Source organism: Oenanthe melanoleuca, chromosome 11, assembly GCF_029582105.1.
Source record: "Oenanthe melanoleuca isolate GR-GAL-2019-014 chromosome 11, OMel1.0, whole genome shotgun sequence".
NCBI lineage: Eukaryota > Metazoa > Chordata > Aves > Passeriformes > Muscicapidae > Oenanthe > Oenanthe melanoleuca.
This window is the reverse complement of record NC_079345.1, coordinates 4,230,983-4,373,475: the sequence shown is the minus strand read 5'-3', so window position 1 is coordinate 4,373,475 and position 142,493 is coordinate 4,230,983. Positions and strand designations below refer to the sequence as shown.

The window sequence follows — 142,493 nt, the reverse complement described above, 5'->3', positions numbered from 1 at the left end:
GGGATTTTTTGCCTTTGATCTCTCTCAGAGATGGGCACCTAATTGTCTGTAAATGTGTGTAGTTGTAGGACGGGAAACAGATCATGGACTTCCCAGAACAGAAGTGGACAGAGTAATGAGAAGGAGATTTATGCTCAAAATCAACCCTGTCTTGAGCGGGGGGTTGGACCAGATGACTTTCAGATATTTTTCCCAACCTGAATTATTCTGATACATTATGATTATATATTTCATCCTGTGGTGAGAGAGTGGGTTGTTGGCACCATCCAAGATCCACCACAGGTTTTTAGCCTGGATCCCAGAGAAAGGAGATTTGTGGCATTACGCTGCCTGTGTGATCATATATTCCTGTCCCCAACCCCTTTGTTTTTAAAGCTATTGGCAGTAAGACCCTAGAATGGTAGATTGCAGTGAGTTTTGGGAAGAATAGGTGATAGGGAAGGGGATTTGCAGTTTGTGAGCTCCCTTGGGAATCTTCTACTAGATGCCAGCAAATTCATAGGAAGAGGAGCAGTGTTACGAGTACCTTAATCTCAGGAAAAATTAATTTAGCCCTTGGATCTTGTTAATCCTGGGGTAATCCACAAGTGGGGTATGAAGCCAGGGGAGACCCATCTCCATAATTCCTGCAGCTCCCAAAATGTGACCTGTTGCTCCTTGCAGCACTGCCGAGAGCGCCCGCGGTCCATGGTGGTGATCGAGGTCTTCACCCCGGTGGTGCAGAGGATTCTCAAACACAACATGGTGAGTGCTCCTGCCATGGGAGCTCCAGCAGTTTGGAGAAGCTTTACTGCCATACCTCTTGTGATCAGCAGCTGCTCTGCTGCCTGTTATGTGCTGTGGTATCTATATCTGCCCCCCAAATTGTGAATGCTGCATGTAATTGTGTGTTAGTTAATTCATCAGGGCAGAACTAGTAAGCTTTCAGTGGGATCCTCAAAAACATCTAAGAAAACCATTGAGGGATGTTTCTTTTGGCAGCAGTGCCAGCATATGCAGCTCCAGCTCTCTCCCACCTGGCCCTTGGCTCCTTATTTACTCTCTGCATGCCATCCTTGCAGTTAAAACAGTTTAAAATCAAATAAATAACAAAAGCAGAATAGGGACTTTGTTCATTTTGAGCTGGGGCCCTCAACACTTTTTCTTTTCTTGATTTCCATTTTTCTTCAAGCTCACATCCAGTGAGCTGGGATTCCTGAATCTCCTTATGCTTTTCTACTGCTATTCTTCCTTCTCATTACAGGATATAGGTACTCTGTCATTTTGTGGCTGTTTTTACCCAGACTTTCTCTCTTCTCATTGCTGATCAATTCCTTGTCAGTGTTTGAAATAAATGCCCTGCTTTGCTTTCCACCCTGTAGACCAGATTCTCCTTCCCCAAACTCTGAAAATATTCTTACATGATCCATATTCTTTTCCTAATAGAGATCTGGGGTACTTACCAGCTCTCCAGCTTTTATGGCATATTAAGTTTCCTGACGATGTTTTTAAGTTACATGAAGAAATCTTGCTTCACAATGCAATGACAAAGAATAATGAATGAATAAAATAAAATATTTAAGGCAGTTGATTTGGCTGCGATCTCAAGGATGAACCTCTGTAACTTCATAATCAACTTTGTTTCACTGACATAATTTTAGAGACCATCCATTGTCATGCTGTGATTAGCATGAACCCAGTAGAAAACAGTTCATATTTCTTATTTTTCCAATCTTATTATTTAACTCCTGGAGTTTACAGAACTAGGTAGAAAGCCCAAGATGGCAAAAAGGTCATATTCCTGGCTCTGTGCCAGCACTCTGCAGACATGTAAACATTTTTGAATATTCTGTAGTGTTCAGTGAAATATTCTGTAAATGTTATTCTTGGATTCCAAACTGATTTTTTAAAAGCATCCAGAGCTCTTGAGGGGTCTCAAATAAAATCTAAATGCATAGTGTAATGCTTGTATTTGGTTAGCTTCAGAGAATTGGGTATATTTACCATACTTAACATTTGCACATTGAAAATCAACATGTCTGCACCGCAGTGTGTAGTCAGAGAATTTATGGTGTCAGGTATTAATTGGAGTGGATTTGGGCACTTTACCACTCTCTGGAGACTTCTGTACTGAATAGTGCTTTAGAGAATGTGTGTGTGTGTGTGCACATAAATAAAGTTACTCTTTAGGAGGACACTAAACTTCATCACCACAGGAGGCCCTGTGCAGTCCTTGGGGCAGGAGGCTGAGCTGGCTCTTCCCACCTTTGCCTCCAGTTTGTTCTCTGGCCTTTGAAAATTCCCAACAAGTTTTGCTCCACAGTTTTCTACCTATAAAATGGGGAAAGTGTGTCTCATTTATCTCTGATTTTAACATCTCAAAAGAACAAGGGTAGGTTTTGTCTTGGTGATAATACTGGTTCCATGCAGGACTGGAGGCTGTTGTGTGAGGAGTGCTCAGCAGCCTCCCAAACCTTTGGGTTTTAGCTGTTTGTAGGGTCAGCCCAAATGTTTGAGTATAAGCCCTTCCTTCCTTCTTTTTTTCTTTTCTTTTCTTTTTTTTTTTTTTTTTTTTCAATTTTTTTTCTTTTTTATTTTTTTGGGGAAACAGTATTGGTTGTGTGTCTTGTTCTGTATTTGGTATGTGATAGAGCATTATATTAAATTTAGGGAGATATTTTATTTCACAGAGGTTGGCAATGATCTCTTGGACTTTGATTCCAACTTCAGTTAGGACACTTGGACAGGTTGCAGACTTTCAAAAGCAAATTGAAAATTGCAAAAGCTGTCTTGCAGGGCATGTTCATGAAATTAATCAAATGTTCTATGAAACACACATTGCCCTTGGATCAAGTGTGTTTGCACCTGACAGAAGGAGCTGTTAAAATTTAGTGATGTTAGTTATAATGATGTGGAATTGCCCACAGTTCCTTTCTGGGTGAAGTTACCAGGCATCCATTCAATACCAGCAGAGAGACACTTAGGGCTTGAAGGAGACCTTGTTCAGCCTAAGCTCATGTTCAAGTTTTTGCTCATTTTCTCTGGCTGTAAAACTTAGCAGGTATTAATACAGGTTGTGCTAGAGAAGTGAAACCAGAATGAGTTAACAGAAGGTTTCAGTGCTCTGGGAGTTGGTCATCCCTTTTACAGACCACCACTGGTTCATTACCATTTGTGGCATTTCTTTAACATTTCAGTTGCTATGAATTTTTTTCAGAATAACTTCCACAGGCAGCTGCTGGAGGAGTAGCTGGGAGTGCCTGTTTGTCCTCAGTGGACCTTGTTCCCCACTTGGAAATTCAGCTCTGTAGTTCTGCAACACCTGTGTAATAAGGTTACACCTGTGTAAATGTGAGGAAATGTGCTGTGGAATAACACTCACCAGACAGCAGAATTTATTCCTTTCACATCTAAAAATAGCATGTGATGTGAGGAGATGCAGGATTTCAGTTAGCAGGTGCCTGTCTGACTGCAGGATTTAAAGAAAACGACTCTAGAGCTCACCTGTCAAATCCACAGCTGGAGTAAAATCCCTGGAGAAAAAGCAGATCTCTGGTTTTGTACTTCATTGCATATTGCTAGCATGTCAAAATTATTTTCTCTAAAATCAGAACAGATGCCCATGCCAAACATGGAAATAGAATATATTTTTAAGTTTTATTTCTAAAAATCTGTACTTAGGAGTGGAAGCAAAAGTGCCAAACAAAAAATCTATTTCAAAATCAAAATATGAATTGAAAAGTGCATCATAAATGTAAGTATAGGTGAGATTTTTTTGGTTTCTAGTTGTTTGTTTCTTTATACAGAACTTTGTTTTCCAAGTGGGTATAAAGGAAAGAAGAGATTGGAAATGCTGTCATTAGTGAGGAGAACATTACTTCAGTGTGCAGAGATGTTCTTCTCTTGAAGCTTGTCAGCATAATAGGAATGTGAATTCAGTTGTGATTGAGCTGGTTTGTTTTGAAAACCCACAGTTTTGATGTACATTCACCATCCTCACCGAGTCTCTCCTTCTTGGACAGGATTTTGGGAAGTGCCCTCGGTTGCGGCTCTTTACTCAGGAGTACATTCTGTCTTTGAATGAGCTGAATGCTGGAATGGAGGTGGTGAAGAAGTTTATTCACAGGTTAGCTATGTTTAATTTATGGTGTCCATGCTTTGGTGTGTTACTTCTCCCAGCCCTGCTTTTCTGGCTGTTAACAGTAGCTGGTGCTTTTTGATACTGGAAAACAGCAAATAAATCAAGTCCATCAGGCAGTGTTGCTGAAGTTTCTTTTTAAAAATGCTCATTCTCAGATAAGGCTGGGGTTTTCTGCCTCCTTCCACACTGCAAGCAAATGGACTTTGCTGTGCATACGTTCTTCATATACATTTGGACTCAAAGTCTCTGCAGAACTTTCAAGCTCATAGTGCTCACTCAAGTGTGAGATTTTGGGAGGACTTTAGGAACACCACATCAATTAAATTGATGATTTGTCTTACTCTTGTTCATAAATAGAGCCATTGGATTTACAGGGTTAAAATATCTGTCTTATGCCCTCCTGGAGATCTCCCAAGGATGCCTATCCAGTTCTGTCCCCTCATTCTGTCTGACTGGATTTGCCCACAGAAATCTTCCTGGCAATAACATCATTTGGTTTTTGTTTTTCAGCATGCATGGTCCAACAGGACAATGCCCACATCCCAGGGTCCTGCCAAATCTCGTAGCTGTCTGCTTAGCTGCCATTTATTCCTGTTACGAGGAATTTATCAACAGGTCAGTATGAATTCCCAGCTGACCACGTGTTAGTCCCTTCCAACCCCACGGGACAGCTAAACAAGATCAGGGTGAGATGGCTGTGATAGAAAACCTGAAAGAATCTGAATCTTCATTCCCTGTAACTCACCAAGGGAGGGATGAAAGGCAGGGGTGAGACCTTGAGGACAGGGTTGTGTGTAAATGCCTGTGTATCTGCAGCTTTGAACCCGAGCTGGTTTCACAACGCTGTCTCCGTTATTGTGGAAAGTCTGAGTCCTCACTTGCTGCAAAATAGACGCTGCAGTTCTTGACACACGAGCCAGTTTCCAGTAGACACTGAGGGTTCCCCTCTGCTGTGTTTCCTGTTTGTTTATGCCTATCTGACTTTCCTCATGGCAGAGCACGGACAGGGGCTGCTCAGTGTCCAACACAAATTCCAGACACGAGGGCTGCAGACAAATGTCTGGGCATGTACTATAGCCAGATACATACTTGGGCATGGATTCTGTTACAGCTTTGCACAACTTGGACAGGAAAGTTCACCTTTAGACTAAACTGGCCTGTCAATTAGAGTAATGAAAAGCTCAAAGTCTTGGTCAAATAGGGGATGCAGAGCAGTCCTATTGGAGCCTTTTAATGTTTTTAATTGATTTCAGTAATCCGATTGCCCAGAAGAAAGCCATCCGGTGGGCTGGAGAGAAACGCGATGGGAAATTGCAAAAAATCGTGGCTTTCCAGTGTTGCACTCTCTCTCCCGCTCTCTGCCGGTCTGTCTGTCTACTGAAATTATTTGTTCCTTTTTAAAATGCAGTCGGGACAATTCGCCAAGCCTGAAGGAAATTCGGAACGGCTGCCAGCAGCAGTGTGACCGAAAGCCCAATCTCCCCCTCCGCCTTCTTCACACGAGTCCTGACCTGGTCTCTCAGGAGGCCACCTTGACTGAATCCCGTCTCAAACCGGTTATTGTCACCTCCAACGAGATCCACGTGGAGGTGGAGCGCAACAACACGGCCAACCAGAAGATGACAGCCGGCGTGGGCAACGACAGCGAGCCCAACCTCATCGACTGCCTGATGGTCAGCCCCACCTGCAGCACCATGAGCATCGAGCTCAGTGCCCAGGCTGACAGGATCCTGGGCTGCTACGTGGAAATTCTCAAGATGCTGTGAGTGGTGGAGCTATTTTGAACAGCTTTTAGAACAATGTTGTCTTGACAATGGGGGGGGCTTTTCCCACAGGCCTGTTGTCTTCAACATCTGTGGCTAGCCAGCACATGGTTATAAATCTTAACTCCAGATCTGGAGAGTCCAGCCTTTGAAAGAGGCATCTGGCACTGCCAAGATGTTCTAAAAATAGGATTAGGAGGATGAAAATGGAAAGCTTATTTGTACAGTGAGCCTCAGGCATTTTACAGAAGACGGGATGTTGGTGCCAGTGGTTTCTGTTTTTGTTCTTGCCCACCAAAAATAAATAAAAAGACTCATTTGTCTCCTCCAGGGCTCTTGAGATTGCCAGAGACAGAGCTAGAAAAGGCAGGTCTGTGCTAGGTTCAGTGCTTGTGCAGTGATAGGCAGCACCACTGCCATGACTTCAGCAGGATTTGGGTTGGGTTATTGTTGTTCACTTAGCTGTTCTCCCTTCATGTGCCTGTAGAAGTTTTTTACTTATTCAGCTTTGCTTGCATTAGAGTGGATTCTCTGTCCAGTTGCTTTGGTACAGTGGGTCTGTATAGGCCCCAGGTGTTCAATAGTCTTTGCCAGAAAATGGTGGCAAGGTGATTCCTGGCAGGCAAATCATCTAAATATCTTAAACAGGAGTATAAAGGAAAATGTTCTTCAGGAAAAGCTGGGTTTTCTCTGGATAAATAAATGAAAAGGAAGAACAGAAAGGCTGGGCTGCAGAATGGGAGCTGGTAATAGAAGTGCAGTAAAACAATTCGGTGACTTTGACAGCTAGCTCTGATACTGAGTTGCAGTATGTTTTGTGACAAACTGTTAAACTTCTACATTAATTAATTTTAACAAGTGCAAGGTTTAGTGAAGTCATAGTTGAACTTTCTAGAATCTAAGACATGGTGGGTAAAATCTGGATTCTGCTGTAAACCATGAGCAAGTGCCTACACTGCAGTCAAATCCACATATAGGGGTACACTCTCAAGGAATAAAATCAAATCAAACTGCTGTGATGTAGGATTTTGTGAAGGTTTTGTCCCATATTTTCATTTTTTTTCAAAACACACAGTACAAATTTGCAGCATCACTCTTCCACTTACTGCACAGCTGACTCGCAATTACTTAAGCACTCATTCAAAACTGGAGACAGCACAAGTGAATACCAGATACTGTTCCCATTAGATTCTTGAGCAGGAAGTTGCTGTGAAGGCTAATTTTGTCTATTTTTTTCCCTGTGGCCTGGGTTCTTCTGCCTTTAAAAACGATTGCGTTAAAAAAGCGGAGCGTGAGTTTGCTCCTAAGTGTCCACGCACCCAGGTGCTCCATTAAACACGTCGTGTATTTATTCCTGTCCCCTTGACTCTCCCTGTTTTCCATAAACACTGAGCACTCTCCCAGTCCTGATGCTGGTTTGGGTGCTGACTCACTAAGCATTGACGGTTTTGGTTTCATCATGCAGCTGACACACACTTATAAACAAATTCACAAATGGGCATGTTCTTCCTCACAGTCTCTCCACTTTCAAACATTTGGTATGCCAGGTCCCAATTTCCATTTTATTTGCTACACAAAGAGCTCATTTCACTCTCTACCTTAAAATAATCTATTTTGTTGATGCATTTCCTGTCTTTTTAAAAATCAAGTTGTTTAGGAGCAGCAATGAAAACAGGAATGTGTTACTGTTAGAGGTGTTGTTGGTGTGGGGTAGCTTTTGGGCCCTTTTTCTGCTTGTACAACAGGGGTTCTGAAAGGTGAAACCTACAGGACGTGCACAGTGGGGGACCAGTGATAACAAAACTGGTGCAGCTCTCCTAAGGCAGAGCTATGGCTGTAGCTCCACTCATTTGAATTCCCTTCCATTCATGTTCATCTCTTGATTTTTTGGGTGCCTGAAAGCAGTAATGCAGAACCTGCTCCTGATTCTGCCACTGGCTCACTGGGAGCTTTTAGATAAGTCACTTTTAAATGCCTCATTTTCCTTATTTGTAAAATTCTGGAAAAGATTGGCAATGTTGTTTTTTAAATGCTGAAACTAGTGATGGAAAAGCATTCTAGAGGGGCTTGTAGTTATTACCAAAAATACAAGATAATGCTGTTGTGATGCTGATTACTTTCATGCTCTAACTCTTCTTGAACAAAGGGTTTCTGTTGCATGAAATATTATTACTGTGCTTTGAGAATCTGAGAACATGAAGAAAGAGTGGAAGAACATGCCAGTAGGAAGAAAATATTAATTATAAAACAACTGTTATCCAGGAGCTGAGCTCTCAGCAGGCATTCAGTGAAATAATGTTCTTATTAATAACAGTGGTAAGCCAAACATAAATAAGTTGCTTAGCATTGAGTTTGATTGTTCTTTTAGGTGTTTGACTCAGTATCATCATCAAAACAAGAGAGTCACCAGCGATGATATCTTTTTTACATAATTAACTTAGGGCAGCAGGGAGTAATTTATTTAGGCAAATTTTAATTATTGGAAGTCTAGCAAATAAGAATTCTCAACACTAGCTTCAACAGAGGACATTTTATTGTTCACCTAACTCTTACACAGTTCTTAATTTTTGGGGGAAACACTCACTTCTAATATTGATGAAGATATTATTTTCCAATCACTGTAATACTTAACATTTTTGACCCTTTTTCTAATGTAGTTGAGTAAGAAAACACAACTATTGCCTACTAAAGGAAAATAGAAAAGCTTGATTTTAAAGATGTTGGCAGATGACCCAAAGTCTGGCAGATTTTAAAGGAGACAGGGTCTCTAGGGTAACATAGTATTTTGGTCCTGCACTCTAAAGTGGATCAAACTTCTGTGTCAATATTCTGTAACTCATTCTGGACTCTGGTAGTGTTACTGACACCAGCCAATGCCTCCTGAATGCTACAAGTCTTAAACTTGAAAATGTAAAAAATGCATTAAGTTAATTGAAAAAGTTCTGTTCGTCATATTAAATTAGAGACTCTGAGAGCATCTCAGCATTGCCCAGCTCCTACTTGCATGTTAATGTTTCCATGCATTTGGGAATGTCTTGCACAGCCAAATTTGAGCTTGAACAGGATAACCATGGTTAGAGAAGGTTGCAGTAGAAGGGGCCATGTGTCCTCTCCTTGGGCTGGAGAACTTCAAGGTTTTCTTTCCCCTGAATCACCCCACTGGTTCCAGAGGGTAGGGAGACACTTAAACTGTCTCTGCAGTGAAATCTGGGTCACCAAATAGCAAGGTCAACTGGTTGTGAGAACAGACCCCTCTTGGGGAAGCTGTGTTGGTGTTGTATCATAAGCTGTTACCCTTTGTCTGTGTTATTCTTTGTTTCCATGGCTGCCTGTAGTGGCAAGGGTCCGTCCAGATGTCCAGACACTTGTACCCCTCTCTGGGGCCAGTGTCACAACCTGTTTTGGGCAACCTTGTGTTGCTGTTTCCTGATGCTTCCATGCCAACTGTGAGCAGTGGAGCCCATTTCTGTTCTCAGCAGTCAGGCCAGAACCTTTTTAGGGTCTTCCAGTGGTGCTAAATTTTCTTCTTTTGAAAAAGCCAAACAAGCCTGTCTCAAAAGAAAGCTGAGCATGAAAAGGCACCTCACTGTTTTGCACATAGCAGGTTTATGCCTTGTATTGCCAAGGGGTCTGAGGAGGCTTTTTCTCTTCCTGTCCTGGCACCCTGAGCTAAACCTTATGTCATACAATTCAGGGAGTTGAACCTAGAGCCTGGGAAAGAAGGGATCAGGTACATGTCTGGGGTTATGGTCATAGTCGTATTATTATCTGAAAACAGAGGTTACCTAATCAATCTGCTCATTCTGAAGAACAAGCTGCTTCAGAGTAGTTGCTCTTGTCTTTCCATTATCCTCCAAAACCCAAGGACTTGGGGCTTGCGGTGTCTCCGAGATGAGAGCCACAGCTTTCCAAACACAGGCACCCACTGGAGCTTCCCCTGGCTGCTCAGCATTCCCCAATAGGTCAGTGGCATGCTCTGAATATCCCAAGTGGATTATCCTGTGTCATGTTTATCGAGGTTGCCCTGGGCTGCTCGTATGTTTTGGATTGTTTGTGCCGCACATGACATGCGGGCAGGTTTTCATTTTGGTGAAAAGTGATCCCGGGGAAGGAAAATGTATTATGTTGGCAGGCCAAGAGCAATGATGGCCCAGAGGCAAAGTCACTGCAGTGGGGGATTATTTAATTAATATGGCTGCTGTGTGCCCTGGCTAGTCCCCAGAACAGGTTTAGGGTGAGGCTGTGTGCAGTGGCAGGTGATGGCTCTGATCTGTCACCCCCCTGTCTCCGTGACCCCCACGGAACCCGCAGGTCAGGCTGCAGCCTGGCTGCTGTGCTGCTCACCTAGAATTGCAAATCCTGCAAAAATAAGAGCCAGGGAGTTGTTCTCCCCCTTTTATACAGCCAGTCCTGGGATTTGAGCTGTGTGATGAGTGTTGAGCCTGGCACCCTTTGAAGAGCTGGGAAGGGAGCTTGTCACAGGCACTGTCCCAGGATCTCCCTGCAGCTCTGTGCTCCCTCCTTCTCCTGGCCCAGCCTCTTTGTCTGGCTCATTGCAGTGGTTGTTAACTGCAGCCAGAACTAATCCATCTGCCTTTCTTTCCCTGCTTCAAACACTTCTGTCTTGTGTTGGAGCTTTGAATGGACTGAGGAAAAAAAAAAAAAAAGGAAAAAAAAGAAAAAAGCAGCTGTCTGAAATGAAAGAAGAGTGCAGATGAGATGAGCACAGACAGAAGGAAAATGTTTTTGAAAAGGGAATAGGTGGGAGGAGGAGAAACACCGTAGGCTTTTAATAAGTAGTTTAGTTTTATTCTTGTGCTGTGTTTGTTTCATGTTTCCTAGCTCAGATTGAAGGGATTACAGGCTGTGCAGATTTTATGTTCAGGTCCCATTTACGTGACCAAATTTTATATATTTCAATAGGAGATGGTTTCCTTCCTCTCTTTCTTTTTTTTCTTCCTTCTCCTCCTGGGGAAGCAGACTGATTTATTTTCATTGCCCTCTCACAGACCTGCCCTGCTCCCCAGCTTTGAGAAAAGTCAGAGTGATACTGTCCCATTCTGTCTGCAGTTTCATTCTATTACAAAACAACTTTTTTCTTACTCTTGCAATTTCCTTTGAAGCTCAGCCATAAAAAATTGATTGGTTCATATTATTAGTAATCACAACTCTCCAGATTGCTCAAGAAGGAACTTCAGTGGTGTAACACTTAGCCTGAGATGTCACAGGAGCTAAGCCTCAAAGTGGGTTTCAGTTTTTAACCTTCTGTTAGAAAAGATTTGTAGGTGCTGTTTCTCATGTGATATGAAGCACCTTTAACACCTCAGAATTTTGTAACTCAGCATTTTGACTTCTGAGTCTCCCTTGCTCAGAAATCTGCTTTTAGAGTTGTTTGTATCTACCAGTAAAAATGTATTGTTTTTAGAATAAAATCAGCTAGGAATTTCTAAAGGATATAATAATAATAAGATAAATAATTAAGTAAAATAATGTCTGGATTATGTTCTCACACCTGGCGAACATGGTGAGACCTGTGGCACTTCTCAGGGCTGCAGGTATAGATAGGTTGCATCAGCTCTCTCCTACAGAGACCTGGTATTTAGACAAGAGACTTCCAGCTGAACCTGAGCCCAGGCCAGAGTTCTGTCTCAGTCACCATTCAATGTGTCTATAGATCAGAAACAATGAATAATCTTGTAGATAAGTTTAATTAACCAAAGCTTTGAACCCAGAAAGCTCACCTTAGAGATGCTGTGTCAGAGGTTTCCTTGCCTTATTTCAGTTTATATGACAAGCCTCATCCTCAGGTGTGTCAGGATACTCACTTTACACTGACTAAATGGAAAAACAACCCCTGTAATGAAGTCCTGCTTCATGTCTTGCTGTCTGAGACATTAAACAGAGTTGATCATCTTCCTTATTTGTTCAGTGGCTAAGCAGGTGAGGGACTTTTTGTCTCTGGGAAGAGCCTCATGAACAGGTGATCACAAGGTGCTGTTGTGCCGCTGACTCACGCTCGCTTTTGGTTTGTGAGGCACCCCTTGTCTCAGAGCTGCCCCTAGTTCAGACCTGAGAGCAGAATTTCTCATGGAGGAGATAAACAGGTTCACTGGCTTCTAGCATAGCTGGCATGGGCATGAGGTTTCTTTTTTCGATTACTGTAACTTCACATGTGCTCTTCTGGTTTTTACTACACTAAACTGCTTTCAGGTCACAGTGGTTGCTTGCTTGCATGACATATCACACATTTGTGTAACCTGAGCTCATACTGCTCCTGGGCAAGTGATAACTGCTTCCCTGGTTGATTTTTATATCAAGTAAAACTTCTCTGCAGGTTGCTTCTTAAGAGTACCCTGCTCATTTTAATTTATTTTTTTTCTGTGAACACATCTTTGTGGATAGTGCAACATCATGTGTGGTACTAGTTTATGGACATTTCTGGTTTATGTGGCTCAAAAGATGGACGAGACTTTTGGAAATGCATCAATCTTCAGTTTCTCTGAGCTAGAACTTTCCCTTTGCAAAACTGCATTCTTTTGGAACAGTTCCTGTGCATATGTTGTCTGTCTGTAATGCTATCAGTAGATACTGTCCATTTGAGAACATTACACTTCGTTCCTTCCCAAAGACACACCACACTTCTGTGCCAAGTTTCCAGTAAGCTGCAGCCAATACTCTGGTTTTTAACACTGAAATCCAAAAGGTAGCAGCACTAAGAGGAGGTGGCAGGCTCTTCTATGTTGTTTCTGCAGACATCCCCAGGTGTTTCAGCCCATATGAGATTCACTACTGTCTGTATTCGTTACTAGTGGGACTAAGAGCCAGGGTCTGGGCTTTAGCTGGTGGGTTTTGTGTCAGAAATGGATTTGTTTTTACAAATGGGTTTATGTCTTAGAGCAAAGAAAATTTCCAGTTAAATGTAGAGAAGAGCTTTAAATAGCAGTGGCCTGGTAATTGCTCTACCAGCTTAGATGAAAGTATTGCTTAGTGATTAAATGTCAACAGGTTTCATAAACAGCAAATGTCTTTAAGTTGACATAAAGAAGGCCTCTCTGGAGGTCACTGTAAATACCAGATTTATTGTGCCTCAATGGAGAATATGCTGAAAATGGAAAGGGAAATGTCACTGTAGATTTTGAGAGTGCTTCAGTAAACCAGAAAGGTTGTTGGTGCCCACAGTAAAAAGCTTTTAACTCCTTGAACTAACTGTTGGCACATCATACTTAAAACCTGGAAACCTATTAACAAAATGTTCATTTTGCAGGTCAGACTACGATGACTGGAGACCAGCCCTGGCCAGCTTGCTTCAACCTATCCCATTTCCCAAGGAGTGAGTGTGCACTGTCTTAGTATTTATTGGCTTGTTCTTGTTACTGGTTTTTTTTATGGTGAAATGTACGTCAAGTAAAAAGGGATGCTAATAGGAGCTTTGTGCCTCTAGTATTGATTTAGAAACTGAAGTTGATTTTGGCTGATGCAGAGGGATGTGAGGACCTCCCCATGTTCAACTTCCTTCCCCATTTCTCTCAGATGATCCTGAAAAGAAATGTGGTTAACTAGAGACAGGCAGACAGGAAGGGAAGGAAAGCTGGTGAGGAGGAGAGCAAAGTGAGAAATTTAGTGGAGGAGGATGATTTACTGGCGTCACAGAGACTCCTGTCATTTGTATTTTGCATTAAATGAAGAAGCTGCCCTACGGATCAGCCGAGCTCCCTCGGAAACCTATTCATGAACAGTGGTGTTTATAAAGTGCAGACCTCCATGGACAAAAATTACAACCTGTAATTGTACAATTTGCTGCCTTATCACATCCCCTAATGACCTGATGTCTTGAATCACAGAGGTCTAATCCTCCATGCCAGGTTACCTGGGCTACAGTGAGAGCTTGGAGATAGGTAACAGAGACATCATTACCTAAGTCAAACGTGAGTCTTGGGGGAGCTGTAAAACATACCATGATGCAAGGCACTCCACAAAATGACCATTAATTGCTTTACTGATGTATGATGCTAATTAGCTGCGACCAAACCCTAATTGCTTTGCAATTAAAGAATACACCTGGCTCTTGGAGGGAGGCAAAACTCTGTAATTATATAATGGTATTGTAAGGCTTTTACTTTCTTCTGACCCAAAGCTCCTAAAGATGTTAGTCAAAGCCTTGTCTAAGACAGACTTAAGAAAAGCTACAAGATTTTTTCCAAATAATTTTCCCCTCTAGGTTAATGAAAGAGGCTTTATCTGATTTTTTGAAACTTTTTTTTTTTTTTTGTCTTATGTGCTGCAGTTGCTTAGCAAGTCCTTTTATTATCTGGAAAGTACTGAAAAGTGCTTGTGTGGTTTTTTGGGCTTTTTTTTCCCCTCTCTTATTTCTCTCAGATCCTCATACTCTTCTGTTTTCTATTTTAAATTTCAGGGCTCTCGCACATGAGAAATTCACAAAGTAAGTTGCTGGGGCTCCTTTGTTTTATTGAATAAATACTTGTACTAGTCAATAGTAGCAATGATTCATTATTCAGTATTGTGTCTCTAATGGCTTTTATCTGTGAAGGGCTGTAGGCATGTTCTGTTCGCAATAAAAAGTTTTCTTTGTAATTTATTGTGCTAGCAGGAGCCCAAGGACTAAAGCCACTGGGTGCTGATAGAATTTACAAAGGAGTTTGTCAGTGCACATCTCTGACACATTTTCTAGGCTATTGTGAACAGACACTGTCCTTAGTAATCACTTTTAGGCATCGTGTTTCCTTTCGGTGGGGGGAGTTCAACTTGTTTCTCTCTAAAGTGCATTAATATATATAATTTTAGGTGTTATTCAAAAGAAATGTGGTACTTGTGTGAATACTGCAAATAGCAACAGCTTATTCTTGTCCTTCTTACTCTTATTTTTTTCAGGGAGCTGAAATATGTGATTCAGAGATTTGCAGAAGACCCGAGGCAAGAAGTGAGTTTGTTGTCAGTTTACACAGAGTATTAGTTGGAGGGATTGCAACTGCACTTGTTCAGATCTCTCCTTAAGTAGTTTGTTCCAAAACACAGTGTGGTTTTACTCTGCCTGAGTCTCTAAGGAGTAGTGGCCACTCAGGGTGGTTTATGTGTTGTCACCTCCTTATTTGGCATCAATTGATGTCCTTGTTCTGCAGTAAACTGCAACCAGCAAGATTTTCCCCCTCTGAGGGATCACTCAGAGCTTTTCATCTTCTGTACAAAAACAAATGGAAGCAAAATCCATGGATCCATGCAGCTTACAAAATACCAGGTTTTATGTAGCTGTGTTTCAGCTCCCTTGTGTGCAAATGACCGTAATTCTCATGAATTGGCAGCAGAAAGGGGGTGGGAGGTGTGTTACTGGGGTGAGAGTGGTGCTGCAGCCTCGTGGTGGCTGCTGCACTCAGTGGCTGCTCAGCATCATCAGCTTTGGCTGAGTCAGAGGGAACCTCTCATCCACACTGATTCTTGCTTTTGGCATAAAGGCAAGAAATCTCCCCTCAAACTGTGGGTGAAGCTGTATCATCATTGCCCAGAACTCCTCATTTTGATGGATTTAGCTCTTGTTAGTAGTAGTTACCTTTGTCAGAAGAGACCTCCTTGTCCTAGAATGGCACCAGGATTTCATCTATCACTAACGTTCTGTGCCCAAAGGAAAGAATTTACCTCCCCCACACAAGCACACCTCAAAAATTTAAATGGAATGTCTGTTTCTTCAAGTGAAGGAAAAAAAAAAGAAAAGGAAAAAATAAAGCTTAATTATGAGTTCTCTATTAAATTGTGGGACTAAATATAGCAATCTCTACAGTGGGCCAAATTTAGACTAATGGTTGCTCACTGGTGCCAGTTCTCCAGTGCAGCTTCCGTGTTATGTATCCCTGTTGAGTTTTCCCTGTGGATTTCCTTCACCCTGACTCTGGTCAAATTTTATTAGAGCAGGAGTAATAATTTTTAATTATTAGAATGAGCAAGCCATCAGCCACCTCATTTGGTATGCAGATCACATCAGATGTATATACATGCTGGGAAGACAGGGGGAAAATGATAGAAGCTGAGAAATTTGTGGGGGTTTTTTGTTCGGTTTTTTGGTGGTCGTTTTTTTTTCCAAGTGAAAGGAGCTGTTCCAGATTAGTGCCATTTTGTGTTTGATTTCTGTAAAGGGAATGAAAAGGGCCATGCAGTAAGGGATGATGCAGCTTCCCTCTTGGTTATTCTGAAAATCCGGATTCTGGGAGTGGAGACTGGCCCTCAGCTCTGTAGACTGGAATATTAACCATGACATTTCCAGCAGTCCCTGGCTTTGCAGTTACTTTTGGCCTGGTGTGGGGGATGCTGGTGGTTATTGGCTGGAACTGTAACCTCCCAATGTGTTCCCTTCTTGGCAGGTCCACTCGTGTTTGCTGAGTGTGAGGGCTGGCAAAGACGGCTGGTTCCAGCTCTACAGCCCTGGGGGAGTGGCCTGTGATGATGATGGAGAGCTCTTTGCCAGTATGGTAGGTGCTTGCAGTAATGTGAATTTAGAAACTTCTCTGCAGTACATAAGGAATGCCTAGCAGGCAGTAACAAGATTTACTTGTTTTTGTTAACAAAATCAAAACTTTAACTATGGGTGTTCACCAGAAAACCCAGATATTTCTGCCACCAAATCCAGTTTGGTTAGCATGTTACTGTTCTCTTTTTGAACTTTGGCATGTTTTCTCACTGGTGGTGTAATACACAAACCATACTTGTGCACATGTATGGATTTCTATATTTATAAATACCTGTCTTTGTCTGTCTGTATAAAAAAACTCTCAGGGAACATGGAATACTGGGAGACAGACTATTCTGTACATCCACACCTATGGATTACATTTTTAGGCTACCCTGGAATTTAAAACCAGCAGTTACATTGGCTTAATCAAAGGATGGATGGATAGATATAAAAAGGTGTTATCAGTGTCTCTGCCCAATTATATTGTTGTGAAGAGGTGTAATTAGAAACCAGCATTCCATTTCCAGCAGTTATTTCTTCTGTAATTCTGAGAAGGGCTAGACAGAAAATAACAGGTTTTAATCAGTGATGTGATTTAAGCACTGTCTTTCTGTGCAACCTGGGTCAAGTCATGTAGGTCTCTCTGTATTAATTCTCCATATACCAAGTAAGATGGAAATGATAAAAGTGCCTTTCCCTGGTAAGGGGGAAAACATTTGTTGAAGTTGGCTTTGGGTACATAGTCAAGTGACTTTTTGCACTTCGTGCATCTCCCACATGCTGAACATTTTGGGACGTAAAGAACATAGATGTCTGTCTATACCTTTAAATTCAGATGGATCAGATACCCCTGAAACTGATAATGGAAGAAGAGTGTTTACCCCTCTTCACTGTTCATCTGTCTTTTATCTTTGAAAAGAAAATTTCTTCAGAACTGTATAATTTCTCCTGAGAGCCATTGTGGTTGAAGATATTTATGAGCATCAGGAGATGGTGTGCATGAGAAAGCACAATGCTAACACACATTAATATGCAATTCTCTGTGCCCTTTGCAAGGATGTTGATAAATACTTAAAGAGCTGCTAACGACTAACCATGAAGTTGAAAAAACACCCTGTTCTGAGATGCACCTAATGTTACTTTACTGTCAGTGTCAGTATTTTCCATTGCTCAAGAAAACCTCTAAAAAAACTTAATGAAAACTGCATGAAATTAAATCCCTTTTGGCTTGGAGGTTCACATTTTTAAAGGCCACCTGAACTGATGGATGCTTAAGGAAAATAAATTCTGTTTTTCTAAAGAGCTTGCTGATAATTAAGCCGTGATTCATATAGAATTGACCTCATCATGGCATGGTTGTGATATTTTCAGCAGTATTGAACATAGTGCAGGCAATGCCATGAGCCAGGGGGGCCACAGAATGTATTTACAAGGTTATTGTAGGGTAGTGCTGATGTTGAGTCCACATAATGGAGCTCTTCCTGCCTAGGCTATTGCAAAATGCAAATTCTCACGTAGTGCTCTGCAGCAAATGGTGAATCAGCCATCTGGACTATGAAATAAGACTTTCTTCTAGGAACCCAGACTTCCCTGCATTTAATCTCTAAGGATTTTACATTGGAAATATTATGACCAACTTCTCTTCTGAGAAGAGACATATTTGATTTGTACAAGTGGCTTTGCATCTCTGCCATAGGCATTCCTATGTGATATCACATGGTGCTTTCTGGAGCTTGCAGAGCAGTTTTGTCATCTCAAGGACTCGAAGGAATGTCACTCAGAGGATGTTCTCAGCAATTCTTTCCTTTCAGGGAAAACTGAGCAAAAGAGAAAGTAGGGTAGTGGTCCAAGAGCATGAAAATCCATGAAGTCATCTCTGACTTAGTGCTCAGGACTGCCAGATTTTCTTAAAGCAGTCCTTCCTTCCCCAGCCAGGTCCTGTCTGGTCATCCTGAACAGGTGATTTTGTCTGTCAGCACCCCTTAACCAAGGGCAGCAGGTTGCCAGCAGCACTGCCTATTACCTTGACACCCAGCCCACACAGCCCCTGCTCCCCAGCTGCCATTTCCAGAGAAACCCAAGCGCAAACAGATGCGAAAGCAAAATCCCCGGTGATTCCCTGGGGCTGGGCTCATCAGGTTACTGGGAGTGGGGGCAATTGCACAGCTGCTCTGATGTTTCCTGGGGAGCCTTTATCAGGCTGTCAGCTGGGTTCCTTCATGGAGAAAAACTTCCCACTCTCTCAGATCTCACTGGGCATCACCACCTTGGAAAAGTCACTTCCACTCAGCAGTAAAGCTGTTGAGATGCTGCAACCCCAACTGTAAAGAGAGCCTTCATTTCTTTAGGTTTATTGCAAATACTTAACACTTTTTGACTGTTTAACAACAGAGGTATATGTGTTTCTTAGGCCTACACACCTAATTTTACCTCTGTTTCTTGAACAGGTTCATATTTTGATGGGATCCTGCTATAAAACAAAGAAGTTCCTGCTTTCACTGGCTGAAAATAAACTGGGGCCTTGCATGCTGCTGGCTTTGAGGGGTAACCAGACGATGGTAGAGGTAAGCCCTAAAAACATGTGGCATAGAGATTTAAGAGCAGTGTTCAGGTTCACCCTGCCTTTCCCAGAACTGGCTCTGTGTTATATCACACACCAGCAGTGGGTGGTTGTGTTTCTCTGAATTAAGGGGAACAGAATATTGTTGTTCTGTAGATATGAGTGTGAATTAAATGAAAGGTGCTTGCTTGAATTTTTTGAGAAAGAGATTGTTTGCTGTAATGCAGCTGGAGAGGTTAGGATGGGAAATAAATGGCCATGGTGGTGTAAGCTGTGGTGAAAGATCACAGTTCACAGCCACAAGGCTTTTCCATGATGAAATGAATCTTGTCTTGCCATCTGCAAGATGAACAGTGCACAGGAAGTGCCTTTATAAAACCTTATTTTCTTGCATTCATACACATTTTTTATGCTTATAATTTGTTATTTTTGTTGTGCTGATAGTTTATACATATTTTTCTGGGTTTCTTAAGAGAAGTTTCCTGGAAAATGTCATTATCAGCAGAGAGTAGATAAATAGGTGGAAGGAGTTGCAGTTTTTCAGTGACTTAGATTTGTGCATGCTAATTTAATCCGGTAAACAAAGGAGCATGCTGCATGCATTTGAATATAATATTGCTGGATTTTATTTTCTTCATTAAAAATAATTGAAATTGTGGAGGGAATAAAAGCTTTGCATTTTAATTGCAATGGCATGATGCATAGCTGAAAAGGAAAGGCAAGCATGGAGGGGCAGCTTGTATCATAAGTCTGTGTGACCCATTGGAATCATCCCTTGAGATGTGACTTGCTCCTGGCAGTCCCTTCCCCAGGGTGAGATGGAGGAAGTCCTGGCCACACAGCCCAGCATCCTTCTTTTCTTGGAGCCTCTTCCCTTTACCCATCCTGCCTCATGGACTGGGTGCACTTCACACATGTGTTCTGCTTGCACAGAAACCCCAGCACTTAGGGATGGAAAATCCAGCCCTTAAGGAGCTGCCTGGCTCTGCTGCTGCTGGTGTGCAGTGTTCCAGCTCTGCCAGTGCCCAGCCCATGGACCTGGCAAATGCTGGATTGATTGTACCTGTTCTGGAGAGGGCTTGTGGCATGGAGCCATCTCCCAGGTCTGATGCAAATAATTGCACCTCTCACTCAGAAGAAATGAGCTCTAATGGGAGGCAGGATAGACAGGCTGGCTTTTGGAGCCATTCATTCTTTACAAATAAAAAATTAATTTTGTGTGTTGGAAGGGCCATAAATATTGCTGTGATATCCTCTAATCTAACCTCCATAATGCATGCTTTAAAAAATTACCCAGGAATTTAAACCATCATATCCAGTGTAATTAGGATATTTGAAAGAAATTGAATGAAAGCCCTGCACTGACCACTGTCCTTTTGTTCTGCTGCTAGATTTTGTGTTTGATGCTGGAATACAACATCATTGACAATAATGACACCCAGCTCCAGATCATCTCCACCCTGGAAAGCACAGACGTGGGAAAGAGAATGTATGAACAGCTGTGTGAGAGGCAGAGGGAGTTAAAGGAGCTGGTATGTCACCCTGCACACATTGCCATAGCACGTTGGGCTCTGTGCTCTCCACAAATGGAGGTACAGAAGAAAGACAAGCCGGGTGTGAAATTCCCAGTTAACAACAGGATGGGAGCAGCCCTCAGAGGATTTTACTGTGAATATATATACTGTGTGATATTTACTGATGTGACTAATCCCATACTATGTTTATGAATGATATTCAATAACCTGCTTAGGATCTGTGTGAAGGAGTAAAGGTGAAACCCTGCTGTCCCAAGATCTTACAAGTCAGCTTGTCAAATTCTGCCACCTTTTGACATATGAGTAACAAATGGTTCTGGTGCTGGCCAGCATTTCTGAATGCTCTGGTATTCACAGTATTTCACTGAGATGGTCTTTGGGGTCTAGTTCTCAGAGCTAGAGCCTATAGGAAAAGATTCTTCCTGATTTTAAAGAGAGGACCTACAGATTTAAAATGGACCTGCTTGCATTAGCACTTTTTCACCTGTGCAAACATACCCACAAGCTTCCTCTTCCCTCTTTCACATTTATATTTGTCTTTAACCCCTTCTCCCAGCCTGAAAAGTGGATGGTTTTTTTTGAAGTCAAGCAAATGATTTTATCAGCTGCGCCATCTTAACCGCTTTGCTCACTTTGCCCAGCATTTTAAAGCTGTTTCCTTTCAAGTGAAAGTAGCCAAATGCTGGCAGGCTGAAGCAAATGGCGTGAAGACCCACTTAGCTGTGGTTAGTGAGTGTCCCCTGGGGAGCAACAGGCACACTCAGTGCAGGGAAAGCAGGGATGAGGTGGAAGAGCTGGCGGGAGGCTTTGAAATGGGAGCAGGGTTTGTGCTAGTGAGGAGCTTGCTGTACTTCAGTGAGTCTGAAATGTAGAATGGCAACTTGTTTGACCAAAATATCTTCTCTTTTACAGCAAAGAAAAGGTGGCCCCACAAGGTTAACACTGCCATCCAAGTCCACAGTAAGTTGATCATGTCAATAGAAAAGCAAGCTTTGTCTTTCCATATTTAAACACTTGATTTATGTTTGCCATGTGGCACAGTGGTTTTGGGCAGTTGAGTGAGGAGCCATTCCACTTGTTCTGTCAACACAACTGGAGTTCACACAACTGAGGGCACATTTCTGCTCTTGGGTCTGTGCAGCAGTTTCCAACACCAGCAGCAGGCTGTCACATTTATAGTGCTGCTCAGATTTGGAATGGCAGCTCTGGGGACAGAGTTTTGCATTACAAGGGCAAACTTCACAATGTCCAGTTCAGGATTTTAGTTATGGAAGTCTCAAAGAGACCCAGCACTATTGCATTTAAGCCTGGTGCAAAGCCAGACTAACTTCATTGATACCAGGTAATGGTGCTGAGCACAGCTGAGACCTGGACCTCGTGGTTAAATCTTCATGATGTTTAAAGACCCATCTTCAGCATTTGCTCTGACACTGAAGCCTTTGTGTCTTGTAAGGATACACACGCAAAGGACATTTTTGTCCTAATGTTTGGACAAATTTTTCCCAGGGTGTGTGAAGCAACACTGCCACAAGAGCCCAGCTGGTTGCCAAACAAACAGAAACTGCTCTGTGTGGTTCTCTGTTACTGTAAACAAGTGGAACAGTTGTGCAACTCGCTCTGGTTCCAGTATCGGTGCCACTGCACGCTCCCAGCCTGGCCATCCCATCTCACCAACCTCCTTCTGCTTCCAGGATGCCGACCTGGCCCGCCTGCTAAGCTCGGGATCTTTTGGGAATCTGGAAAACCTCAGCCTGGCCTTCACCAATGTGACAAGTGCTTGTGCTGAGCACCTCATCAAACTGCCTTCGCTCAAGCAGCTGAACCTGTGGTCAACTCAGGTAAGTGCTCTGCAGCCTGGGACTCGAGCAGGAAGCAGTGCTGACTAATTCCGAAATTCCACCTACGTCAGCACAGGAAGAGTGTGTGAAGAGACTTGCTTAGATGACTTTGTCCTCCTGCTATTTTTACAGGGCCTTCCTGTGGTTTAGCTCATCTTGCCAGCTGATTTTTTTTCTCTTCACCCCTTTTTTTTTTTCTCCAATTTTTAATTTTTTTTTTTTTTTTTATTATAAAGTGTTGCTGCTGTCTAGGGTTGAATGTTCCAGTTGGACATGGTTGCTGCTGTGTACTGAGTAGAAACTGTGCTGCTGTTCATCTGGGAAATGCTTTCACCCAGTTAGGATGAAAAAATGCTGTGGTCAAGCAAAGCACAGATTTGTGCAGCAGTGAATTGCTTGAAAGCAGATCAACCCAACAGCAAAAAAAGAAACTCAGATAATGAATAAGCAGAAGGAAATTATATTGAGAATGTGATTATTTTGTAAGCAAAAAAAGACTCAAGTTAACTGAATAAATTATTCTGCTGTTGATTGAAGAAACTTCTAAAATTAAATTTTTCTTCTGTGTTTCCCTGCTGGTGTTGCTCTCTGAGGTTCTCCACTGAGTAGGTTTTCCCCATTTTCTGTTAGCACCTATTTGCAGTGCTCTCTGAAAATACGATTATTGTCAGTGCAACCACAAAAAGCAGCATTTTTTTTAACCAAAGTGTCATGTAAATATTTTGTTTTGTTTTCCTAATTACTTTGTATCCCAGAAATACCCTTTTTTTTGCATGGGGAATATGAAGTAGAAACTGATTGCTCACTTGTTTCAAGGCTGTTTGTGTCTCCTCCAGATTTGTCTTAACGATGTAACTTTTGCATTTGAAAAACTTTCATGCTTCTTGTTCAAAATGAGTCTGATTTCACTGAACAAAGAGCCTGCTTTTTGTGGGGGGCTTTCTTTTTATTAAAAAAAGAAAATTGTTTAGATTCCATTTTATTTCGCTATATCCTGGTTTCCATTAATCTAGAATTTAGAAACAGCAGAAACCAAGTGGGTCAATAGAACAATTACCAATCAATAGTGCATTGTTCTTGAGACCAAAATAGCTAATTAATACCACTTGCATTGTGCTTTTTTTCATGTGATGTGGTTGGGAACTGGCTGAGGCTGCCATAACCATCGTGTATAGCCTGGGTGGGAGCCCGCTCGTACAAAGTCCAGCCTTCAAAGGCACCACTCTAATTAAGGGCTGGCCTGTGGTTAAGTGCACACAAGTCACTTAATTTCTCTGCTCCCCGCCTGTGAGGCAGGGATAAAACTGTTTGCTTTCTCTGCCGTCACTGGTGAGCAGTGGGGCTCACAGGGAGCTCGCTCCTGCCCCGTTTGTGTGGCTCAGTGTGCACTGGGGCTCCTGCCCCGGGTGGTCCAGGCTGACCCCTGTGCTTGTGCCCGCAGTTCGGCGACGCGGGGCTGCGGCTGCTGTCCGAGCACCTCACCATGCTGCAAGTGCTCAACCTGTGCGAGACCCCGGTGACGGACGCCGGGCTGCTGGCCCTGAGCTGTGAGTGACGGGGCTCTGGGGACACTCTGCCTTCTGAGCAGGTCACAGGGCTTTGGGCAGGAGATGGATCTTCCAGTGCTACAGCGCTGAGATTCTGATGTAGGGAATCAGGACAGGCTGCGGGGTGGTGACCTGAGCCTCATGGCACTGGGTGGCTTCCTGTGGGCTTTGTCCTCCTGAGCCGTACTCTGGATCTTGCCTCTGGCTTCACTAATGGCACCTGTCCCCATCTCATGTGGTGGCCTGTTGCCCAGGGGCCTCCCAGATTTCTTCCTGTATCCCCTCTGGGTGGGACCTGCCTTTGTGGTGCAGGAGGGGAAGATTGCAAAGCCATCTGGCATCTTCTGAGTCAGTTCAGCAACTGTGTGCAGCAGGTTCCATACTCCTGGCAATTTTTGTTTCTTCATTTTTGGGGAGATGAAGCTCTCCCTGCCCTTAGATTAAACAAGGCAAGGCAGAGCAAAGCATTCAGGATTCCCTGAGCACTGAGAGCTGCTCAACGTGCTGGAATGAAGCTCCCTCTTGCACCCAGCAGTGCATTACAAACCTCACTGCTGGGCTTGGAGGGCTACTTTAATAGGCTGGATCCTATGCAGACGTGCCAGACAGGCCAGTAGTTATGGCTCATCTTAGGAAACTATTCTGCTAAGTACTGGAGCCTAAAATGGGAATGGGGGGAGGAGAGGGAGGAGTGCCAGATCAGCATGGCCCCTGAAAGCACCACACAGAGCACTGAGAACGGGCACTGTTCAGAATAATGTGCAGGAAACCGATTATGAGGAGTTGACTGAACTCCTTTGAAGTCAGCAGTCTTAAGCATATGCTTAATGGCCCTTCCTAAATAGGGACTTTTTCCTGGATGGGGGCCCAAACAGCTGTTTATCCATTTGTATTTCTATATTTTACACTATTCAGCTTTTTCCTGGGAGTGCTGTACATAGTCATATCTTGCTTATGCTTTGACCTACTGTAAGTATGATATTTTAAGAAAATGCAGCATGATCATAAATATCTGTGTGTTTTCTCTTTTAGCCATGAAGAGCCTGTGTAGTTTAAATATGAACAGCACCAAACTTTCAGCAGATACCTATGAAGATCTGAAGGTAATTGTGAAATTGCATCCTCTAAAGATAAGAAGTGGCTTGTAGCAAGGTTATGGTGTGATGCCTAGGGCAAGGAGAGCTGACTCTGTGGAGTGGATAGCATGAAAGTTATCTAAAGAGGGTGAAGTGAATTATTTTGTGGATATAATGACTGAAAGCAGCATTGTGAGGTTGCTGGCTTTGATGGACCCAGGAAATATTTAATATACTGAATGGAGAAGTATGAGATAGAATCAACAGCTCAATCTTTTTGCCTGTGCTATCAACAGTAAAGGCTTTATCAGTAAAAATTTCATAAATAGAAGCATATTGATTGTTTCTGATGAGGATACCTGATGAGACAGGTACAATCTAGTGCACACCATATCCTGTACTGTTAACAGGACCAAAAGTAACTAGGGTGAACAGTATCATGAAGCTTTGATTTGGAATGCAAAGGGAGAACTGAAAGCATCGAGGAGGATGCAGATTTATCTTGACACCTCTAGGACTGGAACTGGGCTCTGAGCAGAATTGTCTGCACAGATGCCCAGTTCTGAAATATGACATATAATGTCTGGTTTTACTGTGAGTTTGTAACCACTTAGGCAAAATGGTGTAAAGAACCAGGACTTAGCTCCAGGTGATTTCAGAGCTTGCCTGAGATGTGTTGGCTTTCATGACTTCACATGAACTTTGCCTTTGTTCTGTGTGAATTGCATCTCCCAAAATCTTACCTTAGAGACCCAAGGACTTAAGATGAAACTTGACATTTGCTTGTCTTGGATGTTGAAACAGATTGGGCCACGTTTACTTAAAAGGTCACAACCTTGAGTTGAGTTTGGAACTTGAAGCAAGTCCTCTGCTTTCAAAATTCACTGCAAACATCTATCTTTGGTTCTGGCTGTGGAGCCAGGGCTCCCCCAGGGACTCAGCTGCAATGCTGCTTGCATGGAGTTTTCAAGATCACGTTTTAAAAACTTGTGTCACAGTTGTATATGCAAAGAGGTCCTTGCAATTAACAGCTGGCTTGCAGATGGGTTCACACAATGGAGCTTGTATCAGGGCCCAGGCATTTGCAGACAATCAAGGTCAATGCTGTATTTGGCCCAGGGCTCTGAAATCCCATCTATTGAAAGGCTGCCCCAGTCCCACCCCTGCTTCTGTACCCCTTTGCCACTCACTTCTTACTGAAACTCACATTTTCCTAACTGGTTTCCTCTGCTCTGGTATGGCATTAATAGTCCTTAGCAGCCATACAAGAAAGTGACTTGCCAGGGCAAACAGCAAAACTGCCTATGAGCAAAGTCCTGATGATTGAAGAGAATTCTAAAAGCTGAGAAAACAGGCAGGCATCACTTTTTACCCTTTTACCTCTTCCACTGACATTTTATCTTGGTGGCCTTTTTTTTAGGGCTCTGTGTCTGTTCAAAGGTAGTAGCTTCTCTCCCTGGGGCACATGGTTGTAGGTTTGTTAAGAGCAGCTCAGACTTCAAAGAACATTTTTTTGATACAAATCTTTCCTTCTTCTCACGTTGGTCTGCGAGAGCATTTGGGGCACAAGCCAGTGATGACATTTCCTCTCAGCTCCATCCCCCACCCCACTAAACACACTTACACACACACAGACACCCACATATGTACCAGGCAGGCTGAACCAGACAATAAACAAACACCCACTACTGAAGTCATTATTGCCTAACTGAAAAATTATTTGCTGGCAGTGTCTGTAGGATTATGAATAGCTCTTATCAAAATATGCGTGCACATAAATCAAGGAGTGAGGTAATAATGACTCCTAGAAACTTCCAAGTCCTCAATTATGCCCTGGCCTAATTAAACATGTTTATTTGTTTTGAGACAATTAGCTGTGCAATTATGGTCAGAGAGCATGGAAAGGGGATTGAGGAGTAGGAGCAGAGCAAAGATCCCATCTGCCTTGTGTGGGGTGATCCAGGAATGAGATGGCCAAAAGCAGTGGAACTGTGGAAGGAAGACCACAAAGACACCAAAAGTTGCTAATGCTCCATGAATTATTTTAGTGAATGGAGGGTAAAATCAGCAATGTGGAGGCTGAAGGAGGAACATGTGTCTCTCTGCTGCAGTTTGAGTTCACTGCCTTCATGGCGAAAGTTGGATGGGCACATTTTGCTAATAATTTACATAAAGAATGAAGATCAGGGTGTGATCTGGACCTGGTGGCTGGTACATGGATTTTAGAGCAGGTGGGACTTTGTCCTGGGTCTCTACAAGGGCTCCTTGGCCACAGCCGCCTCTCCCAGCTCAGTGCTGAGCTCAGCACTGTGCCCAGGGTGTCACTCCTCTACCTGCATTGACACATCAATCCTCCCAGTGTTCTGGGAGGTGCTTTGGCCCTTTCTGTAGCCCTCCTCCAGATTTGGATGCCACCTCTGAGTTGAGTAAGTGCAGGGGTTGTTTCCACACAGGAGCTCCCAGGCCAGGGAGCTGTGTCTGCCCTTTACCTCTGCTGGGCTGCCTGTCATCCTCAGCACCCGTGGGGCTCTGTGCTTCCCTTGCCAGGGGAGGGGAGGAGCTTCCATCCTCTTTTGGGAGCCCACATTCAAAATATAAGTACAGTCTTCACAACTGCAAAGGTCCCAGGCTTGCTGTCACACAAAAAGTCACAGGACACAAAGTTTTTTTTGGCCTTTACCTACCCTGGACAGCCAATTATCACCACCAGCAACAGCAGGGCAAGGTGCTCTCCTTCCCCAGGAAGTTCTTTCACACCCCCCAAATTCCTCCTCAGATTTGGATACCACTGCTCTGTTGGATAAGTAGAGGGAATAATCCCACACCAGAGATTTGAAAGGAACTTTTTACTGAGCCCTGAACACGTTGCTAACTCTGACCTTTCCTCCCTCACAGGCTAAACTCCCCAACCTGAAGGAGGTGGACGTCCGCTACACTGAAGCCTGGTGAACTCTCCCTGCCTCCCACTCTTCTCTTTTGCTTCTCCTGAGAAGGAAAAGATTTTTAAAACAGACAGATTGAAATAAACCCGAAAATAACTTTTGGCCAATTCCTGTAGAGCAGTGAGTCTGGGAACTTGGTGAGAGGAGTTGTGGTTGTGGGGTAGCAGAGTGGAGTTGTGTGTGTTGGGAGGACGGGGCAAGCCTGCACCCCATTGGATTCTTTCAGCTTTGTGATTTCAGAATCAACATAATTCAAATTGAAAAGGAAACAAACAAAATAAGGACTTTGTAGCAGCAAGAAGATTATAAAGAGGAAAAAAACACCTTTGTGGATTTTATTTGCCTTTGTGTTTTATGCCGTGTGGAGAAAAAAAAAATTCCTTTGTCCTTACTTACCTGGGTTTCCTTGGCTGGCACCCAGCCAGCCAGAACTCCTGTTTCACCAGTTTTGCTCCAGAAAATCAAACTTCAAAAATCTCAAGAGAAGAAAACCAAAACCAGTATGATTTTCACTTCCCCCCCATGTCCTTGCAGTTGTTATGCAAAGTAATTTTGTTGTACATAAGATTTACATAATGCACCTATTTAAGAAAATGGTTCACAAATAACAGGTCTGGGACCTGTCTTTTATTTATGAATTGTTAATTCTTTTACCCTTTTTTTGCGTATAGTACTGTATAAACTAGTTTGCTGTCTTGTTGTTATTATTATTTTTTTTAAGGAAATGTCCTCCTTGAAGAATTGCCTTTTAGTAATGCAAACTGTATTATACTCCCTCTTTGTCAACATTCATCGCGTTGTCTTTTTGATTTCAAAATGCCTCAAATGTTATCAAATAGGAAGGAAAATCTTTATCAAGGGGGGCGTGGCTGTTGGGGGAGGGAGTGCAGGGATTAATAAAAGTCACAATTCCTTCCAAAGTCTGAAAACTTCCTTTAGTCTTCTAAGCCATGTCAGGTTTAAACTCGGGAGATGGGGACAAGAGGTTTATTTTGCCAGTGGGGTGTTTGCAAACTGTAGATTTTACAAGTTGCCTCTGTTGTTTTCTGTTTACGTCCAATATTTCAAAAAGAGAAAAAAAAAGCTCTCCCTCTATTTTGTGCATCAGCTTTTTCTGTTGGTTTTTTTTTTTTTTTTTTTTTTCCCCCTCCCCTCATTCCCTCCCCTGTCCTGTGCCCCCCCTGCCCTGTTCTGTGCACGCATTGTTCTGCATGTTCCTCTGGGGAGGCTGAGGAAATCGCGGTGTTGCTGATCCGATAGCTCTGACCTGTCTGTAAATGTGACTGCTACATTTTTCAAATTCCACAGTTGCTTAGAGGATGATTTTTTAAAAATTGTGGTTTCTTTTATAACTATGCTGTTGACTTTTTTTTTTTTCATAATGAGCCTTCATTGTACAGAGCTGCTTATTTAAAAAAAAACAAAAACAAAACAAAAAGTTTTTTCCTCTGTTTAACACTTTTATTTTATTCTTCAGCACCTCAAGGTTTCACATACAGCCAATGTAATTTTTTATATAAATATATATATATATTTAATCTTATTCAATGGAAAGCCAAGCTTTTTTGTTCAGGTTTTTTTTGTTGTTTTCTTTTTTTAAAGTTTGTTGCTGTGTAGACAACCCCATCCCAAATGATGTTGTTTTTCTCTTTTTTTTTCTTTTCTTTTTTTTTTTTTTTTAATAATGAAACAGAAATTGAGTCTTAACTCATGTAGTGTGTCAGGTTTTTTCCCCCCTTCAAATCCCAGACTGTATGAAGATGCAGTATGGGAAGGAAGAAGAAGAAGAAAAAAAAGAAAAAAAAAAAAAAAAAGAAAAAAAATGCCAACATTTTCCTTAGCACTGTTGCTTTTACCAATGGTTTACTACTACTGTTCTGTAGCTGTGTACAAAGAGATGTGAAATAATTTCAGGCAAAAATAAACTGTAAGTGAATATCTTTTAGCTGCGTGCTTTGTGTTTTCTTTGGAGGAGGCTTTGGCTGGCTGGTGATGTGGGGGTGCTTTGGGAGGTGCAGACCCCAGGGCAGGGGGACCAGCAGAACCAGCAGGGTGTTTGCCACCACTCCCCAGGCTCGAGGAACCACTACCTAGAAGGGAGGAGGAGAAGGAGGAGGACAGCTGAGCTCTGTGTGTCCTGTTCTTGCATCCCTCCCCAAAGGCTGGAGGGGTCCTTGGAGTGGCCATCAAAGGAGTTGCAGGGGTGAGGAAATTCCTTGCACTGGTTGCCTGAATGAGGGAAGCACTAGGGCATCTCCAGGCTAGTGGGGGTTTCTGTACATGAAGATGTGTTTTAGGGCAGCCTCCAAAAGCAGTGATGTGCTGTGTTTGTGTTCTCCTGCTGTCCTGGATGAAGCCCTGCAGGGTGTGTGCTGGAGGCCAGCAGGGACCCAGCTGGAGCTCCAGGGCTCTGCCTCCACTATCTGCACAGCTCCTGAACTTCTTCAGCTTTCAAACAAACGGGCTCCACTTGAAACCAATTCCTGCAGGTGTTCTGAGACTGCCTTCATCACCTGTGTGCCTGGTCCTGTACTCTCACTTAAATCTGTTTCTGCTCTGTTCCACAAAAGAGACTTCAGGACATGGAGAAACACAAGAGTTTGTTCTGTGCTTCCAGCTGAGCTAAGAAGTGCACACAGGATGGCCCTTGATAAAGAGAATAACCTGCATTTATTTTTATTTTTTTTTCCTTCACTGAAACCAAGCTGAGCTTATTGGGTGTTTCCCCTTGAGCAGTCACCACTGTGTATGGGCTGTCCTGCCCTGGCAACAGCAAGGACTTCACAAAACCTTTCTGGACCCAGAAGAGCTGGAAATATTCCTGGGATGTTGTGTGAGGGACTGAGAAATTGCTCAAGGAAGGAGAGCTTTAGGCCTTGGTGAGATGAAGGTAAGTGTTGGATACAGCTGCTCCTCCTGACCCCTCCCTGAGCTGCCCAGGCTCTGCCCTTGGGGAGCTGCTGGCAGTGTTTGGGTTCCTCAGCCTCACCTGGGTTATCAGCAGTGGGAGAAGCCTGCACATCCACAGAGCTTTGCTGAGATCTTGGGAGTGAGCAGGGAAGGGCGTGTGAGATCCCCCTTCAACACCGGCCCCGCTCCTGCCTTCTGCAGCAGCCTCCTGAAACCCCTGCTTTGTGCTTCCTCCCTGCTCCTGACTCTGGAACAGCAGGATCTCCCCCTGCCGTGGCAGCAGGCTGAACAGTCTGGGTGAGACTGCTCAGTGTGCACTTCAGTGAAATGGAGCTCGGGGTCTGTCTCACCTACTGGAGCCGTCGCTGTGCCAGGGTCTCAGGCCTGTGGCAGTTCCAGAGCAGGAATTGCCAGGATTGTGTCTCGGGATTGTGTGAGTGAGGATTCTCCTGTTGCTCACAGAAGGTGAGGATTGCAGCTGTAATAGAGATGCTGTGTCTGAGCTTGCACTCTGGTTTTCCTCAGCTTTTTGTACCAGAGCTCTGGGCCTCGTGGCTGCCTGGTGGTTTCCCCTGGATAATGATGCCTTTCTGCCTGTGCCCAGCTGCTGCTGGCTGATAATGGAGCCGTTCAAAAGCTGCCTGTTCCATGTGGGAGGTGACTGCAGCCCATCTTCCCGGGGACTGGCAATGCCAGGGGCTTGTCTGACCCGCAGCTCTCGGCTTTCAACCCGAACTCAGCAGCTCTGCTGAGTCCAAAGAGCACAAAGCCTCAGCACTGCCGAGTTTCAGCAGCAATTTTCTCCTGTCCTCATTAAAACCCTGTGGTTCTCCTGCCTCCCTGCTGCTGCCTCCACTGCTCACAGCTACCCTTTGAGTTTCAGAAGACCAAACACTGAGATGAATCTCACAAAGTACCTTTGCCTCCGATTCCCCGGCTGTGCCGGCTCAGCTTATTTGTTGCTCAGAGGGTGAAATATATACCTAAAATCCTGAGAGTTCAGCATGGATTTGCTTGTAGGGAGTGCTGAAACAGCTGCTGGCCTGAAGCATTGCCTGGTGGGATTTTTACCAGGTAAGGGTTGGTATGTGTTGTCCATGGGATCCATGCGCTCATTTATAACATCCAGGTGGAGGCCAGGTTATCACAAGCCCTCCAGCATTGAGCACAAGAATTGTCTCTGATGCTCCTTTTGCTTCCCAGAGAGCATCAAGCCTCTGTTCAGGTAAAGTCCTCGTGGCTCTGGACTAGCAATCCCTAAATCAGTAAAGGAATCAAATAGTAATCAGGTAAAAGCAGAGCAGAACAGCAGCAGCTGGGTCTGTTCCCCTCTTTGGGATTTCCACTGATGGCTGGGAGCAGCAGAGCCCTCCTCTCCCATATGTACAAGCATTTTTAATCCTTGAAACTTTCCAAACATCTAGAAGCAGTAGGGCAGTAAGTGCTGCTAAGGGCAGTGCTGACCTCTCCCAGCCCCTGAAACACCGACCAGCTGTGCCCATTAGAACACATCACTCAGTAATATTGCTGTCTCTTGAATTTATAATGATTTTTTCCAACTAAATGGAATACACGTATCAAAATATTTCTTTTAAGTGGATGTTACAATGCAATTTTTTCTATTTTCTTTTATATTGACAGGGGAAAAGCTTAAGCGTTTGAGATTAGCCATTTTTATTAATAACAGATTTGGAATGTCCTTTTTGCCAGTAATACCAAACATGCAAGTATTTTTCCTGCTAGCCTGATACCTGCTTTTTTTTTTTTTTTTTTTTTTTTTCCCCAGGTAATCTCACTTTCATTATTTTCACCAGCCAGCTAGAACAAGTACTGTAATCCCTTTCTGATTTTTCAAGTAGGCCCAATCAGATTTTAAATACATACATACCCAAACCTCACAGATCTGCTGGCCAGGGATGAACCTTGTTGATGTAAATACCTTTTTCCTACCAATCTCTACAAAGATGCAAACAGAGCTCTGTGTAGGAAAACAGAGCTCCCAGTTTGTGGTCAGACCATTAAATTGGTTTCAGCACCTAAATTCACCCATTTGCTTCACAGATCTGGCAGTTGATATAGTAACCAGTTTCTTGTTAATTTTTCTTCCAGCTGGGATAGGATATCAAACAATAATCCTTTAATTCTTATGCAGCATACATTTGAAGTTGAGTTCTTCACTGTAGATACTGAGATACTTTTAAATCATAGCAGGCTCTCCCACCCAGAATCCCCATTTTTAAATAAACCTTTGCTATGAAATCCCTGCCTTGGCATTAAATTACAAAAAAGTTATTTTAGAAAGAGAAGTTTGCTTTGAATATGAGGTCAGAGACCCAATGACTGTCTTACTTTAATAGGAGTGTTGCTGCTGTCTTTGGTGTGCACTGTACCTCCTTATACTGAAATACTGAAACCTTGGCTTAGGGACACTTTTCTTTCTATATTTTACCTATTGTGATGACATTAAGGATAATTAATGGTACTGACTCATTTGCCAGGTGCTTTATGACCTTGGGCCTAGGTTTGGTTATTCACTGCTGCAGAGGGCAGAGTGTGATCCCTGAAGGTTGCAAAAACACATTCATCAGGAGCACTTCAAATTTCAGTTTGGGCCATAATGTTAGATATACAAAGTCTGTGGTTGATTGTTGTTTATAGAAGAGAAAAAGTATTGTAAACTTGTCTATTGACTAGGGTTTTATGTTGCTCTCTGATTCTGTTTTAGCAGCTGTCTCACTTCCATGTGGTTTTCTCCAGGCCTGACAGACGAGCAGTGGCAGGGCTGGGGGAGCATCTCTGCCTGGGTGGGGCCCATTAAGATCCCCTTCATGGTAAGGAAAAGAGATTCTGCTCTGCAGAAGTGTAGGAGCAGGATTTGTCCATTGGAGCAACAACAACAACAACAAAAAAAACCGAAAACAAAAAAACAAAAAAACAAAAAACCAAAACCAAAAACAAAACAAAACAAAAACAAAACAAAAAAATAAAATAAAATAAAATAAAATAAAATAAAATAAAATAAAATAAAATAAAATAAAATAAAATAAGACCTTTATAAAAATCCCAGCTACAGCTGAAACAAACCTCCCTGTGACCCAGGGGAAGGGCTGTGTGAGGGGCAGTGGGGCCAGCTGAGCTCAGGCACAGCTCCTGCCCTCACTGAGGTGAAATTCTTGTTTTAACATTGCAGTGAACTCGGTAGAGTATTTTTGGCTGGAACAGTCTGACCCAGACTTCTGCAACAGTCCACTATTAACTGATAAGTTAAAGGAGGCTCTGGGGGAATGGTGGATGTGGCTAACAGGATGGAATCCATCCATGGAGCTGAGGTTCCAGCCTGGTGAAGGTGCCAGGTCCTGCTCCTTCACAGCTCTTTTCTTCAGGAAATGTGCTGGGTGTCATTGTCAGAGGGGTTTTTGGTTTAGAGCTCGGGGGAACCTCTCCTGAGCACCACAGGCAAAGCTGCACTGCACAGCCAGAGCCTGCATGGTCATGGGATGCAGACACAGATCACATCCTTCATGGAGTGGAATTCCCTCTTTGGGATCTGTCTGGCTCCCGCTGACAGGAGAGTGAGAGGTGGTGGCTCTGCCATAGTGCCTGTGACAGGGAGAGCTGCAGGACCCCAGAGTGCCAAGCCTTCACATTTCGGGAGCTTCCAAACCACCTTTCCTGGAAATGCAGTGGATTTATGAGGACAGGGAAAATGGGTCAGTGCACAGAGGGCAGAGCACAGCCCTGCTGGGTGTTTCCAAAATGCAGCCCCAGCCCACTGCTACCAGTGCTCCCCAATACCCCCAAATGACGTGAGGAGGGTCTGGGCTGGTGGACATCCCTGGATGTTTCAGCAGATCCAACCAGGGTCATTCCTGTGAGAAACTCTCAAATAAATAAATAAAAACCCGAAACCGGGGGGGGGGGGGGGGGGGGGGAAGAAAAAGAGAAAAAAGTTGCAGTTGAGGTTGAGGCTGCTGCAGAGCCGATGACATCAATGTTTCCATGGTGACAAAATCTTCACTTAGGTATGGTGAGTGCCCCGGCCTGCGGCTGCCAAGGAAACCCGCCCGAGCTCCGGCAGCAGCCGCTGCGGGCCTGGGCCTTCCTCCTCCTCCTCCTCCTCCTCCTGCTGCTCTCCCTGCCCTGCTGCCCAGGGGCTCTGAGCTGCACCCTGCTCCCTGTCCCATGTGCAAGTTGGTTGGTGAAATTGTCCATTTTTTGTCCCCACTGCTGGGCCAGCTCGTGGTGGGAATGGTGAGGGAGAGCTGCCATCAGCAGGGACACAGGGACGTGGTGGCTCTGAGTGTCCATTGCCACACCACAGGTCACCTGCTGCCCACTGATGGGCTCACACGTCTTCATGGTGGCCAAACAGCTCTTGGCTTCCTGCAGCTCATTGGGTTTTGGGGTCTGGTTTGGGCTGACACCGTGCTCAGGGAGCCCAGCCTGGCGTGGGGACTTTGCTGGGACAGGGTGTGGTGTGGCCTCAAGGCAGCAGGTGGTGACTGTGGAGGAGCAGGTGGGTGGGAGATTTTCTATTCCTCCATGTCCTAAAATGCAGCATGAAACAAATCCATCTGTGGCCACTCCTTTGCTGGGAGGTTGTCCCAGCACAGCAGGGGTTGGGTCTGGGTAATTTTTTTTGCTATGATTCAGTTTAAAATCCTTTGAGTACCCACAGCATCAGAGACCATCCCCAAGGAGAATTCAGGAAATTCATGATGTGACAACAGTGTTTATCCTCCCCCACCATCACGTTTTCCCTCCTCTTCATTAGTACAAATGGGAAGCTTCTCCTGAAGTTTGGTTATTCTCTAGAAATGCTCTGAATTCAGACAAGAGCAGTCATTAGTCACCAGGGTGAACCCAGGGCTAAGAAACTGAATGATGTGATGAAAAATAATTGGCAGAGGTTTGGGTTTGAATAAAGTTCTGATGGTTGGCCAAGTGTGAGCATCCTGAGCAGGGCTCCCACAGCAGTCCTGGCAGCCCAGAAGGACCCCACAGGCCTCTCCACATAGTGACAGGCTGGCTGGTGGCTGGTGCCAAGGGCTCTGTCCTGCCATGAATTCATCTCCAGTGAAAAACTATAATCCACATCCCACGAAAGCTGATGAAAAATGTTCTTTTCTAGCTCATTTTATGGCAGACCCCAGTGATTAAACAGCAGTCTGGGAATCTTTGGTTTTGTGTTTTTAAGTGGATATTGAGTGATGGATTGTGTCACAGGATGCCACTGCATCACTCCACGTGTGACCATGGCCAGCCCTGTGAGACCCCACCAGGGACTGGCTCCTTGCCTGTCTGCACTCCCAGGTACAGCTCTACTTTGATTTTAGAAGCTGGGGGTTTGGGTCTTGGTCAAGCTGTTGTTATTTCAGAAAAAGAAAAAAAAACAAACCAAGAAGCAGCAATGTGTCTAAAAGAGAAACATCTGGCATGTGAGACAGTGCTGGCTCTGGCTCTGGGGTCTGAGATCCATCAGGCTCCGAGTCACTCCGAGCCAGTTGCTGGGAAGGAAAGGAAGGGAAAAGCTCAGCAGTGGCACAGCAGAGCTGCCAAATCCCAATGGCACAGGGAGCCAGCCTGGTGCACTGAGGCAGCAGTGCAGCAGGTGACCAGGGTTGACAATCACCTCACACCACTTTTATTTTGGGGGAAAAAGACACAATTTACTGAGTCTTCTTTAAAGAAGTCCAACAGTTTTGTAGTAAAATGGCTTAATTTTATCCCACAGCTATGGCAGGAGCAAAGGTGATTAACTAACAGCAAATCTCTTGAGAAAAGGAAGGAATTTTTTAGCCCCGAATTTTTGAGAATAATTATCAATTTATTGATATCCTTTCAAAATAATTATGAATTTTACACAGTACCAGACCTCCACTACCAGATTTCTGGTCACTAGAGAAGAGTGTAGTCAAAGGGAAATGACTCACAGCTGCCTGTGGTTGAAATTAATGAGTTATTTATCTGGAAATATTCTTGTCAGTGGCTTTTCCTTGTATTTTGAGTCAGGACAACAGCATGGAAAACATTGCCAGGACAGTGGTGTCCTTGCTGTGGTGGATGCAGGGACAGGACGTTCAGCTCTGGTAAGTGGAGAATCAGAGGAGTGATGGGGTGTAAGGCCAAGAAACCCCTGTCTGAGTGTTCCAGCTGACTTGCTGCAGTGAGCAGCCCATGATAACCCCACAAATGGTATTTAATGAGGACAGGAGGGAGAAAGGAGATGATGGGGAAAACCAGAAATCAGCCGTGAGACCTTGGGCTGGGACTTTTTAAAAAAAATTTTCCTTGCCCATCCCTAGAAAGCCCTTTCACAGGCTGCGTTATCTTTCCTGTAAGCAGCAGCTCTTCCAGGAGATTTAAATAGATGTGCAGGAGAAATCCTTCCCCGGCCGCGCCCGGGGTTGCCCCGCGCGTCATCCTCCCGGCGAGGAGCAGCAGAGAGCTGAGCTTTCTGGGCTGCTTCAAAGCCCGGCTCTGCCAGCCAGATTATTGATCCAGAGGAAACGTTGGCGTTTCAGAAGCTTCCCCAAAAAGGCACGGAGCCTACTCGGCTCCCGTGCGTCACTGGGGATTTTTTTATCCGCGGGTTTTCCGGCGTCTTTAACGCAGCCGGGTCGTCCAGGAGGGACCCTGGCAGAATCTCCCTGCTGAGTGACTCACGCTCGCACATCTTGGGAATATGGGTTGACTTCAACACACTGCACTTTTCAACTCTGATTCATGCCACCCCAGGAGAGTAAATAAGGCAACTCCACACACATCTCGGCCGTGACGAGCTGCCTTCCCACTGAAAAGGTGTCAGGACGAATGGCACTGCCAGGGAATGGTGTCACCTATAGCTTAGCCAGCAGTTTCCCAAATAGGACAAAATGTCTCTTTGCCTGTACACCACAAGTCCCCTCTCAGCCCGGGGTGCCTGCCTTCCTGCATGTTGCGGGAGGTCTGTACTAAACTAAAGATGCTGCTCTAAGTCCAGCAGGTTTATGGCAGGTTTGCTAAAGCCTGGGGACGTTTATTAGCAGTCTGGGGTTGTCACTTTTCAGGCAGATCATTTCTCTGCAGATCACTTCAGAAGGGTGACTCAAGAAAGCAGAGAGCCTCACTTGTCTAGATGATTCCCAAATTCAGGGTAAGCCAGGTCACTGCTGCAGAAGGCGTTACGTGATGTGTTTAGCACCACAGAGACAAAAATCAGGAGAATATTTTTTTTACATGATCTAAATGAGTTATGTATCTGAAATCAGTTGTTTGGGGAAAAACTCCAAATGCCATTACTGGTACCTGAATGGTGGTGAGTCACCAAATTACATCCTTGGGTTGGGGAAACGGGGAGCTGAATAAGAGGATGTCTTGTTGCCTGTTAAGCCAGTGAAGCAATCCAGCTAAAGCACCTCCTGTATCAGTCAGATGATTTCTTCAGTACAATTTCACTCCAATCCTGGCCTGCAGCTTTGCCAGCAAAGCCCAAGGAAAGTGCCCAGGTGCTCCTTACAGCTCCTGTTCAGCCCCTGCCCTGGGTCAGCTTTGGCAGTTCCCTCCAGCACATGGCTCTGCAAACCCAGTGACTCAGCAGGAATATCTTGGCAGAAACCATAAAAAGAAGGAAGCCTTAGACATCTCCTGATAGCAGATTGTGGATTTGTGCTTTTTATTTAGCCTGATCTGTCACTGAGACCGTGTAGCTATCGGTCTGTGCCTGGAGGGAGCTGGATTACAGGTGATTTTTCTGATTGCAGGTTGCTGATGTGAAGAAGTGAATGTGTTCTTAGGCAGGTTAGCCAAATGGAGAGGCAGAAGCTATTGAATAAGCATTAAGTGAATTGGGGGCTTAATTCCCAGCGAATGCCAGCTCCTCTGGTTCTTTTCTCCCTTAGGCTTTAATAAAAATCTCAGCCTTATCCTGAGACCTGCAAGAGAGGAATATCCCCAACAGCACAATCAGTGCATGCTATGCCACCCCTTACAGTGCTGTAGTATTGTCTTTCTTTCAAAGTAAATAAATAAAGAAAGAACCCCCCTCATTTGATTACATGTTCTGTTCTTTCCTCCAGCCTTGTCAACGTGAGGCACAGAGATTGCCTAATCTGCTCTTGTTATTTCATTATGTGACTCTGCTGGCTTCTGGCTGAAACCCATCACGACTGGCACTGCATTCCTGCCCAGCCTGGGGCTGGCACTGCATTCCTGCCCAGCCTCCAGGCACCTCCAGCTCCAGTGGCCATGGGAAGGGTGTCCTCACAGTCTCTGCCTGTCGGGTGTGTGAGTGGGCAGCCAGCACCAGGGTAAGGACATGGCTTGGATCCAGCTGTGGAGTGAAGCTCTGGGTTCCCAGCATCCAGGCCTGTGGTCCCCAGGGAACATCAGCCAAGCCCTTGAGGAGGAGGCAAGTGGAGGCATTGGGTGTCCACACCCTTCCTGGCATGCCCACTCCCCGGGAGTGCCCGTGGGGTTTGTGTGGTGGTGTCCTCCCTGTGCTCCCAGATCCTGCTGGTCCCAGAGTGTGCCAGGGCTCAGTCCAGCTGCAGGGTGCTGGCAGCTCCTGGTGGGAGCTGAGCCCCAGCCCTGCCACAAGCTGTCCTCTGGCCAGCCAATCTCTCCTGCCCTCAGCTGCAGCCTGCTTATGTCTGGGAGTGGTGTCTTAATCCAGCTACAGAAAAAAACCAGTAAAAAAGTCCTTTTGCTAAAATGCTGCTCTAGGAAGAACAGAGGAGCCCAGCTGTATGGCTCAACAGCATGGATGAGAGTTGAGCTTCAGTGATGTTATACCAGATGAATTTATCCTCTCAGCCTTAGTCAAACTGTCTGCATACCTGGTCTCTAAATCACTGTTTTCATTGTTGTGTTACTTATCTCTCTCCCGCACAAAGCTATTAAAGTCCTGGGATTAAGAACATAAAATGTGTCTCCAAGACAGAGTCGTGCCCTCTGCTGCTGAGTTTCCCCACGTGAGGCTCTCAGCAGTGTAGCTGTGTAGGCCAGAGAAGCAAATCAGGAGAACTTGGTCCCCTCAGCTTGAGCCTTGAGGCACATGGTGCTTTTCTTCCTCTGCCACTGGCAGGGAAATGAGTCACCATCAGGACGTCTCTACTGCGTGAGGCTGGTGCAGCTCTGGGAGATGGACCCTGGCAGAGTGATGGAGGTTTGATGGCACTTAGAAAGACCCACTTCCATCACTAGCTCTGCACAAGCACAGTTTTCATTAGGTGAGCAGCTGCAGAGGCACAGGTTGATGTATTTTCCCCCAAGTCAGTCCCCTTTTCCTGTGTCTGAGCAGCTTTGCCTTGGGGGATGGACCTTGTGGGGCTCCTGCACTGAGGCCAAATTCTTCCAGCACCAGGATGGTAACACATATGTAGGGAAAAAAAGGATTTCAACTGAAATTTGGTGCTAGTGTTCCTTAGGCTTTGAGCATCCCCACCTAAATTCACAGGGTGCTGAAAGATGAGGTGCCTGTTTTCCTCTGTTCTCATTTCATTTTGTTTCCTTTGTTTGGTCCCCATCATAGCAGCTCTTGGGCCCAGGCCCAGCACTTAGCAGCAGTAGCACAGGAATTGATTTCAGCAGAAGCAGACAATTTCCTAAATTATTAATGTTAATAGTGGACAAACCACAGGACACAAGCAAAAATATACAGAACAAAGAGCTGAAGAAAAGCAAGAGGATGGCAGCTGTAATCATCAGGGTGATGAGAGACAGAACAGGGATAGACAGAGATATGTCCTGCATAACTGGGACCAAAATGGAGCACACACAGAGAAGGTTTGGGGAAAATCCAAAAGCAAAGCAGTGCACTCCTTGGAGAGATTCCCAATTGCTATGGATACATGCACTGTTATTATCAGGGTTTTATAATGAGCAGCTCAGACGTAGAAATTTCTACCTGGTGAAAGATCTGTGCCCCATGCCTGTATTAGAAACGTGCTGGGGGGCAGAGGAGAGCCCAGTGCTGTCCCCATGCTGTGCCCTGTCTCAGGGTGGTCCCTGAGGGTGCCCAGTCCCCTGTGGCACAGGGGAGCTCGTTGCCAGCCTGCCTGGTGTGTCCTAGTTGTGTTTCTCAGAACCCCTCCGTGTTTTCAGCTGATTTGCTTTGACATCAGCAGCCGGCAAGAAGTTCTCTGTGTCGGGCTGCGTGGGAGTGCTATGTGACACCTTAATCATGCTAAACAGGAACACACATTCAGATTTCCTCGGCATTTCAAAGAAATGTGATTTCCTTTGTGCTGCAAAGAAAGAGTTGACTTGATTGCGACTCTCTGTGGAGATCAGCTCTGGTGCCTGTGAATTAGGGTGCCAGGATCTCATTCTGGGAAAAAAAAGGGAGATAAAACACACTAGGCTTTGGAGCTGTAACTATTAAGGTTAAGTTTCCTTCTGGTAACTGGCATTCATTTGAGGAGATCTGTTTAATTTAATTGGCCAATGTATCAAGAAATCAGATTTTGTTAAAAAATTAGAATTTGTACACCATCGAGTACCATATCATACTGAAATATCATACTGAATCCCAACTTTGGAAACAATTATTAGTCGTTTAGCACAGGCATGGGAAACTAATGCAAAGTCCAAATGAGTGATTCACTTGTTAACTTGTTTCTCCTCCTCGTATGGGTGACAAATATTTAAAATCTCAGTGAATACTCAACTAGGGATGAATATAAATGAGTACAGATATAAGTGAGCATTTGCTGACCCAGATGAAAGGACATTATGGTAGGGACGAATCATGAGACACCTGCTAGCACAGCGCCAAGTGAAGAGTGATGGTGACATAGGGTGGGATTTTACAGCTGGTGTTATTTGGGCTATGTGGCAAGGCCATTGGGAAAGCTGGATGTGCTGGTGTGTTCATCCTGCTCACAGCCTCACTAGCTCAGCTTTGCACATCCAGATGCACAGGACTGCTTGGATACTCAACATGAAAACATTTTTAATTTTCTGTGATTTTAGAGATAACCTTAAAACCAGTACATTTGGTAAACTACCACTTAAGCAAAACTCCTGTTGGATGTGATAAATGAATTTCAATGATTATGCTCAATTTAGCAAAGCACTGTGTTCCTGCTGGACATGTTCCCAAAGTATGGGACTGAAATGTAGCACTGTCCAGGAGCCCCTGTCAGGGCACTGAGGTTTGCCATGGCATTCACCAGACATGTGGTAATTTTTTCTGCCCAACTGTTTCAGTTTTCAACACCAAATTAGCTGTTGCCTAACCCCATTCACATAGCGTGCAAAAAAAGTAGGTCACTGAAGGCAGCAGGTATTGCTGGGCTTGGAAATCCACTTCTGCACTTTCACAGTTCAGCAGCTCCTCTAGAGGAGGATCACATCTGCTGTCACCAGGCTCCTACCCGAGCTGCTGCCTCAAAAGAGCAGTGACGTGATTCCTCTCCCCAGTGCAATGTGAAAGTGCTTTTCCTTTCCCAGGTGGGCTGCTCCGAGACAGGGAATGTCCCTTCCATCTTCAGTGGCAATAATCTTCCTGTTTTAATTGAGGGCCAATAATAATCTCACCTTGCTCTCTGAATCAGGGTCTGGATTTCCAGTCTCAGACTGGGAAATGACATCTGTGCACAAGGGGAGGCTGGAAGGAGGATGAATTTCTCTTCCCATGCCTTTGGTCTCCTGTTCCTCTGTGGTGCTGCAAAAGCCAGGTGCTGCCCAGGATCAGGAGAAGCCCTGTGGCTGCCAGGGGCTGCAGGGTGGTGTCCAGGGACAGCAGGGTAGTCCCCATGGAGGTGGCTGCTGGTGGAGCAGCACTGCCTTGGAAAGCAGGACAGAACAGAGTGGCAGAAGCAGGGTGGGCTTGTCCTGTGAGCCTCTAAAGAGGAGTTCAGCACTGGATTGACAACATTGGATGTTTGTCCATGATGAGCTGCTTTTTCCCACAGTGCTCAGGCATTCTCCTCACAGGGATTAAGGCAGTTTGCATGATCAGTTCTTGGCACACGACTCCTGATAGTTCTGAATCCTGCCTGATGGCTGGGTTTATGTGCCCTGGTCATCTGCAGGAAAGCACAACCTTTCTGCAGCTCCCTCACTGCATTGCCACTCAGTCCCACACCCAAACAGGTTTCTCTCACTTCGTGCTCTTGCTGCATTTAAGTCTCCACATTTTGTGCCTGGCTGCTGGCCTGGAGGCAGACATGTGATGGCACTTGTAAACAGCAAAGGGTTCTCAGTCCCTCAGTTAAAGCACATCCACTTGCAGTGGCACTGGTTGGAAGGCAGCCACTGCACCTTCTCCCTGGGTGGAGCGAGGGGCTCTCCCCCATCCATTTGTCAAACCAATGTTGTTTTAGAGCTGGGGTTAAGCAGTCACATAGAATTACCTGTGTAAAAATACAGTGCAAGGAATGTTAGCTAAGCTTCACTTAGATCACTGCAGATGTGTTATTTTGGGACACATTCATACTGTGCAGTCCTTATTCAGACGAAACTGCAATTGACGTAATTTTTTCCATAATGTTGCTTTTATTTGAAATCATATCTATACATCTTGTACAAATCAAACTAATAATAAGCATTTCCATGTCAGACTCTACTTATGGATTAATTTTGGAATTTAGTTTATAGACATGACTTGACTTCAGTGGGATTTATGTCCCTAAAAGGATTGCAGCAACAGGGGACAAATGCTAGAAAGTGACTTTTCGTCTATAATTCAACATATTTGTTTTTGGAACCCTGAACAGTGTTCTAATATTTCATCTGAAAACTGCCTTGTCACCTCTTGATTTACAACATTTTCCTTTGCTTTGCCTCTCTACAACTCGGTATTTCTTACAAGGCAGGTATTGTCAAATCTCTTTCTTGAAACATATAATAACCACCTTTTGTATCGAACAGGCGTATAAATTACTCAGCTTATATGACAGAACAGAAAATAAAGAGTTGAGATCTGGCAGAGATGCTGAAGAGTAATGTTATTATAACCTTCTTGTGAAAGATTTGCCAGCAGAAAGTTACATATCAGTGAGGTAATCAACAACAATATTCCCTTTATTACACCAAATACCAGAAAAGATTATTGTAGGATATATTTCCAGATAAATCACAGCTCTCTTATTGGGTTCAGTAGCCATCCTTGTGCATCACAGATGGGATTCAGAGCTTAAATAGACCCCAGGCAAGGAAAGACACATGATCACAGGGGTTGCCTGTCAGTGTTACAGATGTATTATTCAGATCTTCTTGGGAATTTTCCCAAGATGTTTGTTTTTAAGTGGGAAATAGTGCTCCTGCAACATTAATATCTCACAGATTTTCAAATTTTTCTTTATGAAAATTACACCAGGAATGGAACAGCTATTTCAATGTGGAATGGTCTGGATGAAACCAGATCATAATGCTTGGCTTGGAGCAGTTTCAAACAATCACCCATCTTTGCCTGAGCTGCTGTCAGATGTGTGGGATTTATATTCTGATGCTTTGTCCCCTCAGTTCCTGCAAACAGGCTTGGCTCATCTTCTGGCTGAAGAAGGGCATCCATCCTGGCAGCCAGCAAACACCAATTCCCTGGGCAAAGAGGTGCAAGGAAGCAGAATGTACCCCTGTAGGAAAAGGTGAAGATTTTGGTTGACAGGGGGAAAGATTATGGGATCACAGGCAGCTTAGAGAAAAGCATCAACCTCTCCATGCCCTACTCCGAATCAAGAGCAAGGGTAATCGGGACAGCTCAACACAGACACGGAGCAGCCCAAAGCATTGTCTCACTCCGTCCTTGGTGCCTTGGATCCCTGTTTTCCAGGGGATGGTGGGGATGGCCAGCCCTCCCGAGCATCACCTGCAGCACCCGATCGATAACGAGCAGCATTACCGTCAGCGCTTTCCGCTTGATTTATCGCTGCTTGTAAACATCAGCTGACTTTGGATGGAGCCTTAGGATCAGCCTGCCTGGAGTGGAAGAAAAAAAGAGCTGAAAGCCCTTGGTCGCCGTTTACTCTTGGCGGGGATTTGGTGCACGGCTCCACCTCTTGGCGACTTGGCAGAGCTGTGCCTTGGCCTCGCAGGGTGGCAATGAGAGCGTTTCCCTCGCTCAGTGTCACCAACCCAGACTTAACTGAGACTCTGGAAATCAGAGGTGCAGCTGGAATCCCGGTGTTGAGCTTTTTCTGCTTAAGGGGTGAAAGTCGCTCACAGGCTTTAGCTGCTCTGTATGCTTTCCCCTCTCTGCACTGTAGGTGGGTGGGTATCCTGGAATCAGGTTGGAAAAACCCTCCAAGATCCTCGAGTCCAAACATTAGCCCAGCCCTGCCAAGCCCACCACTGCACCACGTCCCCAAGAGCCACATCTACACGTCCTGTAAATCCCTCCAGGGATGGTGACTCCGTCGCAAAAGTTTAAAAGTGTTATGACCTCAGGAGAAGCTTATTTATCGTCCGATTCTCCGGGCGCAGGTTCCTCTCAGGCATCCCATGGGATGCCCAGCAGGGATGGCAGCAGTCCATGTGGCTGCGGGGCAGGGGCCAGGCTGGCCGGGATAGCCGGGGTGTCCCGGGGTGTCCCGCGGTGTCCCCGCGGTGTCCCCGCGGTGTCCCCGCAGCGCCCGCACACGGCTCCGTGCCGCGATCTCTGCTGCCCTCGCATGGCACGGCCGGGGATGGAAACCAGCCGGCTTTGGGCCATTCGGGTTTCAGCAGGACGTGTGCCATCAGTGATGCCACTGGGGCTGGCTGGCAGTGTGAAAAGCGCTGATGGTCGCGACCCTTTCCGAGGTAATAACAATGAACACTGATCGTCGCTGGGCTGTGTCACATTCAAAGCCGTGCTCAATAATAAATCTGAGCTTCTCTAGGAACGGTCTTGAAATACAGACCTAACAAGCCAAGCCATCAATGTGCATGTGTCCAGGCAGAGAGCCCTTGCCTGCTCTTTGGTAAGTGGTTTTTTCTTTATAATGTCATTTTGTTCTTCTCTAATGCTCTCCATCCAAGGTTATCAGGAAGCTAATCAGCTAAACTTCCCAAGAGCAAATCATTACCTAGCACAATGCTACTCATCCTGAAGGCCAAACACAGCTTCAAGCCCTGCCTGAAGAAGGCTGTTCCAACCTGATGATAAGAATAAAAATTTCTTTTGCATTAGTGTCTTCTTACTGCTGTTGCTAGTTTTATAAAAGTATCAAATTATAGCTCTAGCTGTCAAGAAAGTCTGAATAGACTCTGCTTCTCAGCTATGAGAAACTCTGTGCTCTGAGTTTCTCATACTCAATACCATTTCTATCTATAAATTTGTAGCTTTCATTTTATTTAAGCTTAATTTTAATACAAGGCTGTTCTTACTGCGCAGTCCCTGTGGGTAAATCCCATGGTGATGTCTGCAGGGTGATGCACACCTGTGTGCCTGCTCTTGTGGCAGTTACCAAACCCCAAGCAAGCTCCTTGTACAAGGGACAGTAACGCACAGCACACAAAAGACTGAACGTGCTGTCCCATGGGATGTGTGCCATATGCAAATATGGGTCATATGTGCACGAGCAGATTTGAGAAGATAAGCTGCTAAACTGGCCTGTCTCTGGGAGAAAGGCAGGCAGGCAGACTGAAACAGCTGAGCTAATAGCTAAACTGATCTTGAATCCATCTTTGCTGATAAATTATCTAGAAAGAGATAACTAGGCACTTAGTAGCCTGCATGGATGAGGTAAATGATAAAACCTGAGAAAAATCACTGGGAAACTGGGAAAGTCATAATTTAGAAACATCAAAACTACTGGAATTGTATTATTATATAATTATATCTAGTGCAAGGCACATGGCTGTTGGTGTGTCTGGAGGTGACTTTGCTGGTGCAGTTAGATTTAGTTGCTCACTTATGAGTCCCATTTGAAAGAGACCAGTTGAAAAGAGCCAGTGGGTGGGTAGCATGAAGAGGCACTTAGGAGCCAAGCCAGAAACTTGTACAGTTCCACTGAGCAACATTTCTCCTAAATGAATCCCGAGCAGAAAGTCTGCTAGTACTGGATGTAGGCAGTGAGTGGCATCGTGGTATCACAGAAGCTGCAGCAGAGCAACAAACTAAGAGGATTAGACACAGCAGAGGGACAGATAAGAGGCTGACGAGGGGTAATGCTCAGGATGGAGATTCTACCTGTGTTTAGTGCTCTGTCCATATGCCCACACAAAATAAGTTTTATACACTGCAGTTAATGGAAATTAGTGAATCTTGTGCTGCTCCTTCATCTCTGCCCTGCAGCTCCCAGGGGTAAGGAAAGCAGGCATCTCTCCTCTCTCCCTGTAGGCTGATGTGTCTTCTGCATGGCTCCTAGAAATGCACTGCACAAACAAACAGATCTTAGTGATGGAAACCCCTGGTACATTTGGACTCACTGAACCATCACTAGTTTGTCACTAAAAGGGAGGATGGCACAAATGATCCTAGAAGAATGCACATAAATCCTGGTATGAGTAACAAAACAAATGCCAGAGTAGCATGGATTTTAATGTCCTAGGAAAGGAGAATTTTAGGAATCTGAACCATGCAAAGATGCTCACTGGTGTTCCTGGGCCACTGGCTTGAAACTACAGCAGCCAGGAGCTCCTGGAAGGTGTGCTGAGGGCTTCAGGCAGGAGGAGTGGAATTGGAACTGGAGCAAGTTTCCTGACTGAGAATCACAGTCCACACACCACAGCCTTACAGCTTGAGGAAGTATAGTAGAAGTATAAATGTAATGTGACATATATAAATAGGAATACTGCTTTGGCAGTCTCTGTGGCAGCACCTGTAAGTCACCAGTTCTATTATCTGTAAGTGCAGAATAGGGCCAGTACTGTTTTAAAATTTAGTTTATCATGCTAATTCCAAACCTCAGTGCTGTAATATTGATTTTATTAGATAATCCTTTTCAGTTTTTAAGTACAGCAAGATAACTTCTGATAGCACAGATTCCATCTGGAGTGAAACAATAGCAATGTAATAGTTGTAATGATAACATTGCATTGGTGGTGGAGCCTTGTTGATAAATAGCATACCACAAATACTGCATCCCAAATACTGCATCACAAACACTGCCTCCTGTATTCCTGATCCAAATCTCAGCAAAGTGGAGTATCCTCCTGTCCTTTGCAGCTGGGGAAGGTGAGGCACAGGGTGACTTGCCCCAAGTCCCCAAGGAGGAGCTACAGGGCTGGGGAGAACAGAGTGTGGCTGCAATCCCAGCGGGAAGCGTGTCCTGCCATGCAAATCCCAGGCTGTGCAGACCAGCTGCTCCCATGCAGGGACTCTGGTGAGGGACTGGGAAGCTCCCATTGCAATGAGATGTTCTGATCTGTTGAAAAAAGCTCAGTCTTTTGGAGTGCTGCTGCTCTCTCGGGATGCCTGTGCAGTGCTTTCTGCAGAAAATTGTCCCCATCCCCTTTGTGACATCAACCTCCACCATATTTGCAGTCCAAACAATCTGAGGGCAAATAAGGAAGGAAAACAAAGAGCCAACTGCTTTCCATTGAGCTCATGGGTTTCTCCTGGATACTTTGCAAGAGTTTTGTTTAAAACAAAACTGGCTTCCACCCACAGTGATGGGAACAAGCCAGGGAGCCAGGACCTCTCTGTGTGAGTGCAAGTGGCCCAGCCATGGTCACACAGCAGCAGCAGCTCAGGTGGGGTTTGAGATGTGACCTGCTGCTACAAAACCACAGCACAGCCTCCCTCATGTCCTCTGATTTATTATTCTGCTCTTTGTTCTCAAGGGCCTGCAACAAGCCCTACAGAAGTAAAGAGGATCTGTTTTCTGTGTTTGGGATTTTAGGGTATTTCTTTGAACAAACTGTTGCAAATCAACTGCTAAAAATGTGTCTGTAGTTTATTTAAAAAGGCATTTCCTGTAGAATCAGCTGGGATTGTGACTCTGCCTGGGCTCTCTTCTCCTCTGCAGTAACCCAGCCCTTTGGCACAAGAAGTATGGCCATTTCTTCTTTGTTTTTTCTCAATTAAAATATACCCAGAAAGACTGCTAATTATTTAATTAGTCTTCAGAGGGAAGACTAATTAAAAAACATCTTTATTATGCTGGTAGGACCAGCCTATCTCTCAAACATTAATTTTTCCTTCTAACAGTACAAATGAAAAGGAGGTAGTGTTGAACCAGGGTGGTGCAGGGACTCTACACACACTGAGGAGCAACTGCAGGTTTTTTTTTCTCTTCAGCTGATCCAAATTTTTCTGCAGGGTCTGATTTTTGATAGGGTGATTAAAAACCATTTTTGAACAAGCCTGGGAAGGCAACAAATTTTTTCTCAGTACACACATAAATAATGCCATGATGTCTGAAGGTCTAAAAAATATCTCTAAAACATATGTCAGCAAGAAATAGCATTTCCAAGGCAGCTCTGCTCTCAACTTTTCTGCTTGAATATTTCAACATAAATTATTATGGATTTTTTATAATCATCATGGAGGTTTTCAAAAAACTCTTGCTTGGTGATTCTTTTCCTGTTTGCAGAAGGCTTTTTAAAAGTGAATCATTGACAAATTTCTTACTCTATTTTTTTTTTTTGTCACATCAACTGAGATATATCTTATTGTATTTTAAGTTGTTCATAGGTGTCTTGGCACAACAGATTTTTCCTTTTCTCTTTGTTAACACAAGAATCAGTTGTTGGCTGGCTGGTTGGATTTTTCATTAACAAATTTCAAAACACACAGTGCTTTGCTTAATTACAGAGTCTCTATTTTCAGCTTCCTCATCAGAAGGTAGATGTAACTGTGTAACATGCAGATTGAATTCCAGGTATTTCAGCCAACTATGCTGTTCAAGGACTACTCTTGTGAGCTTCCTTCTGTTGCATTATTTTTCCATGCCCACTTACAGCAGTAAAGATTATCAGATTGTTTACTTCTAAAAAAAGTAATGACCATGAATGGCCAAATTAGAAGCAGTTTTGTCACTTCAAGAGATACATCTCCAGCTGATCCTCTTTTTTCCATTACCTGCAATATTTACAGTGTTAGTTTTGGATTTTTGTTTTCAGATTTCTTTCTTCTCTCCATGGGGCAGAGATGGCAAGAGGCAGATGAGGACAGCAGAAACTGCCTTTTTCCACAGTAAGTGCTGGGTGAAGACGTGTGTGAAACTTCAGCTTGAAACAAAATATGCCTCAGCTCTTCACCTGTGGGAATAGTTAATAATATCTTATTGTCTTCCTGTCCTCCTGCTGTTATCTGTGCTGCAATCCAAAGGAGCACTGGTTTTAGCTATTTAGCATCTCTGTAGTAACTGCAGTTGCAAAGTATTCCACTTAACATTCTTCAGAGTGTAACATTATGTTGATACCTCAGTAACTGTAGGTGAACTCAAAGTTTGCATTTTTTAGCCAAAAAAAGTTTTCTTGTATGCTTTTCTCTCTGAGAGAACCACAAAACAAAAATGCCTGTCTTTTAAATTCTCAGCCCCACACTTCCTGACTGACCCAACATGAACCACTGCTGCTCTGCACACATTATTTCCTCTCTTGGAAAAAAAAGAGAACAAAATAGCCACAGCCTTGCATTTCCATCGACCTTATCTCTCATCTTTTGGGGTAGCAAGCTGCTCTTCACAAGAAGGGAGCTGAAAGCAGGGGAGGGCAGAGGCGGACGCGGGTTGGAGACATCACCTTCTGCAGCTCTGTCCTTTCTGATTCTGCTGCCTGATCTCCTCCCTGGTGTCCACTGGAGTACGAGGCTGGAAGCATTTTGTTACATTCTTTCTGTAGTATCGAGGATGTTCTTTTGCTGCCTTTTTTGTTTGGCAATTTTCTTAATGAAATACCTCCTTGCTGCTATTGCACTAAAGCCTGGCTGTTGTCACGCTACAAAAATCACCAAAAAGCAACTTTAGCTCTTGTCTTTGCTGTGTAACTGAGGCTTTCCTGCCACAGCAGTGGCAGAGGTGTTCTCTGCCTGCTGGAGATGTCTGTCATCAAGTCAGCAGCTCTGTGTGCTGCCCCCAGCAGTGCTGCCAGACCAGGGGAAAGCTGCTGACTGCCCCTTACTGGGAGCAGGATTTTCTTACTTTTCCTTAGAGATCCTATAAGGAACCTTTTCTCCAGTTATATTTCTGCATGGCTTTTTAGTTTTAGTTTTCTATGTTTTCTTTTTCATCAAATAGTGTCACGTTTTGTTTTGTTTTGTTTTCATAAAATATCTCAAAAAATTAACTCTGTTTTGCCATATTCAAACTCTGTTTTGATATAAATATTTGTATTGCATTTCAATCTGTTAAAATTGTATTTATTTCTAAATAGGTTTAGCTACAGATCTAATTATGAATTCTGATTATTATTTGCATGTACATCAATTGAAAACTGGTATTACTCAGCTTCAATGTATTCACTATTTTTAAAATAAAAAAAATAAAATGAGTGCCAATTATCAGTTGTTAACAAAGTGAATCTTCTCTTAATCTATTTCCCTCCAGGGTAACAAATCAGGAGTTCTTTTCTTTTAAACTTTTAAACTTTTAAATCTGAGGTTCCATGCTTAAACCATTTTCTCTTGACAGCACGTGGCTGAACACAAACGGAATGTTTGCATATATATTATAAATGCATATCTTGAAACAGATGTGAATTTTTTCAGTTCTCAGGGTTTTGATTTTTTTTACTTCCTAAGGATTAAAAATATTTGACATTTTCCTATAAGCTCAATGAACAGAGTCCCTGAGATTCTTAGCGTTCGTAAGAAAAGTAAATTATAAACCCCTTGGATGCGGAAAAAACTTGAAACAGAAATAAAGGGCATCCCAAAAGTATAGGAACCAGAAGGCAAAGAATTGAAATTTGCCTAAGACAACCAGAAGCTGTTCGATTTGCTGACCTCAGCTGGGGGCATCATTAACACATTGCCAGGCTATTAACGCACGATACAAGTGAGTGTGAAAAGGGCTCAGCCCATGCGGGTGCTAGAAGTGGAGAGAGTCCTGCTGGTTGGAAGTAACATATTTCAGAATTAGTGCTCCACTTTTTTCTAAGAACTCTTTTTTCCTTTTTTCCCCTTGCTAGCAGCAGCCATAACAAAATATGTCCTTGTGGAGAAGTGAGTGTCATCAAAGGTGACATTTTTTTTCTTTTAAAATTTAAATTAGCTAAAAGGCCCAGGCTGTTGAAAACTTGATTAGAGATTTTGTATGCTTAAGGGTTCTTAACAGTGTGCTTTTACCGAGGTGGAGTCAGAGTACAAAGAGGAAGAAACCTCGGTTTGACACTGCCTCACTAATCTCAGCAGCATATCACTCATTATTCTGCACAGGATTAAAGGTAAGCTCTGTATTGCTGCCTTTGAGACTCAGCAGGGCAGGTATCCTTTGCAAAAATGGGGTTAAATAATTCCCCATGTGTGGCAGAAAGGTTCTGGAGAGAACACAGTTGGATTTAAATTACCTGGCAGAGCCTTCAGTGCTCCAGCCTTTGTCTTCTCTCCTGTAAAATATTCTAGTTTAGCTCCAGGAAAAAAGGAGTTTCTTAATAATAAAGGAAATTTTAAAAGAATTTTTTCGAAAGAGGGAGTGGTATTTGGATAGTACTATGGTATTTGAATAGTACTAGTCCAGTCTGAGAAGAAAAGAGGAAACAATTTTTGTATGCATGTGTGACATTTTTACAATCATTACAGGCACACACAAGTCCTGGATGCTCAGATGAAGTTAACCAAGATACTTTCATTGGAGATCAGGTCAAACAAGCACTCGTAAATTCACATTGTTAGGTTCCTTATTCTAGACATTGTCTCCTGTTAAATGAGGAGTGTGCTAGAAATTTTTCATGGAAAGAAAGTTGGTTTGCTTTGTTGCATTTTCTCTATAAAGTTCAAATTTTGTGTTTATTTTTAAAACATCGCATAAAGTATCTGAGTTCAGATTTTCAGTCAAATGTTAGTGAGTGAGAGGTGTTGTAGCTAGTGTTTACAGGCATATTGTGTAGTTTCTGAATTTTGCAGAAATATAATCTGTTTGGAGATGTAAAAGGATATTTTTTAATAATAGGATTTTAATAATAGGATTCTACCTATATTCATTTTTATACACACACATGTGTTTGATATCAGCAGCCATATGAGGTTGTTGATATCTGCCTGCATTTCTGAAAAATGGTTCTTTGCTCTTCTAAACCGAGGCTCTTCTGAAGCTACAAAGGTAAATTTGCTCCCCAGGATACTCAGTCTCTTAGTACAGACCATGGTTGTAGAACACCCCATGTCAGCTCCTACCTCGATCTGTTGGCACACAGGATCTCTCAGACAGCTTGTTGAAAAGATGCTTATCACAAGAAGTGGAACAGAAGGTTTTGACCCTTTGACATGACTCACTCAGTTATGGCTTCGGTGCAGAAAGATAACAGCAGTTGCAAGAGCGATTTGCATTCTATACAAATATGCTGATCCTGGAGATATAACCAGATGGGTGCTTTTCCAAGGCACAGGCATCTCAAAGGCATATCCCTGAAGAGTATCTCTCATTCTATCCCTATTCAGAAATTATCACTTAAGGATATCATTAATTTTTCAATCATATTTTGATTTTAGTGAGATTTTGTCGTGTGTTTTTACATGACTACTTGCTTGTCTGCATTAGGACCAGTGTGCTCTCACCATCCCCAGAGAGTTCTTGTTCTTTGATTAACTAGGGGGCTTTTCTAAACTTTTCTGATGTAGCATGTGTCAGATTTAAGCTGATCTATGCATGAGTGAGCACAGATGCAAGGAACTTCTCCTCCCTTCCTGTATGCCCTGAAGGAAGGCCTTGCACAATAATAAATCCCTGCAATCAGCCATGTAGAAAGTAGAGAAAGACCTGGGCTATCTCTGCTTGATGATCCCAGAAAAGGTTCCACCAACTGCAGCAATGTTAAGAAGAGCTCAGCAGAATGAGGAAAAAGGAAAATGACCATGGAGAGAAGCCTTGGTATGTGCTCTCCTCACACTGTGAATACCCCAGGGACAGGCTCAGAGCAGAGGCTTAAGGCTGAGCTCAGCCCTGCTCATTGTGCCCAGCCTGAAGATCCCTTTCCCAAACCTCCCCAGGCTCACAGGGATGATGAATGACAACAGGAGGCTAAAGCAGATGGTGACAGAGCCTTTTCTCTCCTCAACTCACCCGTGGTGCTGCTCTACAGTGGGAAAGAAATGAAAGACTGAAAGTTACCTAGGGGGGAGAACTGGACTGTTTCTTGCTGAGCTACAACTCACTTAATTTGAAACCATTGTCAAATGTCGGTTTTTTTCAGTCCTTCCCACTCAAAATCACATTATTTTTATGACAGATTTTTATGTAATTGGCTGGAAAAGCTCAGGAGAAAATTTTATCTGGTTCCCTGCAGAGTCTTCTGCAGTTTTCCTTTTCTGCTGAGGCCTTGTAACATTGGTATCAATTCACTGTTGATAGTACTGGTAATGAGCTGCTGGCATTTTATCACTGTGGATGTAGTGATTGTACTATTTAACTCTTCATCTGAAGGTGGGGTTGCAGGCCCTTTAAACATATTGATGTTTTTGCTGTCAAAGCTGGCTCAAGATGCTGAGTAAAGAATTTCTTAGTGTGTGTCTAAAAAATGCACTTTGACACTTATTTCAAATATTTTCATATGCATTTTTAAAGGTTTTTATTGAGCATCCCAAACCACACAGCAGAGTTTTCACTCGACTGAAACTTTTGAAAATATAATTCTGGTAAATGAAAAGGTTTCTTCTGGCACAGTGAACTTTGCTATGAGGAAATGCCATTCCTCAGGACATTAGGATAAAACCTGGAAGCAATGTTCTGCCCAAGGCATGTAATTGCTGTGAGATCTTTGGCAAACCTCCTCACCCTCTGGGCCTGACGCCTTTGAAAATATGATATAAGGATTTTCATTATTTTTTTTTAAAAATGCTTTGACATCTACAAATGCAAATTGTTACAGGAATTTAAGGGACAGCACTGTATTTTGTGTATGAAGCCAGTGGGCTTCCTCAGAAAAATTTTTAAATGCCGATCTTGGAAATAACAAGAGACAGGGTGACTGAACTGAGGAGTAGCTCAACATTTGAGGGCTCAGATAAACATTTCAGTAGGCAACAGGCCAGCCACTTACAAGTACAACCTCCCTTCCTCCATGTCAGCTTTTCTGCTGGTGACCTTAGTAGTTTACTTTAAGTCAATATTTACTTTAAATATTATGATTAAGTGACAATAATTTACCAAGATTAAAATGCAACTCTGATAAGAATGGAGCCAAGTACACACTAGAACACTTTCTACAAGAGATCCTCTTCATGGAGCCTGAGCTCTGTTATGCTGAGAAGATGTGCTGGGGGTGCTGGATCTGTCACACTCTGTGATGGTGTTGAAGCTGGACATTGCTCTGAGAGATCAGCTTCATGCTACAAAGGCCCTTTGAGCCACTGGAGAGGATCACTAACACCTGATCAAGGCTTCCCAGAGTAGCTGGAGCTATTGCTATGAGGAGCTGGGGTGGCACAGGACTGCTCTGCCAGTGGCAGCTCTTCCCTCCAGACTGCAGCAGCTGTTAAGTATGCAAGTTCTCATGACAGGTTTCAAATTAGCTTGAGTCCTGCAGATAAAAAGTTCATAAAGGCAAACCTTGAAAATTAAGTTTTCTTCATGAAACCTCTGGTTATAAGTTTTGCAGGTCTAACCAGACAATCTAGCTGATCTAATGTACATCCTGCTAAGGAGTGCAGATACTGTGGTTGTTAAAAAATCCTTTGGCTAGAAAATGTCTCTGACAGTCTCTAAAATATTTGTTCCTCCTGCCTAGTCACTCTTTAACATTTCTTACAACAGATGGGGTAAAGCTTTTCAAATTCTCTCTTCTACACAAAAGTTGTTTTTTCTTTGTAGCTCCTGTGAGGAAGTGGCACCAGTTTTGTGACCAATTATTTATCATATCCATGAGGCTGCCTAGCCAGTCCTGTGCTTCTCTTTCATGCCTTGCTTTATTCTTCAGGGGAAGCAATCAATGCTTCATTACCAGATGTAAGACAGGGTTGAACTTTTCAATGCTGTCATTAAGAAAGTGTCAGCACGAACACTATTGATTCCCTTTCTGAGGTATTTATGACCAAAATGTAAAACTATATTCCTAGCTGAAAAAAAATCACTTTTCAGATCTTATAGTATGAATTGTGATATTTTAACAACTCAAAGGGTCTTTTAAAATTATAAGAAGGAAGTTAAACAGAAAAGAAAAAAGAATAAAGGAAGGAAGATTTTATTCTAGTGGTTAACCTTCTTTTTAAACATACAGGCTTTTCTGGGGCAGATTCTTCAATTCAGAGAACTAATTTCCCCACACTTTTCCTCGGCATATATCTACAGGCGCTTTTTTTTTTCTACATAAAAAGGACTGGAGATGTCACCTGATAGTTATCTGTGACTATGAGATCCATGATCCATATAGGAAATTATGTTGTCTGCCTGGAAATTCTCACTTTAGAGCTTTGGTTTTTGGACAGCAGAGCTGCTGATTCTGATAATAACTCCAATCTGTTGGGATTATGGGAAAGTTTGAGTACTCTTATTTTGGGTCTAGTGAATGTGCTGAGTAACAGCTGGCATTTCTAAGAGTTACTCTTTTATTGGTTTGGTTTTAAGGATTGCTTACTCCACCTGAGATTTTGTTACATCAAGCAATTTACAGGATTCAGTGCTATGATCCCCACTGCAGCTATGACTCTCCAACATACATATTTTCTCTGGCTATGTAATGACCCTTCAGCTTTAAGAGCATTTTATCAGGTAATTCTCAGGTCATGTAAGAAATGCTGGAAATGGGTAGGTTTTATTTGTCCTTCCAAAACACCAATGAGGCACAACCACAAGTATGTCAAGACCAAAGTTTTTCTTTGCAGCAATGTTTTATCTTCTGCTGCAGCTCTAAATACCATAAAGATGAGAAACTGTGCCTGTGTGGCTTCTGGGTTGTTCAAGGGTGGTTCCTGTGCTGAAGCTGTGCCATATGACTGGTGAGGAGACTGTTGGTACCTGGCCAAGTGAAGCAGAACCAGGAGGGGCTGCTGGGCTGGTATTTGCTGGAACTTGGATTCACTGTCAACAGACTCAGATGACTCCTGGATCTGACAGCTGACATTAAGTGAATACTGCCATCTCCTGCTTGTAAAATGCCCAGGATCACCTGCACCCTTCAGCTCTTTGTGGTGTGAATGGATGTTTGGGTATTAGCTTCTGCAGCTGGGGAAATTGGCTGCTTAGCTCTTGTTTTTTTTTTTTTTTTGCCACATTTCACATAATTTCAAAGGCTGCTTCAACATGAAACATTGAAGACTTTAAAGATGAAGAGCTAAAAATAATGTATGGCAGAGACACCATGGTGTGTTAATAAATATTCTGCTATTCTCATTCATTTACTCCTGTTAAGTGTTCTGTGAATTTGTAACTGAGTCACACGTTATAAAGAGAGAAACTTTTCCCAGGTTAGACATCTGGAAAAATGTGAAAAGTCTTCACAAAATAGCAAACAGTGATAACATTGCAATGAGCATCTTTTTGCTTTGCATTTAAAATGAACCACACCTTTCCCAGGTATTGGGTTTCAGGTTTTTCTTTCTTTTGTGGTGGTATATTTTGAATGTGTTCTTCAGTTCTTTTCTGATTGGTCATACTTATTTGAAACCCTTTGGTATTTTGACCATGATAAAGGCTTGTTGGCTTGCCTTTGGGAAGAGTTTCCCAAATTGCTCCTATAGAAGAGCTGGACAAAATCAACATTTTCTTCTCCTTCTGTGTAACTAGAGAATATTTTTGGTGGCATATATATATATTGCAGATATCATTTTGTTTCAGTAGTTTGTGCATGTATAGGGTGAAAGAATGTCTGATTACTGTTCAACCATTTGTAATGTTGACTGAAATGATGGAAAACTATTTTTCCTCAATAGAGTAGATTAGTCTGTTAAAAGACCTGTGCTTTTCACTCCCTTGTGTCAGCCACCAGTATTGGAAGGAGGGGAGATGAAGAATTATTTCCATGAAACTTAATGTCATCTTTTGGGAATCAGCGTGTGAAATACAGGACCTGCTGCTGTAACATGGCACAGCCCTTGCAGAAATGGCCAAGATCTTCCCTGCAAATGCTGGCATCCCTAGATTTGGTTTCTGGCATTGGTTTAGGTGTCTGCTGAACTGGCATGACTTGTTCCCTGTGATGACCCTGTACACCTGCCTATGGGTATAGGAATTTTCCTCATATTTATCAAATTTTTCTGGGGCAAGACGGATACATCAAGCTGAATGGCTGTACCAGGGCTTGACCTGCAAGCCGGCTGTCCTTCTACCACTATTCTGAATCCCAACCTGGGAAATACTTTTAGCATTGCCAAATCCTAAACTGGCGTGCGATACAATTGTAGCGGATCACTTGGGAGTCAGTTTTAACTCGGCAAGGTAACTCCAGCGACAGTGAAGCTCTACAGCCTTTTCCTCAGGCTCAAGCAGAGCACCAGCTCCGAGCGGCGGGACAGCCGGCACTGACACAGGGACTCGGCGCCTCAGGGGCCGGCTGTGGGCACGGGGCCCTGCGGGGACAGCGCCACCCTCGACAGCAGCCCCGGGGCGGCCAGAGGGAAGGGGCGAGGAATCCCGGAGAGTCCTGGCCCCGCTTCGGCGCTGAGGGGGGCGGGAGGACAGGGCCGGCGCCCGGCGCTGAGGGGGCTCGGGAGGGCAGGGCCGGCACCCCGGCGCTGAGGGGGCGCGGGAGGGCAGGGCCGGCACCCCGGCGCTGACGGGGGGCGCGGGAGGGCAGGGCCGGCACCCCGGCGCTGACGGGGGGCGCGGGAGGGCAGGGCCGGCACCCCGGCGCTGAGGGGAGCCCGGCTGGCGGCGGGGTCAGGTGGCGCCGCCCCTTCCCGCTGACGGCACAAGCAGAGCCCCGTAGGCGCCGCGGGAGCAGCGGGAGCAGCGCCGGCTCTGCCCCGCGGCCGCACCGAGCCCCCGCCGCGCCGCACAGGTGAGGGCGGCCCGGCCGCAGCAGCAGCAGGTGCCGCGGGGCTGGGGCGGGGCAGTGTAAGGGACGCTCTGGGAGGACAGGCGGGGGATGCCCTGTGTCGGGGTGCAGCGGAGGGTGAGGGACAGTCGTGCCGGTGGGCGGCGGGCACTTGGGCTGGAAGCTCCCTGAGGTGGCCGTGCTACCCCGCACCTTGTGCCTGGCCGGGCCCCGGCGCAGCGCAGGCTGAGGGAGAAGAAGGAAGGAAAGCTCGGCAGTGGCTGCCAGCAGCCCAGCCGTGCGGCCCTTCCCGGCTGAGGCCCGGCCCGCCCGGGGCAGGTGGGTTCCGCTCCCCCGCTCGCCCCGCCGGGCTCTGCGGGCAGCAGCTGCATCGCAAGGGCCGTGCATCGATTGTTACTAATTATTAGTGCTGTGGTACCCCGCTGGTGTGTATCCGTCTGGCGAGGTGATGTCCTAAATCCAAAGACAGAGCTCAGGGCACAAGATACAACAAACCTTTTGCGATACCCAGAGCGCATGGGAAAATTTAGAAATCGGCTGGAGATAAACTTTGGACTGCACTTCTTTGTCAACTTTCTGTGTCTGGAAAGCACCTGCTGTGTCATATGGGTGAAATTATAACAGACTCTGGATTTATCAGTGGTTATCCAAGATATTCTTTGCCACCTGGTACATTTATAACTTGCCGTTTCTAGTTTTTCCTCTCTGTTGTCACGAAGAGAGTTACAAGCTGTTACAAGTTACACTGATCTTCCGCTAAGAAGTTGGTTAAAGTCTGAAGTAAAACTAACTAGAAGGATAGATTAAATCGATTTTTTTTTGTCCATGTTCACTTGGTTACTTGCAGTGTGTCTTTTAGACTTCTTAGTCCAAATTAATCAGGCTTTTCAATTAAAACCTATCGGAACAGGTCTTACACAAACAGTAACAAGTGATTCAATTTTTGCATATGGTACCTTCAAAGTTTAGCTCGTGTAGTTCTTACAGTCAAAGGCAAAGAGTCGTGTCTGTGTCTAAGCTAGAGCTTGTGGCATGTTTTGGTGATTATTAATGTGCTGAGTTTTGTAAGTGATGCTGGATCTTTCCAGTTTAGGCTTAAGTAGCTTTTCAGCAGAAGAGCAGTGATACTTCTATTACACCCAGCATCTCGTAGTTCACACCCTACTGGGTTGGAGGCATCCAGGTAATGGGGTGATGAAGGTCAGCACAGAATTCTGCTGCATGAGTAGGTAGAAAGATTGTTAATTCAAATTGTTGTGCAGTGATGGGTGTAAGGAAGGCTGAGGGGCACCTGTGGGTGAGTGTAAGACAACTGATGTTTAAAGGTCAAATGCCAAGGGCTTCTGTTAGTTCTTTTACTGTTAGGCATCTCTCTGTGATGTTATTCTTAAACTGGAGCAGGTAGTCAGAACAGTCTAGGAGTAGTCAGTTAGGTTGATCAAATATTGCAATATTCTTTCCACCTTAAGTCAAAAACTTGGCTTATGACTTAGGAGTTAAGTTAGATGAAATCTACTGTTTTCTCTAGTTTCAGGAGAAAGAACTCCTTTAAAAAGGGAAGTCCAGTATATTACATTCAACAGAAACTGTTTAAGAAGCTACCTCTGAGAGGCAGTTCCTTTGTACTATGGGAGCTATCTCTCAAAAAAACCTGCTGCATTGCCCTTTATTAAATAGCTGCCTTTAGAAACTTCTTTTGTTGGTTGTTCACTCCCTCCCAGTTGTAGGATTGGGGTATATAAATTTTTTCAGTACTATAAGGAAAAAATACTCAATTTTTTTATTACTTTAACAAGCTAATATAAAACACTAAATAGTGTGTATAATGTTTTGCAAACCATGGAGTGGTTCCTGCTGTAGAGCACTTCAAGCTCACGATTGGCAGTGCAGAGGTAAGAAGGGACTCTTGTGGCTTCTCTGTTAACTTAAAAAAAAAAAAAGTGTTTATTGAAGTGGTAGAGCTCAAAAAGGAGTTGGAAAGATTGTACTGGACAGCCTCAAAGCCAGAGAGTGCTCCTAAAGCAGCTGGTGAGACGGTGTTCAAAGGCAGTTAATTCAGCGCTGTTAATGAGCGGGAGCAGCGAGAGCGGTCAGGAGACACTGGCAGGGGTGAGGGGGCGAGGGCGGGCAGAAGTTACCAAGGGGAAGCGAGAAGTGCCACGGTCGAGTTAGCCATGAACACGGAAACTGAAAGCGCTTGTGATGGAGAGCAGTGGGCTGAGGAGAGAGGAAGAGAAGCTGGGGAGACGCCGTGGCTGCATGCACAGGGCTTCTTTCAACCTGGCCTGCTCAGGGGTGGGGTTAAGGGGCTTGGCTGGGAGCTGTGTGGCACCAGCCCCTGCGACTTGTGTGACAGTGATGCTCATTCATGGGTGAAAGAGCAGGTTGCAGACCATCCTGTTTGTAAATAATCTCACTGAGGATAATCAGGATCGTAATTAGCTGTTTGATGCAGTGATGTGGGAGACCAGAGAGCACAGAAACTTGTTAGTATTTGTGAGATCTGCTCTGTACACATCCCTCTTTTGACTGTTTTGTGCCAAGATATGTCCCAAGTGTATGCACACAAATATCTGCCACCCAACCTGTGGGTAAGAAAAGGCAGCCTGTGTAGAAGAAACAGAGCCATGAAGTTTAGAAGTGCAAAAACTTTGTGTTGCCAGCACTTCAGTGTTTGTATTACTCATGTTTTCCCCTTCATTACAGTTCTCAAAAGGACAGTTACCTGCTTCACATTGTCATGTAGGTCTTATCCAGGTTTAAGTTCTAATACAGTGCAGGAGTTTACACAAGCTGATGTTGCTGGAGCTGCACTCTCTGAATGCTGTTTGTACCTCCTTTCAGGGTAAACCAGCAAGGGTTAATGTTGGCCATGTACCTGCCTTGCATTTGCATGGGCAGGAGTCTTTGTATTTAACTACATAAATATAATCTTTAAAGAAATTAAAATGCTGTTTTAAATATAGAATTTTCTCCCTTTATATTTTTATCTTCAGGACACTGAAGACCATAACAGTTTGATTAAAAAGAAAAAATGCCCAGAAAGAATATAGACTATGGAGTGCTGCCTGAGTATGAGAAAAGCCAGATCAAAAGGACTTTGGAATTGGGAACTGTTATGACAATATTCAGTCTAAAGAAGAGCAGCCCAGAAAGGAGGACTATCCAAGTGATAATGGAAACCAGGCAGGTAGCATGGAGCAAGACAGCTGACAAGATTGAAGGTTTCTGTGAGTATTTGCAATGTGTACCTGAACTTGGAGTTACTAATAAATTTATATACTTGTCAAATATTAATTTAAGAGGTCTTTTGTTAATATTATGAAGATTTTGCCTGAAAGAGTTTGGTAATTTGCTGAGAATGTTTTGAATTGTAATGTAGATGAAGAATCTTCTGCAGCTCATTATTTAGGTATCTAACTACTTAAACATGACTAATATGCTTTTATCCTTAGCCTTGTTCTCGAAGTTTTAATCTTTGAATATGATGGTGTTTGTTTTCTGAATTGACAGACTGCTTTCCATCATTATGTCTTATGTCTTATAAATTCAAGTGAGTAATTATTCTTTACCACTTCTCTCCAGAAAAAAAAAAAAGAAAAAAAGAAAAAAAGGAAAAAGAGCCATCCAAACACCTTCAAATGCAAAGAAACTGAATTCTCATTCTGGTATTCTTGGGCAATTTGCTGTCTCAGGATGGAAGCCATTATTTAGGACCATTATTGGAAAGTACCAATGACTTAGGAGAATGAAGCTGTGAAATATGAGGTGGTTTCAAGGCCCTGAGGTGGTATTGTCTCTTTAGTTGATATTGGAACTGACTAACAATTTATTACAAGGTCAGGAAATAGAAGGGGAGTGTAAGGCTAGATAGGGCTGCAAAAACTAGAATGGAAGAATAAAGTGAGACTAATCCTTAGTTCTTATGAGCACAACTGATGCCGAGAAAGCTCACCCTGGGCTTTCTGTGATTTGTGCAGCTCAGGGTGGTGTAATGTAATTACAATGCTTGTATATGTTATATGGTAACTTTAAAAATTATTGTGAGCATGATTCTACTCTACAGCTGCAAAGAAGTGTTTGTCCTCAGTAAAGGAATAGAACAGTTTGTCTGAAATGCTAGAATCATTTATTGGTCTGTTGAGGTGTGGATTTTTAGAAGGTTTTGTTAGTTTTGTTTTTTTTTTTTTGGTAAACAAGGTAAGTTTAAAATCCATTGGTCTGTAAGGTTGCAAAGACAGGCACTGAGAATTTGCATGATTTTGGGATTATCTGAGCAGTTTCTCTTCATGCTCCTGACTTAAAAGTATTAAATCTCTGCTACTGTTTCCATTGATTCCTGTCACATTCCTTGTGGAGACTGGACCTACAATTGGAAATGTGATTTAGTAGAAATAAAGACTGGTTGTCTGGGAGGATGTTCTTATCATTGGTGGTGAAAATATGGTCATATTCAGTATTCTGGGGAAAAGTATATAGGTCTGGACACCCAATTAACAGGTACCGTGGATCATAATCTTTCATTGCCTCAGTTTCTTACCTCACAAATGAGGGTAATTACCCTTTCCTATAATGATGTGTGCGAATGCAAGTGCAAGTGTATTGCTGATACTGTGCCAAAAAAGAAGTCCTGAGAGGGTATGTAGAATTCAGTTAAGAGAGCAGTGCTTGAATATTGTTTAGCAAAAAAAAGCCTGGGGTTTACACACAGGGCAATACTTAGTGATGGAAGATCTCAGAATCCTCTGGCCAAACCAATCTCTGACCACGTGTTGAAGTTTTGTTGTCGCCATTTGCCCAGAGGGGACAAATTTAAAGCTGAACAGACTGTGCATTCCAGATGTTGGTCAACTTTTTCAGTCCTGTCTTGTAATCACCTTTTAACAAAGCTTTCTGGGGGTGGTGTGTGTTTGTGGTAATAAATTAACTAGTTTGTTCTGTGTATGGATTTTAGTGCTTTTAAAAGAAGGTGAACATTGTAATTTCACTCTCAAACCTGGGTGATTCAGCAAGGTAATGCCTTGGCTTCCAGATCCACCGGCAGTCATTGCTAGAACAGGGAATATTGCTCCAGACCTGTCACCCAAAAGCCATCTGCCTCTCCATAAAAAATTTGTCGTGCTGTAGCAGTTTTTTTTTTAAATTGAGCAACACTTCAGTGACATGTATAAAGATGGGAACTTTAGGTCTGAAAATATGTCCTAGTTACAAGCACAGATATGCAAAATATTGCTTTATTGTCTTAAAAAGCAACAAATTTGCCCCAACACGACATATTTTGCAGGTATTATTCCAGAATATGTTATGAATAGTTGTTTCAACTCACCATGAACCATCTCTGGTCTACTAGAAATGAAAGTCACTGCAGTTTTAACTTGCTGACAGTGTTTTTGCTGAAGAGGAAGGAAGTATTTTATTTAGTTAGTTATTTGTGTGTTGCTGTTACTTCTTTTGACTGAGACTGAGGCTTTCTTTTCACTTGAGAAGTAGAAATATTATGGATTTGAAGCTTTCCTGTTTGATAATAGAATAAGCAGCCTCTTGATTATGGATGTGTATATGAATGACCCCAGATATATGCTGGTGGATTCTGTTGGCTTTGTCACAAGTAAAACCCACATTTTTGTTTCTTGATTTTTTTTTGAAAGTGGTTGAGGGCAGAGGATTATAATCTCAAGTATTATATTAATACACTTATGCTGTACAAAACCTGATATTCATGATGTGATCTTAATGGTTGTTATTTGCATGTGTGTCAGTCCAAAAACAATTAATATTCAGGATGAGTGGGAAAGTTAAGATGGTTTCCTGTTTTGTGTGTGCTATTTTAACTCAAGTTTGGCAACTGATCTTTTACAGAAGGCAGAAAACTCAATGTTTGCATCTGCTATGGTTTGTGTTTCAAAATCAGATAGTAAGGAAAGTTCTTTAGCTTTGTGACACAAAATAGGCTGCTAATAGATAGTGAAGATGGATAAAGCTTTCATGCTTTATTTTAATACTTTGCCTTTGGAGATCAAGAAAAAAAAATTTTTTTCTCTCCCTAAGTGCCCTGTGTAGTGTTGGGAATTTTGGATGTCGTAGTGCTGAGTTTCTTGCTGATGGACTGTAAATGTTTGAAGAACACTCAAATTCCTCTAAGCCAGAGTTATATTTATTACAATGACCTTTTTTCAAGTTTGGTTAATGTTATTTTGGAAGTGATTTAACTTAAGCCTCACAATAACAAAAAGGCAGCTACTCTTATTCTGGAATAAATTGACTGGAGCAAGGGAGAGATGTAGGATTAGCTATACTTACATAAATATTTACAAACCCCATGGGCCCAAAAGTGGCACTACTGTGTATTTTAAATTGCATTGCTTATGAAAAGGCCCCTTTTGTTGAAAACCTGCCAGCATATCTTTTTAGAATAGAGTGAAAGGGTTGCTAAAATTAAGGCTATTTCCTGCTCATTGCAGATGTATTTCTCTGGATGAGAAACTTCAGAAACCTCTTCCTAGATTCAGGTCTTTGGTGTGGTAAGAAGTGAGGATTTACAAAGGGTAGGAAATCTGGTGTAAATGATCTCTGTCTTCATTGTGTGGTTCAGATCACACAGTGTCCAATTACTGGAGATTTTACATTGACCTTTAGAGGGACTTGAGTTGCCATACACAAAAGGAATTTCAAATACAAAGGAGCTGGGGAGAAACCTCTCTATTTTCTTCCTAAATGAAAGAACACAGGTAGGTTGTGTCCTTTAGAGAAGGATATGTTATTTCAACAGTAGACCAAGAGGCACTGTATTTCTGACTGTGCCTGACATAAGTTTGAGGTGATGTTTTCATAGCCCAGTATTAAGCAGTTAAATTCCAAGCTTAGTCTCACCTGTCTACCCAGACAGGCATTTGAGAGAATAAGCTTATTTTTGCTTGAGAGGAGGAAAGTTTGGTTTCCTTGTATAGAGGGATTTGATTTGCTTGTTTAATTTGTAATGGACTCTTTTCTTGCAGAAAGGAATCCCTGCATACTGGGTGGGTAACTGTGAAGCTGTGACTTGTCAGCGTGGTCTGTTGTACTGTCTTGCCTCCTTATAGTTCTGCTGTGTGTTTTTATTGTGTGTTTAACCTTTTCAACTGTGTCTAGGTCTGGATGGGTGCCCATGGGTCACTCACACCCAGGGTTGATTCTCCCCACCTCATGCTGGACACACTGTGGCTGATGTTGTGCACACTGGACGGCAGCAACAGGCAGAGGGGAAGGAAGAGGTAGCCAAGGGAAGGCAGGATTTGCCAGCACTCTGCTAAGACACATGGCTGACACATGGGGTTTGCTGTCTGAGAGGACATTTCAGAACTCCTAAATAAAGCCTCTCAAATTGTGGTATAGCATTTATATGCAGATGAATAAATTAGAGCCCAAAGTTAAGATATTTAAGCTTGTAGAGCAAGCAGGTGGCGAGGTAAATCTGGTCCGTTATGGATGTTCCATTCTTTCTCAGATGCAAAGTGCTTTCAGGACAATTATTAAGGGAAAGCTTACAGTGACTAGAGTTGGATTAGTCACTGGAAAATGTGTGAGTTTCTGCATATTCTTCCAAGAATCCCTTGAGTGAAGGGATGATTCACAGCCAGGAGAATTTATACTCTCAGAAATCTGTGGTGCCATCCTTGAAAGTGCAAGTGTGTGATTCTCTGTAATACAAGCATGCTCATTTCAAGGAAGATTCTATTTGAGGACAGAAGATGATTTCTCTCTTTTTGAATACCTAGGGATTTTTATTTTTTTCTCATGGTGACCTGCTTTTGTAACATTATATAAACCATATTTTAATCCTGTAATTTTTCGAAAAGAAAGATCACTTGGTTTTTTTCATGTTCTTTATTTATTGCAAAAGACTCCATAATAAAAATATCTAGTGACAATTTAGTTGTGCAAGCTCATAAAAGAAATAGGTTTAAAGCATCAGAGGGCCATGTTTAGAAAAAGTTATATATTATATCAGCTGTGAAACTGCTCTTTCTGTATGCAGAGTGAGAGGTCAGGGTGTAGGTAAGGTTGAAAAAGAAAAGGAAAGAGAAATGTTAGTATTAATTTGTTCTGAAAACTTTCCCAGAGGATGAAGTACCTGGATTGGGGAGTGGCAGAGATGCAGACGTCATGTTGGTGTAACTGCAAAATTATGAAGCAGTGGGATAAAGGCTATATATACTTAAACTGAAGCTTTTGTTGCTCGTGACACACCACAGTACAACAATAGCAGCCATTTCTATTTTCTGCAGCCCAGACCTTTATTCATGCATTAGGACTATCTTGAATCTTTTTAAAATTTATAACAGAAATCTATGTTTGACAATGCATAACGTATTATTTTAGAATTAATGTGAGCTCATTTCACATTGTCTTACTGCTCTAGTTTTATGTCTAATAATATTTTCCCAGAGTCTGTAGGAAAGAATGACCACTTTTTATATAAATTTGCCATCTCAAAGTAATTTAACATTACTGATTTTTCATTTAACCTACAGAAATGAATTATCAAGTGTTAAGTTCACTTGAGATTTTCCTCCCTGCTGAAAAGAGGCGATTTTACAGAATTCACCCTCTAGAACACGATTAAAAAACCCAGACATAAAACGAAGTTGAGTTTTCATGTTTCACAGGTAAAGGGAGTGTGGAGATTAAAAACAGACTTACTAAATTCATGATAAAAGTAGAATTAGAACCTGTGGGAACTGCTGTGTTTTTTCTCAATCTGTAAGATTGTCCTACGCCTTCAGACTTTGTTTTACTGCCAAGCAGGAATCACTAGTTTCTGCCAAATGTTGCACCTGGATATTTAATGATCTAAGCTCATTGTAGAAGCAGTGCATCTGTAATGGGGTCGTGTAGATAACAGCACCAGCCAGGCCACATTCAACTGACAAGGTGAGGGGAAATGCAGGGATCTGTAGTTTAATTTAATGGCAGCCTTCTGTGTGTTGCCGCAGGCAGTGCTGTTCTACCTAACAAGGCTTAGGGTTTTGTATCTTCATTGTTTTATTTTGTGAATTTTATCCAGCAGCATCTTTGTCTTGAAATTAAATTTTGAAATGTTGCTTTTAAAATATTTGCTAAAATGACTGCCAAAGACAGCAAATTTTGTTGCTGTGCATGCTTTTTGGCTGTCCGATACATTGGGGAACTTCAAAAACTTAACATTTAAGAGAGTATTCATGCATGTGGCTCACATTCTTGAACATTGGCTTTTTTTCTGTGTGTTAAACAGCTGAGTCATTTATTTAGCAGAATTGTTAATATCAATGTAAATTTGTTCTGTGGTGTAAAACATTTTTTTCCCCATTGGAGAAAAAGGTATAAACATTTACAGATCTGTACCTATCTGGGAGAAGTTACGAGCATCTGCATATTCTGGTGAGGAGTGTGAAATGAGTGCTTAATTTGGCTTCAATACTGGACTTGATCTTGCTGATTTCTAGTAGGGACCTTTCTTTTCCTTACTCCTAGCAGAATCTTTGTCTGAATTTCCTCACTGTTTCAGACTTAAAGTAATAAATAAACTTAGCTCAGATTGAAGACTCCGAGTCTCTATTCTGTCACTTCCTTTCTTATTCTGAATACTGTTAACAATATGTCATTGCAAAGTGAATCCACTTCTTGCTCTTTGTGAGTAGCTTCACAAAGGAACATTAAAATTCACCTTTTTTTGGCATGTTTTGAAATGGCTGTATTTCAGTTGTTAGCCAGGGGATCTTTGTGTAAGTCTTTAGCTGAGTACATGAAGCTTGGTTTCTGTGGTCAAATGAAAAAATGAACATGTGTAGCCTCTAGCTCTTTTCAAATAATGTCTTCCCTTTAGCAGCTCAGTTCTGCAATGTCTGATGCTAACTTACAACGACCAGACTTCCTGTCATGGCCAGCCTGCAAAACGGGGATGGAATGAACTGCACAGACCTCAGCACCCCTAAACTGGTTGATCAAAGTGAGTGTGAGATGTAGGTACTCCATCCTTCCCCAAAGTCAGGTTTATATGTCAACATTTTTACTTTGTTTTGTTCCATGGAGCAGAATGTAAACTTTTATGAGCACATATGTAAATTTTACCCTATTCTTATGCCATTTTATGGAGGTACTCTTTAATTTTTAATATGAAAACAGCGTCCAGGTGTACAGCCCATCGAATTCAGAGCTCAAACTGTAACATGGTGCTGTAATGTGCAACCCAGTGAGAAGTTATGAATTTAGTAGCAATTTGTTGTTACTGTACATGCCAGCTCTGCGTGACCTGATTACGTAAAACCCTGTGGGTTTAAAAGGTGCACTTCTCTAAACCTTATGTCAGTCACTCAGCTCAGTCCCCAGGGGACCCCTTGGAAAGGTACTCTCGGGTGCTTTCTCAAGGTGCACCACACTGTCTCTCATGCTTCATCCTTGTAAGTGTGTTTTCAGAAGTTTTGTGGCTTATCTGTAATGACTTCCTTGGGCTGCTGAATGTCTGAATAAACATCTCTGTTTATATGAGCTGAATTATTTCTCTGCCACATCTGGACTACCATGCTGCAGGACATTTCTGCTTTCTTGTGACTTTGTCCTCTGAGAGAAGCCTCCCCTTGTTCTCTCTAGAGTCACATGTGATTTGTGTTTCATTGCTGCTCTGAAATAAAGAGGCTGTTAAAACACACCCAAGGTAGTTAATATTTAATTCTGCAGAAGTGGGAGCAGAGAGCTGTTGTCCTCACTAACAGCCATGAAGTACATTTGCAAAAGGACACTAAAGGCTTTCTTCATTCACTGGGTACTCATTTGCACACTGCCTCTGTTGCAGTGGGCAGTTTCTGCCTTTCTAAATGAAACCTACTTTGGAATATTTTGTAATGCAAATTTTTGGAAAAAAAGATCTGGTTCTGAGTGTGGAATGTTGCTAGACATATATACACATGAAAATGCAATTATATTCATACAGAGAATGGCCACCCCATGTCTTGGTGCATACAGCTTGGGTGATCAGAGTCCTTTATTTTCTGTTTCAAAACATTGCCAGTGGTTTCCCTTAAGCCTTCTTGAGACTTACTGAAATAATGCTCACAGCATGATTTCTGACTCTATAAGCCTCCTCTGAATCTCCCTGTAGGCTTTTTCTTTTCCTTCATTAAGTACACGACTGAGCTCTGATCCGAGCACCATTTGTAGCCATGGACACTGAAAGGCTCCTGGGGAATATGGGCTTTGAATCAGGAATGTTACCTTACAGAACTCTGGAGTCCATAATGCCAGATTCAGGTAAACTTTTACACTGTTAATGCAGACTTTGCTGTCAAAGGTACCTTGATGGGTTGACAGCCTCAGGCTGATGTTCCAGCCTAACATTACCTGATTTAACCAAAGGTGTTCTTGCAAACTCGCCTTCCTCCAGTGAACTTAGATGGACATTCCAGCTCACAGAAGGTGCTCTGCTGGTGGCACTGGCTGGTTTTCAGCAGGGTCTGAACCTAACCCACCTGTCTGTTCAGGTGCTGGACGGTTCCCATCAGAGGTGGCTTGTGGGTGACCATTGTGGCAGACAGAGCCAGAACTTCTCTCTTTAAATAGTAGCGCTGGTCTATCCTGAAATAAGAAGCACAGTGCTGTTTATAATAATGTAAATTTTTTTACCAGTTCTCCCCTTGAGTTAGTTTTCTACCCTTGGTTATCTTGTATCATGTTTTCCCCTCAGCCTGCACAGCACCTGCTGTAGTGAAATGCAAGCTCTGTTTTACCATCTACCTCCAAGTGTGACTGAAGGAAATGTAACAGGAATTTGTACCTGCAAGTGTGTGACTGAACATGATCACTGCTGCTGGATTATTTGAATGGAGATCTATGGAGATGTTGAGGATCAAAAGTTTATAGTTAAGTTCATGACAGGAAAGAGCTCTGTCAAGTGCACTGGAAGGCACTGAGCAATTAATCTGTGCAGTATTAGGAAAGTATCTATGTGGTAGTGTAATGATCCATTGAATTAATTTGTTGATTTGTCAAACAACACACAGCAGCAGGAGCTGAAGTTTGGCAGCTTCAGGCTCTGAACTGCCTCGAATGCACATCCAGATCAGAGCCTGAGACAGCATGGTAATTGAAGGTGCTCTGGAGTCTGGTCTCTTTAAAGAGCCACTTGAGTTGTCAGAATCAATCCGTGACTGATGAGGCTGCTGAGGAGATCCTTTCAACCTGGGGAAATAGTCACATAAAGGAATGGATGAAATGTAAACTAATTGTTGGTTTTAGAGTGGCACTAGACTTCAATAAACTGTTTGGCTGTGCTGGGGGAGTGCTCTCCTTGTCTTGCTGGATGTGAGTCAGTTTCTCTACAGGACATACTTTGATTCATGTTTCCTTGGGAAATGTTTTAATCTTCTTTCATCTTTCTTGTGAAAATTGCACCTGCAAGTATATTGGGTTTGATTTGATTCTGCAAGGTGTGTCTGTCCAGGTCTGTGCTATTTTGGGATGTATCAGGCCTCAGGAATGTGTGTCTGTGAAGCCAGAGCAGGATTGGCTCTGCAATGTGCATGTGGGATTGGGAAGCAGGAAAGCTCCAGTACTTCAAGGCAATACAAAGAATGTTTGAAGTGCTGGTCCTGCAGTTGTGGCATAGGTAGGAAATTACATTTTAATTGTTCAGTGACAGCTGTAAAAAGTTCATGGTAACTGTGTAGCGACTAAGTTGGTATAGTTAATTTACTGATCTGAGTCTGAAACATGTTACAGCTTTTCCTGGCCTGCTTCCTCCTGGGATCAGCCATTCTGGTGTTACTGGGCATCACATGGAAGGTGCCAGGTGACTCTAGACTCCCTGCGGAGGTTGCAGAGCTTAGTGCATGACCAGAATTAATGCTTGGTGTTCGTATTTCTCATCTCTCCCTCTGATTCTCTACACTGGCTTTTCTTTCAATAATGTAGAGTAATACAATGCTAAGCAACACTATGAAATGTCATTAAAATATAGACAGGTGGTTTCTATTCATTTTCTGAAATGATAATGTCTATTACATCTTTATTTCTGTAAAAATCTAAATAATGTTTAATAAAACTTATGCTCTGTATCTGTTTAATTAATTTTCTAAGGAAATGTAATGATATCTTGACCAAATTTTGTCAGATGTATAGAATATGTTGCCTGAAAATAATAGGGATGTTAAATTTTGAATCTGAGTTTTTAAATATAAATATTTCCTTCTCTCTTCACCCAATTTTGTTCTCTTGCTGAACCATTTCTCTGTTTACTGAATGTTCAGCAATTAGGGTATAGTGAAACTCTTTCTGGTTTTTCATGTCTGAGCATACAAAAATCCTTGTGTCACTACATTTATACACATAGGTTCATGCAAGAGAAGGGGATGGTGGGGCTGAAAGGCTGTAATGCAAGGAGAACTGTAGTGAGTGTGTGTAACTGAGGGGAGACATTGAGTAAGTTTGTGTGCTTATTTCAGAGGTCAGTGTGAGGTAAGAGCCCCTGGAAATGACAACAGCAGTGCAGGTTGTGAAATCTCTTTTATCACTGCTTCTAGTTTGTACTTTCAGAGGGCCGTTTGTTGTGTTGTTTGTGTGTGGATTTAAAGGAGTCTGGAAGGAAAGGTGTGATTCACTTTGAAGTTAAAACTACGTTTTTCAGCAGGGGTTTGCTGGGTGAAAGGAAAGCAGAAGAGGTGACAGGGGGAGCCAGCCTGGTGTGCAGTCCCATGCCATTTACTGCAGCCATTCAAACTCCTGCCCTCTCCATCTGGATACTTTCTGTCTCTGCATTCTGATTCTTCTCTGCTGATATTAATGTAAATTGATGGCTTAAGATCAGCTTCTTTAGATGGTGACATTTAGAATGGTAATTTGGGTACATCTTCAAGGATCTAAGTGAAACTCTGAATGGTAAGGGGATCAGAGTCATCATTAGGAGCTTTTGGTTCCTGGTCATTTATAGGCACAATGTGAATTTATTTATTAAGTTTGCATCTAAATTTAGGGGTCTTGACCAATCAGATATGCAGATCTTAGGAGATGTTTTCATGGTTTAAGAGGGAGGTTGAGACATTGAAACCTCTACCTTGAGAATAATGATTCTTGGAAATACTAATTTAAGAAAGATTCTTGTATCCTATAATTAGTTCAAGTTAACCTTTGGCATCTCATTTTCACAGTGTTAGTTGTTTAATGACTGTGAGAAAGGAGTGTCTGGTAGAAGTTTGGCCTGGGATACTTTGCAGAGAATAAGAAGTTCCAAGGTGAATTAATGTTTCATTATCAGGATTTTGTTTATGAAGTTCCTTGCTTGTCTGTCCATGTTGGCGTTATAGAAATGCAGCATTACACAGGTGGAAGCTTTACCGTTGTTCAGCTCACCCTTGTCTGGCAGCAGAGCTGCTGTTTCATTATGTTGTTAATGGTCTTCTGTTACTGATGAGGTGCTCATTTAAAACAGGGGGTTTATATTGTGACATTCTTAAATGCATGGACAGAAACCCTCAGCTGTTTTCCTTGAATATTGCTATGTCTGATAAACACATTTCAAGAGCAGCCATGAAATGTTTTTCTTCACTCTTTGTCCCGTAGCTTGTAAGTCAAGACTGTCCAGAAGTGGAAAGAGCTGTTTATTTCTCTGGTCCACAGGCAGAGCAAAACCACTTCCTCAGTTTTCTAATAAGTATCTTATCTTGAGAGCACACATATTTCTATTTCAGTGCTGTCTCACTCCTGTTCTGCAGGCCCTTGTAGCAAGGGTTTGAAAAAAGGGAGCTGGCTTGGGAGAGTGTGTGCTTGTGCAGGGTTCCCATTCTGCTGTGCTCCAGTGCATACCTGTGTTCTCTGGAGGGCTGTGAGGTGGAAGTGATACAACAGGTTATGTTAAATAACACAGATCTCTCTGGAGCTGGCCATGAGAAAACTCACAAACATTTTAATTATTAAACTTGATTTTCTCTTTATATTCCTGCTTCAGATATTTTTCTTGAAAGTACAGTGACTGTACTAGCTGACAGGTCAGCTGGCTATCTAAGATATATGTGCCTGGTTTAGGTGGGTAAGGTAGAATTGCATCTTTTCTTTTTTGTTTCTGAACAGTTGTCAGGACAATTGGAAAATTATTTGCTTAGAGTTAATGCCATTTGTGAAATCACGTTTTCTCTGACCCAAAGGGCGATATGTATGCACCTTGTCCATGGAAAATTACTGATAGGGAAATAATAAAAATATGACATGTTATTTTTCTTCCTTCTGGTCCTTTTCTACTATTGTCTGTTACTATTTATTTGTGGATTTATGGATTGCAAGCAGGCACAATTTGCATTTCTTGTCAAATACAAATAATTTTAATATATATTTATTTTATATGTGTGTGCATACTTTGAGTTATCCATCCTACCATTTCAGGCTCTGCAGTTGTATTGACTGAATGTTGTTTCCTTTCAGTGGATCTGATGGAAATAAAAGAAATTCGCCCAGGAAAGAATTCAAAGGACTTTGAACGCTGCAAAGCAAGGCACAGAGAAGAACACTGCTTTACTATTTTTTATGGTACCCAGTTTGTCCTCAACACCTTAAGTTTAGCAGGTACTTTTATCTTCTTTTTGTTTTTTCTTTAAAGCTACCAACTGAGCAAGTCAAACACACTGATGGAACAGGAATGCACAGAATACTGTGGTTTTAACTTCTGCAGTTCAGAAGTGCACCAGATGCTTAAAATCGGGAGCCAGACGTTTTTCTCAGCCCTTCTTGTCTGTGACCTGCTGCATTTGGAATGTTTCACTTTGAAGTGGTGTGTCAATGCCAGTGTCGTTTCTGTTTTTTTTCTAGCAAGGTACACTTTTGCTAGTTAAATAATTTCAGTAAAATTATCAGCACTGAAGAGCAGAGGTAACATTGTCCTCTTTAAAGACAGCTATTGAGTGTGGCCAAAATATTGTCCTAACACTTTTAGTCTAGCCAAAATGATTTTGGATGTAACAGCCATAAAAGGTTACACTGCAGCTGTATCACAGAAATTTTCCTATTACCTACGAGCAATTGCAGACTAATTTGGAAAAATGAAGTTTTAATTTGGGTTGTTTGTGTGCATATCACCTGATAATACTCAATCTCTTCTAAATAAGTACTGGGGGACCATAAATAAAATCGGAAAATAATAAATTTAAAATGAAGAGATCTGTGTGAAACAAAGGGATTTTGTACCCTGTATCTATAGAAAGGGTTGGAACACTTTTTATTACAGGCAAGATTATCCAGGGTCACAAACCCAAAGATTTTGAAATGAAAAGAGATACAAATTTTTACAGTACAGGCTGAGTACAATTTCTAACTAGTGGAATTTACAAAGAGATTTCTTTTGTAAAAAGTTTAAAATGGGTCATTGGTTCAGGACCATACAGACAATTTATTTGGAGTTGTTCTTTCTGTCCTGAGCAGGAACATGCTTACCCATTTAAATCTTTTAACTGAATTGAAAAATCTTAATGTGAGAAAAGGGGAGTGCTCTGTAAGTGTTTAAATACTGTTAGCTTTTATTTTTTTATTATTTCTGGGATGAATTTCTTATAGATTGCAGTATTAGATAACAAGTTTTTTGCACTCAGATGCTTTTGAAATGAAAGACTGCTTGTGACTAATCCATTCTTAGAGATTTTAAAATAGGTTTTATATTGTCGACTGAAGTCTCTGAGAATTTTGAGTAAGTGGCTGTGCTTACGTGCAGCTGTGCCAGGGACTCCAGCTTGGTTTCCTCTGACAGCCCCCCCAGTCCCTCCCATGGCAGTTCTCAAAACAGGCCTCTGCCAATGCTTTGAAAACACTTGGTACCATGGGCTGTTGCTGCAATGCTGAACTGCAGAACAACATGATATAACTTTCAGTTAAGGGGGAAATCCTTTTCCTTGCTGAAGTGCTTTGTCGTGGTTTCTTAAAACAATATAAAAGAATTGTTCCTTGAAGGGAATGGTAGCTATCATAAAGGGCAGAATTGTCTTGGGAGAAGAATTGGTTTGGCAGTGGTAGTGGGTGTTCTTTCTGAAATTGCAACTAATTGAAAAACATTTCCATGGGGAGTTGAGGCTGGGCTCCAGCTTCATCCTTGGGGGATAAAGCATTGTTTGAAAATATGTTTAAATAAAATGTAATCTTCACCTTTTGAGAAACTGGTTTGCTTTGAAGGCTGATAAAAGATTTCAGCTCCTGTGTGAAAATAATATTTCAGAGCTGGTTTAATTGAAGAATCTCTTCGTATCATTTCAGAGCCAGCCTGCTAAAACAAAGACTTTGCCCAGCTGAGGGCTGTAAAGATCACATCTCATGCAAGGTTTTTTCAGCTTAGCTGGCATTTCCTAGGGAAAGCTGTGCCCAGCAAGCAGTTCCTCATCTTGCTTCTATTGGGTTGAAGAGTTACCAAATGCAATCATGATAAATGATGGGAAGGATTCTTCTGGTTTGGGAAATGGAAAGGCAAACTACATTTTAAACAAAACAAAGCAGTGATATACTAATTTGAAGGGCTGGGAGGAAGATGTACCTGGCTTCTAGCTAGGCCACATAAGGAATTTTAGACCATTTTTGACTTGTATTAAAATGTTTTATATACACTACACCAGTTTTGTACATTGCTCCCTTTCTGCTGTGTTGAGAGGCATGGTTAAGAAAAATAGAAAGTGATTATGTCAAAAGCCAGTAGAATGCAATTTTGTTGCAGGTTGCTGGGAATATAATGAACCTCTTTTTTGCTATAGCAGTACTGAGTTCTTTTGCCTGTGTCCTTCAAGTTGTTTTGATCTGGGTCCTGGGCTTTTGCCACTTTGGAGACAGAGGATAAGAAAATGAATTTTGATTGTGTTATAACAGGAGCTCAGCAGTAGTTTTAAAGGTTTTGCTGAAATATTGAAACTCCTACTAGGATAAACAGTCTTCTAAAAGCAGGTATTTTTTGTCAGAGCTTACCTATGCCCAAATTTATGCTGTTTTTTATTAGTTTAATTAGTGGCACCATGAAGCTATGCAATGCAATTTATCAAAGAGGAAGGTTAGTCAGCAGCTTAGGGTTTATCTAAACAAGTTATGTCTTGGTTTTATGTTGATTTTGTTTTGATGTTTACCAGAGCATGGTTTTTTTTCAGCTGACTCTAAGGATGATACTGATAAATGGTTGTGTGGCTTGAATATCTTGTATCAAGAGGTCATGAGTGCTCCCACACCTGCGATCACAGAGAGGTACGTGGACATATTTTCACTTTGTGAGACTGGGAATTGGAAGAGGAAAATCCGAATGAAATTTTTAAGGTGCAACAAGTAGTGCTTGCCAATTACACTAACAACATTTTTCAGTTAGGGTATGACACTGAAACCTCACATGGAAATTCTCAATGTCTGTTTTGCTACATAGGTGCTCTGGAGTCACACTCTGTTGCATACACTAATGTGAACTTGCACCTTGTTCTGTGCACTCAAAACAAAATCTGTTCATGATCACAAGAGCAGATGGTGTTTGTGTGTTGGCTTCTTGGAAAATTCAAAAGTCAGCCATATGAAGGTGAAACTGCACCTTTATCCTTCAGAGGATGTTGTGTGTGAAACTGCTCAGGCTCAGATTGCCAGCTCTGTGGACAAGGTTTCAGTAATGTCTCCATATTGCATGTCTTTTCATCACTGCTGGCATTTTTGTTTGTGGCCACTGCTGTTAGTGAGGATGTGCTCTGCCTTGCTTGCTCCCTGACCAAACTGTGGTTTTGACACTGGTGTTGTCAAACGAGAATGATTCCTGTTGAGGCTGAAGATCAGCTTAGCAGTGCATTCATCTTTTTAGATCAAAATTGTGTATGTATTTACTATTGGTGCAACTAAAAGTATTTTACTGCGTATCTAAAACTGATATGCATTTTAATGAGGATTTTCTTTTAAATTCTCTAAACCCCTCTCTCTTCCTTCTAGTTTTTAGTTTTTATGCATCTAACAGATATTTGAGCCAGCAGCTCACAGATAAATCTGTCAGAAGTCATTGGCTTTTTGGAGTTACTCCAGTTTAGATTAGCTGAAGTTTTGGCTCACTTTATCCTCATACTTTTTTACAGCTTCTGGTTACTCATTCTTTTCTGTCCTGCCCACCCTTCCCCTTCCTGTGTTGTTTATGTGACTTTAAAATGCATTAGAAGAGTACATATTTAGAAATGTGGTTAAAAAAACTGGATCCTTGAATGTTGCACTGGTAAGATTTTTGCTTTGCTAAAAGAGATGAATCTTATGACTTGTAAATATTTCTGTTGAGTTTTGTCTATGGATTCTGAAAGTTCATTGGCTGTATATTCTTTATAATTCTTAGATTTATTTTTTTTTCTCCCTCTTCTACAAGCTGGCTGAGAAAGCAGATCTATTCTGTTGATCAAACTCGAAAAAATAGGTAAGAGACTCTGCCTTTTTTCAGATGTTCTTAGTTGCAGATTGTAACATGGAATAAAAAGAAATAAAGAATTAATTGTCCGAAATGTGCAGTACAAGATCCCTGAAAATGGCTTTTTCCCTTGCTTCAGCAACTTGAGTTTTGCCTTTGGCTAAATACAATGTGTTCTCAGCATTCCCTCAGATTTATGTACATGGTATAAAGAGGAAACAAACGATAACAACTGAATATTTTAAATTTTGGCCTAGAATTACTTTGCCAGAATGAGCAATGTGTTATTGTAGAGACTGAGCTCAGCTGGCAGCTGGCCTGGCCACGGGCTTGTCTCTGCCTTGTATTTGAACAGACCAAAGCCAAAGAATCACCTCTGACCTGGTGCTTCTCATGTGAAAGAAGTCCCACGGGTTCTGGCTCCCAGTGTGATGTGTGGCTTCATGTGTTTGAGTTTCAGTAGTTCCTTTCAGGTCCATGTGTGATGTGGCTTTGCAGCTTGTACATGCAAAGGAGACTTTAAAAAAACATGAATTCAGCTGCACACCTCTCCTTAGAGTTGCCAGAAATCATGTGACACTGAGAACAATGTTAACTTTTCCTCCCTTCTGTGTTATTATTTCACCATGATTTTTCTCTTTGTCTGGAGCATGCATTTTGTTCTAAAGTACAAATTTGTTTAGAAAAGCTCATGCTTTTCCTTTTGTGTCCACCTTTTCCCAAAAGCAAACTGCAGTGAGGTGTTTCATTGTGTGGCTGAGGCCATGGTATTGCAGGAAATCACACCCTTGTGCAGACAGCCTGTGGCACCGTGCAGGGTGAGCTGAGACCCCATTTCAGAGCTGTGCTTCCTCAGCTGGCCACAGTCCCATCCTTTATTGGATATTGAATTGTACCCCCTGATGCATTTTGAGAACTAACCCTGCAATGGGGATGTGTTGTTTGGGTTCACAAAGCAGAAGATGTTAGGATGGAGCAGCTGTGGCTGACAGTTGTCTGCTGAAGAGGTTTCATTTGTTGCTTTGGGATTGTTTTATTGGTTGGGAACAGCAGACTTGTGCTGTTGAGAGAGCAGTTTTTCCTTCTCTTCCTAGATGGCTTCATGCTTCTAGAAAAATTCAGGAAAGGAGTTTGGACTGAGGTCCGTTGTGTTCAGAGCTGTGGTTTTTAGGGAGGTTAATTGTAAAGGTTGGGCTAGCAGGCAAGTCTTGTTCCACAGGTTGAATGTTTTTGCAGTGGTAATGAGGTCCCAGCTCTTGTTTTCTCTTGCACTTGTCTGCCAGAGGAAATTGCTTGTGTTTGGTGTTTAGTGTACAAATGGAGTGCTTGTTTCTTGCTTCTAATAGTGGTTTTTTCCAGAGGTCTGGCGACGAGGCGGAAAGCCAGGAATTTCCTGAGTTCTAATCTGGCTTGGGCATGGATTTCGGCTTAGCTCCTTCTTGCTTTGCCCCTTTCCCTCTTGCACAATGGAGATGAGAATATCTCATGGGGTAGCTCTTAACATGGACAGTATAGAATGGCAGTGTTACTTTCATCTACCTGCTAATTGGTTTTGTTACTTTCAAGCAACTCTGTTCTGACCCTGTGTTTGCAGAGGTTTAAATGCTTCTGAATTGTCCTGTAGGTCAAGGCAGAGTCCCTCAGTCTTGTTTTGTTGGTTACTGTTGGTATTACTTTAATATTTTGTGGGCTTCAGCAATAGGACCCACAAGTCTTTTACCTGTGCTTTCTTGACTTGCTGCCTTGCTGTTATCTAGGAAACTTTGGTTTTTGGAGTGTTGCTGGAATATCACTGGGCACTCTGAAACTCTGTGAAAAGAATCAGCAGATCTGTGTGAATGGAGCTGGAAGGGAAGACTTGGTTGGGAGTGGAGAATGAGATCACTTGGTTGGGAGTGGAGAATGAGATCATGTTCAAATGTTGCAGAGGGAGGAATTTTGCTGCTGCAAATCAGCATTACCAGACTGAATAACATCTGGAGAAAAAGGTTAAAAGGGTATTGATAACTGGGGCTTTTTATTTTCTGTTTGTGCTTCAGTACAGCCTTTGCAAGATGTTTTCTGTGTCTGTAATCCAGTTTCAGTGGAAGAAAGGCTGCAGTTCATCTAACCACGTATAAACATCTACATTTGAGCTCATCATCTCATTAATTAATTAAGCTCTGATTAATTGCTGAGAGAGAAATACATGTCTATGCAACTTGGTTCTTTTAATTCCAAATTAATTGAAATGCCTGTTTCTCCATGTCTGGCTTGCTTCCATGTAGGTGTTAAGTTTATAAAAGTTTACAGGTATGTGAGATGAGGCCTACCCAAAATGTTTCAGTAGTCACATTTTTGTGTTGATAGAAAATATATGAGTAGCTGACTAGACACAACACAACTGTGGTGATTTTACTATCATTTTTTTCTCCTTTTTTTGTCCCCCCAGTATCAGTCTTAGAGAGCTGAAAACTGTACTTCCCCAAGCAAACTTCAAAGTCAGCAGCATGAAGTACTTGAAGGATAAATTTGCGGTAATTACCTGATTACTTAAATGTGTTTGGTATTATCTGATGAGTGTTGATGTTTCTTTTTAGGACACTTCCTTTTTTTTGATTCATATCATGTACAGTTACATAAATTATATTGAATAATTTGTCAGCTTGGCTTTGCCTATATCTAAGGGTATAAGAAAATACAGACAAAAATGTTCCTTCTTTTCATTGTGTGGTTGATCAAAGCCAACATTGGATTTTGAGCTCTAGTACTGAGCAAGAACACAGAAAAGTATTTTATCTTTCTTTTTCTTCTACATGAATTTAATCTTAATTTTTTTTCAATATGATCAAATAATAACCTCTTCTCTCCAACTAATGCCAATATTAATAACTTTTGAAGGTCATTCCATTCCTACAGGAACCTTGAATATCCCCACCCTTTCCTGCTTTCCACCTCTCCACCCTTAAAGCAGACATTCTTGCTTCTGCTGCCCCAGCTAACAATGAGTAAAGGAGGCTTTACTTCTCTCCTGGTTGTGGAAATGGACTGAGGGTGCAAAATGCAAGGCCAAAGATGGGGGCTAGGAGCACTATGGTGTAAACCAACATCTGTTTTCTTGTTTGTGTTCTTAAAAACATAAATAAATTTAAAAATCCAAGTGGTTAAAATAAATCAAATTGGAGTGGAACAGAATGTGTGAGAGAATGCCAACCGAAGTAAGAGTTACTTGTTCACTGTGCAAGTGCAGTTCAGGGAATTCTACATTCACTGCTGCTTTCTGTTGTAGGAAATAGGTGCTCACAAGGAAGAGCTTACTTTTGAACAATTTCATTTGTTCTACAAGAAGATCATGTTTGAACAACAGAAATTGGTAAGCTTTCCATAAATAGTCTTCATACTGTTCAACTGTTGCATCAGTGTAGTGAGAGCTGGTTATCTTTTTTGTTTGTTGCTGATTTTCTTTTTCCTCATTCTTGTACCAGAAAAAGGGTGCAGTGCTGTACTCGATGTGTAGATCACAGTCACTATCAGCAATTGGCCTAAGGAGATGAATAAGTCATTTGTGTTGCTTCTTGAGTGTTGGTAGTAGAGCTAGGCACAGATATGAGGGAGTTTTTTGGAGGAATTCTTTTTGTGAGTTTGTTCATGATGCTTAAAATTTTTTTATTAGGTTTGGCTGGGTTTTTTTACTGGTATAAACAATTCCATATTCCAGATTACAAGCAGCAAGTCCATTACAAGATGTGCATCAGACAGTCCTTGGGAGGCATAAATGCAGTGCATTTACATTTTAGCTGATTTAAGTGGCCAACTGCCTGACTACTGTTTCCTTGTACTTGCTGTACATATTAATGAAGCTGGTGGAAACTGCATACTTTTAGTGACTCTGAAAGTTAGGAACCCTTTAAAACTATGTGTAAACACATAATTTGAAATTACTTCCATGAATGTCTTTCTTGGCTATGTGGTTATTGAGGATTCAACTTTAATCTAGCAGATGCTAAACTAGAAGCTTCGATAGTCAAAGTCAATGCTGATTTTCTGGCAATACAGCTTGTGCTGTTTAAAAGTGATGCTGAAATCATGGTGAAGTGATAAAAAACCTAGATTAACTGACAAGGTTTTAGTTTTGGCCATGAAAGTCTTGTTAATTAGCTTGAGCAGAAAGCTGAAGAGTAGAACACACAGTGAGGAGCCTTTCTGCCTTCCTTAAGCTCCTGTTATTGCCCTGTGTGAATCATTGCAAAGAAATTTCTCAATTTGCTTACAAGTGCTTTGGGTCACTTGGTAAGTTTCCTGCAATCTCTAATGATGATGTGCCAAGCTAGAAACTATTTAGATTTTATATTCACTTGAATAAATGTGATGGATGATACTTAATTCCAGTTTTTCTGGGATATCAAACAGTAAAAGCTCCCCAGAAATTTGACTGTGAGTATAAGGTTCTTTATCAAAGCAAGTGTTTTATCTGAGAATTGTGTTCACATTGAAAGGCCTGAAGTGCAGTTGCCAGCCTTTGCATGTTTTGCCAGCCTTTGTATGTTTTTTCTTATGCATTTAATTAAATATGTGTCTTGCAAACTTGTAAACTCTAGAGCAGACAGGCATTTATTTCTGCTTTCCAAAACAATGGACATTATTAGATGGACTTAGATAGAAAATTGGATATTCTTTTATTATTTATATTTTTCCCTTTATTATGTTTGTTCTTTTTTTGTTTGTTTGTTTTTTGTTTGTTTTAAGATTCTTGATGAATTCAAAAAGGATTCTTCTGTTTTCATCCTTGGGTGAGACTCTTCATTTGTATTATTTTTCTGCATTTTCACTTGGCTGCAGTGTTGAAGGATTGTTTTTAAATTACCTCAGTTTGGTTTTTTTATATATTTTTTTGTTCTGGTGTTTTAGTAAGTGAAAAGAAATCATTAATATTTTTGCATTCAAAAAGGTGAACTTACATTGGAAGTAAGTCCTGTTGATTGTTTTTTACTTTCTGACTACAAAAATGATATGGAAGTTGATTGTCCTCTGATTTTATAAAGAGGTGAACAGAGCTTTAAAGGACAATTTGGTGAAGAAATTTTTTGCTTCAGTCTGGATAGTGGTGTTGTGCATAGGCCTTGCTTAGACCTGAGCTGAATGCTGATAGTAATGGTTTCTGCATCTTCCACTTGATGGACTTCAAAGTTTGATGTGTACAGCATGAAAAAGGTCCCAGACATTGCTAATCCATTGATTGTGGATTCAATCAGTTTATCTTAGTTTTGAATATGACACTAACAGATTAAGGAAGTAACTTAAAAAATTTACTCTGAGCTGCTTACAAGCACAGATTTATAAACACCTTCCTGGTACCAGATGCTGCTGTGTTTGTGTCTTACAGAAGGCAAATCAGTGATATCACTTTTCCTTGGTGCAGCTGCACCTTGCCCCCTTTTTCAGAAGATTTTGGTCTATCACTGTAGTTAATCTAAATATGACAAAGAAATAATTACTTGTGAAATGTAAAATTTAAAAGAAGCTTTTCCATGTGTCTCAACTAAACTTACCAACGCCCCGGTCAAGTAAATGCAGCTCACTTGCTACAAAGCAATGGCTACAGATTCGGTGCTTTTCCCAGTGAATCCCTCTCAAAAGTACATCAGGAGGCTCAAAATACAGTAATTGGATAATGCAGTATTACAAGCCTACTCTAAATCCTTTTGAAATTGTAAAAAGTCTCTTCCTGGTGGCAGCACCTTTATACTGTAAATCCAAGATACAAACCCATGTCATCTTTTGCTGTAACATCTGATTAACCTCTCTTATTTCTTTAGCTTCACTTTCCCTTTCTTTTTTTAAAGAAATACTGACCGTCCAGATGCTTCAGCAGTTCACCTCCATGACTTCCAGAGATTCCTGATACATGAGCAGCAGGTGGGAAGGTTACAGAAATACTCAACTCTTTTTCTTGGGATTATATCACAGAATTCTGTGCTCTTTAAAAAGAAATGTGAAGAGTCATAGAATTTGATTGATGCCACTGTAATACTGGGGCTTGGAAAGATTTCTCCTTTGTTGCCATTGAAGTCCAAAAGAACTATTATTTTTCATCTATGTAAAGCCTCTGAAGGTGCACCAGAGGACAAGAAAGCGGACAAAGTAAATAAGGTTTTAACAAGCCTCCACTTAATCATGTAGATAAATAGACAAGGTTAGAAGTAAATGCTGTGTGCAGTCAGAGATGAATGCCTGGCCTGCTCACTGCTGTCACCAGAGGGGCATTGGGGTAATGCTTTGGCCATGGCCCCATTTTTGCAGCTCTCACATTGCTGCCTGCCTGCATTCTAGTCAAAGGTAATTTCCTATTGAATGGAGCCAGTTAGATGTCCCATGTCAGCAAGCAGATAAGGGTGAAGGCAGGGATTGGAGCTGTGTCTTCATGGATTTATAAATGTTATTTAGCACAGACTCCATGTGAAAAAATGGTGCAGTATTTGCTAGGTACTGCTGAGCTCCAGGTTTGCAATTGTGATTGAAAAGTGAGACCTATACTTCCTGTGTAAGCTTGCTACTTTCTTTTTCTCCCAATTTCACTGTTTTCAAAGGATGTTCAGATTGCACTTAGACTTGAGAGAGATTATAGTTAAGTCATGTCCAAGGAGGCCAGCCTTTTTCTCCCTTTCAATGCACATTTGTGCTTACATAGTGTGTATCTCTGTAGATCTCTCTGTTCCTTGTTTGATTTTTGTACTAACACCACTCCTAAATTTTTTTTTATTGTATTGCAATTATCTGAAGGAATCTTGGGCACAGGATCTCAGTAAAGTCCGAGAACGCATGACAAAGTTTATTGATGACACTATGAGAGAAACTGCTGAGCCTTTCCTATTTGTTGATGAGGTAAGATAATGGTACTTTGTAGTAGTTCTCATAGATTCCTTTCACAGAATTTTTACTGGGTGGCAGGACCTCTAGGCCCCTCTTGCTGCATTGCTGGGTTTCTTTTATTCTCATAGGGTAAAAATATTTAAATTCAGTCTCTCTCTTTGTATTGTAGTTCCTTGCTTACCTATTTGCAAAAGAAAACAGTATTTGGGATGAGAAATATGATTCAATAGATGTGCAAGACATGAATAATCCTTTGTCCCACTACTGGATTTCTTCCTCTCATAACACGTAAGTTACCAAAAATCCTGTTGTCTACCCCAGTTCAAACTAATATAGCAATGTGAGAGAGACAGAAAATTATGCCAGAAATGTGCTGTGTGGATGTGTGAAACCTTCCTACAGTGTGGTATAAATGTGGCAAATGGGGTTTCTGGGACTCTTTTTTTCCCCCTTCTCATAAGGTTTTGAGATATAACTCAGCTGCCAGAAAACCCAAGTCATAGTATAAAATAAAAAGTATTGAGTTGAAACTGTTCTGAAACCCTCTGTTCTTTCAAAAATATAAGTTACTTCTTATGTCATTCTTTTTTTTTTTTTTCCCAAGCGCCAACAGCCTCACTAAGCTCGTGTCAGAATTCATTAGTTGTACAAAGTATGCGATGATGAGTTTGAACTGTCTTCAAATGAAGGGGATTTGCTCATCTGGCATTGTAGTGGAAAAAGCAACTAAGGAGAGGGAGGAGAGATGAACAAATAAAATAATTCAAGGAATACAATAAAGTGGATATGGATATAGCATACAGGTGTATTTTGAAGTTTAATGTGTGATGTCACTCTAAATTCCTTCCACATCCCTCCCGTGTGCTCATGCCTGAGGTTTAGGTGGCTTTCAAAGCTCATGATTTGCACTCTAGAAGGATGTCAGAATTGGTTGCTGTTTAAATTGAGCCCTTAATCTCCTGTAATTTGGTCTGTTCAAAAACCTGATAGCATCAGGTTCAGCAAAGTCTGGTTCTTTCATCCAAATTTAAAAAAACAAAATAAACCCAACAACAAAATGACAGTTAAAAAAATCAACATACATTGTCCATGACAGGAGGCAAAGTGTTACCCAGTGAGTGAGAACTAGTTTAAATTGGCTGCCTGTCTTTTTTCAACATTTCCTTTTACTCCTTAGATACCTGACAGGAGACCAGCTTCGCAGCGAATCCTCCACAGAAGCTTACATCAGGTGCCTCAGGATGGGATGTCGATGTATTGAGTGTGAGTAAAGAGCTTGTGGAGTGGTTTGTAACATGTTATCTGTACAAGTAGTTTCCCCTGTTTACCAAGAAAGAAAAAAGAACTGAAATCAAGAACTGTTTGTTTTCTGAATTTGAAGTTAGTCATATAAAAATCACTGATTCCTTAAATTGTTTTTCGTATGCCTCACCAATGCCTCATTCACTTCCTCTGATTCATGTTCCCAGGCAGTTTTAAGAGAGTCTTCCTAAATCTCCTCTCACTTTACACCAAAAATTCAATCCTGAATTTATATGAAAGCTTATTTTTTAAGCTGGATTTAAGCTGGAGTACTTGTGTAGCATAGATAGTTTATTTACCTTCATTGTAATATAGACAAGCCTAGGGCATAGAGATTTTTTTGATCTGGTGTCTTTTGTCATCCTGTTTAACTTGCTTGTAAATCACTTAATGTCTTTGTTCCCTAGCAATTGTGTGTCTTCAGCTCTGTGTTTGTGTTCCTTATTCAGAATTTTCACGTCAATTTCATGTTGTTTATTTGACTAAGGCAAGATGTACTTCAAATTAGAGTTTCAGAGTTGAAATCAACAAAAGACAGAAACTCTCAGCTTGTCACTTGTTGAATTATATTTATCCCTGGAAAATGACTGTAAACTAGTAGATAGACACTACAGTCGCCTGAATCTCTTGTTTCCAGATTCCCACATAATAATGCTTTGGGAACATTTTGTAATGTATTTTATTTGTCTTGCTCTTACTTAAGTAAACTCAGTTTTCTCTGTGAGAGATATGAATTCATCTGATAGAATGTTTTATTAGAACATTAAGGTCTATGTATCGGTATATAAAACACTGTAGTTTTGGGTGCATTCTTCTTACCAGAGTCATTTAAGGAGCTACCTGGTCTCTTACTTTTTGTACTGCTTGTGTTTCCTAGTGGATTGCTGGGATGGTCCTGATGGAAAACCCATCATTTACCATGGATGGACACGGACAACAAAGATCAAATTTGATGATGTAGTGCAGGCAATCAAAGACCATGCCTTTGTCACATCTGAGTAAGCTTTATTTTCCTTCAGCCTGTTTTCATATGCTTTGACCTTTTAGAACTTAATTTCTCTGTAATCTAGAGCAAAAAGTAATCAGAGGAAAATGGATTCCAGTAGCATTCATTATTGCCACACGTGGGTCTTTAATATATGTGGTTTTGGGGACGAGTCCCAGTGCATAAGCATTTATTGCTAAAGAAGATAGTGAATAGCCTAAAGTGGTTTCCAGCTCCTTTCTTGGGTCTTATTTTATTAAGCTGGAAGTGATTGGAAGTAAACCTTCAAATTCTTAATTGTGTGTCTTAAATCTTTAAAAAAGTTAGCAAATAGTGCAATTGACAAATAATATATTTGTCATGTCATGTGGGGTTTCTGCTGTAAGGAAGGTCTTAGATGAGAAGATATAGAACTCATGGCATGATTCCTGAACTGGTAACATCAGTTTAGATCTGCATCTCTGCCCTTCTTTAACTTGTGCTGAGATGTCCTTAACATGAAAAATATTACTCAATAACTGGGGAAGAAATAAAGCTGTCAGTGTCCCATTTTTCCATGTTACCACTTGGACACAATATTCTCCCATGTGGATAGTCTATGCACAGGAACTTTGTGTTGGTGCATTATATGGAATGCATTATGGTTTCATACTCTTCTCAGAGCACATGTGAAGACATGATTTTGAGGAAAGGAGAAACAAATTTTCATATAATGGTGCTTTAGCAGTGAAACTATGCCCAAAGAGCTTGGAGGCAATCTTTGTCCTTGCAGATAGTCAAATCTTGGCTGGATAAAGTTCTGAACAACCTGATCTAACCTAGGAATTGGGCCTTCCCAAAGAAAGGGTTTGGATTAGATGGACCTTCACAGGTTCCTTCTGACCTTGACAACTCTGTCATTGCACATCTGTTATTATTTGTTGTGGCTATATCTTCCTTTTGTCTTGTTGTTTCCTTTAAATATTTTCTCTCATCTGGGGGCTGAGGAAGGGTGTTGTCTTCCTTGCCTTGCCAGCTGTAGCAAAAAGAAATTGTCTTCATTCACCTTGGTTTTGTCCACCAAAGATACCCAGTCATTCTGTCAATTGAAGAGCACTGCAGTGTGGAGCAGCAGCGACACATGGCCAAAGTGTTCAAGGAGGTGTTTGGGGATCAGCTTTTGATGAAGCCTGTTGAAGCCAGTGCAGATCAGCTCCCATCACCCACCCAGCTGAAAGAAAAAATCATCATCAAGGTAGGATTGCTTTGTGTGCTGGGAGATAAAGTAGGAAAACAAAAGCAGGAGCCTGAACTACTGTTCCTGACTTCACAGATTAGTTTCTAGAAGCCCCTCGCTTGAAGTGTTTACTGGTTCCATTTGGCAGTAATGTAGAGTGTTCTGTAAAACTCTGTACTCAAGTGCTTGCTCTTGGTTTCCTTTGCAGTAAGTGTTGGCAGTTCAAGTGCCAGATCAAACGTCAACTCTTTTCTAAAGGTCTTCCAGCTCCTGAAATGTCACTGCTAAATTTCAACAAGGGGTCACTGCTGCAGATGTTCATCACAGATGTTTTGCATCATATGGCTTACTTAAAAGTGATAGAAGTATGTTCTTGAATAGGAAGATAGATCAGTATTACTGTTTTTTTCTTCAGAGACTGCCTTTCATTCAAGTGAAACCCAAAGCTCTTGTGGCTGCACACTGAATTTGTGAGGATTTCACAAATTAATGGGTGTTTGCTAACTCAGTGTGATTTAAATATGCAGTTTAGTGAAACCCTGAGGCACTGTTCTGAGAAGGCAGTCCCTGTTAGTGTCGGACCTTGTGGCAGTGCAAGTGTTTTATGAGCTCTGCTGTGCAACAGCAACACAACCAAAAGGAGATTTCTCAGACTGAAACTGTGGTAGAAATTTTCAAATGGCAAAATTTGGTGAAGAATCTCATGATCTAGGTAGTAAAATAATAATTTCTTTTGTCCATGCTTCTGCTTTCTTGCTCTTATAACAGATAAGTCTTATATTAGACATATGAATGGAAGAAATAAGGGTAGATAGATATAAGAATATGCTCTTGAATACAAGATTGGAAATAACAGAACCCCACTTTAAGGTGGAAAACTTCTGTGCTTAAGTTTTTGGGGATTTTTTTTGTTCTCTCCAGACTGTCTGTTGTTTCCATGCAGAGCAGAGAGGGGACTTGCATAGGCACATGATTAATAACGTGACAGATCTGGTTTAAAGAGAATGACAAGCTATTATGAGTGTGCACAGAGAACATGCATATCACTCTGTGCTGTCTAAAAGAGCTTTGGTGAGTCTTCAAATAGATCAGCACCTGCCAGTGAGCTGGTTGTGCTGTTTAGCTTTTGTTTGGAAAATGTTGTCAGTAAACAGTCAGAGGCAACACCTACTTCACTAGCCTGTGATATTTTTCAGTTAGGCCTGTCAAACTGAAATCAGCCAAGAGTAGACTGTACAGAACTGAATGTGGTTGAGGTTTGATATGAGAGGATTAATCCCATCATTAACTGCAGATAAGTAATTGATATTGCCTGTGGCCCCTTGAGACACTTCTGTGAACACTCTAAAAAAAGTAGAACTTGACCCCTTTTTTCATAAGGGATTTCCCTAGTGAAAAACTCGTTTTTCTCGTAAAAGGGTGAATTCCTCATTCATTTTAATTCCTTACCTTTCCCTTTTGTTTTGATTTTTGTTCCTTATGTACTACTTTCTGCAGAAGGATTCCTGTTTATCCTTATTTCTAAGTATGTGTCACTTCTTGTTTTCTGTTCTCTAAAGAATGGTGAGATCTTATCAAACTACTTGTTTCTTCACTGCTTCAGTGATACCTCTACTAGTTTTTTTTTTTAACCTTTATTATAGGATCAAGATTTTAAAGAAAGAGGTTCCAGCCCTGTTGTTCCTTGTGGAACAGCTGCTGTTATGATAATGACAGAAGGTGGCTGTGCAATGGAGGGAGATACTTCTGAGTATTCTGAAACATTATGACCAATTTAATGTGTGATTCTCTCTGAGTGTATGAATGTTTATTTTTTTTCTGGTTTTTAAGCACAAAAAACTGGGGCCAAAGGGAGACATTGATGTGAACTTAGAAGAAAAGAAAGAAGAGAAGAAGCAACAGGGAGAACTTTACATGTGGGACACAATAGAACAGGTACTATTTCGATGACATCTGCTACAGATTGTTAATTAGTTCTGTAATATGGAACATTTACATGAATTTTCTTAATATTTCTGTAAGTAATGTTGTCAGTTGAACAGGTGTGGATGAGGGGAAGAAAGTTTTTTTTGTTTTTTTTTGTTTTTTTTTTTTTTTTTTTTTTTTGTTTTTTTTTTTTTGTTTTTTGTTTTTTGTTTTGTTTTGTTTTTTTTTTTTATTATTGTTGGACCCTGTTTTGAGATTGTGCTTGAGAATGATAAGTGAGTTTCCCTGTGTTAATGGTTTTAATATCTCCCAACTTTCAGAAATGGACTCGGCACTACTGCGCTATTGCTGATGAAAAGCTTTCATTCAGTGATGATATAGAACAGAGTGCTGATGAAGATTCATCAAAGGTGATGGCTGTGTTTTATTAAGCATGGTCTTTGTACTATTTCAGATTATTTCAATGTCTACAGATGTGTATTTTTATGCTGATGAAATGAACCTATGTAGACATTCTATATCAGAGAACAAGTGTGTGGATAAAAAAAAAACTATAAAAGGATCTTTGCCAAGGTCAACTCTAGTTAACCTTATTTTTAATAAAATAATTTTTTCTCTTGGTTAGTGGAGGTTGCAAGGAGGAGTACAAGGACATTGAAATATAACTTCAGTACATCTATGCTAATGTTGATTTGGGCACTAAATCTTTTAAGTATTATTGCAAGTCTCAAACTAAGCAGAATGAACTAATATGTGTTGTGTTATTAAAGTAACAACTTGGCTGTTGTGGATGCTAAAGGCAGGGTAATTATAAAGGTGATTGACTGGAAAGCTCAGGCCTAGGAAGAGCTGAAATCCTGAAATAGTTGATTGTTATGTATCACCAATAACAAGTACTTAGTTTCAAAACTATAAAATTAGAAATGTGCTATTAAAAATTCTTATTTTCTGGTCTAGGAGGTGAAACGAACTGAACTGCACTTGAAAGAGAAATGGTTCCATGGGAAAATGAAGGGGGGAAGAACAACTGCTGAGAAACTGCTCCAGGAATATTGTGCTGAAATGGGTGGCAAGGATGGGACATTCCTGGTTAGGGAAAGTGAAGCTTTCCCTGATGATTACACCTTGTCCTTCTGGTATGGTCATTTTCATACAATCTAATGGGGGATTTGTTTGCTTGGGTTTGGTTTCTTTTTTCTTCTGGTTGGAGCATTATGAGGAATAGTGTCAGATGGATTTCTGACCCAGAGAGCTGTCAGAGCAAATTTTGCAGAATAAAGTTATACCAGATTTTAAACTACTGTCAGTAGAGAATTACTATTTTTGGTCCTGTAATCTCCCTTGTCAGAATGTTTGTTGCTTGTTACTTTGGCTGTTTAAGGAGATGACACAGATTTCTTGCTCTTCATAAGCTTCCCAAGTAGTTTACCAGGAATGGGTGGGGAAATGCTTTGAAAGAAGAAAATCTGTTACAAACCCTGTATTTCCTTTATGCCCCCTCTACTCCTTCAGGAGGTCAGGCAGAGTCCAGCACTGCCGGATCCGTTCCACCAGTGATGGGGATGCTGTGAAATATTACCTGACAGACAACCTCACCTTTGACAGCATCTATGATCTCATCCAACACTACAAAGAGGCTCACCTGCGATGTGCAGAGTTTGAGCTGCGCCTCACCGACGCTGTGCCCAACCCCAGCCCTCACGAGACCAAGGAGTATGTATGGAAGCCAAGCATTGCTCTCATGCCAGTGTCCTTGCCTTGCTTTAGGTGGGGTTTTTGCACAGAAAATTCCCTGGATTCAGGAGCACACTTCAGTGTTGCTTGTCCTTGGAAGTTTGAGGAATAGCCTTCCTGAAAGATGCTGAGGGAGAGCACTGACTTTGTGAGAACCTGGCACAACAAAGAGTGGTCACTGGGAAAGCAATTTCCTAGACGCAACTGGAAGAGCAATGAGAACTATAATGCTGTGGAAATGTGCCAGTTCTTCTTTTGTCTATGCAGTGTTTTACAACACCCAGTGGGTTGGGTTGGATGTTTAGTAGTTGGCTGTGGTTTGGCAACTAAGTGGTCGTGGTCTGTGCCATCTGGAAGCTTTATTACTGGGGCAGTGAGCCCAAACAGCTCCATTTGCCTAACCCCACCCTCTACCTCACCCTGTCAGAGCTGGTTAGGCTGACTTTACCCTTTGAGATAGGAACTCAGCACGGTGTTTATTTGCAGCTGGTATTTGTCTGCCATAGATCCTGGGCAGAGCTTGCTTGAACATTGCTTGCAGAACATTGTTATTGCTGTCCTTTGTTCTGTTTTCTTTGCAATATTTGACTTTAAATTTTTTTTTTTTTTTTTTTTTTTTTTTTTCCTTCCTGGTATCTGGGAGTCACTCACCACCCATAGATAACTTTGGAAACCAGTGAGAGGGGAAGGAGAATTTAAGGGTTAGACTTTCCTGCCTTTTTGCATAAGCTGGAGATACACTGCCAATATAAGTGGCCACAGCTTCACTAAAGGCACATTGGATCCAAGACAGGTCCATCCCATGGTGAAGGATAAAATCTGGATAAAGTTCTGAATAAGAATTCAAATCCCTGGTGTCTTTCTTTTGTCTGTGTTCAGGCTTTATCTTAAATCTACTGTGTCAAAATGAAATAAATACTGAAAACCGAATGGCAGACTAAAAGCAAGATGCAGTGCCTTTGTTTCAGAAACAATGTAGATTTATGTTTTATGATTTCAAGCAGACAAGGTGTTCTGATATATTCTTGATGCTTTAATCCAAAATAAACTGCTGTCTTACAAGGTTTTGTAATAAACTGCTGTCATAGGTGCCAAGGTGGGAAAAATCTAATGCATAATTTTTCTTAGAATGTTTGAAGCTCTGTTGTTAATAACTCTGTCTGTTATTCTCCAAAAATGACATTTGACAAGCCTTGTAATGCTTTGCCCATTGTGGTTTTTTACTGTTGCAGCTGGTACTATAACAACTTGAGCCGGGGTGAGGCAGAAGACATGCTCATGCGCATTCCTCGGGATGGAGCCTTTCTCATTAGAAAGAGAGACGAACCTGATTCTTTTGCCATGACTTTCAGGTAAGAAAAGACAGATAGGACTAGCTTACCTAGTAGTCCAACAATATTGCTTTTCCTTTTTAAAAAAATAATGGTCTTTTTAGAGTCGTGTTTTACTTGGTTTTAAACTTTGAATAATTAGTGTGGTTGATTTGTGCAGCAGGTCCATGTATGAGAGGGTAATTTGCAAGAGGTAATTTGTGACTTGCCTGAACCTTTATTCTTTTACAAAGATTGTTTGAGCACCAGTAGTCCTATTCTTCCCATACAGAACTGTGGGTGGCCCTTCTTTCATTCCCTGACTCCTTGCTAAGGAGTGTTACTTTGAAGTTTCCTTCAAAACTGCGATGCAGGTGCAGGTTCATCAATGATTCTGTGTCCTTATCCCCTAGAAATCCTGACCTGTCAAAAACTGAAATGTCAAAGTGAAATTGTTGCCTCCTCTTGCCAGGGGAAATAATTTTGAACAGTTTTGTGGTTCTTGTAATAGCATTAATGAAATATATAGAATTGTGATGTTCTGGATTGTGCCTTCAGATCAGATTCTGTTTCTCTGAAAATGCATAGTTTAGCAACATATAAAGTTGCTTACTTACATGCCTTATTATGTATTGAAGATATGCAAAATTCTCCAGTCTCCTGACTACTTTGTGGTGAAGTTTTCTGTTGTTACCAAGGTGGACATTAAAGTAACTGGAGCTGCAACATCTCAATAAAACCATTTCACACCAGGGAAAACAAGAAGTATCAAAACTTCAGCAGAAAAGGGTGTAGGGGCCTTTTTGGATGGGCTGGTTGTCAGTGGATGGTCTTAGTATATCAAGGCAAACACCTTGTGTTCAAGCACAAGAGACATTTTTTCTTCGAAAACTGATTTCTGTAGCTATCAAAATGATTATACTAATCATAATAACTGAATAAAAAAGGCTTTGTTAGAGAGAGAAGTCATTTCACATGAGGAAGGTGCACAGAGCAGCTCTGGTGCAGTTCAGAGCCCTGGTGAGCACTGGCACCTCTCCCAGCTGTGCCCTTTTCCGCAGAGCGGAGGGGAAGGTGAAGCACTTCCGAATCCAGCAGGAGGGGCGGCACTTCGTGCTGGGCACCTCGGCCTACTTCGAGAGCTTGGTGGAGCTGGTGACCTACTACGAGAAGCACCCGCTGTACAGGAAGATGAAGCTGCGCTACCCCGTGACAGAGGAGCTGCTGGAGCGCTACAGCACGGTACTGGCATGCACTGGGATGGGCTCTGGCTCTGGTACAGGATCCCTAGGGGAGGTTGAGCAGGTCACTTTCTATGAAATTCAGATGGCTATACTGACTTCTCTCACAAAGGTGTGAAGAACAGCTTCATCTTTGATTAAATGCCAACTCTTGCCTTTGCCATGATTTGATTAGAGAAGCCCCGCTGTGTACTGGGGGTCGTTGGCCTACTGCAATGAGTTTTTATAATAGCCTTGCCTACAGTTGGCCCTGTCTTCTATTGCTGAAGTGGGAATTGATCTTAAAATGATCATGCAGATGCCAATTGCTAAGTGCTTCAGAAAAAATGAAATACGAAATATTCTGCTTTGCCTCTCAGTCTGGACATTTCAGGGATGGTGTCTTACTGTGGTAAAAGGTAGCTTTGACAGCTCACTCTGAGATAAGCATGAGGAAATCTCCCCAGGAGATTTGTCTCCAGCCATTGACTAAACTAGGAGCCTGGATAATTAGCTGAGGATAAAGGGCTACTTTCTGGATGGATGTGTTTCATTTTGAGGGAGCTTTGCTTTGGAAAGCCTGAGGTGCTGTCTTCACTTTTCAAGTAAATGTCTTTTAGAAGCTGCAGGAAACTACATCTGGCAGGTCTGAGAAAATCAAAACCTGGGGATTTTGTTTTTTCTGGGCAGACTAAAAGGGACTAAAAAGATTTTAGACCTCAGGATTTTTTATAGTGTTGCCTGTAGCAAAGGTTCTGTATCTTAGGACTGAGTTCAAATAGAATCACAAGGAGAGGATAAAACAAAAAATATGACTCTATATATTGTTGTAGAGTTATCTAATAGTGAAGCCAATACTGGTACTAAAGTACTGTAACACAAAAATCACAAGTGCAGGTATTTATTTTCTGGTTACACATAGAAGAGTACTCACAATCCAAAAACATTTTGAATGATTAAGAGATACCTTTATGAGGTTTCATTGGATTTTACTGTTCATTAAACTGAGGTGTAGGCAGATGAAATAACACACTCATGTTCAGTTATGTTCAACTGTAGAAATGAGCAAAACAGAGGAGTCTGGCTTCCCTTCTGTTAGTCTATGTGCTGTCAAAGAGGTGGTTTCAGAAATAAATGTTCTATAAACATGAAGTAATTTTATAACTTTGATTCCTGAAACTTGATTATTTTTTCTTTCTTTTTAGGAAAAGGATATTAATTCTCTCTATGAAGTCAAGATGTATGTGGAGCCCAGTGAAATCACCCCCACAGTGGTATGCTTTAAGAGAGATATGTAGCCTTGTGAAAATTAGACTTGTTGGTTTCCTGTTGGCAGTAATAAAAAGAATTGAAATCATCAGGCTGCTTGGTTTAGGGGGACCTGGACAACTGAAATGTAAAGTGTGTGACTTTTTCCTAGCTTCTTGTTAAAATTTGTACCTACACATTTTCTTGTGCACAAATCCTGTAATGATTCATTCAGACTGGGAATCTGGACATTTTCTGCTCGTGGGTCTGTGGAGTTGATTTGGTTTGGTGGGTCCCCAAATTAAATACCTATGAGAGGCTTCAATTTGGGAAGGCCACATCTTCATGGAAAGAAAGTACAGCATGAAAATTTCTGTGGGTGTCTGTTCACTCTTGTTCCATTAGCAAATATGTTCTGCATGCACAAGTAATTGTAGTTTATTCATGTGCTTTCTATAAAAATGTGGTGCCTTTGGTCTATTAATGAGTTATTAGAGTTTTAATCCTTTATTTACTGTCTTAAAAACAAGTATTCTAGCAAACATTACTTACCTGTAATTCTTGCTAGTGCCTGGCTACTTGTAAATTCTCATGAAAATCACTGGCTTGTAAATTTTGTGACTAACTCTTTTTAGTCTTTTTGGCCAGTGAATTTGTATTGCTGCTGAAGCATTTGGGTAGTAGTAAATTCAAGATAAAGGTTTAGCTCATCCTGCTAAAACTGCACTCTTCCTAAAGGAAATGTGACCAGCAGGATAGCTGATGTGGTTTTGAAGTGGAGGTTTTGTAGGCACCTAAAAGCTCCAAATACTTATGAATATGTGTAATAAAAATAGAGGATTTATATTTCATTAAAAAAAATTTGGTTCTATGTTTTCTTCCTTAATTATGTTTCAGCACCCAAAAAAAAGATTTTCTTTTTTCTTCTTCCTTTTTTCCCAAGCTGATAATTGAAGAACACCAAAGTAGCATCACTGACTTCCACCAATAGATGTCACTCTGGAACTTCAGTATTTTGTTTTCTAAGCTTCATAACAACAACAACAAAAAATTCCAATCCTCCCTTTTTTTTTTTGTATTTTTTTTTTTTTTTGTTTTAAGATTGCGTTATTGATTATTTTATGACCTATCCCCCCAGATGACCTCTTTGCTCTGTTTTTCTTAAAGCCTCAGAGAACAGTGAAAGCCTTGTATGACTACAGAGCCAAAAGGAGTGATGAATTGAGCTTCTCTCGAGGAGCTTTAATTCATAATGTCACAAAGGAAACTGGAGGCTGGTAAGGACACAGATTCCACCTGGGGGAACTTCTGGTGACTTACTAGATGAAGGAAAAAATGAGCTTTGAGTAGTAGTTTTTAAAAACTGTCTGTTGTCTGATTGCTGCTTATTAACTGTGCCCTTATAAATCTTTATGCTAGTGTATTAAAAAAAAAAACCCAAATACAAAATCCCCTCATCTTCCATTCTCCTTTCACATCTTTCATTTTTCTATCTCACAGCAGTAACCTCAGCCTGCAGAACCTCCATAGCCTGGTATACCCCATATTTTTTCCATACTACATCCATCCTTCCTGAACATTTGTGTGCTCTGGGAAGTCATTGCAATCGTTGCTCTGCCTTGTCCTTGCTCTGCTAAGCATTTCTCAGGAATCAAACCCACCTTTTTTAGTGCTCTGTACAGTCTCCTTTCATAACAGGTTTTCTTTTTCAGCTGGCTTGTAAATTGCTTGGAAAGCTTGGGAATCTAATGTTTCCCTGTAGTTTCTACAGGGTAATCAACCACATAATAGTATTTTTAGTACTGGAGGGGGAGAAAGCCTCTTAAGTCATTAATTGCAGTTTACAGTAACTGTAATCCCTCTGAAATCATCTGTTGCTACAGTTAATGATCACTTTGTTAGAGCTCTCAGCTACTTCATCATTTATATTTTTGGTGATAGCCAGCTAGACAATCTAGTATGGGGTATTAATGACCAATTTCTTGGGGATTATTGCTTCATTAATGGCCTTTTGATGCTCTTTAACTTTGTTTTTCATTCTCTCTACTTTTCTGTTTAAATTCAGGTGGAAGGGGGATTATGGAGAGAAAGTCCAACATTATTTTCCATCTAATTATGTTGAAGATCTGTCATCCCATAACTCTGCTGAGCTTGAAAATCAGGTGAGAGTTATGGTTTGTCTGCTACACTTCCTTGGCTACCTACTGGAAGTCTGTTTTATACACTCACAATTCCATGTGCTGTGTATGAGAGAGCAGAATAGAGGGATGAATGCATTCTTCATTGTTCTCTGCTGCTGAATATTTTTGTCAGGATGTCCCTTGCTGAAAGCTATTTAAGGAGTTAGAATATCTTGAGTTGGAAGTGATCCCCACATAAAATCATCTATGATTTTAGGATAGCTGAATTGGTGAGGTTTTGGGAGATTCTGGTTGTTTCTTGCTAAATATAATCATAAACAATTTGGATTTTTTCATAGTTTGGCTAAACAATAACATGGCTGAAACTTAACTAGTTTTCCTGTATAATCACTGTCTTAATATTTGCAAATAGGAAAATTATATGTCCAAACACACCTTACTAGTCATTTTACTCTCCATTATCAGGTTTTTATGCATAAACCAATCGTGTTTGTCAAAAGAAACTAAAAAATCTGGTCCCATGTCTTGGACAAAGAGCTCTTGAACAAAAGAAACCAGAACTGAAGAGTAATGAGTTTTGACATTTTTGAATTTTAAAAATAAAACATTGAATTATTTTGTTCTTCTCAAGCACTTCCAATGATTTTCCAGAAATCTTTGGAGAAAACCACAAGTATTACATTTCCTCCTTCCTGGTTGTTGTAACTTTAAGCAGACTTGAAAAATTGTGTCAGGACAAAAGCTGCTACAAAGTAGTCTTGTTTTGACTGCTCTCACTGAAGAGATTCTTGTGTGTTTTTTAGATACAAAAACAGGCTTTCAAACATTATAGTGAGCATGCTTTCAGTAAAGCTAAGATTAGATTTAATGGTGCACATTTGTTATTTGTTAATGTCCTGTGCATGTTCACTCAAGAGATTTAGGGTCAGATTTAACTCATGTTTTTCAGATCATTGAGGACAATCCACTGGGCTCTCTGTGTCGTGGCATCCTGGTGCTCAATACGTACAACGTTGGTGTGTATTTTCTGATGCTTATATATGGATTCCTGACCTTTCTCTATTGAGTAGCTCTTTTATGTTTAGCAGGAGAGATTTTAAAAAAAAAACCAAATCAAACCCCTCAAACACCTACTTGTATTAATATAGCCAGCAGAATTAATATGTTGAAACTTCATAATACTAAATGCTGCAATAAATCAACAATGACACATTAGAGAAAGAGCTGTTGGATTTCAGTATAAATTTCTTGCTATGATATTACCTAACAGTGAAAATGCCACAAGGAAAACACAAAAAGCCTTTTGTCTTCATTCTGGAACCTAAGAATCCAGAAGATCCATGTGTTGAGTTTGCAACTGATAAAGTAGAAGAACTCTTTGAATGGTACCAGAGTATCCGTGAGATCACTTGGAAAACAGCAGAAGAGGTATTGCTCCAAATTTATCTGTTGTTTTAATAGTGTAAAAATATTTACAATAGCTTTTGTCTTTAGCTGCCCTATACTGTTAAATGTTGCTCTCACATGGTCCTTCATCCTCTTGCATATTGTTTGTTCATTTTATTGATGTTGTGCATCTTGTTCCATAACCTCTCTGGGGAACAGTACATGAATTAGCATTTTATGTAAATTGATGTTAACAGTTTTCCAGCAGAGTGCTGTCTGTGTTGCACCCTGCCTCTCAGTGAAGTGTGCTTGCTAGGCCAGAGTGGATACCACTACAGTTTTCCATCTGGTCACACTGGTTCATCCCAGTGTTAAGCAGCAGAAGCTCTGATATCAGGCTGTTCTTTACAGAGCTGTGAATCCACCAGTGAGGATGTGTGAAATCTGAGCTGCCATTTCCTGAACTCTTCTTATCCTCTTTGCTAACTCTTTTCCAGTGGGCACTAATAGAGGATTATTTGGCTAATACTGTATTTGTAACTAATAACCACATTCTGGACTTCCCATTTCTTCAGTAGTGGTATTCCCAAATACTTGCCTGAAGATTCAAGGATTCTGCCTAAGTTTAGCTTCTATGTCCCTCTATTGCCACTTAAAGACATTCTCCAGGACTTACTTTTCCTGTTCTGATGTACTAATTTACCTTCCTTTGATCTCTTCTAGTATTGAAGGAGTCTTGACCAATAAGTCCTTACTTTTGGCTGTGCTTAAGGATACTCTTTTTTTGTTGCTTTTATTCACCTTTTATTGTTAAGTGGGTGATATGGTTGATGGGAAATGTGTTTCAGTATCATGTTGGCTCATGCTGTTTGTCTGTCATATGGAGTGGAAGTGCTCTGAGGGTTGTCCTGATCCTATTTATAGCAGACAAGTTGATTTCTCAAGCAGAGGACTGTAAATACTGCAAAGGGAGAAGCAACAGGAGCTGTTGACCTATTGTTGGGGGAGGAGAGATACAGTTCTTGTGCCAAGCTTTCATTTAGAAGTAAAAATGAGAAAAAGAGAAACATGACCTAGAAGAAGTGTCTTCAAATTGAATGTTTTTATGTTACAACAATGACTCTTCAGGAGCCTGGCAGCTTTTTCTCTCTGTACAGTTGGAGAAGTATTCAACAGTCTTTGTTCAAAGATGCTTTAAAACTAATTTCTGTCAGTTGGGAGGCTTTTCTCACAGCAAGGCCTCTACGAAGTTCACATGATAGACTGACTGCTGCATGGGGAGGGGATGAAGATGAGGAAAGGCCCTTGTTGCCAGTACAGTTAACAGGCTGAATTTTGGGGAAGGAAAAGGACAGTGAGTTAAGACTGTACTGCAGTGTGGTACAGGGGGATTTTGTAGATGAGTTTGGTTTTGGGCAATATCTGTTATGCACAAAAAATGAAAGTAAGCTTCATGTCTCTTGTAATCTCTGCTCAGTACTGACACTTGCCATGCTCCCTGGGTTTGCTGTTCCTTGCTCTCCTGCTTGGTTATCTCTAGAGGCTTCTGGCTAGAAATGAGTCCATACCACCAAAAAGTGATCTTTTGCTGCTCAGAGCTCTGGTTACTGTTGAACAATGTCTGGGAACTGTGGTGCATCACTAAGTACAATGAGATTTGTACAGCTTTTTCCCAAGGTTATTTCTGAGTCCAAACACTGTATTCCTCTTTGTTTTTCTTAGACTTCAAGGTATAATCTCTGGTTCAGTGAGATATTCTGGAAATGTGTGGCTCCCTAGTTCTGATTTTCATTCCTTTTATGTGTGTCTTGTTGAGGGAATTCTTTTGGAAGGCTTCCTGGTTGCTGCTGCTTCATCTTTTGTGCCAAAGCTAATCACTGTTCAGTATGGGACTCTTCTAACTTGCTTTATCCTGTAGCTGCTTCTTATGCCTGAAAAGCCTCCAGCCCAAATGTCTCCCTCCACTCAGGACGCATCTTGCTGCATTTAGCAGTTCCCAGTCTCTGCTGGCAGGGAACACTGCTCAGCTTCCACAGAGCAGGTGCTTGCAAATGTGGAAGTAGAGAGAGTGGGTCTGATACTGGGGATTTCAACAAGATTGCACCTGATTTTCCATACAGAACATGATGGGTTTGATGTACAAATGGAAGACGACATAGGAATGATGCTCAGAGGGTTTGAATTTCACTGTTTGGGAGTTACTAACAAGACTTTAGTTCTGCCAAGGATTATAAATAGATACAGAAACACTTTACTACCCTTGCATTTTTTCTGCATACATTTGCATTTATATGAGGTATAGGGTTAAGAATGTAACTAAAATTGAGTTGAGTAGAGCCACATTAAAAGAAAAAAAGTGTTGCCAGGATTCTGAGCATGACTGATCAGGGAAGAGCTGAAAGCCTTGCTTATAAAACAGCACCTTTCACCCCACCAAAAAAACCCCCTAAATGTACATCCCCTACTAAACCTCACCATTTGGTTATTACCTGTTCTATGAGCTGTGTCTGAAAGAGCATTACATCTGTACAAGTGTATAAGGTATCAGATAGGAATCTGGCCACCAAAAAATTCATTTGAATGCACCCTGGAGCTACTGTGCCATAATACTCAATGTTCCCATAACCTAAAACTTTTTAATGTTTTCCAGGAGAACAGAAGGAAATACTGGGAAAAGAATCAGTTAATTGCTATTGAATTATCTGATCTAGTAATCTACTGCAAGCCAACAAGCAAAACCAAGGACAATTTAGGTATTGCCTTTAATATTACATCTGATTTTTATCCGTTCTGCTGTCTTTACAGATATTAGTTGAGATTTTAAGTCTGAAGATAAAATCTGTCCTACTGGAAAACAAAGTTCAGCTTCACCCAGGCAGCTTTCAATAACACTTTGAAATTGTGCACCAGGGAACTTGGTGCTGTTCATCTATCACAAAAGAACTGGCACAAATTTTAATTAGTTAACTAGAGACACCCTCTCAGATGTATATTCTGTGGGGAAGCTCACTAGTTATGTGTCAATTGACTTTTTTGAGATTAAAAACTCTGGCTGAACACTTGTGATTTGTTTGTAAAAAACCTTCATATATAGGTTTACTCTGCATTTTTTAATTTTACTGTAAGAACATGTTTGCCAGGACTAAGCTGTTTGAATGATGTATGGCTTCATAATATAACTGGGCCTGTGTAAGTGCAGCTGTGGATTCTGACATGAAATATGTACTTTTTATTCCAGTTTTTTGTCACTGCTGCTGGAGAAGCCAGCAAATGTGCCCTTTTTTCTTTAAGTTTCTTTGCAAATGTTTTTTAATAAGCTGTCACTGCATTTAAGACATTATAATTATAGTTATTTTTTGAGGCATTGGCTGACCCTGACTCGCCCTTTCTTCTCCCCATTTAGACCCAGGAAAAGATGTCTCATTTAAATATGTGTTATAGTGATCAGAAGTACGTTATTAGCAATGATGAGATGAGAACATGACTGCAGGCTCTTATCTGCCCTTCTATAAAGCATGTTGGCAGAAAGGCAATTTTAACTTTCAGGCTTGATTTTCCGCCACTTTGCCATGTCTGCCTGAAAATTACGCCAATTATTTCATTAAAGAACAAGGCAAAACAAAGTAAAACTAAATGTTGGTGAAAATACAGTAACAATGTCAACTTCTTTCTTCCTTTGGCAACCACTCTTCTTCCTCCTTCCCCTGTAGACAATCCTGATTTCAGAGAAATCCGTTCTTTTGTGGAAAACAAGGCAGAGAGCATTGTTAAGCAAAAGCCACTGGAGTTGCTGAAGTACAACCTGAAGGGCCTGACCCGTGTCTATCCCAAAGGACAGAGGGTTGACTCATCCAACTATGACCCATTTCGCCTCTGGCTTTGTGGCTCCCAGATGGTGGCTCTGAACTTCCAAACTCCAGGTAATTTTCCCTTTGAAAAAGAACCTAATCCACCTTCTGTTCCATTGTAAATGAGCCTCTTTATGGCCCTTCTAATCACCATCCTAATTATTTGAACTTCTCTGAAAGAAGCTGTGTTTGAAGTTTGCTTTTTAATGTGTGGGTTGCCATCCAGAGCTGGGCCTCAGAAATACATCTCCAAAAGCCCTGTCTCTGAGCCTAACTGCCCCCAAGCCCTGAAAGATTTATTTTACCTTCATCTCTTTATGGTAAGCAGAGATATTTACAGTGAGTTTCAGATGGATGAATGGCTGTGCAGCCACAGGGAAGGCTGTATTCCACTTCCTGGTGAGGGCCAGCTAGTTTGTGGTACACTGATAGGAAGCTAATTGGAGATGGGGATGGGATTTTTTGGGATTAGAATTGATGAAATATGTCCTGTCAGATTCAGTTACTGAAGGAATGGAGTCTCCCACCTCTCCAGATCTTTCTGATGAAGTGGTGACCAGAAAGAATTGCAAAGAGGAGCCATTAATCTGATATTTCTTTAGCTTTATTCCAGGAAATCTTATTGTGACTGTTTAACTCTCTCCCCAGATAAATACATGCAATTGAACCATGCCTTGTTTTCCCTGAACGGACGCACTGGCTACGTGCTGCAGCCAGAGAGCATGAGAAATGAGGAGTATGACCCAATGCCAAATGACTCCAAGAGGAAATTGCAGATGATTATGACAGTGAGGGTAAATCTCTTCTGTAAATTGTTTTTTTTACAAGTCATAAATATCTATAAAACTAAAAATAAAGCTATTATGCTTCAGAGCAAGATCTGACAGATTGTCAAAATACTGTTTTTAAATGTCAGTGTGTGTGAGAATGAAACTAACTTCACTGCTTTCACAAAAGAAAGACATGTCTTTATCTTGCTGATGAAAAGTGTACTATAGGACTAAAAACAATACTGGGATGATTTTGTGTGATTGCTAGTAAATACATCAAATGAACTAACTTGAATTTCCAATCAAATGGGCTCTTAGTAGAAGGGACCTATTGGAGATTGATTGCAGTAAACTAACTACTTCAGGGATTTTGAGTGTGAAAGAAATATATTTGTAATGAAATATAGAAACTGAACAGAAAACCTAATAAGCTGATCCCCTACTTAATATTTAATACACTATGACTTAATCTGAATGTCATTCTCATTTTTCTTCAAGAAATGAGTTGATCATTGGAAAATGTTGCCATCTTGACTGGGTGCCAAACAGTGGCACTTGTTTCTGTTCTTGCTGTGGAGTAAGGTTCTTTAAAAGTATATTTTCTGAGAAAGAAGAACCACATTATTTACTCTAAAGTTTAAAGGTGAGGTAAACAGGGCCTATGAATGTAAAGCAGAAATGTCTTGAAATGTGAATGTAATAAACACAGAAGAAAGATAACAAAACTTGTGCTACAGGCCTGGCCTGGAGCTGCACACTGTGTGTAATGCATGTTAGCTATAGTGTCCTTTTCTTGCAATGAAAATCATTGAGTTATCCAGACAGTGGAAGGTACAGATAATATTTGGTGACAGATAATTATTTGTTATTCATGCAAACATATTCAAGAGAGAGATTGTGTGCTTTTCCATGTTCTGGATTTTTCCCCCCCTCTAGTTCTGTTAGCTTTCTTCTGTTCAGCAGCAATGATGCCAAGTTTCCTTTGGATGTGGTTCTAACTTACAGTTGCTTTTGCAGGTTTTAGGTGCTCGTCATCTCCCTAAACTTGGTAGAAGCATCACCTGTCCCTTTGTAGAGGTTGAAATTTGTGGGGCTGAATATGATAACAACAAATTCAAGACAACAGTTGTGAGTGAGTATCTGTGGGTTTCTGTGTTGCAGGGATATGGTTCTACTTCCAGGGTACTTAAATAAAGTGAGCAGAGGATGAACATTATAGGGGGAGTAAGTTAACTGTAGCTCTGGACTGATAAGTCACAAAGTCTTGTTCTTTTGCTTATCTTGGGACCTGCTAGTTTGAGAAACTTCAATGTATATCAAATTTAGAAAAAACAGTACTGTTATAATTTGGGAAAAAAAGTCCCCTCCTGTTATGTTCTTGCCTGTGCATAAGTTTATGTATTTGCATATTTTAGACAATTACTGTCTTGGGAGTGCCTCCAACAGTGGTAGTCAGTTCCCAAATGTCTGGCCCAAATGGAGTGTTACTACTGTGAGCTCCAGACTGTGTTTATTTAAACTGGTTTCTGAGACTGGCACCCCCTTAGAGACAGCTTGGATGTATAGGGCTTTAAAATAGTTTAACTTGAAATGCATTAGAAGTTTGATCAAAGCTTCGTCCTGGGGAGGTCTGGATAAGGAATGTATTTGTGTGTGCATGAACTTAAATGTGCTGAAATGGAGCAGTATTTCAGCCACTTCATATTTCACCATTTAGTATTTCTGGATGCAACAGTGTTCCTCTGGTAAAAATCAGGCTTTGGTTCTGATTATCCAAAGCAGTGATACCAGTGGAAAATAAACACAGCATCAGGAGCAAAATCTGCATTGTGACTCCTCAGTACTTCAGAGTTTTCATAATCTAAATTTTCTGTGGGAAGTGACCAAGATTTCGAGAGCAAACTTCCTGGGTATGTCACATATACCAAATCTTGGTGTTCTGTACATAACTACAAAAATTGGACCATGGTATGTGAGTCTTCCTGCTTTTCCTGCTTTCTCTTGGATATGGAGCATGAGGCTTATGAATATGAGAAATTAATTAGCTTTCTTTTTTCTCTTTACAAATAAATGTCCAGGGAGGTTTGATATGTTTGAATACAAATAATTGCTTTTCTTCATGCATTTTCATCCCTGCCAAGTTTCCTCCCACCCCCACCACCAAGTAAACAAATACAAACTTTCTGAAGCAGGGTTCCAACATGAGGCAGATGGTAAATAGGATTTTTGGGCTTCTGTATCCCTAGAAAATGTCCTGGGATACATACTCATATGTGAATGAAGTGAAATTATTGCTTCATACTGCAAATGTTTCCTTTTCATCACAGATGACAATGGCCTTAATCCAATTTGGGCACCTAATGCAGAGCAAGTGAAATTTGAAATTTATGACCCAAACCTGGCGTTCCTGCGCTTTGTTGTGTATGAGGAGGATATATTCAGTGATCCCAACTTCTTAGCACATGCAACTTTTCCCATCAAAGGAATCAAATCAGGTGAGATCAGTGGTTATAATGAGCATTACTGAACTGTGCCTTCCTCTGTGATGCCAGACTCCCTTCTGCCTTGATGAAGCTCCTTCCTCTGGCTTTAGTTTCCAAGAGCATGTGAAATCAGGTGTTTCTCAATTTTGCCATTCTTGCCTTTTGTTTCTCTGCAATTGCCATAGTAGAGCCTGATCTTGGCAGAGGAGCATTTGAACTCTGAAGAATGTTCAAAGTGTGCACCATTTCTGTGGCTGGAAATTCCTCCTTGATGGACTCTAATTGCCCTTTGTTTTCCTTCTCCCTGCCCCAGGTTTTAGGTCAATTCCTCTCAAGAATGGCTACAGTGAAGATATAGAGCTGGCCTCGCTTCTGGTGCACTGTGAGATGCAACAAGTTCTGGTGAGAAGCACTGGGGTTTGTTGTGTGCACTTAGTGTGTCTGTTATCAGTTCCTTATGGAAACCAGGAACTGAGGATTCAGATTTCTGTTCTGTTGTCAGGCATTTCTTCTGCAGGTATTGGGGAAGACAGATAGCACAAATTGAGTTACTCTCCCTCTGGGTGGACAGATTACACGGTTGTTAAAAGAAATAATGCACAAACAAAGCCTCATTACCTCCAATAGTTTTTGCTGTAACAGCATGGTCGTTGTCTTTCCTTGTTAACTGACTGGTGCCATGCAAAGCTAGCTAAAATCAGCTTTGGCTTCATAGATTAATCTCTTTTTTAAAGGTCCTACATAAAAAGAAATCACTTCAGCAATAGAAGATAGTGATTTCTTCCAGTATTTCATTAAAATAAACAACCCATCAAGTAGAAGACATATCTGGTTCTTAAAGAACTGCTAATCTGCTGCTTTTAAGCCTCTCTAAACACCTACTTGAAATAGTAGTATTTTAAAACACATGGGGGAAAAATAATGATGCTCATGAATCCAGGCACTAAAGTAGCTGATCTGTGAACAGTGTTTGTTGGTGTTCCAAGGGTGCTGCTGTATATGTTGATTTGTGGGGTATTTCTCAGACTCTTTCTCAATAATAAATTGCATAATTTAAATGCACTTCTGATATGATGAAAGTTTAAAGATGCTTCTGGGAAGTGGCTGTTTCAGGGTGCTTTCCAGCACCTTTCTGATTCAGAGAAAAAGTTCAACTTCTTATTTGTAGTCTGTCAACTCTTTCAGGCCCACGCTGAACTTCACATCAGTTACATTATTTTTCTGATTGAAACATCAGCTCCTGTGAACTCTATGTCATTATGTCTCTGGAGGGATTTGTGCCTGCAGTTGCATAAACTGAACTGGAAATTTCTGAATTCAGTCACATTTTTCTTCCCAAAGGAGTAGAAGTATTTTTCAAACATCCTTTGTGGAGGTTTTTACGAAGCCACCTTGTAACACCTGATGTAAAATGACAGTGTGTGCAATGACAGTGTTTGAAAGCTGTGGTAGTTCCTGTAAGTTCCTTCTGTAAGCCAGCCAAGAGTTCTGAAAGCAGAAGAGGGATTAGAAGCTGAGGCCAGGGATGTGTGTGTGGAGACCTATATCCTTTCAATATAATATTTAAATTGTTCATATATCATGGACTCAAGTCTCACAGGGAAGGCCTAATAAACTGCTGGTTTTGGACTTGCTGCCTTTGAGAAAACTGACCAAGTCACCATTGCCTAATGCTGAGCATGGACACCACTTGTGCATGGATACATTGCATATCCCCCCTTTCTTGGTTTCCCTTCAGGAATCCAGATCATTATTTGCCTGGGGCAGGAGCAGCTCTCAAAGTGTTGTTCATAGCAGCAGTCTGTCCCCCAATCTGTCAGCACTGACTCCTTTGACAGTAGCACATTTCACACACTGATCCCCTTCTGCTTGTAAAGCAAATGAAGCTGCAGCTCAGCTTGGTGTTTTTACAATGCCTGGTGGTAATGCAGTGGCAGAACAACTTCCAAAAACTTCCTTTTGTTTGGCAGCCTGCAACAAATCCAGATCCACCAGAGTTGTCAACTCTAGAACTTTTGCCAGGTAATTCAAGAAGCATCAGAAAAGATCAAGGCTGCCTCTGTTCCTCTGCTTCTTTTTAAAAAGTGATGGCCTTCCATAAAATAATACCATTTAATAACAGGCCTGTTTACATACAGAGCCCATCTGCATGTGCTTGGAGATAAATTATTAAATTATAATGAGGAATTACAGATGGCTGTGGAGTTTATCAGAAACGGTAAAGCAAAAATATTGTAGACATAAGCATGCACATTTGTGAATTATTATGTGGGGCCTTACATAGTTCCTGTACAACTTAAACAGGTTTTTTGATATTGTAGGAATTGTACTATACTGAGGTGGTTATTGCACTTAAAAGCATGTCTTACTAGCTTGAAAATTGATTTACTTCCTTCAGAAAGTGCATGTATTTCTTTAGTTTTTTCTGACTACAGTCAGCCTCAATGGTGTATATGTTCCTGACTAAAAGACTGAAGTGGACATCTTAAAATGCAGTTTTAGCTGTACCTTTGTGCATACATTTATTTACAAGAACTAACAGTGGTATACATGCATCTTGATGATTACACCTGCAAACTGGTAATTAGCAATCTGCATTTCCTTTGTGATTTGGGAATACAAAGTTTACTACCCCTTTACAAACAAAAATTAAATAAATTACTCTTTAAATCTTAATCAGTAGTGTAGCACTGAGGCTGTTTTAGTTACTCCAACCCATGCTGGCTTAGGAATGTATTTCAGGAGGAAAAAGGGTTTAGGAAAGGATCTTGTTGCTGTAACTGAAGCCCCTTGGGTGTGCTGCTAAGCTATCAATTTTCCTAGATCTGGACTGAATGCAGAAAGAGGCATTCTTATTAGTATGCTGCCTCTGAAAACGTTTGGATTTATTACATTTATTGATTGCATGTCATTTCTTGTAGAAGGAGTATCTTGTTTTGCTGCTGATGTGAAAATTAAGACTTCAGTCCTGCCAGTTCTATTCCCCACTAGTAACTCTATAAAGAGGCAGCTTCTGCATCCAAAGTTTTGAAGTATTAAAATAATTTGAAGTCCTAAAGGGAATCATGATGATTGTTTATGGTTTTGGAATATTTTGAGACCTTCTGCTGTAGGCCACAATAGAAACTCAGACCTACTCAGTTCCTTTGCAGTACTGAATTGCCATAGTTACATAGAAATACAGGATCTGTCCTTCCTTCTTGACCATCTGAGTACTTGCTGCTGTAAGAGGACCTATTTGCCAGTCAGTATTTTGACCTTTAGTCTACATTTCAATAGAAAATCCCTAGGATTGTCACTTTGTCATATGATACACAAATATGATGGAAGTGTCAAAACCTAAACATTTTTAAAATGTGTTATTACTATAATCTGATGCACTATTTTCTGTTCTTTCCTCAGCAGACTAGCATGCTCTGTTAGGGAAAAATATTCCAATAGAAGTGTTTAGATACACAAAGTTTGCAACCTGTGCTAGAATGTCCCTGCTGCCCTGTCAGAGGGTATGGCTGGTCATACTGTGGAGCTGAGGGGTTTTTTTAATGCTAAGTTAGTTTGTTTCCAGAAACATCCTATCAAACTAATTTTATAAAATGTTCTATGCAGTTATTATAATGTGGCTAGGAAAACAAACTCATCCCTTAAACTCTGTTGATTCTGTGTCATTTTGGGCATATTTTTTATAACATTACCTTGATTTCCAATATTCCTTTGAAGGAAAGTGAGGAAGAGCTTTATTCCTCGTGTCGGCAGCTGCGGAAGCGCCAGGAGGAGCTGAATACCCAGCTGTTCCTCTATGACAGCCACATGAACCTGAGGAATCCCAACAGGGATGCTATACTGAAAGAGTTCAGTGTCAATGAGCACAAACTGCAGATTTATCAAGAGACTTGCAACCGCAGGTGGGTTGATGATCATTCTCCCTTCCAAGGCAGCTCTTTCTAGATAGGATTTATGGTAAGGAAACCTCAGACATATCAAAGGGAGCATCTAAAGAGTGGTGAGGGTAGAATGAGCCCATCTGCAATGGGAAGGGCTGTAGAGAAGCCAGGCTGGGCCTCAAGCCACTAGAGGCCAGCAGAAGCTGAGGAATGTGTGCTCAGTGCGATCTCAGCGACGCTTTTAATCCTGTCAGGTTTTGTATCCCTCTCTGCTGCTTTCCAGAGGAAAGCCTGGAAGTATACAGAGACAAATTAAATAAACCTCTTCACTCTTGCTACACTATCAGAGTTATGTCCCTGGAAATGTCATGCACACATGAGATATGTGGGAACAGATACACAAACCACAAAAGATAAAACCAGTATTGAGTTGTAGCAGCACAGCATTGTCAGTTCAGTGTCAGTGCATTATCCAGAGCTTAGGGGAAGGTTCCTTCTCCTTTGCTGCCACCTTTGGGCTGGGTGTGAGTGAAATAGAGAGGCTTTATGTCCCAAGAGGAACTTTTGAGTATATCACAAGACTTTAAATATTCTTGCCCTTTTTTGTGTGCTGAACAGCTGTATGAATTACTTGTATACTCCCATTTATTGAGGGAAAAAAATTGCAATGCTCATTGCTGATACATTACTTGCTGTAGGTATCCAAGTGCATTGAATTTGGTAGACTGTTTTCCTCTGAGAAATTCCCATTAGGCTTGACTTTTTCCTTTTTTTCCCCTTAAGATTAAAGGAGAAGAAAGTCAGTAACAGCAAATTCTACTCTTAGAGCCCATCATTCTTTGATGTGTGCTTTATGGTGCAATTCAGGAAGAGATGGATTTATCCTGATCATCCTACTCAGTGACAGTCTCATCAGATGGGATGACTGGAAGAAGAGAATGAAGAGGAAATACGAATTTCCTTTGTAAATTCTTCTTTTAAGAAAAACTGTTTTAATACCTAATAATTTATATTCTGTACAAAGCATACCCTCTGTGCAGGCCAGAACTTCTGTGTATTCAAGATTTTTAAAACTTGAGGATGTGTAGTTGGATGGACCTCACTTTATCAATACCTGAAGTACAAATCATCTCCTGTATGTGTGTACATGGGCTGTAGATAAGGCAGTCGCAAAAATTTGCATGCATGGAGTCACACCACTTGAACAACCTGGCTCCTCAAGATTAACTAGTAGTGAGTTTTTAATTTATTAAATGCTGTAAAAGCACTTCTACACCAGCATTGTCACGTCATGTACGTTACAGTCCTCCAGACAGCAGATTGTGCTGCTGATACTGTATAAAATATTTTGGGCAGCTATTGTCTCTTATTAAAAATTTTCTGTTACATTTTCAGGAACAAGATAATATGCTAATTTTGTTGAAAGCAAATACCCTCTTTGACTGTAGTTGTGTTTTTCCTGTTGAACTCTCTTTAAAGGTTTAAGAAAGGAGCAATGTGTGAACCTCTATTCATAGCCCCCATGAACTTCTGTTCACAGCCTTGAGGCACTGGAAGGAAAAGTTTTAAGATATGCAGTAGGAGATATCTGTTTGCAGAAAGGGAAGGTATTTAAAATTCTGAGAAGCACTTACTTTTGTACAGTATCATTTCTGCAAATCCTTTCAGCTGCTAATGTGCTTAGAAATGAATTTTTAAATGAACTGTCAATTTTTAATCTTGCAATCCTACATAGACGATAGTCAAATGATAGTGTTCTGTAAATGTAGACCATTTCCCCAAAACATAACTAATCCAAGAATGATAGTGTGCACAAATATAGAGGTGCATCCTTCTGGTGCCTTTAATCAAATCAAGAACATGAAGCTGCAGATGAGAATACTTGTTAGATTAGCAAGTGTATTTTCCTGCCAGAGCAGAACTAAAGGCCTTTGATGGAATATTTAACAGCAGTTGTCGTAATTTGTGTATGTGTTGGTCCTTTGTGCTAGTGCTGTATTGTTACCATCAAATTTCTGGTTGTCTTATCTCTACATGAGATGAGTTTTGCTATCTATATTCCCAACTTTAACATTCAAATGTGTGCAGAGGAGTTTAGTTTTTGGAGTAACTGCCTGAGGCACAAAATGCTGCTTCCACAGAGCTGTACTTCTGATCACAGAGGACTTGCACAGATTTGGGATTCATGGCCTGATGCAGCTGCCTCAGCAATTTTCAATTTCTCTTGCTCCCCACGCTGCGACTTCTGTTGTTTCAAGAGGCGCTTAATTGATGTCATTGTGCATTCACAGATGATGGTTTGAGGAACCCCCTTGAGGTTTTAGCTATTCTGTAAAGACAGTCTTGTCTGAGAGATGAAAGTGTTATAATAGTGTATCCCACAATGGGGTGGCTTCTGTAAATTTTTTATTATAAAGAAATTAATTACTAATCACCCAGCTGAAAAACAGAGAAAAGTTAAAGGCAATTCTCTGCTTTTCATCCTCCTTCCTGAAATCTCTTCAGTACCCAGGTGTGATTGACCTGTTCAAGATGGGTGTAAATCCTGCTCAAGCAAGCAAAAAATATCACATCAACTGTGGATTTGGGAGGTGGAGCTGTGACCTAGACTGCTGTATAAAGTTGGTTTCATCTTCATTATCCAGGTGTGAATTATTTTGCCTGTCAGAATTCTTTTTAAGCTCAGTTCCAGAGCAGACCCAACCAAACAGTCCATTTGTCCTGGCTTCCTCCATTGGTGTGTGTATTCCTGACATGGCACAGCCACTGTGTGATGGACACAGGAGTGAGTCATCATGCTGCTCTGGTGCAAATACTTCAGAATTAGCTCATTTTGTAGTCCTCTGAAAAGTCCTGTACACATTGTCCATTCACACATAACACCAGGAGTTATAAGAGGCACTCCATCAGTATTCATGCAAATGCATATTGTTTTACAGTAAGACTTTTCCCCAGACTATGATGTTACACTGTGCAGAATGAAAATACTGCAGCGATTCTTCTGCTGATTTGCAAGTGGTGGCCAAGGCTATGTTCTAACTCTTCTCTTGGTTCCTGCATTCTGTGTTTTATCTCCAAGACCTCACCTCTCAGTTCTTCCTTGGGGCAGACTCTGTAGAAACTTTATCACAGTTGCAAATGTTTGAGTATGAAAGTAGGTTTGAATGTGTGTGCTAATTTTTTTAATCCAGGAGGGAAAACATTTAAAAAATTCTTGAAGTTAACAATTGTTATATTGTTATATTCTTATACAAACTGTTTTAAATCATTGAAATAACTTATTTTAATAAATAATTTTTGATATCTCACACTGATGGGAATGATACCAGGTGCTTCTTTATTTAAGCATTGCTCGTTGAATTTCATGACTTGCCAGTCATTTGAAGCAGTGAGTTCTTTTTGAAAAGTGATCTGCTGATACAGTATGGTGTGCTGTGGTAGAGGTTGGAAGAAGGGCATTTCTGTGTTTTTAAGATGAACTGACTTAATGATTGTTTCAGGGGACATAGTTATCATTGTACTTCCTCTGGCTCCAAACACACGAGGCAGAAGGAAAAGGTCAAAGATCGAGTTTAACTTGTGACTCCAAACCAACCTTTTCAGTGAGGGGCAGATACAAACTCCAGCTCTAGTGAGAATCAGATTTGTATCAACTTGAACAATAAAATCTGAGCAAGGCAAAGATTCAGTTTGTGGTAATTTGGAAGAACAGTAATATTGATATTTACCAAAAAATTTTCTCAGAACACTTTCTGCCCGTGAGGTTGCATGGGGAGAACTGCTGCTGGGTGAATGCACTCTGTCTTTATGTGATCATTTTTTTAATTGTTGGGAGACTTGGGAACACATTTTTTCTCATCTTCTGATCAAAATTATATGCTTATTGAACATGAATCCATATGAGGTGTCTGCAGCCTAATTCTTCTAGGGGATTAAACAGCCAAAGAGTCTTTATCCCTTAGTGAGTATTGGTATGCATGAGTTCTGGAGTAAAAAAACTTGCTACATTTATGTGTTCTGTTTCCTGTATTGTCACTTTTTTTCCACCCCAACATATCTATATATTTCTCTGGTAAAAGAATTTTGTTAGTTTTGCAGTTCTTTAACCTTGGAGATGTGAGATGGTGTGAGCTGTGTACCAGCCATTATCTTTGAATTCTCCAAACCAGTTGTAAAAATCAGGATGTGGTGTAGAAGCTGAAGTGCAGGGGTTGAGTTCTGCTACAGTCATGTGTCAGCATTTTTAACTGCAGTCAAACTAGTTGGCTTTGTTCCAGACTGCAATTCTATTTCTATCATGAGGAACAGAAGTTAAATATCATGAAAATTAACCTTCAGAATCAGTTCAGATATGAATTTATCTTCTGGTCCATAACAGTATTTATAAACATGCTTTTAGCTATTAGTTTTAAAAGAATTTAAATTAAATTAAAAGCAGGTTAATTCATTGCTAGTCTACACTTTTAGCTGTTACTCCAGCAAAACAGGGAATTGTAAGCTTGACTAAAGTAAAGCAGTAGTTTCCCCAACACTTGCATACTCCTGAATTGCAGCTTGATCCCCAGATTCTTTACATTATGTGCAAATTATCAGCATTCAGGGCCCTTTTCTCTGAAGAGCACATAGGGAATTATTAAATATGCCACTATACTTTGGAAAGTATGTGGAAATCAGTAATAAATAGAAACAAAGGGATTTTGGTTGGGCCCCTTAGGACAAGGGCCTAGAAAAACATGGTTTGATTAAGCATCTAAAATAAATATCTTTAAATACACATGAGAAGTACAAGTTTTCATGTATGTCTGGCAGATTTGTACCTTGAGATGTTGTGTTTGAGGTTAAGTAGCTGACCAAGTATTCTTAAACATCAGCATCATTCTTTGTTCAGTAATAAGTTCAATTGTTCAGTCATTTTGAGGACTAAGTAAAATGGAATCTGAGCTATACTTTCATTGTGCTCTTTCAATTTTTAGGTGTGTTTCTAATAATTCAGTTTCAGGAAAACAGGTAATAAATGATAATTTAAAAAGAAACACAACACTTGAATTAATTACCCTAATTTGTGCCCAGCTATTTGTGCATGAGGAGTAATGACAGAAAACAGGAAAAAGAGAGAATTCTCATTGTAAGATACTTCAAATAGAGCAGTATATTCTTCAGCCAGAGATTTCCTGTTTTCCTTTTGGAAAGAGTAAGTGTATCCTTCACCTCTGCTGTAGTCAGGACTTTGGTTTTGTAATAGATGGAGCTAATTGACATGGAATTAATGAATCCCCAGTGCACTGATGATGGCTTTGGGGTGTGTCCCCACATTAATCCCATGTGCTGGAGCACACTCTTGGGCCATTAAGACAAAATAATGCTCCTGCTCTGTTATCAGAGAGTTCTGTCCTTGACTCCAGGCAGATGAAAAGCTTGTTGAGCTCAGCTTCTGCAGGACTTCTGGTATTTGGGGTTTTGTTGGGCTATTTTTATCTTGTCAGGAGCTGCCCTACCTCAAAAGCTGTCCAGGGCCTGAACCTCAGCTGGTATTGGCAGTGTGGATTTAAGATTCATGGCTTAAGGACCTTTCCATAGATGGTTTTCACCAGCCCCACTGTTGAGATGATTATAAATAGCAGTAGCTGAGTTTTGCTAAAAGATTACAAATAACAGAGAAAATTCCTCTGGGGCACAGTAGTTCAGTTCCCTATGTTAAAAACAATTTTTTTACAAGACTTGGCATGAAATACTGATGCTGTTTCTGTGCAACAGGCTTGTGCAATTTTTTCTACATTTTGGTTTTGTCTTCTGTTGGCATTAGAATTTTTTAATCTATTTCTGATAACATTGTGTCAAAGCCAGAGGACTTAAAGGGGAAAAGAACAAAGTGGTTTCCACTTGAAAAAACAGAGCTGTTGGAAAGAGAGCATTGGCCCAGTGCTTTCATGAGGTCATGAATGTCTTTTTTCTGTTTTATTAAAAAGAAGATTTCTTCTTTCTGCAGATGATGTTGTATATTAATGACTCCTGGAGAGTTGCCCTTGTGCCATCAGCGCTCAGTTGGAGGCACATAAGCTCTTTATAAGAGTGCAACACTCCTGCTGCACAAACAGCTTATTTGCTATTAGAGAGGGGGGAAAAAGTGAGTTCTCTCTTGAGTTGTCCCTCAAGCTAAGTATTAAATTTAGTTTCTTTCATGGTGTACTTACTGGTAGGGGAATGAGGGAGAAAAGTCAGATTTCAAGCATAAAACTACAAAAAGTTATCAATACTGTGGGCTGGATTTTTTTTTTAAAAGGTAAACTTATCGGGAAGAGAACTCAACAGTCAAAAAAAAAAAATGCTGTCTTCAGTCACCATGAGTACAAAATTCTGCATCTTCTAAGCAAGGGTAGCCATGGATTTCTAGCTTGGTTCCTCTATTTAGGCCCTCTGGTTTTCTGAGAATTCTTTAACAGTGCAATGGAACTGCTCTGCTTCTTATTCATTACTTCCCCATTTCAGTTGCAGCACAGTTTAACAGAAGTATCTGGAAGTTACTATTAATTTAAGATCTGTGTAGCTTCAGCCATTCTAATGATAAGAGTAAAGTTTAAATTCTTGAAAGATTCTGCTTTTATCAAGAGGTACAGAAGCTGCAATGCTGATGAGTTAAGGGAGAATAACTTTGTGTTTAACATTTGAGGTGAAGTTTCTCAGTTTCTATATTATATTGATAGAGGGAACTGCAGGTCACAGCAGTGACCTGTACTTATAGTCTTATCTTCTAATCTTAAAATTCCACAAAATTATGAGTTTCCTTGTAACAAGTATTTATCTTCCTATTACAAAGCTGAAATTCTATTCAGATGGTGTCAGGTGTTAAAGAAACATTATTAAAGACTAAAAGTCTTTTATAAATAGTGGAATGTGAATGCAATCACTCACCAAATGTCTTTGATGAATTATTTGTTTAACCATTCTATAATGCCTGGAAAAATCATAGCTTTTATTTATGAATGCACTTCAGCTGGTTCATTCATTTTAAACAGGTATATTTTACTGCTAGAAAAAGCTACAAATCTGTGGTGCTTCAAGCACTTTCCTGTAATTTAGATTAAGCATGGTGCATTTTCCACAAATGTCATTAGATATCAGAGTTAACTCAGGAAAGCACACCAGAATGGATTCATGTAAAAACCCCATTGTTTATTGTCTAGCAGTTTATCAGTTAATCTTGGTTAGGAATATATACACCCAAGCTGGGAAGCAGAAGTGGGGTTTGGAATGTGATCAAAGAGTAAGTTTATTCTCCTCTGGATCATGTAACACAAACTCTTTAGGAATAAAGGGCAAGGATCAGGAGTATAATCCCATCAGTGAGTAAGTGTCAGCCTAAGGACATTTGTTCCATTCTCTGTTTTGTGCCATTGTGCCTGAGAATAAAATGCTGTTGCAGTAATACTGTGCTTCATCTTGTTAGTGATCTGATCAGTTTTACTTTGAAGAGAAAATATATATAAAAAATTACACCTTTTTACTCAGTAGTTCTGTTCCTTGGGGATAAAGCTGTTATTTACCTCAATCCCACAAATGATTTTTTTAAAATCTTTTATTACCTGTCTGTCAAAACCAAGAGTAAGCAGAGAACATAACTAAATTCTGTCCTCAGCATTTCATCTTTCAGAGTGAAAATGTCGCTGCAGGTGGAAACCAGGAGACCAGCACAGCAATCAGCACCAAAAGCAGTGCTCCATCCCTAACCAGGTGCATCAGGGTGTAATTCCTTGGCTTTGGTCCACATCCCTGGGATCTAAACCACTCCACCACTTCATCCAGGCTGTACTGCTGGGGCTCATAGCCCAGCTCCTTCCTGGCCTTCTCCATGCTGAAATAATGGGTGACACCAGTTTTGTAAACCTCTGTGCGAGTGAGGAGGGGCTGGAAGTTATAAACTCGCCCTACAACAAAATGAACTATTTCAGTAAGGAATGCAAAAAAATAGACCAGGGAGAGGGGAAGGCGCCGGGTTGGGAACTTGTAACCCAAACCTTCCACGAGCGGTCGGAAAAACTCAAAGTTATTTACAGGCCTGCCATCAGAAATAAAATAGGCCTGGCCTGAGGCAATGTGCTGCTTGCTGGCTCTGAGGGCCTCAGAGGCAAGGACATGAGCCTGCACCAGGTTGTCCACGTGTACAAACTCTACCAGGCTCAGAGGGTCTCCATACACAAATTTGAACAGTCCCCTTTCGATGTAGCTGACTATTCTCGGGAGGTGTCTCTGCTCCCCAGGCCCGTAGATCCCTGCTGGGCGGAGAGCACAGGTCCTTAGCACACCTCTGCCATTTCCCAGCTCAGCTCCATTTGCCTCCAGCACCTTCATTTCAGCTAGAGATTTCGTTCGGGAGTAGTGATCAGGGTGAAGGTGCAGAGGCAGGTAAGGCAGAGACTCGTCCCCATTTTCTATAACCTGGCCTCCAAATATCACGTTGTAGGTACTTGTATAAACCAGGCTCGACACTCCCCTGCTCTTGCAGGCCTGGATGATATTTTCTGTTCCTTTCACGTTAACATCTTCTATAAGTTTTCGGTTCAGCTGCTCCCTGCCAGACATGCCATAGGAAGCGATATGGAACACGCAGATTACATCTCTGAGAGCTTCTTCCACTTCAGACAGGCAGCAGATATCCCCCTGCATGAACTTTATTCCCTCTGGCACGGTTTGAAGTGGCTTCACGACATCAAAGAGGATGACATCGACTCCCTTTTGATTTATGGCACAACCTAAACTGAAACATGACAGAAACCCTATGTTAGCATACAGCACGTGGTGCATGAAACATCTCACCTGGGAGGGACAGAAGAATATTAACTGTTTTCATGCTGATTATTTTTCTGATGGGAGTCTTTTAAATACACAGTCCCCTACTATTGGGAAGATTCAGCTGTGATGGTTTAGGTACTGATGTCTCACACTCCATCAATATTTGGAGAAAAAAAAAAAAAAAGAAAAAAATGAGGCAGAACTGCCGTAAGTGAAAATTTGAAAGAGAAATAACTGAAGTTCTGTCCCCTTTAGTTCAGCAACAGCAACTTTCAGATGTGCAACTATTGCCAAAAATAATAATAAAAAAAGCTTATTTGTTTTATCTTACTGCTTTTGTGCCATTCCAGTTGTGTCAAAACAACAGGTTGGTCTTCAGCATTGTGTTTGAAATTTACAGAGAACCAGAGTGGGAGAGATGCTTCTCAGCTGCTGTGAATACTTTGCCACATGTCAACATCTTACTCCAAGTCGCAGGTATTGACACAAAGTGTAACTCTGGTGTTTCTCTTCCCCTTTCCTACATTTTTGCATGTCTATTGTGCTTTAAGGGCATGAGAGTAGAGGGAAAAGCCAAGCAGAGGAAAGATAGGCATCTCCTGAGATTTCTTTTTTCCTTACCCTGACTTGAAATTTATTTTCTGGTCCTGTCTGTGATCTCTCTCCCCTCTGCCTGTAGCTATAGTCTAGGGCTCAAATTAGAATTTTTTCTTTACATAGTCTGCAAAGAAAAATGTGTGTACAAGTGTGGGCTTGCCCTGCAGAGCAGGCTGACGATGGTGATCTCTGCAGAGGTGAGCACACAGGTAAATGTCTGCGAGGCAGCTGAGGCTGACATTTGGAAAGGGACAACACCCTTAAAGCCTCTGGAAACAGTAACTGAGTTTGTCTAAACCTGAGACCCCGGGTGAACCACAAGATGGGATCAACTGGATCAGGCGTCTCAGGCCCACAGGTTTCCCTTTTACAGATGGATTTTGCTGCCTCCCCAGCAGCAATCTCTTACATTTATTCCTGCATGTAATCACTATTTAACGCACTAACCGGAAGCCAAAATAACCTGCTCCTCCCGTAATGAGCACTCTTTCCTTGGCAGCGTTTCTTTCTTCCATCCTCTTTCCTCTCGCACCTACAAAACACACGGCAAGGGCGCACATTAAACCAGCCCGCGTTTGGGCAGCAGCAGCTCCCGGCCTTGTTCCCGAGCTCGGCCACGCTTCAGGACATGCGGCCGGGAAGGGAAGGGAAGGGAAGGGAGGCTGTTCCTAGAGGAGGGATGGCGGCGAAGGGAAGCTGTTCCTAGAGGAGGGATGGCGGCGAAGGGAAGCTGTTCCTAGAGGAGGGATGGCGGCGAAGGGAAGCTGTTCCTAGAGGAGGGATGGCGGAGAAGGGAAGCTGCTCCTAGAGGAGGGATGGCGGCGAAGGGAAGCTGTTCCTAGAGGAGGGATGGCGGCGAAGGGAAGCTGTTCCTAGAGGAGGGATGGCGGAGAAGGGAAGCTGCTCCTAGAGGAGGGATGGCGGCGAAGGGAAGCTGTTCCTAGAGGAGGGATGGCGGCGAAGGGAAGCTGTTCCTAGAGGAGGGATGGCGGCGAAGGGAAGCTGTTCCTAGAGGAGGGATGGCGGCGAAGGGAAGCTGCTCCCGGAGGAGCCGAGCCACCCCGGGTCCCCCCGTACCTGCGGCGCTGCCGGCCCTGCCCGCTCCTGCCGAATTCCCGGGGCGGTGCCGATGCCGATCCCGGGGAATGGAGGCGGGCGGGGCGGGCACAGCCCGAGATGGCGGCGGGGCCGGGCTGTCCCTGCTGTTCCCGCTGTCCCTGCGGGCCGTGCTCGGCTGGGGTCGTGTCCCGCAGCAGGAGCTGCTGCCCTCCCCTCGCAGCCTGCCATGGGGGATCGCGGTTCGGGGCCGAAACCCGAGCCGGTGTTGGCACCGCAGCCGGGGCAGCCCGGCAGCGATCCGGGCTGGAGCACTGGGAGAAGAGCTCGGGGTGTCGGTGGGTGGGAGCCGGACCTGAACCCCCGTGCCCTGAACCCCCCGTGCCCTGAACCCCCCGTGCCCTGAACCCCCGTGCTCTGAACCCCCCGTGCCCTAAACCCCCCGTGCCCTGAATCCCCCGTGCCCTGAACCCCCCGTGCCCTGAATCCCCGTGCCCTGAACCCCCGTGCCCTGAATCCCCCGTGCCCTGAATTCCCCGTGCCCTGAATTCCCCGTGCCCTGAACCCCCCGTGCCCTAAACCCCCGTGCCCTGAACCCCCGTGCCCTAAACCCCCCGTGCCCTGAATCCCCCGTGCCCTGAACCCCCCGTGCCCTGAACCCCCGTGCTCTGAACCCCCCGTGCCCTAAACCCCCCGTGCCCTGAATCCCCCGTGCCCTGAACCCCCCGTGCCCTAAACCCCCGTGCCTTGAGCCCCCCGTGCCCTGAATTCCCCGTGCCCTGAATCCCCGTCTGCCTTTTGTATGGCTGCATGTGCCTTCAGGATTTATGCGCAATCTTGATGAAGGTTTAGAGAATATTTTCCCAAGTGCTTAATCACCTGCAAAGTCCAAAAGAGTCCAGAACCTTCCCTGAGATCTGTGGACACAAAGTTTTTGGTTTTTTGTTTTTTTTTTTCTATACCTTTGAGTCTTACTGAGATTAGGGCACTTGGTGGCTCTCTTTAGATCAAATAAATTGTGTTTGAATGGAATATGGAAGGATCACAGGATATCTGAGGCTGGAAGGATGGTCTCTGTTGAACCCCTGCACAAAGCAGGTGCAGCCAGAGGGGTTCCATGGGTTTGTGTTGGCATTGAATATCCCCAAGGATGGAAATTCCACGTTCAGCCCCTTTCTCCTCATAACTCCGAGCTTAGTGCTCTCTGAGCAGGGACCTTGCTCTCGGTGCTGTGTGAGTAAATCCCTCTGTTTGAATAGGCAGCTGTTGCCTCAGGGTGACGTTTGTCCCCTGGACTTTGTCGTGTGTCCGTGCAGGACTGTTTGCAGGACTGAGACCCCTCTCTGTACTTTCTGCTTTGTCTTGCTCTCTGCCTGGTATTCCATCTACAGAGAGTGAATTATGTCTGGTTATCTCATAATTATGGATATTGTGACTATAATGAGGCTGTGGTTAAATACTGTAAAGATGTTGCTCTTAAACCACTATCACTTTTATTTCTCATTATAGTAAGCTGTCCTTTTTGGCTTCAGGGAACAGTGAGGAACATTAATTCCTTCAAAATGGTGACATCTGTGAAAGCTGTGGGTAAATATCATCCTCCTTTTACATTGGCAGGTCTTAAGACTTGATACACTCAGATCTCAGTTTTGCACAACCCATTTATTGCTGCTTTTTCATTTACTATGACCTGCTTTTCCTAAGGTTCTATGGACTTTCTGAATGTATCACAAGTTCTGTTTTGCAATCAAATGAATGGACTTGTAGTTTTATTTTACACATAATAGAATGTTAGGCCTGAGATTGTGTCTTTCTTTAAAAAAACATGTAAACCCTACTTTTAAAGATGCAGGGGTTTTGGAGCATGCCTTGCATGTATCTCAGCATGCAGGGAATGAGACTGTGCTACAGTGACATGGAGAGATTGCACTGATACCTTGAATTTCACATTAGGGCAAGATGTGTCAGGTTAGAAGGATTTGCAGTGTAACTGGGAGTTATCTGAAATGAGCCTGAAATGGGCTGCAAAGGAATCCTTAAATCAGCTAAATAAGCAGCTGCTGTAAACAGTGCAAGTTAGAAAGAATAAACAATGAAATAATTAATTATTCTTTCATAGTATGTTAGTTCATCTGGTTCCCATTGCAATTTAAAATACTTGGCTAGTAAAATTATTTTTGTCATCAAAATACAGAGTGTGCCAGCAGTACTGTTTCAAGAAGCAGGGCAATATTTCATCTGGGGAAATAAACCTTAGCTTACTGTTTTCTTACTATTTGACTGATTTCTTTTAGATAATACTTAATTGTGATTTTTTTTTTCATTGGGCAATGCAATGAGAGAACAAGATTTAAAACCAGGTAGAACCAACCATGTTTATGGCCTTATTAAAACACATAAACCCAATTGGTTAAAATAGTACTAAAGAGGTAAAAACAGAACATACATCGTGAGGGAAATTAGAATTGTAATGTTCAAAATTAGAACAAAATTAGAACATTAGAATCAAACATTCAGTCTAGATGACACTAGAATATATTTCAAGGCGGAGAGTGTTATGGATAAAAATGCTACTCTGAGTTTTCATCTTGAGTCTGGCAGAGGTTTCCTTAGTGACCTTCAGAACACTGATTTGTGTTCTGTGACAAAGGTGTCATTGAACTTTCTCCCTGCCTGAGGTTATGGTTGTGCTAGTTTTGTTTGTGTTTCTGATGCTCAGATGGGAGCTGCTATAAAATTGTAAATAAACCAGGAAATTGAATTTATGGAGCTTAAAGGGCTCAGGAAAGTGAGCAAGTTGCACCCTTTGAAAATGTTAGCACTTCTTAGGGCAGCTGTTGACTGTACAGTGTCATACAGCTGGTGATGTGGAGGTGACCATCCAAAGTGCTTCTAGTTGCTTTTTCCTGTGAGTTCCAGTAATGGAAAAACTTACCCTATTTTTTCCACACTGAGAAAGGAAAATGCTTTGAATTGGAGAAGATTCTTAAGGAACAAACTTGATTCTGAGGTGTCCATTCAGCTGTAGGAAGTGATGCATGCATTCTGTGGACCCATCAGAAATTAACTTCTTTTCTATCCTTTAATGCTTTGGAAAATGTAGATTGTCCCATTTCCAAAAGTAGCAGTTATTTATCCTAAAAGGAAGGGAAGAAAGTTTGTGTATTTTGGGATAAGTGAATGGCTGAGCGTGGGACTGGGAATAACCTGTGTTCTCCCTTTTTGCTTTGAAGACAAGTTGCTGTTTGTAGTCTCTGTATCTGTGTACCCTGCAGGGCACATCAATAACCCAGTTTTTAGAATGAGTATATTTTAACCTCCATTACCTCCATGGAGCTGAACAGAGTCTGCAGGGACTCACCCACTCCTGAGCACTTCAGTCCAGGTGTCTGAAGTCAGTGTTTGCTCCTCTGATATTGATCTTCAGCTCCCTTAAGCCTCATGTGTTTTTTTAAGTGGTAATTTGACCTGATGTGTTACCTGATGTTCCAAGGTGTTGATATCTGTTTGCATAACATGTTGCACTGATATTAGTCCTTAGCAGTACAAGGTGATGCTATCCAATGTAGTTGCAGCACCTTGGAAGTAAAAGCTAAATTTTAGCTCATTCTGTAACCTCATTAATAATTTCAATATTGCACACAGGACTGCAAGGGCTCAAGGGCTGAGCCTCTTTGTACCTGAAAGGATTATATACTTTAAAAATTAGTAAGTTAAGAAATGTCATATGGGAACACTAGTGAAATGTTATTGCAGATACTCTCACAGATGTTTTTGCTCTCGGAGTAGGGGAGGACAGGTTTTGGAATGCAGTGCTGAATGTCTTTGATTCTGTTACTTAAAGCACATCTTCCAAATTCTCAATAGGAAGCCATTTCAGAAGGTAATTATACACTTACATTTCAGTAATTGTCTGATTCAGTTTCAAGTGTGATTGATGTGCATCCAGATGCCCTTATTTACCACACTAATAACAAAGAAAGGCTTCTTGTTGAAATAATTTATAATTTAATTCAGTTATCCATGGGTTTACAGAAATCTTACCCTCCAGCAAAAGCAAGATGAGGTTGGTCTGTTATGAATCATTGACACTAATAATTAAACACCCAGTTGATGGTACTACTTTGATCTTTTGGAAGGATCTAAGGGATCTTTCAGCTTCACAGGCAGCTAATCATGTGCTGTAGATGCCATATGTAGAACAAACTCAAGGCATAATGTGTTCATTAATCCTTATCTTGTACTGTGCTAATTTTCTGTGTGTGTAAGAAGTCTGCTGACACTGGTGGTGAGGATGGGATGTGTCAGCAAGAACACCAGGGCCTGAATTTGTTGTAGCATTTCTGTGTGTTTCTCAGTGGAAAATGAAGAAGGGAAAAGGAAATGTATTTGCTGAGGAAATGTTTTCCATCTTCACACTCCTGGTTCTGTGTTCAAGGTCTAGGCAGTGGTCTCCCATTTTCAGGAACTTAGAACTGCATGAAAACAGGACACTGGCTTAAAAAATGTTACTCCCATTTAGTTCTGTAATGACCTTGAAAACATTCCAAAAATTACATAATTTTTCAGAGGAAAGATTAGGTAAGAGTTAGAGGGAGGGGAAAAAAACCTCAAAAAAAGACAAAAGCTCTTGGTTCAGCTGTGTTTGAGCAAGATAACCTCCATTAGGGTTCCTTAGTGGCATCTTGATATTTACAAGAGCACCAAACTTGTGTGTCTTTGATACTGATTTATTCTGTTCCACAAAACTAATGATTGCAGAATTCAGAATTCATAAGCATTTTATCATGGCCTATTCTGAGCTATTTCAAGATAAGAGATTCTGACACAAAACCTGACGTTTCTTTTAAAAGGGATTTGTTCAGAACCAAAAATTTTGAAGGTTCAAAACACTTAGTCAAAACAAAATAAATCCAATAACTCTGAAATTGGGCAAAATCACTGATGTTACAAAGAGGAATAGTTATAACATGCATTTTTCTGCTGTTCAAAAGCCTTATTTGGACATGTTTTATCCTGGAATGACAACATGAGGAAGGTGTTCAAAGTGGGATCTATTCAGCTGGAGGTGCTATAACTTACAGAAATTTACTGCAAGTTATTCTTTCTCCTGATTTTCACTCCTTGTGGCAGAAGTTGTGGGTGCAGCATCTAGTTACAACTAATTTTGATTTTCTGGCTCTTCTGAGGGAGAAGCAAAATCTGAATAATGAGGAAATTGAAATTTGATTCTTAAGGTAAAGCATTTGACGTTCTGCTTCAATGTCTTTCAGAGAGTATCCAGCCCATAGAAACAGAATTTGTGCCAGTGGAAAACACTGGATTAATTCCAGTCATACATCAGCTTAATTCTTCATTCATCATAGGAACATGGAGGAATCAAACATCAAACACATTATGGGCAAACTGCATAAGCTGAAATGTTTTTCTAGATGACTGAGAGGAACAACATGTTCTAGTAATTGGCTTTCTTGTATAATGAAGGTTTCTCAAGTTGAATTCATAATCTTCAAGTAAAAAAAAAAAAAAAAAAGTACCAAAGAAGGCCTGATTTAACACTTTTCAAGAGAAAACTAAAATATTATCTGGTGCAGTTCTTTCCCAAGTCTTCAATTTAACATTGCCTGAGCTCCTTTACCCTTTTAAAAATTGAGTGGGCAGTGAGAATCCCTTCAGTGCCACTCTGGTAATGGCAAAGCCAGCAGATTTCACCACTTTTGTTTCCCTTCTGCCATAAATAAAGGTAATCCATGCTAGGAACAGGAATTAACTCAAACAGGCAGTGAATCACTCCTCAACAGCATGCACATTATTAGCTTATCAGGCAGAACCATCCCACCTCCCATCATGTTTTATCTGTTTATAAAGAATACCTTCCTTAATTGTAGTTGGGAAAAAAAAAAAGACTCAGAATTTGGAGGTGTTAATAAGAATATGGTATGCAGCCAAGCTCCCTGTGTCTGTGTGCAAATGGGTCACTCTGCTTTTGCTTTGTCAGGAAGGGTTTTGTTCATGATGGGCTTCCCTGGTGTCCTGACATTTATTAACTTGAAGGGAATTTCAAATTTGGGCTGTTCCTTGTGAGAACAGGCTACAGTCAGTCCTCCCATTTGGTTGGAAATCCCTCATTATTTCTGGTTCAAAAAGAGCAGTCCAAGCAGGGCTGAACAAGGAGGCAGGGCTCCATCTCCTGTGGATTACTCTGTAAAAAGGGATCTCAGTTCACATCTGCTGCCACCAAATCCAGTTTTCCTAGGTAGTGTTGGTGTAATATTACATCATTAATGAGTTCTGTAATTCAGACTTCTTCAAATTAGAATTATTAGATTATTTGGGTAACTGAATTTCTTGGACAAGGTGACTGCTTGGAGGTTCTGGCCATAATAGCTGAAGTGATTATCACCACTGATATCTTGGGGTGAAGGTGCTGTATGTAACAAACTTGTAATTTACTTTATTCCTTCATGGAATAAATACAGAAATATTTAGTGTATAAATGAAGGCTAAATTAACCATATATGTGTGAGTACTACAGAGCATTGTTCACATGTTTTGTGCCTTGTGCTGAGCTTCACAACAGCACTCTGAGAAAAGGTGTCAGAGTAATGTTTTCCCCTCTGGTGCCTGTGTTCTGTGGCTGCATCTGCAGCCTTTGAGTTATGACTCTTGTATTTCAGCTGCACTCTCTGAAGTCTCTGGGTGATGGAGCTGTCCAATTCTGACTCTTTTAGTAGCTGAACTGTTCTCTTGCAGGTGAGGTATCAAATGTAAACCTTTAACACCATTCCTCTAAGTCTTCAAGATCCTTTACTGTAAATTCTGGTTTTATAAAGGCTTTCTGTGTTCTCTGGCATTTTAGAGATCTCAGAGATTTCAAAAGGACATATTTATAGCAGCACAAACCCAAGAATGTGATGGCATTCAGAAGAATGGATGAAAATAATTGTTGCCATTTCTCCTCTTTTGATTAGAAGTCTTTGTATTTCCCTCTTTATTTTCTGTCTTGCATTACTGTAAGATTAAACTTTTATATTCATGGATAATTTGTTGAATGCCTTCCTGCTTGTGCAGGTGTGTACAAGCCTGGATTGTGCTTTAGCCTCATGAGGTTGCAGTAGCTGTTTAACATGCTCACAAAGTTTCAGAGTATAAAGTTCCAGTTTTAAAGACTCCAGTGTTGCCAACTCCTGTCATGAATCCAACAATCCTAGGGGGTCTTTTCCAACCTAAATGATTCTGTGATTCTTAGCCCTTAAAAATACTCACCTGAGGCTCTGTGAGGTGTCTCCTCTCTGATCTCTGTTGGTTAAATCCAGAATTTTGTGTGGAATTTCTGTTCTCAGAAGGGGCACAGTGGGTGGCAGGGTCCCCTCAGCTCCTTCCAGCTGGACTTGGAGTCAAGGGAAATGTGTGAAAGGTGACAGCAGAGGTAAGAGTGGGGTGCAAAGAATCCTCCCAGAATTGTGAAACTGAGGCAGTGCTCAGGACTGGACCTGTAGCAATTCTGCAAATCAGCACTCTGTAGGAACCTTGCCTGGATTAGCATCTCACTGCTGCTGTGTCCATAAATTCTAGATCAACATGCCTCTGCTGCAATGCAGGTACAGTTTGTGCCTCACTGAACATCTTGGATTTGAGACTTGTTTTTATGGCAAGTTGGTTCAAGTTTGAACAGTTTGTGCCTTCAACAAAAGAGTAGGAAGAGCCTCACCTTGAGAATTTTAAAACTCTTGTCATTTTTAAAATTTAGTTTATTTATCTTCAGTAATTGTGCTTGGATTTATCAATGCTGAAATTTTGTTTCTGATAACAGGAACCAAGTGAGGATGATAACATCAGATAAAGTAGATAGAAGAGGATTATCTTGTGTGCAGGAAACACTTTGTGAATCACAACACTGGGGCCAGGTGTGTCATGCTTACAATTGGCCATGGGCAAAATCTTCATACAGTACCATTTTTATTCATGCTTTTGGCATGATTCCCATGGATTAATAATATCTTCTTTCCTTGCCTTTCTGTGTAAAAGCAATTTTTGCCCCACTGTATGTACATAGTAAACATTTCTTCTCTCTGATTCAGAGAGATGCTGACACCTTTCTGATGAGCCCTTCCAGTCTCCACTTTGGATTTTCTCAGCTGGGCATCTTCCTACTTTTCCTCATTCTCCAGAGAAATTCTGTATCAGCATCCACAGCACAATTGTCAGCTGACCTTTGTTGTGCTGTCTGTAAAGTGTTGTTTGGTGGGGTGTAGCCTGGGTGTGCTCCAAGTGCACTTCTCACCAGGATGATCCCTGTGCATTGAGCACAGGACTGGAGCCACCACCCAGGAGTTCTCAGCTGGGATTTTGCACTAAATGGAAAATGATCTCTCTGCTTCAGTTCACTGATGTGTTCTGGGGGAATTAGTATTTACATCTTGGAGCATTTATGACAGCTAACTGCTTAAATATTCTAGTGGAAAAAAGGACCATTGAAAGAGAGACTATGCCAGCAGAGTTTTCCTTCAAAATACCTCTTTCTTCTCTATTTTCTGCTGTAGAGTCTGGTATCTAGAGGTACTTAAGTCTTCCCCACTTTTCCAAATGTAGTTGAGTGTCTCATTTCCATTTGCCATTTTCAGTGTAACTGTGGGGACAGAAGAGTGAGGATGAATCAGTTGTCATCAATTAAAGATATGAAGAGAAAATCATACTCCCAAGGAGAAAAACATATACATTTTTTGATTTAGTTTGAATTTTGCTAGTTAATTTTGATCAATATACTGATTTGCCTCAGTAGTTCTGTGGTCCATCTTTAATGGCTGCTTGGAAAATCCCCACCTGTCTCTCTGCTGCAGTCAGTGAGTGGCTTTCTCTGGGACCATCTCTCATAATTTGGCACATCTCATTTTCAAGCTGCATTATTTTATCAAATGTAATGGTAACCAGCTCTTCTTCATAACCAGTTATAGTGGAAAGAACTTTTAAGCTTCAAACTTTTAAATGACATTGAAATTCTAATTTTATCAGCACAAAGATGTGTTTGACGTGATCTTTTACTTTCTTTAAAAATAAAAACCCAGTTCAAAGGAAGCAAAAATTACTCCTAGGGTCTTTTAAATCCTAGCTTCAGTCCATAAATTTGACTGAAGGCTTAAATTGGAAAAACATAATATTTAACAGGTAGCATAAAATCCTTAAGAATTGGATATGCTCTCTGCTTTAAAATGTTAGAAATCAGAAAAAGGGAATCAAACCCATGTATGAGCTCATTGCTAAAAGTAATTGAGAACTAAAAGCGTCTTTGGATACTTGTGTGTATCCTTTTAGAGTTGATAGAAACTGAGAACTTTCCTGAAAGCATGTGCCTGGAATAGCTTTGGTATGAGCTATTTAATGATCTTTCAGCCTGTTGGAATAGAACTCCTGTAACCTGGGACACCTTTATGTTGTTTCAGAACCCTGTCAATGTGTTTACACAATTTTAAGAATTATAAAGAGTTATTAATTTAATAACTGAGTTCTGAATCAGCACATATATGTAGATATAAATATAAAAACCCCAGAAGTCCCAGGGACAAGACACAGAACCTGTCTGCCATCTGACATTTCTGACAAGCTCTCCAGAATTAATCTGTCTAGGAGCTACAATGCTCAGCTTAATTATGGAAAAGCTGCATCTGTGTTCAAAGCTGTTGAGAAAGAAAGAAGAAAGTAAAAATGTCCACTAGGTTTGATTAACTGCTTTCAGCCTGATGAATAAAGACAGATGGTTACTAGTTATTTTTCTTTAATGGATTTTGGAGCTCCATTTGGTGGATGAATTAATGTTATAGGTCCCAAATCTGCCTTTGAAGCTGTGCCTGCCTAACCCTTGGTGATTCCAGCAAAGTTTGTGTGTCTCCAGGAGAGATGTTTGCCCTGGGGCTGTCATATATATTGTTAAAAACAGTTTGGAAATTAAAAAATAAAAGAGGAGTGATAAATTACAGTATTAATAAAACAAGTTACAAGCTCTGCACAGCTGAGGAAGGGATTCCTTACAAGGGGTGATTATTTTGAAGTGCCTGCACAGATTATCCCCACAGAATCTGTGCCTGTTTGGGAATGACCTCCACCTGGAGCCTGACATTATTTTAATAGTGACTTTAAAACTTGGAGGAGTTAATTTAAAAGTTGCACTTGCTGGTTGTGTCACCTGGAAAGTAGAAATAAATAGTTTTATGGTGTAGGTTCATTTGCATGAATCGATTATCATACCTCAAATCCAGGTGGGGAAGGTCTTTAAGGCAGGCTCTAATTCTTCAGGTGTGCATGTTTAAAAACAGGGCTGTGAATGTTTCTTTCTTTACTTGCATGCTAATATGTGTTTATTTTTAAGAATGTGCATAAGCGTCTCTGAGTTTGGGCTCTCAGGGAACATTTAGGCCTAATGGGTCTCAGGACTGTCATTCAGCAACCTATTAAATCATCTGTATAGTTTTATGAGTGGAGAGTCATGGTGATTTTAATGGGATTAAATTTGCTTACATACAAACAATTTTTGAGTCAGGGTAAAGGTTACTGAATGATAGAAAATATTTAAGATGGACAATATAATAAAGGGAAGCAAACCAACAAAAAATTACATTAAATACTCAAATTTTCCATAGTCAGTGGATTGCCCAGGGAAAAAACACTATTTACTAAAATACTGCCTGCCACAGAACCATCAAACCCACCCCAGATCCTGAAAGGGACCTTGAGGGGTTGTTTGTCCCATCTGTCACCAGGTCATTCCTGGTTTGAACACAACTGCAGCCCTTTACAAGCAGCACAAAAGTGGCTGAAAAGTGCCAGGAATGGGAACATCCTTCAGATCCCAGCACTGAGGGGGGAATGGGGACATCCAGCATTCCATCACAACAACAGTGTAAGTCACTGTCACACACAGAGTGAGGTCACCATTCCTCAACAGGAAAAGTTGGTGGCTTCAGCCCTTGGAGCTTGTCCTTCCAGTGACAGCAAACGGAGTGTGCCAAGGCAGGTGACACTTTGTCATGGCTGATTGCTTAATGACTTTTGAGTCGTGGCTCTTTTTCGTCTCACTGTGCTCTGGCTTTGGTTTCAAAGGCTGGCTGATGTAACTCTGAGGAAAATCTAAAAATAAGCAAATTCCTCTGAGGAGAGGTGGAGATGGTTGTAAGGGTTTGCAGGAGGAGGGGAGGCAGATGTGCAGAGTTAATAACCCAAATGACACTGGGGAGGTGCTAGCACCCATTTTCTTTCATCCCTTTTGCAGAGTCCATGCTCAAAGCTCAGACATCTTCTGGGGATCTGAGTTGTGTGTGATTAATTTTTAATTTGTCACTATCTCCAGTTGTGTTGGTGAATTTTGAAGACACTTTGAAGAGACTCCTCAAGACAATTTATCTGTTTGTCCACACGTGCTTTAACCATGATTACCATGCTTGCCTCATTTTCTGGTTTACCTCTATATTTACATTGCTATTTTAAATTTAACTGCACCAAAATTATGTGACTTTTGCATAGATAATACCTAAATGTTTGAAAACATTCTGTGGTTTAATATTAGGATGTAATGGAAAAGGCTGCATGTAAACCAGATGTGTCTCCAATCTGCCAATGTTTGACATGCAGGAGGAACAGTTACAGAAAGATGATGCAAAGTGTGGTTTTTTATCTGATCTGTTGGTATGACTTGTGTTTAGGGCACAGCATCAGAAGTAAGGCAGGCAAAGCTGCATTTGCTTTTCAGGAAGCACCTGCAAAAAAATGATCAGGCTGTGGGCTGTGAAAATGTGGAAATCCTTTGTGCTCTGAGCACAGAGATGCTGCCATTAACTTCAGAGAGGCAAAGCTGCAGAGAAGGGAAGGAAATAGGGAGATGTAATAAAAATCTAGTTGGAAAAACAAACTAAACTTCCCATTGAGAGATTGTGTCTTTATTTCTCATTTATTGAGGCAGCACTGTGCTGTGCTCTGTCCTAGGCAGGGCTGGGATGTTATTCTGAATATACCAGAGGAAATTTTAGGGAGCAGTCTGTGCTGTCAGAGAAGTGCACTAAGATAAAGTGGTATCTTTTCTTCTCTCCCTCTGATGGTTCTCTGAAAACCATTTCATATTACTGGGTGACAGAAAAAAGGCAAGCAAGTGTAATTCTCATGAGGATAACCTGGAGATGATTCCTGGCTAACTTCTTAAAGAGTGCCTAATTGCCTTTAGGTTTTCTGACTCCATCCTCTTCTTGGAAAATAATCACAACTGGGTTGATAAGAATTACTTATTTTGGAAAGAGTGCAATCCCCTTTTAGCTCTTCCTGAAAGCCCAGAGACACATGGATGTCTGGAGAGCTGGGGAGAAAACCTCCCTTGCAAATACAAAGGAGTGCTCATAATTTTAATGGTTTCTCTGATGTTTTGTCTATTGCAGAAAATTTTCAAAGGATGATTAGAGTTCTTGTAAATACTGAGGCAGAACTTACAGCCCTTGGCTTCCCTTACAGGTTCAAATTTCCTATCAGTACAGACATTCTTCACTTTGAGGTTCTTTCTTATGTTTGAGAAAATAACAGGAGATTTAGTTGAGGAAATGGTTGTTGCTGTTGTTATTATTATTGTCTTTTGTAGTATTGAATTTTGAGGAATGATGAGCTACAGTTTTCTGTTCACTGCCAAGGGATGATCTTCAGGATCTATTGTCTATTTCTGAATTTACAATATTTACCACTATTATATTTCTAAAAACAAAATCTCCAGCAGCTTAGAGGTAAAAGATATTTCTTACTTTTCTTTAATAGGTATACACTTTATTTGACAGGAATTATTTTCCCTAAGGATCTATTAAATAGTTTGAAGACAAAGGAGAGGTTGCACAGCTTTATTTTCACTTGTACATAATCCTTTTTTGCTTTAATTCAGTTCATGCCTGTCAGTTCAAATATCAATTCTCAAGGGTACTTGGCTGCATTTCTAGCTTTAGGCAGAGTAATGGTTTTGCTGTCTTTACTGGGACAATTCACGTGCTTCAAGTTGAGTGCATGAAGAGAGAACAGGCTGAAAGAAGAGGATTAGCTCAACATTTGTTCAGGAGCTTTACAGAATTTGTAAGAGGAAAATCTGTTTGCTCAAATGAATTTTGTTTATGGAAGTTCAACAGTTTCTGCATCCAGGACTGACAGCCTGACAAGTGTTCATGTAGCCATTAAGTCCACCAAAATCCAAGTATATGTATAAGGTGTTTATGATCTCTCAGAAGCTCCAGCAATAAAAGTAAGTAATTTTTTTTTTTTTTTTCCCCTGCTCCTATATGCACTTAATCACTAGAATATTGTTTCTGTCTTGCTTAATGACTCATTTGTTGAAACAGATTCCAACCTGTTTTATGCTGAAATGATTTTCCAGGAAAAGCCTCGTATACCAGAACCTCCCTAGAGTACCTGAAATGCAGAGCCCTGACCCAAGGCACAAAAGAACAAGGAGCACAGGGAGCAGGAGCTCTCAGGAGCCACAGCTGAAAAAGCCTGAATCAGCAGGCAAAACAAACAAAAGAGCAAACTGGAGAGTTCTGTGGGAAATGATAACCTGAAATGGAAAACAAATCTGTGACTAGCAGAGAAAGCTGAAACAGAGATTGGATGTGTAGAAAAAAGTGCTTCATGCTGCTAGACAGTGTAATTGATGTTCCACTTGGGGCACAGGAATATCAGTTGTGTCCAGCTGGGACAGCAAATATTGGATGTGACACGTGGCACTTCTGGCTGAAGGGAAAATGCTGAAAGGAAAAAATACTGACTAGTAAATTATTGGAAAGTGCAAAGAGAACCCATGGGAAAAGTGGCCAAAGAATTGAAAAACAATGCAGGATGAGGTAACAGAGACATGCCTGAAAACCTCGTGGTTGACTTGGAAACTTCTTCTATGCTGGAAAGTCAGAGAGGCTTAAAAAGATTATAAACATCAGGAAAATCACTCAACTCCAAAGGGAGCCATGAAAAGCAAAGACAGAAGAGAGCTCATTACCAAGGCAGAACCAAGAAAGAGCTTGGTGGTGGATTTCAAAGGAGCTGTGACCAGGCTCAGCCTCACCACATTTCAAAGGAGCTGGGGAACCTGAACCTTTCTTTTGCCCTATTTTTTGTGTTAAGAATAGCAATCAAAAGCACAGGCTGCATCCATCATGATGAAAAACATAGAGCCAGCAGAGTATGACAGGACAAAAGCTTCAAGAAATGGGCAGGAAGTAAGTGAATGTGAAGAAATGATTTATCCTCCAGAATGGGAGTGTGGAGCCAACAATTTGATTCTGTGATAAAGACACTGGAGGGGTGTCCTTGCTTTGTCCTGGGGACAGTGTCCTGCAGGGATACTACAGCTGGTGAAAAGTGCTGTGACTGTAGGATTTGAAGGAACACAAGCTGAATTTTTAGAGACTGGCTGTTCATGTTTCTGATTACCATGGAGTGATTAGCATGAGCAGCACGGCATGGAGAAATAGGAAATAATACAAACTCAATTGCAATCCTGGGTTACTATACAGCTTTTAGAGCTGGAGACATCTCAAAGGGGTTAAGAGAAAAGTAGGTACTTTTTCAAGATGGGTAGATCCATAGGATGATAAAACATCTTGTGTCAAAGTTGTGCTGAAAAATCCTCAAGCAGCAATCTGTCACTGCTGGTGTCAGAGAAAGTGCAGGGTCTTTGTGAAGTGGGTACTCCACACCAGCATTTCTCAGCCACTTTTACATCTTAACCTCCTTCCTGGTGTGTATGATCTATTTACATGGAATTTTATTCACCCACCAGGGCAAACACATGGTCAGCTTCTCATTAAAAGAAGCCTTCAGTGGGTTGTGTTTTATATTAAAATGAAAAACTGAGTGTTGATTCAGTCAGTCAGTCCCCTCAGCTGTTCTGCAGGGGCTGGGTGCAGACAGGTGTTGTGTCCATGCACCACAGTGGGTGGGTGTATGAGGAATCCATGTGGCACCCCCAGCCTTCCAAACATCCCCCACCCTGCCAGCTGTGTCTGAGGGAGGGGCTGTGCAGGAGCACAAACCACATTTCAGAGGGGGAATCTCAGGGAGCCTGCTCTGCAGGGACCAGGCATGGTGAACACCCCTGCCCACCTCTGCCTCATGCCCACAGGCTGAGGGCAGCCAGGACAAACATCAGGCTGCAGGTGATCACTTCTGCCCCTCATCCCACTATGGAAAATCCATCTTGCTGTACCCTCAAGTGTGAGAGCTCATCTCTAAATGCCAGCACATTTGTGAGCATCTAAATCGTGTGATGGAGAATGATGGAGAGAGCAAAATTCTCCAGGAAAATGTTTAAGAAGATGCCTTAATGTTCAGCAAGGTATAGCTGACCTCAAGAGCAGCGTGCTAATAAAAGCAGAAGCAGCAAATGGCAAAGAGAAGTGAAAATATTTTTCCTTTTTTACACTGGTGGGAGGATGGGTGGATGAGTGTTCACAAAAATAATGAATGATGAGAATACCTTGAGGGTGATGTTCCTTTAAAAAAGTGACTTCATCTCTCATGTAAACTACCTGCAGAGGTATGTAAACATTTTCATTGGCTGGAAAAGTGTACATTCAACAGATCTGTAATCCCTTAAACCCCCAAAGGCATAATGGAATGGGAATGTGCTCTGTTTCATGTCAGGTTTGCACCATGCACTTCAATTTTTCATGTCTGAAATCAGATAGATCAGCACCACGTTGTCTTGGAAGACCAGCTACATCATGTTAGCTGGGTCTGTGCTAATGTAGGCTTGTCTCTCAAATCACTCATCAGGGATTTTTAAACAGGGTTAAATACAGATGGCTAATTTGTATCTCAATCCCTTTGGCTGGCTGGATTTTAATTTTTTTTTTTTTAATTGTTGAAATAACTTTCAGAACACAGCATAGTAGGTATGAAATCTCTTTAATATATTTAATTGATTAGTTCCCCCCCATACAACTTGCTGTGGCTATCAAGCCAGTGGTTCCTGCCAAAACCCAGGAGAATGTCATCACTGGAGATTAGCTGAAGACTCAATCTCAGGTGTGCTACCTGTGCTCACATGAAAAAGTGCCCCTCATGGCAAACCAGCAATCACCTGTTCCCAGCCTCCCAGCACTCTCTGAATGTCAATTTACTGTAGGTATTTGCTGAATGTGGAGTGGGTAAATAGGAAAAAGTGGGCACTGAAGCAGAGAAGGTAATTTGGGGCTTTTTGTTGAAAGAGGAGGGTTATCCATATGTGATAAATCCCAAGACAGTTTGTGTTCCAAATATCAAATAACCATGGCCTGACTCATTTTTGTCACTGCCCATCAAAAACCAGTTCCACTGAAGCTACACTCTAAGTTTTTTAAGCAGGAGAGCCCAGCAATTTCTCATAAAGGAAGCTGTTCCTTTTCTCACTGTCTAGGAAAGTGTACTTTAAAAAGCTATAGCAGTTAATCTTTTCCTGGAGCCAGTGCTTGCTGCATCATGTCCATTCCTGGTGCTGTCAATCATTATCCAGCCAGCACATTGTTCAGAAGGTGGAGCTGTCAGGCAGAAGGAATGAAAGGTAAGGAAAGGAAGACTCCTGCTCCTTGCTGATGCCAAGGGTAAGTGAGATTATGTCAAAGCTTTAAACAGAGTCCCCTTTCTCTGCCCCACCCCCTGCTCCTATATAACACACACTGCCTTTAGCAATACCTGCTTCCACCCAGCTGCTGGTGGGCTGTGAGTGGAGAGCCGGCTCTGCCGATGGATGCTGCGGCCAGCAGCCCCCTGGGGTGGCTCTGTGCAGGTGTCAGCACCCTTTTTGGGGTGACCATGCTGTGCAGGGCCCAGAGGAGCCCTCTGCAGAAGGCAAAGGTGCTGCTGTGCAGCCTGCTGCCCGCCCTGCTGTGTGTGGCCACGCTGGGGGCTGGCGTGGGGCTGCTGGTGGCCGTGTGCCTGCTCTGCTCAGCCTTCCTGGGGGACAGGGACCTGCTGCCCGTGGGGGACAGAGCCGTGCTCATCACAGGTAAGGTGCTGCCAGTGCTCACCCACAAACAAACAAAACCTGCCTTTTCTCACCAGTGGGCTGGAAAACTTCTTGTCCTCGGGTTAGTGCATGCTTGCGAGAGCTCCTTTTACCCTTTTCTGCTCGTTTTATTTGCTTTGGTAGAGATGTTTTTTTCCAGGTAAATAAGTGCTCTGAAATTAAGTGGAAAAGCATCTTAATAGATGCTGTTATTTTTAGTGCCTCGTTTAATCTTTACGAGTAGCTTTTTAGACATACTTGTGAAATTAACTGGTGCAAGAAGCAGAAGAATACTTATGAAGGTCTGATTTTTTTTAGCAGAGACAATAATTCCTGAGAGCCTTCAGAACACTACATCCATACATTACTTTTGTTTACTGGAATTAATTGGGCTGGTTATGGATGTACAGTTGTCTTTTGGGGGTGTGTGTGTACACAGTGCACTCTGTGTCTATCATGCACATATTTCAAGACACTGGTTTGGTGCCATCTCTTTGAAAGCCTCTGTGAAATCATTTAGGAGGGAGTAATTCCCTTCACTAGCAGGGAAAGTTCACAGCTAATTAATTCAGTCTCTGTTACCACTCTGATCTACTCAAAACCCACTTTTTATTTTGCAGGGATGGCATTTTTGTAGTTTTATGGCTTTTCTCCTGTTTCCTCTAAAACTTCAGGTGTTGTTTGTTTATATGTTTCTTATTTGTGTTAATCAAACCTTTAAACTGGAGTGCCTGCCTACTGTTTCTTACACTCTTAATTTGCTGGGTTTTATTTTCTGTGGTTTTTTTTTCCCCTCTGGAATGCTGAATTAAGTTGCTTTGGTTTATATAGCAATTTCTAGCAGAATTTCATTTTGTTTTATAGGGACACCTGGAAATAATTTAGATTTGCCTAGCAAGCTTTAATACAGGGATTAAGTATAAAAGTTGAGAGAGGACAAGATCAGCAGCAAGTTCTCCCCTTGCAGTTTATCTGCCAGCTGGGATTCTCCCTGCAGGTGTGTCAGATGAAGATGGATATTGGTGTGGGGAACAGGGAGCAATCCTTTCCCACCCCTGCAGACTCAGGGGATGTGCTTGCACTTGGGCATCTCCTTGCTCTTTGTCAGACTGCAAATCTTGAGGAAAAAGCACTCTCTGGGAGTCTATCTACTCTGGAAGGTGAATTAGAGCAGTATAAGGGAGTTAGGGACATTTGGGAATGGTCCAGTAAGGGAATGTGCTTTCCTTGTATCTGTACTGCAACTGTCCTGAAGAAATGCAAGTCTGGACATCTGACAGCTGATTAATTTCAGGAGGCTCTTCTTTGTCTTTACTGGAATCCTATGCAATCCATCAAACTCTCCATCAAGTGAGACAGAAGTTTTACTCAACATGAATTTTGGTTAAATTGCTCTGTTTGTGGTATTCTTCCCCACACTAGCCACAGGATGTGTGTCCCTGTGCATTTGCAGGTGCAAGGTGCCTTTATGCAGATTTTGGTGTCATTTCTCCAGTTTAGACAAGACCTCAGGCATGCACTTGGTGGAAAGGGGTGATTTTAATTATTTTTTCTTTTTCCCTCTGCCTTTCAGCCCTGCAGGGCTGAGGAATGAGTCTGTGTCCTGAGCAGCTGCCACATTTTCCTTGTGAGCCTTGGGCCAGGGGCTGGAGCTCTGCTGCTCTCCCTGGATTCTGTCACATGCTTTCTGCTCCTCTTGGGATGTTCCTTGCACCAGTGCTGCTCTGCATTGTTTGTTTAAACCAGCAGTTCCCTGAGTACCAGGGATAAGGGAAAAAAACTGTGTCCAGTGGTCAAAATGCTTTTTCACATGGATAACTGTGAGCAGGCTCCAAGCCTTTGCTGAAACTCTGCTGTGCATCCTCTAGTTGGGAGCAAGAGCTCAAACTTCCTTAAACAGAAACTCCTGGCATGCAAACACTTTAGTGGCAAATGGCCACCTTCCCTAAAAATTAAATTACTGCCAAAATCTGAAGTAACAGGAGTGGTGAAATTCTGTCCCTGGTTAGTCTGTGTGCAGTGGGAGGAATTTCTCCAGTTAATTTGGTCTTTCCATTCTTTGTGATTTGGTGCATGTTCAAGCATGAGTTAATTGTAAATTCTCAGCAATAGGTCAGTCACAGTCAATAGTGACTGCTTTCCTTAAAATAAGTCTTCTCATAACCCACAAATTACTTTTGGTGTAGAAGCAAGAATGTGATTGGGAGGGAATTATCTTTTTTCTTTTTTCCCCTATGGAGACTCTTTGAATTCTAGGAGTTGGAAGAGTAAAGCTTCTCTGGACTTCAATAACAGGTCAGAAACTCAAATCAGATTTGTTTTGGAATAAAAATAACAGGGACAAGCCCAGCATCAGGCAATGATAAAAACAACTTTTATTGCTTTCTTTGGATTGCAATGCCCATCCCAAGTTCAAGTTTCATTGTATTCTGCCCATTTTCAAGTTAAAACTGCATTGTAAAACTTAGGTAATATGTGGCTGTGTACTTGCTGGGAATGATGAAAGAGAAAGAATTTGATCTAAAATAAGGGTTTTTCACTAAAAGAAGAAGGAAAATCACCCTACCCCCAAAGTTAGAAATCTGTAGTGTCTGGGGTATTTACAGGCTTCTTCATGTCTCTCTAGGGAATTCAAAGAATGCAGGTTTGTTCTGTCAGGTCAGGACTGGAGAAGCTTAATGTGATATTGGTAGAGCTGTGGTGCATCTTCAGCAAATTGCAGACTTCAAAAATGCCAAAAAACTGATTTTTTTTCTCCCTAGGAGTTAAATAGAGCATGAATAATTATTTTCTACTTTTTCAAGATGCACTGATTGATCCAGACATTTAGTACATGTTTTCTTCAAGCCACTTGGAATTAATATTTTTCACCTTTCAGGACTAAAGCCCCAGTTAAAAGACAGAATGTAGAAAAGAGCATCTTACATGATTGTGATGAGTCTCTTTGGCAGTCAAATTCTATTGACTACATATTTTGAATGTAGGAGCAGACCTGTGAATAACTGATAACTTTCATGGTGTGCCAAAATCACAGAGGAACCCTCAGAAGTTTATAGTAGGGCTAAGCAGGGAGTATTGCAACTCTTTCACAAACAAGAAAATAGAAAAAAAAATATCTGACAGGAGTTCCTTTGTCTCACATTCAGGTTTCCAGGGTTTGGAAACTCAACATTGATGTAGTAAATTGTTTTTACAGGAGATTCTGGAGCAGCATCCAGGAGCTTTCTGTGCTGTGGTTACAGTGGAGGACCTGGTGCAGTATTGTGGAACAGGCTGATGCTTTACAGTGTAAAAACTGTATTAATTTATTAAACTCCTATTTTTCCTCCTAATTTTGTCCTCTGCAAAGCTCCTGAAGCACAGCCCCTATAAACTGTCACTACCTGTGTCACTTCACTGGGAGGCTTGGTGGGGACATGGGTGACAAGTTTCTTTCCTTATGGAGTAATTTGCATGGATTCAATAGCTGATTTAGCACAAAAATGTCATTTGAGAGCTTTCTTGGCTTCTGAAAGCATTGGAATGCTTTGCAGGTAAAGCAACAGTTGCTTAGTTTTGGCTTGGTAACAGTCTGTAATAAAAAGTGATTATCTGAGGGATCTGTGTGGTGGATGTGTGAATGAAATACTGCTACTTCTTGGAAAGAAGAAATAGAATCCAAGAATTTGAATTTGAAAGCCTTATGATTGCTTTGCCCATTGGAGATTTCAAATTAAAACATTAGTGTGGGGTTTTTTTTTCTGCTCTTTTTTTTTCCTCTTAGATACTTTTCTTATCATGTTTCAGTCTGAGTATTTTTCTAAAACCAAAGTAGGGCTTTATTTCTTGTCTATGTGTAAAATCAGAGCATCTGTCAGTGGCAGAGGGTGAGCTGGTTGCACCAGCTCTGGGTCAGGAGAACATGGCCTGTCAATCTTTGAAGAACATTTAAAGATCCATCTCCTCAAACTTCAGATCTGAGCCTTTCTTTCTTCTGACATATGCATTTCAGGGGCTTTATCATCAAATTTTTATTTATATTTGCGTGGCTTCCCAATGTGTGTATTTATTTTATTTTTTTTTAATGATGGTGTCGAACTGACCAACTTTCCATGTATTTTATTTTATGCTTTCAGGAAGTGACACTGGGATTGGACATGCCCTGGCTAAGTACCTGGACAGCTTGGGCTTTGTTGTGTTTGCTGGGGTTCTGGACAAGGATGGCCCTGGGGCTGAGGAGCTGCGGCGCAGCTGCTCCCACAGGCTCTGTGTCCTGCAGCTGGATGTCACCAGCACCACTCAGGTCCAGGAGGCCTTCCTGACAGTCTCAGAGAAGCTGCAAAATGCAGGTACAGCTTTTTCCTCCCCCCTTCACAGTGCAAGTCCAGCTCAGCAAGTGCATCTCTTTGCTGTTGGTGCACTGTGGTGTGTAGGACGTTTCCAGGGTAAAGTCTTGGGTGTTTGTGTCCTTGTGACTTCTGGAAGATGGAGTGGCTGGTCAAGGAGTGGGGAATGTGCATCAGCAGCTGCAGATCATCTGTGTTTGGTCACCATCCAGCTCCTGGTGTAATCCTGGAGCTGTTTTCCTGGTGTGTCACAGCCTTGTGCTTTCTCTTCCAGGGCTCTGGGGTGTTGTGAACAATGCTGGAATCCTGGGCTTCCCTGCTGATGGGGAGCTGCTCCCCATGAGCACCTACAGGCACTGCATGGAGGTGAATTTC

General features: G+C 41.6%; 4 protein-coding genes across 9 annotated transcripts in view; 3 read left to right on the top strand and 1 right to left on the bottom strand.

Annotated features, from left to right (window-relative positions):
* CMIP (c-Maf inducing protein) overlaps positions 1-29,780 on the top strand; it is a 130,205-nt gene extending 100,425 nt beyond the window's left edge. For both annotated transcript variants that reach the window (XM_056500524.1, XM_056500525.1), the window contains exons 7-21: positions 664-744; positions 4,002-4,105; positions 4,631-4,735; positions 5,529-5,882; positions 13,148-13,213; positions 14,297-14,323; positions 14,773-14,821; positions 16,251-16,358; positions 18,787-18,903; positions 20,291-20,431; positions 21,347-21,394; positions 22,126-22,272; positions 23,714-23,819; positions 24,852-24,922; positions 27,791-29,780. In XM_056500524.1, coding sequence (XP_056356499.1) covers positions 664-744; positions 4,002-4,105; positions 4,631-4,735; positions 5,529-5,882; positions 13,148-13,213; positions 14,297-14,323; positions 14,773-14,821; positions 16,251-16,358; positions 18,787-18,903; positions 20,291-20,431; positions 21,347-21,394; positions 22,126-22,272; positions 23,714-23,819; positions 24,852-24,922; positions 27,791-27,844 — 1,578 coding nt within the window. In that variant the 3' untranslated portion in view covers positions 27,845-29,780. The remainder of the gene's footprint in view (positions 1-663; positions 745-4,001; positions 4,106-4,630; positions 4,736-5,528; positions 5,883-13,147; positions 13,214-14,296; positions 14,324-14,772; positions 14,822-16,250; positions 16,359-18,786; positions 18,904-20,290; positions 20,432-21,346; positions 21,395-22,125; positions 22,273-23,713; positions 23,820-24,851; positions 24,923-27,790) is intronic.
* Positions 29,781-58,590: 28,810 nt separating this feature from the next.
* Positions 58,591-113,670, top strand: PLCG2 (phospholipase C gamma 2). 4 transcript variants are annotated; one of them, XM_056500772.1, is made up of 33 exons: positions 58,591-58,689; positions 61,683-61,916; positions 74,107-74,247; positions 76,794-76,887; positions 78,023-78,070; positions 80,493-80,577; positions 81,330-81,413; positions 82,787-82,830; positions 83,884-83,956; positions 84,821-84,922; positions 85,080-85,198; positions 86,088-86,173; positions 87,090-87,210; positions 88,263-88,431; positions 90,244-90,348; positions 90,660-90,749; positions 91,297-91,475; positions 91,852-92,052; positions 93,306-93,425; positions 94,445-94,625; positions 95,809-95,877; positions 97,019-97,128; positions 97,917-98,013; positions 98,942-99,008; positions 99,263-99,420; positions 102,029-102,131; positions 103,089-103,298; positions 103,875-104,020; positions 105,014-105,128; positions 106,324-106,491; positions 106,793-106,896; positions 110,197-110,381; positions 111,144-113,670. In XM_056500772.1, exons 2-33 carry the CDS (start codon positions 61,721-61,723, stop codon positions 111,184-111,186), a joined length of 3,813 nt encoding a protein of 1,270 aa, XP_056356747.1. In that variant the 5' UTR covers positions 58,591-58,689; positions 61,683-61,720; the 3' UTR covers positions 111,187-113,670. The 4 variants fall into 4 exon arrangements, with proteins under 4 accessions (XP_056356747.1, XP_056356748.1, XP_056356749.1 ...); XM_056500773.1 differs by having other exon boundaries at positions 58,591-58,719; XM_056500774.1 differs by having other exon boundaries at positions 58,603-58,689; positions 106,793-106,881.
* Positions 113,671-117,505: 3,835 nt separating this feature from the next.
* On the bottom strand, positions 117,506-121,978 carry SDR42E1 (short chain dehydrogenase/reductase family 42E, member 1). 2 transcript variants are annotated; one of them, XM_056500924.1, is made up of 4 exons: positions 121,942-121,978; positions 121,680-121,728; positions 120,192-120,276; positions 117,506-119,112 (listed from the first exon to the last, which is right to left on the bottom strand). In XM_056500924.1, the coding sequence occupies exons 3-4, from the start codon at positions 120,257-120,259 to the stop codon at positions 118,005-118,007; spliced, it is 1,176 nt and encodes a 391-aa protein (XP_056356899.1). In that variant the 5' UTR covers positions 120,260-120,276; positions 121,680-121,728; positions 121,942-121,978; the 3' UTR covers positions 117,506-118,004. The 2 variants fall into 2 exon arrangements, with proteins under 2 accessions (XP_056356899.1, XP_056356898.1); XM_056500923.1 differs by lacking the exons at positions 121,680-121,728; positions 121,942-121,978 and adding an exon at positions 120,822-121,110.
* Positions 121,979-141,669: 19,691 nt separating this feature from the next.
* Positions 141,670-142,493, top strand: part of HSD17B2 (hydroxysteroid 17-beta dehydrogenase 2) — a 6,849-nt gene continuing 6,025 nt past the window's right edge. Inside the window, exons 1-2 of the mRNA XM_056500922.1 lie at positions 141,670-142,121; positions 142,393-142,493. The exon at positions 142,393-142,493 is cut by the window's right edge and continues 85 nt beyond it. Coding sequence (XP_056356897.1) covers positions 141,899-142,121; positions 142,393-142,493 — 324 coding nt within the window. The 5' untranslated portion in view covers positions 141,670-141,898. The remainder of the gene's footprint in view (positions 142,122-142,392) is intronic.

What these genes read in the sequence shown, in the direction of transcription:
- PLCG2 (XM_056500772.1), top strand. Translation starts at nt 61,721, where the DNA reads ATGCCCAGAAAGAATATAGACTATGGAGTGCTGCCTGAGTATGAGAAA. An exon ending in TGCTGGAGCGCTACAGCACG is followed by an intron (nt 94,626 to 95,808) that starts GTACTGGCATGC and finishes CTTTCTTTTTAG; the next exon opens with GAAAAGGATATTAATTCTCT. An exon ending in GCTCAATACGTACAACGTTG is followed by an intron (nt 99,009 to 99,262) that starts GTGTGTATTTTC and finishes ATTACCTAACAG; the next exon opens with TGAAAATGCCACAAGGAAAA.
- SDR42E1 (XM_056500924.1), bottom strand. Translation starts at nt 120,259, where the DNA reads ATGGAAGAAAGAAACGCTGCCAAGGAAAGAGTGCTCATTACGGGAGGA. An exon ending in GCAGGTTATTTTGGCTTCCG is followed by an intron (nt 119,113 to 120,191) that starts GTTAGTGCGTTA and finishes GTCATGTTTCAG; the next exon opens with TTTAGGTTGTGCCATAAATC.